Below are 144,179 nucleotides of genomic sequence, written 5' to 3' on the forward strand. Positions count from 1 at the left end.
TTCCCAGGCTAGGGGTCTAATTGGAGCTGTAGCCAGCGGCCTACGCCAGAGCCACAGCAACGCGGGATCCGAGCCACGTCTGCAACCTACACCACAGCTCACGGCAATGCCGGATCGTTACCCCCCTGAGCAAGGGCAGGGATCGAACCCTCAACCTCATGGTTCCCAGTCGGATTAGTTAACCACTGCGCCACGATGGGAACTCCAATTTACCTTTTTCACAACACCTTGAGCCCTGTCTCCTACCCCTTTAAAGGGAGAGTTGGCCTGACTAGAACTGAAAAAATTTTTCCTGGTATTAACCTAGAAGAAACAGAAAACGTCAACTATTTTCTGTGGGCCGTGCTGAAATGTTTCCACAATTCTGGCTGATCCTGAAATCTTTAAAAGTCAGAAAGCCAGGGTGACTTAGGTCCTTATGACTTGAAATATACCAGGGCAGACAAGCAGTCTGCGTACAAAACCAAGAAGCACCCAATTAAATACTTGATGCAAAGGCATGAAAATTTATGTGGAAAGTCTGAATTCCAAAGTTTGTTTTTAATTGCACACCCAACCAAATGCATAAAATCCCACAAAATGACTAGAGTGGAAATGTCATCTTTTCTATTTTTAGACTAAGCTACAGCACTCAGAAAAGCAAGTCTGTCATGAATCTTCACATTTGGGGTAAAATGACATATAACCAGGAAAAGAAAAAAAAAAAAAAAAGCCTGTAGACTGTCACATCTAACAGTGGTAAACAGTTTTTATTCAGGCAATGAAACATGGAAAAAATATATTAGTAATCATTATAATAATTTCATTTGTGTGAGTATAACTTTTACAAATATTTACCTGACATATAAAAGGGAAATTACTTGTGCATATAAAATTTATGTAGATGATTATTCCACACAACACAATCCTGATAGCAGTAGTCAATGCAGCGTTACATTCCCCCGGAAGAGGCTGCTCACGAGCCTCACAGCGCCCGTGGGGACACAGTGGAAGCAGATGTGCAATTAGTCAACATTTACTCATTGGCACGTTAGTACACATGGGTCTCTACTGGCAAACACACACTTGCTAAAATCAACACCAAAAAGGTTGCTGCTACCTCTGAGGTTTAAAGGAAAGGTCTGGATCCTGTCCCACTGCCAGGAAGGACCAGGGCTGAGGCTGAGGGTGTGTAACCTGCAGGTTGCCCTGCATTGGGATGGGGGTGGAGGATGGGGTGACGGCGGGGTTATGGGGGCGGATGGGATGAATGGTGGTTTCCCATTTCACGTTTTTGTATGCCCACTTGAAAATTATTCGTAGAGTACTGGTTAACAATGTGACTAGGAAATTGCTTTGGGGAGCATGTTTCAGATACCACTAAGGGGCAAAGGAGGAGAAAGTGGCGTCTTTACAGTTCTAAAGTGACGAATGGATATGGGGAAGGTTCAGGCCACACTTCAGCTCCAGGCCTGGCCTCCACCAACTGAGTTACAGCATCAGACAGGCTGCCATGGGCCAGCATCACACGCAGCATCTCTGAAGTACAATTATAACAAGGGTGTGTGTGTGTGTGTGTGTGTGTGTGTGTTTGTGTGTGATAGCTGTAACCACGTTATAGTTAATAGTCATTCCTTAGGAATCTTGTTTGTTGGAATCTAACTGCATGCTAAGAGGCACAGAAATGGGATTGCATTTGGACGAAAAACTAGGAAAAGTGCAATCTTTAGTCTCCAGAATGCTAGCTCTGGACACTAGGAGTGATCTTCCCTGGAAAGGCTGTTCCCATCACCTTCCACAGGAGATCCTTAGAAGCATCTATTACATCCATTCCTCTGCCTTTACTACATGGGAGACTCAAGGTTTAAGTGATAAATTGCTTCCTTAAAAATCACGGGAACCTGGAGGCCAGCCAAACACTTTTTTGGACAGAAGTCTCCTGAGAATACTTCCTTATTAAAATCTTTGAAGAAGATGACTTTCTAGACCTTTGGCTTGACATTCTGGGACGCCCAGATTATAGCTGTTCTTTTATAAGCAAATAATAATCTGCTATCTTCTAAATTCTTCAAAATATTTACATCTCTGCCTTACAAATGCTTTGCCTGAATCATTTTCTCCTTCCACACCGAATTTCTCTCTTCCCAACAAGAGGATACAGTGAGAAACCATCTGAGTCTGCGAGCAAGCTTGCCCGGTCTCAAAACTACAAAGAAGAGATAGCAGCTGTGGACAGTTCATGATGGAGAGGGCTCCCCACTGCAGCAAAAAAAAAAAACAAAACAAAACGAAAAGAAAGGGGAAATTTAGAGTCTCTACTCCACTTTAAAAAAAAAAAAAAAAATGTGCTGAATGCTCCCAGCTCATGCACACAGACCTAACTTCCTGCTCTTTACAATTCCACTCGGAGGGTCAAAGCCACCAGGTCCTCTGTTGCCTTTTGTCCAAAGGAGTGCTTCACTCCGGCTGCACAGAGGCAGCCCAGGAACATTTGCGGCACTTGACCCTCCCAGGGTGTCATTAGCACGAATTCGAAGCTACCTAAAAAATAGCTAAGTATGTGTGTGAGAGCTGCAGAAAGCGTGGAACAGGCAAGAAAGGGCAACTGGCTGAAGAAAGAGTCAACTGAAGTCAGACCCCCAAAAGGAATCGTCAGTCTTCCCCTGGGTTCTGGATCATTCTGGAAGGCTACCAGGTCCTCAGGGTTTTATTTACCCTCAGGTGCTCCTCACTTCCTAACTTGGGCTGGACCTGAAGATGCCAGAATCCACGCCAGCCAATTGGGTTTCTCAGTGTTGCCAGAACGGTCTTACAGAAGGTTTGGGCAGGTCACCCACCACCTGCTAGAAGCGTCTCCAAATAAATTAAATTTGGGGTGGCTTGACTGTCAATGACTGGCTGACCAAGGGACAAACTGCAGTTTGTCCATCTTACATTAAATCTTCTGATTAAAACTTTTTTTTTTTTTTTTTTTGGTCTTTAAAAAACAATTTTATGGCTGCACCTGCAGCATATGGAAGTTCCCAGGCCAGGGTGTGAATCGGAGCTGCAGCTGCCAGGCCTACGCCACAGCCACGGCAACACCAGATTCTTAACCCACTGAGCAAGGTCAGGGATCGAACCTACATCCTCTTGGATACTAGTCAGGTTCTTAACCCAATGAGCCACAATGGGAACTCCCTGATTAAAACAGTTTTAGGTAAAGATGTTCTAGCTACACTTTGGCAAAGTCAAAAACTTAAGAGTCATGGCTCTGGATTCAGAGCCCTGACAAGACCACTTTCAGCTCCTAAACCACCACCCAGGCCAGCAGCTTCCTCACCCTCCTTCATGTCTGTCACTGGGTGTATTACTGCCCAAGTCATGAGTAATTTGGCCTGCCCATGTTTTGAAGCAAAACTGGAAGCTATGTTCTTACACTCCAGAGCAATAAGGTTTTTTTCCCTTATTATTTTTTAAAATAAACATACTTCTTTCTGCCTAGTATACTCTCTTGATGTGCCAGCTGTATAAGCTACATTTTTCTTCTTGTTGGAGGATATCCGCACATTAAATTAGGAGGAGAATCATTTCCTTGTAATGGTCATGGCTGAGGGGCCAGTGGCAACGACTTACTTAATGTGGGCCTTTTCATTTTCCTTGTGCCGCAACTTTATTCTGTTTATTCTAGTTTTATCAGGGGTCTCGTCGCACCAGTGTGCTCAGGAAGGATTGTCATCACCTTGTGTTTCAACACACAGCTACTTTTTTCAATACACAAGAAGCCTAAAAACGGGACTAAGGGTTTGTAACAGAGACCACTATAAGCCTTTCATGCGTCCAACAGAGAAATAGAAAACACGTGGATTATGTCACCAAAACCCAGCAGCGAAAAGGTTTAGCAACGTTTTTTTTTTTTTTCCCCCCCTGCAAAACGCCAAGTTAAGTTTCTCTAGGGTTTAAAGAGGCCGCTGGTGACCCCACCGGGAGACACCTGTTCCTCCAAGATCCCTATGACGGCATTCGTAATCAAGCCATGGGGACTGCTTTCAAGGCCCAAATGATTGTCAAGTCACTTCTCCAAACACAGAACATGTCTGTGGTTCTTTTTTTTTTTTCCTCATATAAAATGTTAAGACAACAGGCTTTAAAATACAGCCTAAGCACCAATTAGGATAAATGCATATAGGGGGAAAAAAAACGGGACTTCTGGCTTCAAAAGACTTTACTGACCTCCCTGGGGCTAAAGATTGCACCCGTGTGAATAGCACAGGCTAAAGAAAAAAGGTCACCTTTAAAGAGCTACGGAGGGTCTCCACTAGGCACAGGTCATTGCTGAAGGTGGATCATGCAATAGTTCACGAGAAAAGTACGAGAACTTACGTGTACCGAAGATAGCGCTTATCACCATGAAGACGGTCAGGGTGTTCGGATTAAGACAAAAGAGTGCTTGAAAACACCTGCGTGGATTTGGTTTTGCCTGTCAAATGGGAGGGTACACTGGGTAGACGGGAAATCTCCATTCCGGGGTCAAGGGTCCCCGCCACTCTGAATGGGAGTCTGAGAACAGCTAGAAGAATTTGGTTTGGTAGGGGGTGGGGTTGCTGCTCACTGCACCCACCTTCCTCAGTACTCAAATAGCCTTGGCTTAAAAATATTCAAAATGTGCCAATTTTTGGAGTGGTTCACATGAATTTTTTCCTGCCTGTTTTTGTTACAAATTCTACTGAGTTTGAAAGGATTTTTTTTTTTTTTTTTTTTTGGCCTTTGAAAAGAAAAAAAACCCAAAAAACTAAAACCTGAAGAATAATGCATCACATTTGCAAAAATCCAACCATTGCTTCACCTCATAATTGCTAGTGGGGTCATAAGACAGATCCATCTAAACCTTAAATGAGGAGGTTTTCTTTGCCTATTTCAAATAGAAATATAAAGAGAGAGTGAATGTTGATTTTGTAGCAACAAAAGGAGACAGATGGCTCCAGGACAGACTTGCCAGACCCCAGCTGTGAGGGAACCACGGTCCAGAAAGCCAGTCACTCTGGCTTGGCCGTCTAACCCCAAAGGGGCTACACATCCAGGCTGAGGAGCGTCCCAGTACTGGGGTGACAGGACATGTGGGCCAACAGGCTCCCTCAACATGTCACCTGAGTCTGAGGTGACAAGTCACACCAGGTACCAAGTCTCAGGGCCTCACAGCTCCAACCCCCAAATTCTGAAGTTAGCCTTCTGAGCCAGGACTCTGTTTCAAAATAGGGTTTTACATTTATGGAAACACGCTTTTCTCTAGAGATGGTCTTATCTGACTATGCTTTAGGGGAGAAGACCCAGCAGCACAAATAAACACGTGTGTGTGTGTGAGAGAGAGAGAGAGCATGTGCGCCTGTGTGAGAGCATATATGTGTATGTGTGAGCGTGTGCGCGTGAGCGTGTGTATGCGCGTGAGTGTGTGCACCTGTGTGAGAGCTTGCTTGTATGTGTGTGTGAGCGTGTGCATAAATGGGTATCAGAGTCCCTTCTTGCCTATAAGCTGGAAGTAACAAGAAGCCAATTTATCTCCTCAAATAAAACCACTCATACTGAGAATGAAATTTAAAAGATGAATTAAAAAAAAAATCAGGTGGTGGACAGGAGAGGGTCCCAAAGGTGGCCACAAACTCATAAACTGAATGCACTTGGGGAAAGTAAAGACAACTTTAAATCCAACTAAAGATGGAGAACTCCCAGTGGCCTTGGCAGCCCGTCTAACCGAGACGGGATGGCCAGGCGAGCCCCTCCTTTGGTGGTTGTGCAAACTCCAGAGCTCCCTCCGGGCTGTTGCTTCAAAAGCAAAGCGGGACAGGCAGCAGTAGGCATGTGCTTTCGTGAAGTTTTTTTTTTTTTTTTTTTTTCTTTTTTTTCTCTTCTCTGCAAAGGGGCAATTATTCCTGGATAAGGCAAGATAATCATGGTCACGAGAGAAGCAGCCAAATGCAGATCTGCTGAGCTAACCGGGGTACTCAGTCTGTCTTTCCCAGCTTTGCAATCAGCTCATCACAGATTTTCGTCAGTTCTTCGATTTCTTGGTTCTGAAAGGCAAGGGATGTGACTACATGGTTTGTGTCCTGAGAGAAAGGATTAGAGAGAGGATCACGGTCAAAGGGTCCCAAGTCCCAAGGCTGAACTCTACCAAGGCATCCTGGACTCAGTGGTCCTTACCTTTTCTCCATCACCAGCCCTTTAAAGGCAAGCTCCATACCTTCTTCCCGGGACAACGGTCACATGTTCACAAAGTTATGCTTAAGTTGAGCAGGGGGTGAGGGTATCCCCTTTCAAGTCTGTCCTCAAAACTCTTAGTTCTCAAATTTTCTTGTTAGCATAGGAATTGCATGGGGCTATTTGTGAAAAACACAACTATCTGGGCCTCATTCTATCCATCAGCATCTCCAGGGACTTGGGATTCTGGAGTTGGAGTAATTCAGAGAACACTGTCTTAGGAGTTTATCAGACCCCACGATAAAAGACCCTGCCCCGGCTGAATGGATGCCACAGAACATGACTGGAGACATAGTAAGAAAAGCCCTAGAGGCACACACAAAATGAGGTCTAAGAACCGCTGAGGAGCGAGAGATAGAGATCGTTATCAACACTGATTTTTACTTATCTAGCAGTTTCCCAGCCACAGCACTGCTGACATGTGGGTGGCTCGGTCTTGGCTGTGGAGCTGTCCCGTGCACTGTGGGATGTTTATTAGCAACATTTCTGGCCTCCGCCCACTAGAGGCCCATAGCATCTCCCAGCTGGACAACCAAGTACACTTCAGATGTTCTGAAAGAGCCCCTGGAGGGTACGATTGCAATAAGGGGGGAGACAGGTTCACATATTACATAAAAAATGAAAAGAGGAGCTCCCATCGTGGCGCAGTGGTTAATGAATCCCACTAGGAACCATGAGGTTGCGGATTCGATCCCTGGCCTTGCTTAGTGGGTTAAGGATCCGGTGTTGCCGTGAGCTGTGGTGTAGGTTGCAGACGTGGCTCGGATCCTGCGTTGCTGTGGCTCTGGTGTAGGCTGGCAGCTACAGCTCCAATTCGACCCCTAGCCTAGGAACCTCCATATGCCGTGGGAGCGGCCCTAGACAAGGCAAAAAGACAAAAAAAAAAAAAAAAAGAAAGAAAGAAAGAAAAGAAGAAAGGTAGCTTCAGACCCTAACTAAACATTTGCTCTACAGACCTTGGGTTAACGCAGCTTCTTCTGCACTCTGCCTGTAGGAGGGCCACTGATAAGCTCTTGGGTTTAATGCTTCATCTTGTCTGTCTCCACCTGAGTCAGTTCCCAAAGGAGCTGGACCAAAGTATCCGAGTGAAGGGATAAGCGCCCTTCCTCCAGACCCACAAAAAGGGAGCCGCAGCCAAGGAGAACCAGAGATCGCTGTGGTGGTCACACTTCGCCCCTCTTACCTTCTGCTGCAGGGCCCTCTCCAGGGACTCCACCTTCATCTGCTCTTTCCGGAGCCCCGCATGCAGAGCAGCGCTCTCAGCCTTGGCTTTTGTTCGAACCTGAGCAATCTCTTCATTGGCTCTGGTGATGGAATGAAGGGGCAAAAAGCACATGGTCGGTCGTCAGTCACAGCTCAAGAGCCAGGATGCTAATTGCTGATGTCTGTGAGACACAGACTTCATGACAGAGGAAAGACAGGAATTGCCGAGCTATGTAATTCAACTTAAATCAGGATATGGGCCATCGTCATCTATGAAGCAGAGACCTACACATGATTTTACTAATAAGATGCAAAAGGAAAAACTTAAAACTGTAAATATGGAGTTCCCACTGCAGTGCAATGGGATTGGAGGCATCTCTGCAGTGCCAGGATGCAGGTTTGATCCCCAGCCTGGCACAGTGGGTCAAAATGATTCAGCGTTGCTGCAACTGCAGCGGAGGTTGAAACTGCGGCTTAGATGGGATCCCTGGCCCAGGAACTCCATATGACACCCGGTGGCCAAAAAACTACCCTAAAACTCCTAAAAAAACCATAAACGTCAGTTAATAAATAGCCAGTTAGTGGGTGAAAGGATGCTAAACACTCACTAGTAAGCAGAGGCATGCAAATTAAAATGTACTTTTAAAATGTATCAGATTCACAAAGATGAACAAGGATGATCTTGTTCTGTGTTGGCCAAGATGCAAGGAGACAGGCTCATGTGCTGATGGGGGAATGAAAACGCACAGCCTGCTTTGTGGAGGGTGATGCCCACAGGAACTATTACAGCTTATGAGGCATACGTCCTGACACAGCAGCTCGGTCTCAGTAACCTACCCTCAGCAGCACGCTCCCCTGGCACCATGGCGAGTGCACAGTGACATTCACGAAAGCACTGTTTGCAACAGAAAGGGTGTGAAACTGTCTAAACCTATCAATTAAAGGAATGGAACAGTCTACAGCTGATGAAGGTAATCAGACTGAGCGAGAAGTTCTGACATGAAAAAAGGCCACGATATACAATTAAATGAAAACGGAAACTTGTATTATATGACTCCACACACACACGTGTGTATATATATGTACATGTATACATATGTAAAAGTCCAGGGATTTCCCACTGTGGCGCAGCAGAAACAAATCCAACCAGTATCCATGACGATGTGGGTTCTATCCCTGGCCTCACTCAGTGGGTTAAGGATCCGGTGTTGCTGTGAGCTGTGGTGTAGGTCACAGACACAGCTCAGATCTGACGTTGCTGTGGCTGAAGCATAGGCTGGCAGCTGTAGCTCTCATTCAACCCCTAGCCCCGAACCTCCATATACTGCAGGTATGGCCCTTAAAAAAAAAGAAAAAAAAAAAAAAGAAGAAGAAGAAGCCATGTTGGGTAGTACATGCAAAGGCTCACAGAAAAGACCAGAAGGACACACGATAAACATTTGGAAGTGAGAACGGGAAAGTGGGGACTTAAAAGGCTTTGCAAACAGGAAGATGGCAAAATATACAAGTATGTATTACTTTTTAGTTAAAAAATAAAGTTGGAGGCATCCTTCTTACATTCTTTATTCCCCAGGATAATTCCAAATGTATCAGATTTAAGGATTAAAAAATTAAACCCTAAAAGTACTAGAGGGAAAGCATGAGAGAATGTTTTACATTCAGCAGAGAGAAGCTCTTTGTTGTGATGACAGGAAATTGTAAAGCTATAAAAGAAATGATTGATAAATTTCACTATACGAAAGAGACTTTCTGCATATCAAAAAACATTATGGGCAGACTCCTGGGTATATGCCCAGAGAAAACCATCATCCAAAAAGATACATTCACCCCACTGTTCATTGCAGCACTATTCACAACAGCCAAGACATGGAAGCAACCTAAATGTCCAACAGATGAATGGATAAAGATATGGTACATATACAGAATGGAATACTACTCAGCCATGAGAAAGAATGAAACAACTCCATTTGCAGCAACATGGATGGAACTAGAGATTATCACACTAAGTCAGACAGTGAAAGACAAACATCATATGAGATCACTTATATGCAGAATCTAAAAAAATGATACTGTGTCTAGTCACTTATGATGGAGCATGATAATGTGAGAAAAAAGAATGTATACATGTATGTGTAACTGGGTCACCATGCTGGACAGTAGAAAAAAAATAATGTATTGTGGAAATAAAAAAAATAAAAAATTAAAAAATTAAAAAATGATAAAATGAACTTATTTATAAAACAGAAATATACTCATAAGCTTCGAAAACAAACTATGGTTACCAAAGAGGAAAGGAGGGGGTGAGGGATGGACTGGGGGTTTAGGACTGGCACATGCCCATTACTGTATATGGAATGGATGATCAAGGGGGACCTGCTGCATAGCACAGAGAACTTCACCTAATATTCTGTGATAACCTAAATGGGAAAAGAATCTGAAAAAAAATGGATGTGTGTATATGTGTAGCTGAGTCACTCTGTTGTGCAGCAGAAATAATCACAGCATTGTAAATCAACTATACTCCAATAAAACTTTTAAAAAAGGAAAAAAAAAAAAACCACTATGAGCGGAGGAGCCTAAAGATAAATAACAAATGGGAAGAATTATTCACAACTTATATCACAAAAGGCTGCCATCCTTAATACATTTATATTTAAAATATATAAACTCACAATAGAAAACCAGATGAAGAACAGTCATTCACAGTAAAGCAAACAGATGTGTAGATGGCCACTAAATACATTTAATTTCAATCATAAGATAAACATGAATCCAAATTACATTGAATAAATAAAAATAAAAAATAAATTGAAAATAAATAAATAAATAATTGAAAAAAAATGCTGCTGCTTGCCAAAAAATAAAAAAGTCCCAACTAAATGGAATTACCATCTTTCATTGGTTAGAACTGCCAAAAAACAAAAATGTGATCTGTTGGCAAAGTTGTAGGGACAAGAGTCGCTCTCATACATTGTGTAGGGCTGTAAAGTAATAAAAGTCTAACAAGGAGTCAAGGAGTTCCCTGGTGGCTCAGTGAGTTAAGGACCCGGCATTGTCACTGCTATAACGTAGGTTCCACCCCTGGCCCAGGGAACTTTTTGCAGATCCTTCTACCACAGAGATCTCACCCAACACTTCCAAGTGATAATCGTACAAGGTTACTTATTGCAGAGCTGTCTGCAGCAGAAGGTTCCAAATAACCTACATGTCCAGCAGGAAGGGACTGGTAGATGAAGGAAATATTCCAACAATGGAATATCATGTGGCTGTTAAAAAAAAAAATAAGGAAGCTCTTCATGGGTTGACATGAAAAGAATTTCCAAAATACACTGCTAAATGAAAAAAGCAAGGGTATGCTATCGCCTGCATAAAAAAAAAAAAAAAAAAAAAAAAACATTCTCACCACATTTTTAAAAATGGTAATTATGTGACGAGATGACCATTAGCTAACACTAAGGTGCTGGACGGTGCTGTGCGTATCAAATCAAGGAGTTGCACACCTTAAACTTACACAAGGTCACTCGTCAACTATAGCTCACCAAACTGGGAGGAAAAAGAAGGAAAAAGTATGTCTGGGAGGATGATAGAATGATGATGATCTGGGGTGAGGAAAGAAGCGGGAACTCAGTGGAAGGGAGATGGGGTGGGAGGGAGAGACTATATCTTTTTAGTCTTGTGAACTATGTGACCATTCTACCTATTCAAAAATAAAACAGGAGTTCCCATTGCGGCTCAGTGGGTTAAGGACCCGACATAGTGTCCGTGAGGATGTGGGTTGGATCCCTGGCCTCACTCAGTGGGTTAAGGATCCGGCATTGCTGCGAGCTGTGGTGTAGGTCACAGATGTAGCTTGGATCCCACACTCGAGTGGCTGCTGTGCAGGCCACCAGCTGTGGCTCCAATTAGACCCTGGGCCAGATGTAGCGGTAAAAAGAAAAACAAAGCAAAACACACATACACGCACGTGTGCACGCACACATGCAAATGCAATCTGGAGTTTTGAAACACTGCCTCTGTCCATCTCCCAAGGACATCACGGCAAATAATATTCTCATGCACAGGCTCTTACTTGTCTAGTTTTTCTTCCGCATGGATTTTCAGGGCCTGGTACCGCTGCTCCTCTTGTTTAACTCTGGCTAAGTAATCCTGAGCACATTTTTTCAAGGCTTCTTCATTCTGCTCCCAAGCGACAGTTTAAAATGAAAAAATGAAGGAAAAAAAAAAAAAGGTCATTTGGAAATTTTACACTTACTTTCTTCTAGAATACGCAGCCTGAATTTTTCACTGCTACGGCCAGACTCCCTTTCACTTTTCCTAATATTCATTGGGCGAATCAGGAAAAGGGATATTTCTGAATCAATAAAAGGGACATTTCTAGAATTCTCCTAAGGACTGAGGGTCACGCGGTTCTTACACTCAGTCCCACATTCTGGCTGTGTCCAGGGCTCACTGGCCTGACCCAGGGGAGGAATGACCAGGACATGCCACCCAGGGGGCCAGATGCCCGAACCACCACAGAAAGAAAAGGGAAGGGCAGGGGGTGGGGATCTCCAGCTCCACAGGAACAGAAGATACAAGGACAACAGGGAACTCAACTCCCTGATTAAAGGCCACCCACACCCCTGGAGCACCCCTGCCCCTAGCAAGGTGACAGCACCAAGGAGACAGAAGGCAAGGGCCAGGCTACCTTCTTGAACCCCTCCAGGACGCCTTTCAGGTTCTCATATCGCCTGAAGAGGTCGGAGAGGGACCTCTCCACGGAGTTGAGGTCGGCCAGCGCCTGCTCCTTCTCCATGCTCAGCTGCTGGAAGCTCTTCTGGGAGGTCATACTCGCCCTCTGTTCATCTTCTGTGGATCATGGTCAAGAGCAAGGGGGACAAACACTTGACAGCTGCCCCCCTCCCATCCCCCAGGCAGCACCCTGGGTGGGGGCCCAGCAGGGAAGGTGGCAAAGCTTCCACCCTTAGCACTGACATGCTGGCAGGGAGATGCAGCGACTGGTGATGCAGGAGAAACAGCAGGGCAAGAAGTGGGGGTTGTGGTGGCTTTTCAGACCCAGCGGCCTCTGGCAGAGGAGAGATTGGAGCAGAGGCCCAGGGGCAGGAGCTCGCGCAGCTGACCAAGTGGCCAGAGGTGTGGACGGCAGAAAACATCCTCTTGGAAAGACCCGACTCTGACGTAGGGAGCTGGTCCTTACAACAGGGGCTACAAGAGGTTCTCAATTCAATGCAGGAGGGTAAAGCGCTGCCCTTTCTAAAGGCACCAGTGGGTCTGACGCAGGGAAAGCAAAGCTTGCATCAGAGTGAGGACTGAAACAGAGGCCTCCCCCGTCCTGGGGCCACAAAGGACACGAGACACCATGACCCTGGTGCTGGAAGTCAAGTGTGTGCTGCCCACTAACATGGACCTAATGCAGTGGATGCTCATTATTCGCAATGGCTGTATCTGAGATCTGCCTGTTCCCTAAAACGCATATATGACACCAAATCAATATGTGTGGGTCCTTCCCGGCTGTTTGGGGACACAGAGCTAAGAACTGGGGTCACCTGGTAAGACCCTCCTGTCCGAGGACAAAGGAGACATTCTGTGTTGTTTCGTATGTGAACAAGCATCCTCTTCGGTCTACTTAAGGCCAGGTTTTTTTTTGCACTTTTGTGCTTCCTGCTGGTGATCTGGAAACTGCCCCAAGCCCAGGCTGAAGTGCCATGTTGTGTCCTAAGACTGATATGAGAGGGAACTTGGGGGAAGCCCATGTGCCAGGTGGGCAGCATCCAGACACGAGATGCAGCACCATCGGCTGTGAGCTCCATGTTAACAAGTCGACAATATAGACTAAATAAGGTGTCTTTAGACAGAAACACAGGGCAAGGTTATGTATGGGCAAAAACCTGGTGAGCACAGGCTCTCGGGAACCCTATGCTCTCCTGAGAAGCAAAACTAACTCGGTGTTTGTGGGCACTTCCTTAACTACTGCACATGATGAGGATCGGCTGTGTCTTAGTGATGGGCAGAGGTTTATGTTCTGATTTAAAAATCATCTTTGGGGAGTTCACATCACGGCTCAGTGGTTAACGAATCGGACTAGGAACCATGAGGTTGTGGGTTCGATCCCTGGCCTTGCTCAGTGGGTTAAGGATCCGGCGTTGCCGTGAGCTGTGGTGTAGGTCGCAGAGGCGGCTCGGATCCTGCGTTGCTGTGGCTCTGGCGTAGGCCAGTGGCTACAGGCTCCAATTCGACCCCTAGCCTGGGAACCTCCATATGCCACGGGTGCAGCCCCAGAAAAGACCAAAAAAAAAAAAAAAAATCACCTTTGCAGCCTCAGGCTTACACCCAAGAAAGAAATTTCCTTACCGATCATTTGGGCAATGGTCTTCTCATACTCGGCCACAATTTTCCTGAAGCAAACAAACAAAAGAAGAGAGAGCTGTCAGACAGTAGAAGGTGGAGAAATGCTGCCCCAAACAATTCTACACACTGATGTGCTGACAAATTCACAAAGCCCAGTTACCTGCTTTGGGGGCTCTTCTTTTTCACATTTAACATAAGGCTTGTGAATGTTCAAAAAACTTTTTCTCACGATTTTATGTTTAACCAGCCTTTCACTGTTTATAGAAACAACTACCTTTGCCTTTTCTCCTCACCTGCGTGAACGCTCTCCAGGTGACCCATTAACTCTGCTCCAGTGACTCTTTTATGGAGTAATCGTATTACAGACATTCTTGGGGCTCTTCCCAAGAGACCTGATCTGAGTTCAGGCTTTCCTGGCCCCAATCCACTTAAAGGCTGTCAGATTTAGATCCAGCTTGTGAACTGGAGTTTGGCACTTGCCATCAGCCTCTACATGGATTAAATCGTGAGCCATTGCCCTGCTGACCCAAAGCGCTCCCTGAGTGGAGCTCAGCAGTGAGGCACTCTGTGCTCTGGGAAAACTGGAAGAACAGGTCTTCAGATAGTCAGATATTTTTAGGAGAAGATTTATGAGCCCAATTCTTGCATCTCTTCATATCTAGAAAAACACTGAAATCCTTCGGGATGACTGATGCCTGTGACTAGCAGTGACCTTCATGAGACCAGCAGCAAGTTTCCATGAAAGGTGTGCTCGGCTGCACGCACCTCCCCTCACCTTTATCACATATATCCTGATAGTCCCTCTTTCCTCTTTGGGAATACTGCCACCTGGGCTCTAGATAAGTCAACAAAACAAAGGATGTCACAGTCATCTGCGAACACAGCCACCTCCAAGGGTGAGCCGGTGAGTCCTGAGGGCTGTAAAAACTCAGGATACTGCCCCCCACCCAGAGTTGAGGTGCATATCCGAGGAATGATTTCAGGGAGCCCAGACCTCTTTGGTTCCTACTACTGGCCCTTAGTTGCAAAGACTCCTATGCATCCTGGCTCCTCCTCCCTTCCTCCAAGCTGTTTCTCAGGGCTACCTGAGATGCTAATGTCCTAATTTTGCCCCAAATAAAACTTAACTCTCAACTTTCAAGTTGTGCATTTTTTTTTATGTTAACAAGGTTTTATTTTATTGTCTTAATTTCAGAAGTATTTTAGTTATTCTAAGATCTTTCAAGATCACCCTGCCATGTTAACCTTTCTTTGTGCAAAGTTCAATCTTTTCCCAACCCTGTCCAGGGTTGGGGGCGTCTCCCTGTGGCCCTTCAGTGAAAAGTGACCACTCCCCCACTCCTCACTGCCGGTGCCCATCACTTTGACCCTGCATCTTGGGGAGCTGCTGTGAGCTCCCCAAGATCAGGGACTGTGCTTTCCTCCCCATGATGCCGGCTCAGGGACTTAACTCCAGTAAATGCTTAAAAACCCAAAAAATACAAGGGCCACAAATTAGAGTGATCATACTGAAAATGTTTCTTAATCATTCAAGTGCTGACTGCTCTGTTTCTAAGTTATTTATGCTCCCACCCCCCACTCTTTGATGCCATCTTTAGTAATTTCACAGCTGCTAATTCTAGGGAGTGAGCAGCAAAAATAAAAGGATTTTAATTTAAAGTCTTTTATTTCCTGTGGATATGCTTTTTATCATCTATTTCGTTGTTATGAAATCTGAAGCTACCGTGTGTAACTCATTTTAGAAAAAGATTATAAATCATAATGCTTCCATAACTGAATATGTCAATAAAAATCTTATTACTCTATTGAAAATGGATGTTTCTGCACACATTGGTCCTTTCAAAAGACAGCTATGTGGGCTCTGCTTATTTGTAACGTTCTGAACAATCCAAAATAAGCTACAGCATTTGAATATGTAAGTGGTCAGCAGTACTCATGAAATGACATCATCAATCACAAGTTCAGGTGCAACTAGCAACGCCCTGAAGTTCTCATCAGCTGGTTCTATGGAAAGAGGATACTGTCATCACTTCCTTTGAGTTAAATCTAATAACTGCAAAAGGTACCCATCCCATCCCCCAAACCTCCAGGCTAACCTCATCTCCAAGACTTCTTGTCGGGTTTCTTCATATTTTTTCTTCCATTCATTTGCTTCAATCTCTTTAGTGATTATCTAGATTACAAAGGAGATAAAGCTTGGTTTTACCTATTCACTTTCTTACAGTTTGAATTTAAGGTTAGAGACTAAAAACAACACACAACCAGGTCCACCCCAAGTTATTCAATCTACATTAAGGATGTAAGCCTTGGAGTTCCCTGGTGGCCCAGTGGGTTAAGGATCAAGCATTGCCACTGTTGTGGCACAGATTTGATCCATGGCTTGGGAACTTCTGCATGCCATAGGGGTGTTCCCCCCCCCGGCCCCCGCCAAAAGAATGTATGCCTCCACATCTGGATATAAAGCTGTCACAAACTGGGGGAATTGCTCTCAGCCACACAGGAAGCTGGAATGTGGTCATCAGAGTGAAAGTGAGCAGAACGTCTCCTAGGAAAGGTCCAAGTGGTAATTACAACCTCTGTGCACTGCACCTCGGTCAGGGTCTGGCTCTCAGCCCAGAACACTGTTGCATCAGGTCACCAGCTAAGCCACGTCTGGCAGAGGCTCACCTTAACCAAGGTAGGTGCCAGAGCACCGATTTAATCAGGACAAAAACTGAAATGGCCACAAAATCAGAGCGGCAGGAGCTGGCATAACCAGACACTATCTTTCTGCAGAGATTTCAGGCTGAGTCAGGATGGGGCTGGGAAGTTCAGTGCCTCAGGAGATGCAAGATCTTGCTCGTCAGAACCTGTATCCCTATGTTTGGGACGCTGGCGCTAATACTCTAGATTCATGACCTCAAACTCCACTTGCTCTGCACAGAGCTTAGAAGGGCATCTGCTATTCTCCTTTGATTACATGTCTCTGTGCTTCTCTCTGGTACTTTCTTTCTTTCTTTTGATGCCATTCATCAGAATCTCAAGAACTAGAAATCAGCCTGTCTGCTTCAAGGGACCAGGCACATCTTTGCTCTGATGCATTTGGTGGTCCTCTCGTAATTTTAATTCTCAGGAGAAAAATGAAGTTGTTTTTCTCATTTATAAGACTTTGTGGGACCTCCTTACCACAGCTCTCAAGTTTCAACAACAGGACTAGCTGACTCCCCATATTATCAACCTATTGCTGTGTTTTAAAGGTTTGAAAGACTTAGGTCAGAGGTATTTAATTACTCTTATATTATAAAAATAAAATTGCTACACAGAGGGGATAATCTTAAAAAAAAAAAAAAAGGTGAAACCTAATGTAAATCAATACTATAATGAGGTATCACCTCACACTGGTCTGAATGGCCATCATCAAAAAGTCTATAAACAATAAATGCTAGAGAGGGTGCAGAGAAAAGGAAACCCTCCTACACTGTTGGTGGGAATGTAAATTGGTGCCTCCTCTATGGAAAACAGTATGGAGGTTCCTCAAAAAACTAAACACAGAACTAGCATATGATCCAGCAATCCCACTCCTGGGCATCTATCCAGAAAAAATCATAATTCAAAAAGATACATACATCGCTATGTTCACTGAAGCACTATTTACAACAGCCAAGACATGGAGGCAAACTAAATGTCTATTGATAGAGGGATGGATAAAGAGGTGGTACATACCTATAATGGCATATTACTCATCCATAAAAAGAATGAAAGGAGTTCCTGTTGTAGCTCAGCAGTTAATGAACCCGACTAGTATCTGTGAAGACCCAGATTTGATCCCTGGCCTCGCTCAGTGGGTTAAGGATCTGGCATTGCTATGAGCTGTGGTGTAGGCTGGCAGCTACAGCTTTGATTCAACCCCTAGCCTGGGAACCTCCATATGCCACGGGTGTGGACCTAAAAAGACAAAAAAAAAAAAAAAAAAGAACGAAATAATGCCATTTGCAGCAACACGGATGGACTTAGAGATTATCATACTAAGTGAAGTCAGACAGAGAAAGACAAGTATCATATGATACCCCTTACATGTGGCATCTAAAAAAAATGATCAGGGAAAGGTGAGGGGGAGGGATGGACTGGGAGCTTGGAATTGGCATATGCATACTATTGCATATGGAATGGATGCTCAAAGGGGACCTGCTGCATAGCACAGGGAAATCTGCTCAATATTCTGTGATAACCTATATGGGAATGGATATGTGTACAGTATAACTGAATCACTTTGCTGGACAGCCGAAATTAACACGACATTGTGTATTAACTACACGTCAATAGAAATTTTTTTAAAAGACGGAATCATCAAGAAATACACAAACTGTGGTCAGATGGGTTATCTATTGCGCCTCTGGCCAACTACTGCATTTGGAGTGGATAAGCAATGAAATCCTGCTGTGTAGCACTAGGAACTATATCTAGTTACTTGCAATGGAACGTGATGGAGGATGATGTGAGAAAAAATATATACATATAGGTATGACCAGGTCACTGCTGTATAGTAGAAATTGATAGAAGTATATCAACTATAATGGAAAAAATAAAAATCTTAAGAAAAATAAAAACAAACCAGACATAAAATAAAGTACAGAAACAACAGGAGAGGGTAGTAACAGACTAATAGTGTCTAACAGTTTCTTTCATATTTTTCAGATCACCCAGGAAAGGCCTAGCAGTGGTCTATTTTGAACAGAAGACATTCTGTCAACATGATACAGGAATATGAGAGCTGAACTGCTTAATTAAAGAAGAGAGGTAGGTAAGAAACAATGTTATATTCCGACAAGTCTAAAATTTAAGGAATTTTCAGAGTTCCTTTGTGAGGCAGTGGGTTAAGGATCTGGCTTTGTCACTGCAGCCGCTTGGGTCACTGCTGTAGTACAGGTTCAATCCCTAACCCAGGAACTTCCACATGCCAAGGGCATGGCCTAAAAAATAAAATACAAAGTGAAATTTAAGGAATTTTTAGGCATGAGCATATATCCTCTGTGAAATGAAGGCCCTGATACAGTTACCTATGTGGGTTAAGGTGGCCAAATTCCATATTTGAAACTTCAAGGCCAAAAGACAAAGAAGTGTACAAAAATTCTTAAGGTCAGCTTTGCTGGGCACCGGAAGGCCGGGACTCCAGCACCAATGTGGGGTTTCCCAGTGAGCCCCTTAGATGAGCTACAGGTGCAGGAAACAGGAGCTTCTAGCTGGGAAGGGAGAACCCAAACCAGCACAGAAGGAATCCACCTGCTGGCACGTGGGCTTGACAAAGCGGTGGAGCCCAAAGTGGACAGAGCAGGGAAGCCGTTACCTCTTCTCTGATCAGGGTGAGCACGGCGGTCTTGTCTGATTCACTGAGGCAGATGCCGTCCAGGGGGCTCTCCCCTCCGCAGGCCACGGACACAGGAGCCTTCTCCATCGGGGCCTCCAAGGTTCCCTGTGGGCGGAAGAGGTCACAGGTCACACGTCTGGTCATCAGCTTCTTAACCTCAAACATCCTTCTGTAACTTCCTCCTGACTAAACTGGTCACACCCTTTAAAAACATGTTTGAAGGAAAAAAACAAAAACAAACAAAAAAACAGCAAAGGGAAGCTTAAAAACAATAACAACAAAACCAACCAAACCACATCTAGTTATATTAAGGTCTGGGAAAACTGTTCTAATGATTAGAAGGAAGGTCTTAGCTCCTGTTTGAACAGACAGCCTAGAGACGTTCTCTTCTTATCTAAAAAGGAGAAAGTGTAATTATTGTGTGGCTGGGCCAAAAAGAGTCACATGCATAAAAGAGAAAATCATCATGGTTAAGTGTCTCGTGAAGCTGGGGATCCCTGGGGGTGATGGGTTCCATGTAAAGAAATTTCAAAAGCGTCAACCTTGGACCTGGAAATGATCACACTAAGTGAAGCAAGGCAGATGGAGAAAGACAAATACCACATGCTATCATTTACATGTGAAATTTAATTTTTAAAAATGATACCAGTCAACTTAATTACAAAAGAGAAACAGACTCACAGACTTCAAAAACAAACTTATGGTCACCAAAGGGATGGATCGGGGGTTTGGGATTGGCATGTACTCACTATTCTCTATGGCATGGATGGTCAACGGGGACCTGCTGTACAGCACAGGGAATTCTACTCAATAACCTGGATGGGAAAAGAATCTGAAAAAGAATGGATGCTTGTATATGTATAACTGAATCACTTTGCTGTACAGCAGAAATGAACACAAAGCTGTAAATCAACTGTACTTCAAAAAAACTTTAAAAACTAAAAAGAAAGTGTCAACCTTTTTACACACTGGATGCTTTATCTGTACTATTATTAAGCTACTTTGGATGGAAACGTTTCTCAAATGACTTTCAGGCCTCAGGAGGTAGAAATGGCAAATACGTGTGATTCCGACCCTACCTCAGGGTGACTCCATGGCATATAGGGACCAGCGATGCTGAGGGCACAGACAGCAGGGTCTGGGCTGCATGTTCATGGCCTGGGTCTTCCTGCCACTGAGTTTTCAGTTCCCCTCCAGCAGCCCCTCACCTTCTTACCTTTGCCACAAACATGGGTTCCCAAGAGCCACACTTGGTTAGGATTTTGCTTTTCACAAGAACATGGACTTTATAGGTTTTCTTCCTAAGAAGGATTTTTAGGCGTTAATGGCCCCTGGGCACTAGAAGACCAGGCTCCCAGCACCAATGTGGAAGCAAACCTTGTTAAGTAAACTTTATGTATCAATGGGAAAAAAAATCTGATCTAATAACATCCAAAATGCCAGATAAAGTGACCTGGGAATGTTTCTTTTTTTTAAATTATTAGAGTTAGGGTTAGGATTAGGGAAAAATCTTAATCTTAAGTGTCAGCATAACTGATCAATTAGTTATTGATTATAATCAATCAGCTCTCTGGTCTTATGTTTGACCTGAGCTTGAAAAGGAAGTCCCAGGTCAACCGGGACCAGTGGTTTGTAAACTTTTCAGGGTCCTTGTGGACTCAACCTCTCTGCAAAAGGCACACACACACACACACACACACACACACACGGTTTTGCATGCAGCTTCAGAGCCCTCATCTGAAGGTCCAATGAACAAAGCCCTGGCTTAGGCCACAGAAAAGGGAAATGCAAAAGCCATGAGCTGCCACTGCCCGTTCCAGTACCATTTGGGAGAGGGCAGCCCATCTTGCAGACAGAAGCCCACAGTTCCCCCAAAAGACACTAGCTTGGGTGAGACCCATCACTAGAGCCAGAAGTCACTTGTTGCCACAGCCCCTAAAATGGCCCCAACAAGCCCACCGCCTGTACTAATCCTTTTGTGAAGCCTCCTTCCCCCCAACATTAGGCCGGACCCAGTGACCCACTTCTAAAGAACAGAAGAACAGAAGAAAGTGAAAGTCATGGGGTGTCACTGTTTACAGCAAGCTCCAGCTCTGAAAAGCTAGAGGGAGAGGCCACATGGAAAGGAAGAGCCCCCCTCTGCCAAGAGCCACATGAAAGCCTGGAAGCGGATCCACCCACCCAAAATGAGCCTGGAGGGGACTTCAACCCTGGCCACTACCTGGACCACAGCCTGTGGGAGACTACAGGTCACTCGTCCACCAGAGAAGTGAAGCCACCCCAGGTTCCTAACAGACATGCTGGTGCCACGACCGTGTGCTGCAGGTCACTGAAACACTGGACATCAGAGTCATCCCCTTTACCTCCTGTGCTGTGCTTCTCAGCAAGGAACCACCCCCAGTCTTGCCTCCCATGGAAGTGGCCTGGAGTGACATATCCCACCTTGTTACATTTCCCACTCTAAATTAGTACATCTTAACTCACTCTTTTGTGCTTATTATTCTCAACTGGAATCCCCACGTCAATTCTAGGAAACCGGCCCCCTGTGCCTCCCATGACCCTCACGGTAGCAACAATCTGGGAAATAAGCCACGTTTCCCCAGTAAGGAAAGTATCGTCAGTTCTCCAGTTCCGCATGGCACTCGTCCACCAGAGGAGAAGTGAATTCACCCCACCCATTAAAGGAGTTTGAACCAGGCAGCTCGGAGCTGGAAGCTCAGGCCTTAGTTGGGGACAAATACGCCCAGGTAAGTGGGCTCTGTAGCTGCCCAGGCCACAAGCCTCATGAACTCAAAATGCAACAGCTCTTATGAGGAATTTATAGCTGCGGCCCATTTTAGCCACCTTTTCCAGCCCTCTAGGATTTCGCTTTTTACATTCCTCAGCCCTTTATACTGTTTATCAAATAGCACAGAAAGCCTACAGGATTTACCATCATAAAAACCAGCCCAACCCTCTCTTCTTGGGCTGGGCAATCTAGTCCATGTTTAATAAAGATACAAATCAAGGAGTTCCTGCTGTGGCACGGCGGGTTAAGAATCTGACTGAAAGGCTTGGGTTGCTACAGAGGTTCGGATATAATCCTCGGCCAGGCACAGAGGGTTAAAGGATCCAGAGCTGCCACAGCTGTGGTGTAGGTCGCAACTGTGGCTCAGATTCAATCCCTGGCCTGGGAACTTCCATATGCTGCAAGTGCAGCCGAAAAAGAAAAAAAAAAAAAAAAAAAAAAAAAAACAGAAAAAGATACTAAATCAATCAGAGCAATCATATCCTTCCAAAAGGACCCTGTTTCATGTCCCCTGTTCTCCTTCCTGTCCCACCAAGCATTCACCGTCGAGGACCCACAAAGGCCTGGCTACAGACAGTGGGACTTGAGAGTCTGGGCTGCAAGTTCACAGTGAGCACAGAAGCCACAAAGTCACTCTCTGTTCCCATCCTTGTGGAAGAGAGAACCTGCACCCCCAATCCGTCACACTCATCCCACGTGACTTTGAACCTGCTGGCGCAGTGGCACCCCCGCCACATCTCACAGAGACATGCTAGAAATGCCAAGTGAACTCAGTTTTTTAGATTTCTTAAAAAATAAATAAATAAGGGGGTTCCCTGGTGGTCTGGTGGTTAGGATACAGCACTTTCACCTCTGGGGCCCAGGTTCATTCCCTGGTCTAGGAACTGAGATCCCATATTAAGTCACTGCTGTGGCTGTGGCCAAATAAACATCCATTCTAAACAAAATAAAAATAAAAAAATAAATTGCCTTCTAAGTGAAAAATACTGCAGACCAATAGCTGAAAAGCAAGAGACTGTTTAGGGCCACACCTGCAGGATCCAAGCTGCATCTGTGACCGACAGCACAGCCCACGGCAATGCCAGATCCTTAACTCATTGAACATGGCAAAGGATTGAACCCACATCCTCATGGACACTATGTCAGGTTCTCAACCCACTGAGCCACAACGGGAACTTCCAAGATGAGTCCTAAGGCCCCACTGATGGTCCTGTGGCCTTAGCTATCTGGGCCTGGCCACCCCCCAGTGCTGGCTCAAGACTGCAACTGGGATTACTTTTCAAAGCAACACCCAGACTTGGTTTGGGGAGCGGGGTGGGGGAGCACATCAGGTACCCCCTCTCACAGATGAGGGGACACTTCATTACATGCAGGAGGGAGGCCTCAGGGCCCCCCAGAAGTGACTGTGCCATTAGCCGCAGTGGTGATGTTGGGATTATGTGACCTGGCTCCCCAAAGTGATTTTCATCCAGAAAGAGCTGTCACTGCTGTGTGAGGCCCTTGGGAGCCCTGTGCCCGGGGTCCACCGGCTCTTCCCCCACGGTCTACCTCCATGGTGCTCATTCTATGCACTCCAGGCAAACACGGGGGCACAGCCTAACCATGAGTCATGAGAAGTTTACAGGGCCAATCAGTAGGAATTAAAAAGTGAAATGGGAAAGAAAAAAATCAGAGTGAATCACACGAAGAAAGGTAGATACTGTTTTGTGCAACTTGTTTTACAGAGGCATGGGAGTTTCCTGACGGTCTAATGGTTAAGGATCTGGCATTGTCACTGCTGTGGCTTGGGTATGATCCCTGGCCTGGGAGCTTTTGCAAGCCATGCACACAGCCAAAAGAAAAAATATATACACACACAATATATACACACACAAATACATGTGTTGAGAAGTGTCATATGTATCTATCAGCCAAGATGCAAAATATATTTTTACTGTGGATCAAGGTGAAGAATGTTTCAATCACAAATTCACTGAATCCTACAGCTTCAACTAACCCCTGTGTGCTAAGGGCCCTCAGGCCTATTAAAGCCAAACCAACCCAGGGTTTCCTTGAGCCCATGCTATGTACTCATCACTGCCTACAGGAAATGTGAACTGAGAAACAGGTCCCGCAGGTGTCTCAAGCCACATCTAAAAATGGACTTCTACAATTCCACCCCCTCCTCTATTCCTAATTTTACTGACTGCCCCGTCCAGCAGTGTTTACTGCGGTAGGTGCTGTGGTGCAGCTGTGAGCAAGGCAGTCACGTCCTCCCACCCTCATCAAACTAGTGGTCTTGTGGGAAAGACGGAGAGCAACTCAAAAGGGCACGTACCCACAATGGAAAGGAACCCTGCTTGGCTGGGCAAGTGTGTGGTGGTGGGGGGGGTGGCTGCCGAACGGCAGATGTGGAAGGGAGGCAGGCTCAATGCAGCGTCTGAGCTTAGCCCAAAGAACAGGGAAGAGTTCCCACTGTGGCACAACAGGATCAGCGGCATCTTGGGAGCACTGGGACTCAGATTCGATCCCCAGCCCAGCACAGTGGGTTAAGGATCTGGCATTGCCATAGATGTGGCTTAAGATGCAACTGTGGTTTGGATCTGATCCCTGCTCTGGTAACTCCACATACTGCAGGGCGGCCAAAAAACAAAACAAAACAAAACAAAACCACAAAGGAATCCAACGAAGGGGTTTGAATCAAGGGGAACCACCTGGCTTATGGAGAAGGAGAGGAGACTAACCTGGGAAGGGGGAAATTTGCTGGGAAATTACCACTATATTTAAGAAGACTAGTGGCGGGCCACAGGCTCCACAAAAACAGAAGGGTTTCCAACATATGGTTTCTGGATGCAGAAACCAGAGACCTTGCTGGTGGGAATCTAATGGAAGGAGGCGTCCAAGATGACCCCAGGTTTGTGGCTTAGACAACGAGGTGGACGGTGGACCTGTTGAAACAAGGCCCCTCTGGTTGTTATCAGCAACACTGACCACTAGATGTCCAAGGCAGAAATTTTGAGTGGCCCTCACAGATTCTCTAGCCACCAGGGCCACTCCTGATGCCACCAAGCAGTGATGCCTCTACCTAAGTCTCAGCCTCCACTCCACCCTCTGAACTACCAGATTACGATGCTCCGTACTTAAAACCCCACAGTGGTTACCTACCAATTTTGCCATGAATTCCAAGTCTCCCGGCATGATATCCATGGCCCTGGCGGCCTGGCCTCACCTATCATATGAATAGTACCCTCCGATCACATGCAATTATTCAGCCTTACAAATTCTTATAAAGTACACACCTCCTCTCCTGTCTTTGGCCAGAACAACTCTCCTGCATCACTTTACTGTCTTATCTACCTGGCAGATTCCATTCTTAACTAAGTTAAAACTTAGTTCAAGAGGAGAAACCTGGAAGGTACCACCCTAACCACGTGGTGAAGGTCAGTTCCACCTATAATGGGACGTGCTGACATTCACAAGGTCGCTTTTGATGTGCACGTGCCCAAAATGCATGATACTGAACTTGATCACCAGGAAACAGTGAATAAGCCCGAACTGAAAGATATTCTACAAAACAACTGACCATGACCAGCACGATTCTAAAGTGTCAAGGTCAGGAAGGACACAGACAGACTGTGAGGAACTGCCAGGAATGGAAGGAAACCAAATGTGTGGACGGATGCCACACAGGGTCCTGCGATGGATCCTGCGCCAGAAGGTCATAAGACTTGAATACTTAGAGAATGGGCAATAATACCGTGTAACTGTGTTAATAATAATCAGTGTTACCTGATTCCGATAACGGCACTGTGATTACAGAACGGCACTGTGATTACAGAAAATATTAACATTTGAGGAGCACAGTGCAAGAATTACAGGAATTCTTTGTACTATTTTTTGTAAGTCTAAAAGTTAAAAAAAAAAGTTTTCAATTAGCTCAAATCCAGCCTTCCTGACACCTGCCATGCAGGCGGTCAGCCCTGGTGCCTCCGGCCCTGGGACAAATCCTGCTGTAATGTTCACTGCAGGGAACGCTGGTTTCTAGTCTGTATCTACTACAGAAGATATAGAGCTGCTGGAAGGAAATGTAATGCAAACTATGTAATTTAAAATTTTTCTGTAAGCCACATTTGAAAAGTAAGAAGAAAACAGGTGAAATTAATTTTTTTTGGCCATGCCTATGGCATGCACAAGTTCCCGGGCCAGGGATGGAACCTATACCACAACCTGAGTCATAGACAGTGCCAATGCCGCATCCTCCCCACCCCTGCCCATTTTTTGTTGTTGTTGTTGTTGTTTTTGTTTTTGGTCTTTTTAGGTCTAAACTCAAGGCATATGGAAATTCTCAGGCTAGGGGTCAAATTGGAGCTGCAGCTGCCAGCCTAAACCACAGCCACAGCAACTCAGTATCTGAACTGTGTCTGTGACCTACACTGCAGTTCATAGCAATGCCAGATCCTTAAACCACTGAGTGGGGCCAGGGATCCGAACCCACATCCTCATGGATACTAGTTGGGTTCGTTACCACTCAGCCACAACAGGAACTCCAATGCTGGATCCTTAACACACTCAGCCACCAGGTAACAGGTGAAAATTATTTTAATAATATAATTTAATTTACTCAACATATCCAAAATATAATTATCTTAACATGCAATCAATATACAAAGTTAGAAACATATTATTTTTCTCCCAGAGAACATCTCAGGATGCCTGGCTTGAGTCTAAGGGCGGATGGTCACATCCTTGGGCACCTGAGAGAGGCCAGAAGCTCCTCAAATGAAGAATCTGGGCTTTACTTATATTCCATTCCTGTTACCAACAGTGACTAGAATGTAGGTACTGAATTAACACGGGCTTCAAAGCAAACACCGAAAACCCTTGCGCTCCCCCACCCTGCCCCACAGGTGTGGACACTCACGGGCATGGTGGATCCATCCTTCTCCATCTTCAGGCTCATCTCTTTCTCCATGCCTACAACACAGACAATCATTTTTACAGTCATCCCACGAAGTGGCTGATGTTCCCTCCCAGTGAGATACTCTGGGACACCACAGCGCAGGCCCGGAAGGACATCTACAGACCTACCGACAGCATCTCAAGATTTCCAAAGGCACACTGCATTCTGCTGGTGCTGTGCTGTCTGTGCTCAAAGTCCCAATCAGCCAGGAGAAAGAGGGGCGGGTTAGTCGGCCATAAAGGGAACCAGGGCTTCAGGTGGAGAGGATGGTCAAGGCTGCCCCCTGGTGTCCATGAGAAGTTTTGCAAAGGAATTGTACTAACCACAGGGTCATTTCAGAAATGGGAAACACTGAAAGCTATACCGTCACCACATTGGTGATGAATCTACACTCCAGCCCCAAAGGGTACCCTCGGTCAAACTAATAAATGTAGCAGATAAAACAAAAAGCTCTAAACTTCGAAGCCTGAAAACTAAACGCCTTATCCTCCCTGTATCCTTCAAACTGGTTTCCTTGTCTCCATTCCACTGCCCAGAGGCAACATTTTATTTATTTATTTTTTTGTGGTGTAGGGGGAGTGTTGTGCCCAGGGGATGTGGAAGTTCCTAGACCGGGGACTGAACCCATGCCACAGCAGTGACCCAAGTCCCTGCAGTGACAACACTGGATCCTTAATCTATTGCACCACATGAAAACACCAGAGAGGCAACATTTTAGAGAAACCAACACTATGCCTTTTCTAATTAAAGGAACATGCTTTAACTCATTGAACAAAAAAATTTAAATATGGAGAAGCACACGAAACGCTAAAGCAACTCCTCAATATGCAATCACAAATTACTACTTTAGTGTACAACCTGTCAATAATGAACTATTTGAAACACAAATGTGACCAGCACTATTCTGCTTAAAAACCTTCCATGGCTCCCCTACACCAATAAAGCCCAAACTCCTTGGGATGACCTCGTATTCCTACTAGCCCTCTACTCACAGAGAGCTACTGGGCATTTCAAAGACGTGGCTGGTTCCCTCCCATCCCCATGTGAGGTTTCCTAGGGCACAGCTGTGGATGCATCTATCAAGAGCAAGCCTGAAGGTGACCTCCCAGGAGACAGACTTGGCTTTGCCAATCCCACCTCTGTCCCCTCCCACCCCTGCAAGGCCCTGGCTTCATGACACGGCTAATCATTGGTTCTGACAGTGTTCATGGGAGCTGTGCTGTTGGCTCTGTAAACTTCTGCCAAAGGAATTTCCTCCTCATAAGGAAGGAGATCATTCAACAAACATGGACCGTGCACCTACACCAGAGGAAAGTCCTAGATGAGTCACTCACAGTCCTCAATCCCAAGAAGTTTGTCAAAGATACCTTCCAAAATTAATACAGGGAATGGGGGACATGGGAAGAAATGTGCTGGGACCCAAGTGACCTGAGACAGGCCTGAAAGGTTGAGCAGAATTTCCTTTTTGTATTTTTTTCTTTTTAGGGCCACACCTGCAGCATATGGAAGTTCCCAGGCTAGGGGTCAAAATGGAGCTGCAGCTGCCAGCCTACACCGTGGCCACAGCCAAGGCAACACTGGATCTGAGCCACATCTGTGACCTACGTGCAGTGGCACCCCACTGAGCAGGGCCAGGGACTGAACCAACATCCTCACAGACACTATGTCAGGCTCTGAACCTGCTGAACCACAATGGGAACTCCAAGGATGGGCATAATTTCTATAGGAGATGGTGAAGAGGTGTTTCACACACGAGAATAAGTGTAGGTAACAGAAGATCCCATGTGACGAGTGCAGGGGGCATAAAAGGACCTGGCAAAAAGGGTTGTCGGGGAGAATATCAGGGCAGAAAGAGGCCTGGGAGGAAATAACAGTGCCTGGCATGTTTACTTGACAGATGGGAAACTGAGACTGAGGTAGGTGGGGTGGCTGGAGAGATAACCTCACAGAGTCCAGATTTCTACCTGCTTCTCTGGTTAGATGATAGATGGTGATTTTTAAAATTTTTTAAAGCCCCACACTACAATACACCACTGAAGGCCTGAGCTCTTAAATAATGTCTAATGGAGTCAGGAACGTGGCGCTAAACATTTCACAAGTCACGGGTAAGGACACGACACAGCTTGCAACCTGGAAAAGGGCCTCGGATCTAGAAGGTTCAAAAGCGGAAGACAGAAGTTTCAGCACAGGTTAGTCTAGGTCTGCATCAGAACATGAAGAAGGATTCTGTAGGGCACTGGTCGGTTTCCATCCACCACATCTGTGAGCAGAAACATTGATAATAGTCGGGTGTGATGAAAACTATCCCATTACAACGTTAGCTTTGTGGTTAGAGGAATGTGGAACCAGACTGCTGAGAACTAGACTTCTAGCCCTCCCACCAACTAGACAAGTGATCTTGGCCGAGTTACTTAACTTTGGCTTCACCTGCTCGCTCTGAAAAGGGGGAAAGAGAATGCTGGCCTATTGAGAAGTGACCGAATACACAAGAAGCACTAAGAGCAGTGCCTGTACATAGAAGTAACTATACATGTTGTTGTTAGTATTTCTGCCCGTGAAACAAGGACCCCAAAATCACAACATGGGTACATGACACTTTACTTTAGGATGTGACCAGATGGAAGCAGGCTGACACATGGGTGTCTCCGTACATCCCGCCACACTTATCCACGCATCCCTAGCGCTTCCAGACATCCTTGTGTGTCTCTTCTCCAGGCAAAGTCCAGATCAGGGACCTAATCTACTCTTCAAAGGTTCTCTAATCTCTCTAAGGCATCTCCTGCTCTGGGCTTCCAGGCATTTCAATTGCTTATGTACATTAGAGAGATGAAGATAAGCTTCCGTACCTGCTTCTGAGGATGAAAACGTATGATTTATGGCAGACACGGGAACATGGGAACAGTCAAAGTACTCCAGGTCTTCCTCTGGCTCACCTTTCCCCTCGGCCCCGGTGGGTTTCTGACCGCAGGTCGTGGACGCCAGCTTCTCCTCATCTGTTGCGTGGCCATCCCTGTTGGAAATGTCAGAAATCTGGGAGATCACTGCTCCTTCATCCTGGGAAGGCAAGAGAGAAAATGCTACCGTTTAGGAGGGCAAACCAAGGGGAAGGCCACCTCACAGGGATGGCCACGCAGCGGCCACTGAGCAACGGACATTGTCCCCAGGTTGGGGGACAATCCAGGAAAGAAGCTGCAGCCTCTGAGTCAGAAAAGGCTGTATTTTCTAGGACCTTGCTTCTGTGATTTCAACTTGAGGTTTGAAAAAATTAAGCTTTTCTAGTCTAAATTCATAAGCAAGATGTTTACGTGGTTGAAGGCAGTGGTTCTCATGTATTCTGCTCAGACTGCTCCTAAAGTTTTTTGGGGAAATTTATGTACTCCTTCGTATTTTCAGGTGACATCCAAAATCTGAGTAAGCGTTTCCATTGTGGCTCCGGGGGTTAAGAACCCGTATTCATGAGGATGCGGGTTCAATCCCTGACCTCGCTCAGTGGGTTAAGAATCTGGTGTTGCCCACAAGCTGCAGCATCGATCGCAGATGCGGCTCGGATCTGGCAATACTGTGGCTGTGGTGCAGGCCGGCAGCTGCAGCTCCAATTCGACCCCTCGCTTGGGGATTTTCATATGCCACTGGTGCAGCCCTAAAAATTAAACAAAAAATAAAAACCTCTGAGTAGAAGTTCAAATAGTCACAAGGGATACAATATCTGCTATGCATTATTTGTTTGCTTATTTATTTGTCCTTCTGGTTTTCTTGATGTAAGTGACACAAAGCACTGTATAACTTTAAGGTGTGCAGCATGATGATCTGACTTATATACATCATAAAATTATTACAAATTTTAATAATTAACTTTAGAGAACATCCATACTCTCATACAGATACAAAATAAACAAATTCTGTTATATTTTAAATATGAATTTTGCTTATTAATTTAATCGTTATTTGATACTTTCTGATTTAAAAAATCAAACATGAACAAGCTCTTTAATAGAAACTTACATCATTCCTTCCCCTCTCTGAATTTGCATTTCCTCTCTACTTCCATCAAGAAATTATTCCAAAGAAATGCATTTGCATGCTTGAATGTCATTTAATGCTCTCCTATTTGTTTAAAATTTTTTCTCTATTGACCATAAGTCTCTGTAAGTGCTAACATTTTTTCTTATGGAGGGTCATCATTATGACAAATGCACAATTTAGTCTAAAAATATTACAGTGTCTGATAAGTGCAACAGAAAATGAAAGTAGATTTTTAAAAAATGGACATCAATTACAATTTTGTTGCATCAATTTTTAAAAACTTTTACAATGCAATGTGTCTTTTTCCTGAAGTAAGTCAAAGGTAAATTTTTCATGATTCTTGCTGCCTGTTTTAGCAGCATGTGAAGATGAATACTTTATACATTGTAATAGATGAAGAAGCAATGAAATTGCAAATCTTTTTGGTTTTTCAAAATCTTAAACCATGTTCCAAGTTTTTGGTTTAAATTAACCTTAAGGAGTTCCTGTTGTGGCGCAGTGGTTAACGAATCCGACTAGGAACCATGAGGTTGCGGGTTCGGTCCCTGCCCTTGCTCAGTGGGTTAACGATCCGGCGTTGCCGTGAGCTGTGGTGTAGGTTGCAGACGCGGCTCGGATCCTGCGTTGCTGTGGCTGTGGCGTAGGCCGGTGGCTACAGCTCCGATTCAACCCCTAGCCTGGGAACCTCCATATGCCGCGGGAGCGGCCCAAGAAATAGCAACAACAACAACAAAAGACAAAAATAAATAAATAAATAAATAAATTAATTAATTAATTAATTAAACTTAAAATGGATTCTATTAACCAATGAGCATATTTTTGTAATCACAGTTACACTGAAAAAAAGTTTTAAAAGGCAAAAATAAAGGATCTCATTGCAATCAAATGGGTCCAGACTTTTGGCTTTTTTGTGTTTCCCAATTAATTATTTATCACTGAAAAATATGTGCTGCTAGAATGAAACAAAAGTCAGTATCAATTTTACTCCTGTTTTTCATTTTATAATTATAATCAATAAGAAGCCAGAAGTCTTACTTATATAAGTAGATGAAACAAAAGGAAGTTTTATAACAAAAACATCTCAATTCTTTGAAGCCCTTTCCAAGTTATGAACCAAAAAATTCTATCATCAATAATTGTCTTTTAAATTGAGATATAATTGGCATATACCTTTGCGTCAAAAATTATTTATAATCATCTATCTGCTGACCATTCAGGTTCTATTTTGTTGAAAGCAATAAAGTGGAAAACCATCTGACTTAAAAAACATATTATCCAGGAGTTCCCTGGTGGCTCAGTGGGTTAAGGATCTAGCACTGTTGTTGCTGTGGCCAGGGTTTGATCCCTGGCCCCAGAACGGCTGCATGCTGAGGGTGAGGCCAAAACATATATACATACATACATATATATATATGTATTACACCAATATTTCAAATCCACTCCCTTTTGGGGCCCCAGAAGTTTCACACCCAGTGGTGATGCACCTTAGCGATGAGACTGAGAACGAGACGGGTGAGAGGGACTTTACCGAAAAAGTGGGAAAAGAGTAACTGCAAAGGATCCCTTGTCTTCAGAGGCCTTCTCAGATCATCTTAGGAGGCCAAGCATCTGGGAACTGGTTGCCACACAGCTGAGCTCTCAGATCCCCGTGGGAAAATCTTCTTTAGTCACCACCCATGAAGACACTGTCCGGGGGGGCAGGGACAGACTTACCTGAGAACACCCATCCAAAGCAAGAGACTGGGCTTCATATTTCTTCACCTTACAGCCACTCCTGGGAAAAGACAAACAAGACACCAGGCCGGTTTGGAATCACATTGACAGCCTCGGAGCTAGGAGATGGAGCGGGCGGCGGAGTGTGCAGACAGAAGCCGAAGCAAGCAGCCCCACACGAGTCACATGTGTACAAGCAGACATGGGAGCACCTTCCCGTCTCTGGATCTTCTCCCAGGAGACAGGGCAAGCAAAGAACTGTGATTCAGTGACCGCCCCACTTGTTTCTGCGGGAGGCTAACCACCAGGACCCAGGCCCCTGGGTCACTACTTGTATACCAGCAGTAGCCTTTCCCAGAGTAGCCCCAGCACCTGGAGACGGTCGGGTCACCTGACCTGCACTCACGTAGCTTTGGTATTTGCTAGAAAAATTACCACGCCGGACCACGTTCTTTAGAAATTCTTTATTGTACTAAGAGCCACGGGAGTCTGGTAAGACAGCTCCAGACCTGTGTGCTCACAGAGGAGGGCTGGGCAACAGAAGGGATGAAATAAAAATACCTGAGTAAAGTGTTATCATTCTTATTACGTAGGAAGATGGAAAGCGAACGTCAGGGCCAGAACAGGGGAAGCTCAAAGCACCTGCTGTATTTAAGCTGGTTCTGTTTTTGTTAGCTGCCCCAAAGCATATGGACTTCCCAGGCCAGGGATCAGATCCAAGCCGAAGTTGCGGCCTGCACCGCAGCTGTGGCAACACCAGATCTTTTAAACCACTGTGCGTCCTGGTGCTGCAGAAACACCACTGATCCTGTTGTGTCACAGTGGGAACTCCTAAGCTGGTACAAACTTTGTGATCCAAAGGCTAGTTCAGATTCTGTTCTGTTTTTTGTTTGTTTGTTTTTTCTTTTCTTTTTCATTTCTTTCTTTCTTTCTTTCTTTCTTTTTTTTTTTTCTTTTTATGGCCACATCTGTGGCATATGGTAGTTCCCAGGCTACGGCTGAATCAGAGCTGCAGTTTCAGGCCTACACCACAGCCAGAGAAACTCAGGATCTGAGCCACATCAGCTCACAGCAACACCAGATCCTTAACCCACTGATCGAGGCCACGGATCAAAACCGCATCCTCACGGACACTACGTCGGGTCCTTAACCCACTGAGCCACAATGGGAACTCCTGTTCCATTATGATGAACTTAAAATTTCCAGTACCAACACTCTGACCCCTGCAAGTCTTTCTTGTTCTGTGGGGCAAAGGCAAAGACCAGCATACCTAGGTGCCACCCCCTAGTGCCTGGTTTTCTTTCCAGGCCTGAAAGTCACCCCTGCCACCAAACTCAAGATGAAATGTATCTCTTGCTCCAAGGCGGCCACCTTCTCCTATCATCAAAAACATCAATTGTTTCTGACATTAAATAGCAGAGCAGTTCCTCAAACACTGCGGGGGTGATGGGGGGCCAAGCCAGCACGCAGCAGCGCAGCGCCACATGGGGCGTGCCAAGCCGGGGAATGCAAGCTCTGGCACCTGAGGTGGGAGGGCCCACCTCCTCTCCCTGAGGCACAGACTGCAAGGCTCAGCTGACTCATGGGGCAGCAAATGAAATGCACAAAACCACCAGAAGATCAAACTCAGAAAGGGAGGCCAACATGCTATGAAGAGATGCTGGGGGTAGGGAGGCGGCGGGGGAGCTGCCAAAGGTCCCAGCGAGAAACGGAAAACAACAGTGGGGGTACTTACAACAGAAAACAGAGAAATTTCACTTGTTCAGAGGTCCTGAGGCACCAACGAAATTAGAGACAGGAAAGAGACAGATGGAGAGAAAAATCATGTAAAGCCTGGAATACTTCTCTCTAGTCTGGCAGACATAGAGACTGCAAAACCCTCTCTATGAGGTGAGACACAAATTAAAAATGTCATCCTGGTGACTGTTACCACTCGTGAGTGAATGATTATCAGGAGTAAGGACGTGGTAGAAAAACTTGGAACTGCCAGACAGTCAAATGCACAGATGAAGAGTAAACTCTCAAATACTTGTAAATGTATAAAACATGACTGCGGAGTATGTTTACTCTCTCTCTCTCTCTTTTTTTTTTTTTTTTCTTTTTGCCCGTGCCCACGGCACAAGGAAGTTCCCAGGCCAGGGATCGAACCCACACCAAAGCAGTGACTCACGCCGGATCTTTAACCTGCTGCGCCACCAGAGAACCTGAGTACGTTTACTTTTTTTTGTTTGTTTTTGTTTTTTTAGGCATATGGAGGTTCCCAGGCTAGGGGTCCAATCAGAGCTACAGCTGCCAGCTTACACCACAGCCACAGCAATTCCAGATCTGAGCCACATCTGTGCTCTATACCACAGCTCACAGCAACGTCGGATCCTTAACCCACTGAGCAAGGCCAGGGATCGAACCTGTGTCCTCATGGATACTAGTTGGGGTCATTACCACTGAGCCATGATGGGAACTCCAACAAAGTGGTTTTAAATAATTTACCTTATTTGGTCCACAAAATCCAAATCATAGGATGATGTTTATGGAAAAAGAATCTGAGAAGTGACTTACATCATCTTTTAAGAAGTCACACAAGTATGGTTATCAGAACCTCTAACTTTCCGCTAGAGTCTACCTCCACCTGTATATTTCTACAATGAGGGGATGTGCTAAAGAAAATCCCAGAGTTACACAAGGGGTTGAGCACCCTTCTGCAGAAAGGATGAGGAGCCAAGAACTTTGGCTACATATGAGTTTCTTTAAAAAATCTCTAAGGTTTTTAGATCAAGAAGTCCATTCATCAAAAACATAACAGGAGGAAAATGCTAGCAGGTGAGGGTGGCAGGACTGGGGAGACAGTGCTCGGTGCTGCAGAAAACAGGTGTAGGATAACTCCTCTCCCTCTGGCCCTGACTGGCTCTTTTGCAACCTGAACGCACAACTGCACGCCCTCAACAAGCAAATGAAGGGAGCCCCCCAGTGACCCCTTATCCACCCCGCTGGGAAGGACTGCCCATACCTAGGGTAGCCCATGTTAGAAAGCACCCAGGCAAAGCCTGGCCATCGCATCCCCTGGGCACTGTCTAGACGTAGGTAACTAACCTGAGCCACATAAGAGTACTCTGAGGACACCTGATCCAAAATACTTTTCAGCAACCATTTAACTGCTCATCTATAACCAAAGAACAGATTGAGAACTACGAATGACATTTCATTTCTTCCGGATGTTCTAGGGAATGTTCTGGGGCTGCGGAAGGACCAGTTCCTACCTTCCTCAAGCTTTTTGGTCCTGACTGATAACGCTCAGCTCTTTAAACCTTTTTCTCTGGTGCCAATCACCAGGCCACCCGGCATTTTCCTTTAAGTCACAGTCATGCTGGAGATCACTGTCCCAGCTGGGCTGTGGTGACAAGAAGCATTTCTTCTCACCTTCCCTTTCCCTATTTCATCCTCCATGTCACGGGTCCTTCTTTACATCTAATTTTTAGTAAGATGTCAGAGGACCACTGAGAAAGATGGTTGACTCAAGTTTTGTGATAAGGAACTTTGTGACAAATTTAAACTGAAACGTGACACGGACCATGGCCTGAGGGTGACCATTCTGAGAGCTCCAAGGACCTTGCAAAAGTAGCTCCAGATTTCACAGAAGAGGGGAGTCAGGAGAAAGATTTCACATGACAAAAGACTAATGGACTAATTCAGTCAGATCTGGGCAACTGTTTAAAATATATTCTTGACTTTTTTTTTTCACCTCCTCACTAATAGAGCCAGAAGCTTTACCAGGAGACATAAGAATTCTCACACCTTTTAGTGGTGAGTTTGTTTCCATCAAAAACCAGAGCTCAAGTGAAAAGACTTCTATAAGACCCTTTCCCACGTGTTACTGACACTACACAGGTGACTTGCACACTTGGAATTTTTCTTTTACCCACAGAGAGTCTGAAGATGGCGACTGGCACTGATACTTGCATAAAAATACAAGCATATAAAAAATCCTGTGTATAAAATGATTCCTGACAGCTCAGACAGGATTTCTGAAAACCCTAAGTTCCTAAGCCAGAGACTGATTCTGAGCTGCAGCTGTGGCATTGCCACATCTATTAACCCACTGCACCTGGCCAGGGATCCAACCCTCAGCTCTGCAGCAAACAGATTCTTAACCCACTGTGCCACAGTGGGAACTCCAACATGCTCTTTTTTATTGAACAGGAAAAAAGTACCCAAGGTGGGAGGGAAAAAGAACTTGACTGAATAAGCTGAGGGGTTCAGAAGCAAGGCAGACAAGAAGGAAACCTCTGGTACATGGGACTCCACACCAGAATTAGGTAAACAGTGAAGACTGCAGTAGGAAGTTACGAGCTTGCTGTCTGCCCTGGGGCACCTCCGAGAGAACTTTGTTCACCAAAACCAAAAGCAGTGGCTGCCAAACTCACAAGGAGGACAGAACGCAACACCCCCACCCATCCTCACTCACGTTATTAAACGTGACTTTGGCTTCTTGGGTGACTCTAAGATTTCACTGATATGATTACCGGCAGGAGACACAAAGTCACTGCCTGTTAAAGTCAGAGTGGGTTTAAAGGGATCCAGGGATTCGTCAATGTCATCCTGGTCGAAGCAGTAGGAGCCCTGAGAGGGGAGCGGGGGGCAGTGCTGCAGGATGGAGGGGCTTCCAAAGGGACCAAGGCCAGGGCTTTCCCAGGGATGGGGGTCCAACGGCGGAGAGTCTCGGAGGCCGGGAGCATCCTCTGCAGCCAGGCCTGGAAGCAACTCCAAATCTTTGGCACCCACTGGCTCCCCAGAGCAGTCTTTCCTGACCTCGGGGGTCAGTCTGTTCCCCAGCTTCCTGCCCAGTTTTTGCGGGAGGGATTCCCTGGACTCTGCATCTTCCACGTCTTCTGCGAAATCCAACTGGAGCCTCAGAGGTGAGCCCCTTGCCTCCTCAAGCACCTCAAACCCTGAGTCGTTGGTGTCACTACTAGGGACGCCTGGCCTCTCCTTAACTGCAGGGGGATGTTTCTGGATCCTGGCAACTCCTAGTCGGGAAGGGCTGGAATTCTCAGCCACCTCATCAGGACCGAACCGGCAGGACGGCCTGGGGAGGTGCGTGCCCTCCAGAGCCAGGTCGGAACCCAAGAACTCGCTGCCAATTGCCTTCTTCCTCAGGGGTACGGGCTTGGGCTTCCTCAGCCTGCTTCTGCCAACTGCGGGCTCCGGGCCTGTGCTCCCCGTCTTCAGGTCGACCTCCGTGGAAGCCCCCAGCGTGACCCCCACATTGTCCTCTGTCATCGCCTTGTCCTGGGTGCCACCCACTGAGCGGGGGGCTGCCGCCTCGCCTAAGACAGCAGGGGTGCTGCCATGAGCTGCTTTTGTTCCAAGCGCTGCCAGGACATCTGTGGGCTTCTTGGTTTCTATGGAAAATGGCCTCACTATTGAGATTTTGCTAACATCGTGTTCAGGTTCTTCTCTGAGATCCTTGATGGGGGAAGAGTCTGCAGCAGCCCGTGGAGCCACCTCGTGTTCCGAGGGTCTAGAACAAGCCTCTGTTGAAAATTTTTCTACCACTTCTGCCACCAGATGTTCGTCCACTTCTTGTGAATCTGGAACAAAACACAAAGGCCACCTATCAACAAATTATCTTTTCGGCACTGATCAATATTCTCTACTAGCAGAATCCACAGAGAGATAGACAGGACGCCCTTCCCTCTTTGCTTTTACCAGCTTCCCTACAGTTCGGCAGGGATGGCGGTGTGGCCTGAAAGGGCACAGCTGGTACTACACCCTAAAATGAGGTTTTCAGAGTTCCTGTTGTGGCTCAGCAGGTTAAGAACCCAACACAGTATCTGTGAGGATGTGGGTTCAATCCCTGGCCTTACTCAGTGCGTTAAGGATACAGTGCTGCTGCAAGCTACAGCTCGGATCTGGCATTGCTATGGCTATGGTGTAGGCCAGCAGCTGTAGCTCCATTTTACCCCCGGCCCAGGAACTTCCATATGTCACACGTGTGGACTTAGAAAGAAAAATTTCCATCCCAAACGGTGTGTGTGCATTATTCAAGTTATGCAAATAACCAAGTTATACAAATAATAATTATACCAAGCAGAGCTATTTAGGAAAAGATCATGGGCCCTCTGCAAAGCATACTAATATGCTAAAATTCATAGGTTAAAATAACTGGTCTAGAAGAAATTCTGGACACTGACAGCTTAGGCAGAGAGATCTGATCTGCCACTGACATAGTTCCCAAGCACTGCCTGACTGCCTGGATTTTTATGCAGTAAGCAGATTTTAATCTCTGGATGTTTAAAATAAGTAAAACTTCTCCCCCAGAGTAGAATTTAAAGAACTGGACTGTTTTAAAATTAAATGAAAAACTCATCATGGCCTGCTCAGAATAACTTCTCTACATACTTTTATAAACTAAAAGAAGAACCAAATAAAGAAACTAATTTAAAAAAGGAGCAACAGAAAAATGGCTTTGAGAACAAACAGCCCTTATTTTAATAAGACACAGATCATAAAACAGTAACATTTTTTTTCTTTACAAGTTCCCTCTCTTAGGCCAGAAATTGTCTCAAATCATTGGTGAAAATTAAAGATCCTTTTAAATTGGGGTCTTATTAGGAGAAACACTGCAATCAGGAAAGTGAAAATGAGGGTATTTCTGAGACACTGCATGCCTAACTTAGAGATCTGAAGTAATAATAAAGTAGCAGCAAAAAGTGAGGAAACTGGTTATCTCAGTATCTCATGATTTAAGGGAAACTCAGAGATGACCGTCTAGTCCTACCTCCTAATCCTAATCCTAGTCTAGAATCAAAGGACCAAGCATCACTGGGGTTGTTTTTAAAATCTCTCACACATCTTCTTCTTTTCAGTGCTGCACCTGCAGCATATGGCTCCCAGGCTAGGGGGGTTGAAATCGGAGCTGCTATTGTGGTGTACACCACAGCCACAGCAACACCGGATCCTTAAGACACTGAGTGAGACCAGGGATTGAACCCTTATCACAGAGACAACAATGGATCTTTAACCCACTGAGCCACAACAGGAACTCCACACATCTCTTTATATGATTCCTTTATAGCTGGAATTTGCAAGGGTTTACAAATTATTCTGCCCAATGCTTCAGATAATCTACCAATGCCCAATATGTCTTGTTTTTAAAAATATATTTAACTATTACTAATACTATAATTAAAAAAAAAAAAGCTCTCAATTCATGACGTCTGGCATTCAACATATTTCAAAAGGATGTTTTTTGTTTTGGGGAGTTTTTTTTGGCTGCCCCACAGCATTTGGAAGTTCTCGGGCCAGGGATCAAACCTGGGCCACAGCAGCGACCCAAGCCACTACAGAGATAAAGCTGGATACCCAACCTGCTGAGGAACTTCCAAAAGGATATTTTTTAAAAAGAGGAAGCAGGAGTTCCCGTCATGGCGCATGGTTCTGACTAGGAACCATGAGGTTTCCGGTTCGATCAATGGCCTTGCTCAATGGGTTAAGGATCCGGCGTTGCTGTGAGCTGTGGTGTAGGTCGCAGACACGGCTCAGATCTGGCGTGGCTGTGGTGTAGGCCAGTGGCTACAGCTCCAATTAGACCCCTAGCCTGGGAACCTCCATATGCGGATGCGGCGCTAAAAAACAAATAAATAAATAAAATAAAAAGAGGAAGCAAATGTGGTAAAATCTTGAAAACTGTTGAACCCAGGGGTGGGTGTAAAGGGGTTTTCATTGTACTATTTTCTTTGCTGTATACTTTTGAAAACTTTCCAAATAATTTCTTTTTTGGGGGGGGCTGCACCCGAGGCAGGCTAGGGGTCCAATCGGAGCTGTAGCCGCCTGCCTACGCCATAGCCACGTCCAGATCTGAGATGCATCTTTGACCTACACCAGCTCACAGCAACGCCGGATCCTTAACCCACTGAGTGAGGCCAGGGATCGAACCCACATCTTCATGGATACTAGTCGGACTCATTGTCACTGCGCCTCAATGGGAACTCCCAAAATAAAAAAATTTTAAACCCAACTGCATTATGCAGAGAACTTTAACAAGAATGCTTTACCATATACTAGCAATTTTACCTTGTGTACAGACACCCTATTCTCTCTCTGTATATCTGAGCCGTTACACTGTTACTGCTTGTTTCTCTTGGCTGATGGGGGGTGGCAAGACAAGCAATGATGAAAACACACCATCAAAAACCCAAAAATCGGTGAAAATCTGAGCGAAACAGGCTCCGTTAGAAGCCAGGCCAGGTCCGGGCACACCTGCTCACGCCCTGGTGTCAGTCGGTTATACAAAATCGAATCTTAATGTACCAAAGTAGAAAGAGTTACCACTTATTTTATGTGAGCCACGAAGGGTGTTTAAGCAGGGGTGGAATAAAATCAGACTTATGTTCTCAACAGCTCACTCCGGTTGAAATGGGGAGAAGGGCTGGAAGAAGGTCAAAATGGAAGAAACACCAGCGGGCCATTCTGGGGGCTTTGGCTAGGGTGGTGCTAACAGGCAGGAGGACGTGCACGGTTTAAGAGAAGGAGGTGAAATTGATAAGGTTGGAAGGAGGACTGAGGAGGTGGAGGTATCAAAGACGGCTCGTACGTGTTCAGCCTGTGCAGCAAAAGGATGGTGTTACCACTCACTGAAGTCTGGGGATACCAGATGAAGAGCTTGGGGGCTGGCAGAGGGGGCTGCAAGGCCAGCCCCGGACACCGAGAGCTGTTTGGGACTCCGAAGCAGCGATGCTGAGTATGAAGTCGGTACGTGCAGAGGACTGTGAACAGTACTTGACATGATGGAAGCCATGAAGAGATCACCTTCAAAGTCACATCGGCTACCACCTCCTGTAAAGTAGCTCCCTCCTACACGTTCATCTTTGAACCTTAGCATCTTTTAATCTAATTTTTTTGGCCGTGCCCATAGCATGTGGAGTTCCCACATCAGGGATCGAACTGGTGCCACAGCAGCCACCAAAGCCACAGCAGTGACAAAGCCAGATCCTTAAACTGCGGAGTCCCTGGGGAACTCAATCTAATTTTTTTTTTTTCTGCTGTACAGCATGGGGACCAAGTTACACATACACGTATACATACTTTTCCCTCCCATTGTTGTGTTGTGATGTAAGTATCTAGACATAGTTCTCAGGGCTATACAACAATCAATCTAAATTTTTAAGAGGTTGGTTACCTTTTTTCCTAAAAAAAGAAAGTATACCTGAAAAAGATTAATTTAGAATAAAACTTGACGTTTAACTGCCTCTGTAAATTAAAAGAGTTTTTAATTTACAAAGGTGGGGTTTTCTGTCCCCCAGGGCTATTGAAGTTTTATTGAAGTTTAATTAATTTACAAGGTTGTGATAATTTCTGCTGTACAGCAAAGTGACCCAGTCACAGACAGACACACATCCATTCTCTCAGATTCTTTTCCCACAGAGATTATCATGGAATATTGGGTAGCGATCTCTGGTCCCCAAAAGACTAATACTGTTAAAGAATGACATCACAGCTACATAGGAAAGCGCCCAAACATTTTAGAGACGTATACTGAGATATCTGTGATATGATACTTCGAATTTGTTTTACAAATACTTAAGCAAAAAAAAAAAAAAAAAAAGATAAAGGGGAATTCCTGTCATGGCTCAGCAGCAACGAATCTGACTAGCATTCATGAGGATACAGGTTTGACCCCTGGCCCCGCTCAGTGGATTAAGGATCCGGTATTGCCGTGAACTGTGGTGTATGTCTCAGACGTGGCTCAGATCCTGCATTCCTGTGGCCATGGCGTAAGCTGGCATCTGTAGCTCTGATTCAACCCCTAGCCTGGGAACCTCGATATGCCACGTGTGTGGCCCGAAAGAAAGAAAGAAGATAAAAGGATAGTGAGTGGACACAGGTCTGGGAAAATCTGGACAATGACTTAATCTGGGCCAAGGGAACACAGAGGTTCCACTTTTGCATGTGCCATGGGAAGCTGATGACAATACAAAAAAAAATTGTCTTTTGTCACATGACTTTCTCTCCCATTCTCCTCTCCTTGCCACTAACCTTAACACTCCCTCAGGGGAGCCCTAGGCATCAATACCTGGGGGCTCTGTGTCCTTCCCACAGGCCTGAGATACGGGACAAGGGAGGCTGAGACAGGAGAGGACAGTGGCTCCAACCCAGTGGCCCTTTCCTTTCCTGGAACCTTTTGTCCCTTTCCTGATTCCTTCACCATCACTCCCATGCCTCCCAGAGACCAAGGGGAAACCCACAGGGTACTCATTCACTTACTCTCTCTTGGCTCTCAATTTCTGCCCTAATCCCCTCCCTCAGAAAAGGGCAGGGCCAGAGTTCCCACTGTGGCTCAGTGGCTTAAGAAACTGACCAGTATCCATGAAGATGTAGGTTCAATCCCTGGCCTTGCTCAGTGGGGTAAGGATCTAGCGTTGCTCTGAGCTGCAGTGTAGGTCATATGTGCAGCTCAGATCCCACATTGCTGTGGCTGTGGTGTAGGACAGCAGCTACAGTTCTTATTCAACCCCTAGCCTAGGAACATCCACATGCTACAGGTGCGGCCCTACAAAGCAAAAAATAAGACAAAGGGAAAAAAAAACCTCACTTCTCACCTATCTGGAAAAGACATTTTTTGAGTAAAATTTTATTAGCATGTGCACTCTCCATCAGCAAGAGTCTGGGTACCAGCAGACCCCACATGCCCAGGTCTGCCCTGCAACAGAACCTAACTTGCAAGCATCCGGCCACCAGTAACTAACTCAGTGAGAAGTAAAACACCCAAAGTGTCCGCAGGTTCCAGTTCAGATGGGAGCTCTAACCTGGGCTATCGGCCCTTGCTTTCGTCTGAGAACACTGCTATGTAACTGACCTCCCTCTATTCATCCTTCCATTTCACCAAAAATCCTTCAAAACCTTCCTCCAGGGCACCGATCAGCTGATCAGCGTTCTCCCTGGAATGAGTCTGATGAGTCTGGATGATTCTGACAAGCACAGCATTGCCTGGCGGCTGGGTGAACGAAGACAGAACGGAGATCAGGAGATGAATTCAAAGCGAGCACAGAGGAAATCCAAAAATAGACCAACATTTCCACTTCTGCCGAGTCTGTTGCTGTTAATGAAACTCTTCCTTTCAACAAGCTGCCTCTTCTAGATCTAAAACGTGTGATGCTCTGAAGCAGTAGATGCCTTTTATGCTTTTTCAGGATGTAGACTATTCTCATGTAAGAAGAGATTTTTTTCCCTCCCCTCCCCCCACTTTATAATATTTCTAAAAGAAAAGGCACAGAATGCCAAGATTTTAAACACTCAAGTAACAGCTTGACATTCTGGTATGCACTCTGGTATTTTGAAAATAGACTGGGTTAAAATACAAGTTTATGAAAAACCTTGAAAACCTCAGAAGGGGAGAAATGCCATGAATACAAAATATTTTTGCAACTCAGAAACGTATTCAGCTACGATATGCTGAGAACCTGCTCTGCTCGCTGCTTCCATGCGGATAATCTCATTTAAGAGGAGATAAAACAGCAACCACAGGGGAAACATTGTATATTAACACTTCGGATTTGGCCTTTTTCTCAAATATGCTTGATTTTTCCCCCCCTCAGAATTTAACTTTTTGCTAAACGTTGTCTGCAGGCTCCTAGTAGATCTGCCCATCACTTCTCTCCTTTAGCTACATGAGGCCCCTTCTGTGGGCTTCAAAATACTGGATATGAAAAATGACAAAGCTGCCAAAATGTAAACAGCCCTCCCGTGTGACACTGGCCTCCTCCTAAGCTCAAAATCTAAACAGTTTTAGTGCATCCAAGACTAAAAGACACAGGTCTGACTCTGAGGTTAATACAAAATCTCTGAAAATGAATGCCTTTACAGTAATTCAGGAAGAAGGGTTCTCAGAGAAACTTTCAGAAGGTCCATGAAGCCCCTGAAATTCGATGAAAAACACCAGAGGCTTTTCCACGGGAGAGAAAATCCACAGCCTTCCTTATAGCCTGGACCTAGAAACCACCGAGCAGAAGACTGCAGTTTAGGACCATTTTTAGGGTCCTCGAAAGGACTCCTCTCAGTACTTGAGGGTTACAACCTCCACCTCCCCCCAGTCATGACACTGGGGTCTAAATACTCTTACGCTACTGGGAGAGAAAAAGCTCATCATCAAAGAAGAAAGCTCGTCACCCCCTGAGAACATTCCAAAGGCATGCTGCAAGAGCCGTTTTAAGCAATTTCAAGTGTGGACTAAATGTCTGAGAGGGCACACTCACCAAAACACTGATTTAAATTGTTTAAACAGAAGGCAGTCGCTGGCTCCAGATAAGGTGACATTAAGACTGGACTGAAGGGCGGGTGGCAGGGCCCTAAGGGACACCAAAGTCCGTGAAAGCCGGTGGGGGTGGTCCCGACAGGGCACTGGAGTGGGAGGAAGGGACACTCGGACAGACCGCCCCCATGGGAAGTCAGGCCTCCCAGGAACAGGCCTGGGTAAAGGCTTTCCTCCTCTGGAGGATGGTCTGGGTTCTGCTGGGCAGAGGGTGGCATAAGGTCAGGAAGCAGCCAAACTGTGTGGCCCAGTCTGCACACCCTTCTCCACTCCCTGCTCACACGGGGCCCTTCTCTTCTAGTGACTGTCAGGCACTTCAAGAACCTTCATTTGGGAGTTCCCGTTGTGGCTCAACAGGTTAAGGACCCAACATAGTGCCCATGAGAATCTGGGTTTGACCCCTGGCCTTGCTCACTGGGTTAAGGATCCGGCATTGCCGTGAGCTGTGTAGGTCGCAGATGTGGCTTGGATCTCATGTTGGTGTGGCTGTGGTGTAGGCCTGCACTTGTAGCTCCTATTGGACCCCTAGCCTGGAAACCTCCATATGCTGCAGGTGCGGCCCTGAAAAATAAACAAATAAATAAAAAATGAAAAAGTGGGAAAATGTGCTCACTTTCACACAATTAACAGGATATGTTTCTAACCCATCAGACTTGTAAAAATTAAAATACATTGGACGCTCAGTCCCAGGGGCCAAGCGAGCGGCCAGCTGGCACACTCAGCCGTGTGTGGGGAAGTGGATGTGCGACCACCTGAAAGACTGAGAGCACCTACCCTAATCCAAACCGACCAGATGCTTTAATCTCATGATCTCCACAGCTAGGAGTTTTAACTATGCTCACAGAGAGGGCCAACCACACTCAGGTACAAGGATGAGGACATTCCCACACACTCTGGGGCCATTCCAAAGTACCACAGGGCAGGACAGATGATTTAAGGGGCAGCATGACCTGGGAATACTGTGCGACTGTCAAACAATACGTGGACCTCTATGTGCTGAAATGGGATGTTCTCTAAGGTGGGAAAAGCAGGGGGAAGAACAGTACACAAGGTGTGGGACCTTCTTCAGTTGGTTCTAAAGACAGAAGACTTACACATGAAGAGGAAAATTCCCAGTGACTGACTGCCTTTGGAGGAAAGTGGAAAGAAGCTTTCTGTACCAAGATAATTTTTTTTTTCCTTTTTTACGGCCATACCTGTGGCATATGGAAGCTCCCAAGCTAGAGGTAGAATAGGGGCTGCAGCTGCCAGTCTACACCACAGCCATAGCAACACTGGATCTGAGCTGCATCTGCAACCTACACCACGGCTTGCAGCAATGCTGGATCCTTAACCCACTGAGTGAGTCCAGGGATCGAACCCGTGTCCTTGTAGAGACAATATCAGGTTCTTCACCTGCTGAGCCACAATGGGAACTCCTACACTAATTTTTCTAATAGCTCATCCCTTGAATTGGAACTGTGACTGATTTTTATTCTTTTTTTCCTCTCTTATTTGCTTATATGGATTCTCTACTTTGTGTCTACAATGAATATTATTTAGATGATTTTCAAAAGCTACATATAACATACCTATTTCTAGAGAGTTCAAGACAAGTTCCCTCTCTTCCCAGGCACCCTCGTCCCCCTTCCCCAGCAAAAGGCAGAGGAACACAAGCCCCAATCCGTTTCCATCCCACCCAAGACAGTGCCTTGAAGCCCTTGACTGCTCTGTAAACTTGGTTTCAGAAAACTACCCTACAGACAAAGCCTGTCACAGAAGCTAAAAGGTCACTTAACACAATACTGGTGCACAGTGCAATCAGACAAAACATTTCTCTAAGCGAAGCAGGAAGAGAATAATCTGAGTTCCCATCGTGCTTCAGTGGAAATGACTCTGACTAGCATCCATGAGGATACAGGTTTGATCCCTAGCCTTGCTCAGTGGGTTAAGGATCCGGCATTGCCATGAGTTGTGGTGTAGGTCGCAGACACACCTCAGATCTGGCATTGCTGTGGCTGTGGCGTAGCCTGGTGGCTACAGCTCTAATTCGACCCCTAGTCTGGGAACCTCCATATGCCATAGGTGTGGCCCTAAAAACGAAAAAAAAAAAAGTATAATCAAAGCTTGGCTGCATCAGCAAGTGTAAAATTGGTGAGCAAATGGCAGTAGTTTAAGACAGAAACGGAACAATGTACTATAGGAAAAAGAGCATGAGGTGGGTGGGCTGTGCAGTGCTGGTGGTGGACACACTGGAATGCCTGACAGATAGACAGATGAAGGACAGATGTTCCTGTGGTGGAAATGGATGCATTTAGTGCAATAGTTCAAAAATGCTCCAAATCGCCTTAGGGAGCTTTAAAAAAAAAAAATACAGTTCTCGGGCCTTATCCTCATTTAGTTGGTCTGGTGAAGGGCCCTGGGCACTTGTTAAAAGATGATTTTAACATGCAGATAAGGGTCAAGGGATGCAATGCCCAACAGACTTATAGAACTTTCTATGATAAGAACATTCTGTAATCTGAGCTGTGTCATAAGGACAGTAGAGAAATACAGTCTTACCTAGTAGCAAGAACAAAGGCTCTGGGAGTTCCCTTGTGGCACAGTGGGTTAAGGATCTGGTGTTGTCATTGCAATGGCTTGGGTTGGTGCTGTGGCTCGGGTTCAATCCTGGGCCCGGGAATTTCTGCATACCATGGATGCAGCCAAAAAACCCCAAAACCCACAAAACAACAAAGGCTCTACAAATATCAATTGTATTTCTATTCTCTTGTGATGAAAAATCCAAAAACAAAATTATGAAAACAAATCCATGTATAATAGTATCAAAAAAGAATAAAATACTTAGAAATAAATTTTAAAAGTACAAGACTTGTATTATAAAAATTACAAAAAACTATTTGAAAAAATTAAAGAGCTAAATAAATGGAAGGGCACACCATGTTCATGGATTAGAAGATTTACTACTATTAAAATGACAATACTCCCCAAATTTATCCATATATTTAATCTTACAATCTCTATCGAAATTCCAGCTGGCTTCTTTGAAAAATTAACAAGGTGATCCTAAAGTTCATATGGAAATGTAATGGACCTAGAATAGCTAAAACAACTTGGAATAAAAAGAACTCACATCTCCTGATTTCAAAACTTACTACAAAGCTACCATAATCAAGGCAGTGTGCATAAGGATCAACATATAGATCAATTAAACAGAATCAAAAGTTCAATGCTTATATCTATGGTCAACTGATTCTTGAAAAGGGTTCAAACAACCTAATAGGGGATAAAAGAGTCTTTTAACACCTGGTGCTGGAGCAACTGGATATCCACATGCAAAAGAATGAAGTTGCACCACTTCCTCACAACATATACAAAAAGTAACTAACACTGATCAAAGACCTAAATGTAAGAGCTCAAACTATAAAACTCTTAGAAGAAAACATAGGAGTAAATCTCTGTGGCCATGCATTAGGCAAAGCTTTCTTGATATGACACCAAAAGCACAAGGAACAAAAGAAAAGACAGATAAACTGAACTTCATCAAAGTGAAAAACTTTTACACTTCAAATAAAATCACCAAAAGAGTGAAAAGACAACCCCCAGAATGAGGGATGTCTCATTCTGATGATACATATCTGATAAGGGATTTGTATTTAGACTCCATAAATACTCTTAAATAACTTAAACAACCCAATTAAAAAACAGGCAAAAAATCTGAATAAACATCCTGCTAAAGAAGATATACAAACAGCCAACAAGTACATGGAAAGATGCTCAACATTGTTAGCCATCAGGCAAACACAGGTCAAAACTACAAGGAGATCCTACTTCACATTTATTAAGATAGCTACAATCAAACAGATCCTAAAAATCGGTGAGGATATAGAGAAACTGAAAGCCCCCTACACTGATGGTGGGAATGTAAAATGGCGTAGCCACTCTAGAAAATAATTTGACAGTTCCTCAAAGTGTTAGAAATGGTTACCTTACCACCTGACAATCCCATACTAGATACCCACCAAAGAGAAATGAAAACATACCCTGACACAAAAACTTGAACACAACTATCCATAGCAGCGTTACTCATAATAAGCCCCAAAGTGGAAATAATGTCCATCAACTGATGAATGGGTAAATAAAATATGGTTTATTCATACAGCAGTTTATTAATCAGCAGTAAAAAAAAGGAATAAAGTTCATCCACAATAAGGACAAACCTTGGAAAGATATTAAGTGAACTGAGCCAGTCGGAACAGACGACATATTGAATAATTCCATTTATATGAAATGTCCAGAAAAGCAAATCCATTGAGACAAAGTAGATTATCAGTAGCCTAGGATCAGGGTGGGAGGGGTGGGGGGGGATAAAATATTCTTAAAATCAGACTGAGGTGATAGTTGCAAAACTCTGTTAATATATTAAAAATCTTTGAGTTTTCACTGGCATGTAACCAGACTGGCAGGGTCTCTGGAGCCCTGGGATGCTGTTTCAATCCCTGGCCCAGCACAGTGGGTTAAGGATAAAGATCTGGAATTGCTGCAATGACTAGGTCACAACTGTGGCTCAGATCTGATCCCTGGCCTGGGAACTCCAAATTCTGTGGGGTGACCAAAAAAAAAAAAGAGAGAGAGAGAGAAAATCTTAAGAGTCCCTGTTGTAGCTCAGCAGGTTGAGAACCCGACATAGTGTCTGTGAGGATGCGGGTTCAATCCCTGGCCTTGCTCAGGGGTTAAGGATTTGGCATTGCTGTGAGCTGTGGCATAGGTCACAGATGAGGCTTGGATCCAGTGTTGTTGTGGCTGTTGTGTAGGCTGGGAGCTGCAGCTCCAATTTTACCCCTAGCGTGGGAACTTCCATGTGATGCAGGTACAGCCCCCAAAAGAAAAAAAAAAAATGTTTGAATTGCACAGCCTTTAAATGGGTAATCTGTCTGGCATGTGAATTATATCTCAATACAAGTGTTTAAAAAAGAGACAGAGAGAACAAAGAGACTCAAAGGTAACAGCAGGAGCAGGTCCTGCAATTTCTATATAATGTTCTACTACATCGTAGACTTATATTTCAGAAAATGCTTTAACTAGTCTCTTAGGTATGCCACTTGTAGAAATGCCTACTTAACAGAGGTGGTAGGTCTCACCATCACGTCAGTTTGGGATTTTTACATTTTTCTTGAGGAAGCCTACAATGTGCTAGATAAATTCTATTTACAGAAAGAGGTGAAAAAATGACATCACTCTTCTTTCCCACAACAGATGCAGCCAAGAATATGAACCATCTTAGAGGTATGACAACTGGCATGCTCAAAAGGCCTTTTTTTTTTTTTTTTTGCTTTTTAGAGCCGCACCCACAGCATATGGATGGAGGTTCCCAGGCTAGGGGTCGAATTGGAGCTGTAGCCACGGGCCCACACCACAACCACAGCAATGCCAGATCTGAGCCGCGTCTGCGACCTACACCACAGCTCCCAACAATGCCGGATTCTTCACCAACTGAGAGAGGCCAGGGATTGAACCCACAACCTTATGGTTACTAGTTGGATGCTTTTCCACTGAGCCACAATGAGAATGCCCTTTTTTTTTTTTTTTTTTTTTTTTTTTGCTTTTTAGGGGAGAGAGGTCCACCCACATGGTAAAAACCAGAGGCCTCCCATCAATGCCCAGTGACAACATGCCAGGCATGGGTAGCTGCCTGAAGAAGGGTCCTCTGGCCCCAGGCAGGCCTTCAGATGACAACAGTCCTAGCTAGGGTCCGGACTGCATCCTCACAAGCAACCCCAAGCCAGACCACCCAGCCAGGCTGCTCCCAGATCCCAGACCTACGCAAACTACACAAGGTAATAAATGTTTATTGTTTCAAGCTGCTAATAAGTGTTGGTGCTGTTATGTAGCAACAGATAACTAATACCAGCCTCTTAGAAACTTCCCTCCCTCCCTTCCTTTCTCTCCCTTGCTCTCTCTCTCCTTTTCTCTCCCTCTTCCTCTCTCTCCCTCTCTCCCTTTCTCTCCCCCTGTCTTTTTCTTTCTCTCTCTCTTTTTCTTTCTTTCCTTCCTTCCTTCCCACCCCCCACCTCCCTCACTCTCTTTTTGGGGCCACACCCATGGTATATGGAAGTTCCCAGGCTAGCTCAAATCAGAGCTGCAGCTGAGACCTAGGCCACAGCAATGCCGGATCCAAGCCAAATCTGCGACCTACAGCTTGTGGCAACTTGGGATCCTTAACCCAATGAGTGAGGCCAGGGATGGAACCCACATCCTCACGAACACTATGCTGAGCCACAACATAAACTCCTCTGAAATTCTTCTTTCTAACCAAAATAGGTGCAGAGTCCCAGGAGGCTGCACCCATCTCCAGGCACCTGCCTCTCCTCACCCACACATTACACCCACACAAGGTGGGAAGGGAAGCCAGCACTGGGATGAATGTGTTCTACTCCCCCCTCCCTCTCTCTCACTGACAAGCTGAAGCATTAAGGAAGCACAATGTTTTCACTCCAACAGCACTGCTTACCCAGTGATGCCTTTTCTTCCCACCCCACCCCCCAACTCAATGTCTAAATTGTACTGTAAACTTATGATGTTCAAAACTCCTAAAATACATATATACTTCCTACATTCTGGATGCTAAGTTCACTCATGTGAAAGATGGAATCCCTGCTGATTTTTTTTTTTTTTTAATCTTTTTAGGACCACGCCTGCAGCATATGGAAGTTCCCACGCTAGGGGTGGAATCAGAGCTGCAGCTGTCAGCCTACACCACAGCCACAGCCACGCTGGATCCGAGCCAAGTCTGTGACCTACACCACAGCTCATGGCAATGCTTGATCCTTACCCCATTGATCAAGGCCTGGGATCGAACCCGCATCCTCATGGATACCAGTCGGGTTCGTTACCATTGAGCCATGACAGGAACTCCTCTGCTGACTTTTTTTTTCAATTACTATCATTCAACAAGATACTAAAGAAGATGCTTTCCCCCAACACACTCTCTGTCTTGGCAACACGTTAAGAACCTTTATTTCCCCTGATAAGTCTTAAGTCAGTGAAGAGAGATTCATACATTCCCTGTGGAGAGAAGCTGTATACTATGCTCCAAAAAGCTCTGGGAGTGTGCTCTTAAAAGAAGCTGAAGTAAGACCCTACTGTACTATTAGCAGTAAAGGGTCTGGCCTCCATGTCTCAGTTTTCAGACTGGAAATCACATGTGTCCTATCTCTTGGCATCATTGTTATAAAATCGAGTAAGATGCCTTAAAAAAAACCAACCTGCTTTCCATACACTCAATAAATACAGCTGAAACAAAGCTGGTAGCATGTCAAGTTGGAATCACGCAGTGGGAAAGCTGGAAATGAAGAACGTGCTGTCGTATTTCCAGCAATGACACAGGGAAGTGGGTCCCTGGACTGGCTAGGAGACCCTCTGCAGCTGCCACACAGAAGTGCCAAGGTACATTTTTTTTCAGCTGTGAGTTAACGCACTACTCCACTGGGGTACTATATTCTTGTGAGTTTGGCCACCATGAATCCAGCCCCTGGGACTCCAACCATGTGTGTGTGAGCCCATAAGATTAGGTTCACCTCACTCAAAGGTGAGGGCGAGGCCTTGAGCTTACAAGCAGCAAACCCTTCCTGGGCCCAGCATTAACACAGTTACCAGACAATCCAGCAACCCTCAGTTATCAAGTACCCACAGAGATGGCTGTTTTGGGTGGATAACCATATCTTTCCATAGTGATCTGAGTTTAGGAGACTGTGACAAAATGGTTTATATTGCTAGGGTTTCCTAAGAAAAGTAGTACTGGTCACTTGAAAAGAATACTATGATTGCTCTTTATTAACATTTTTTTTTCTTAAAGTATAGTTAATTTACAAGTTGTGCCAGTTCTGTACAAAGTGACCCAGTCATATATATATACACACATATATATATTTTCTTTTTTATATATACAATTGTTCTTTAAATGGTTAAATGGCTTTAGACCACATCCATTTCTCAGGTGGAGCATTAAGTGGAACAACATCATTTTAGCAGGGCTGCCCACCCCACCCACATACACACAGAGGGCAGAGAAAATGCCTGTGCCACCAGAAGCTATCAAAGTAAGCTATACTGCCTTATTTGATGCTCAGGGAAATGCAAGTCTGAAACCAGCGCAAATCAGTCTCTCCCTAAAGCCTTACTTGACCATTCAGGCCTATAGCAATGGCAACCAGCACCCACTGTAAATTTGTTAATTAATCAGGTAGAGCCTTGTAGGTTTTCTTTTAAAAAAAATAAAATAAATAAAAAATAAAAATTTTTCTTGGCCATGGTGTGCAGTGGCTGGATGTGGGATCTCAGTTCCCAGACCAGGGATTGAACCTGAGCCACAGTGGTAAAAGTGCCAAGTCCTGATCACTAGACTTCCAGGTAACACCCCCTTGCAGCTTTTTAAATTTTTTAAATTTTATTTATTTATTTTTTTTTTTTTATGGCTGCATCCACGGCATATGGAAGTTCCTAGCCCAGGGACTGAATCTAAGTTGCAGCTGTGACCTCCACTGCAGTTTGCAGCAAAGACAGATCCTTTAACCCACTGGGCAGGGCCGGGGATGGAACCTGTGCCTTGGCAGCAACGTGAGCCACTGCAGTCAGATTCTAACCCACTGAGCCACAGCAGGTACTCCTTGTAGCTTTTTTTAAATTAAAGCTTACTTACTTAAACTTTATAAATTTACCAAAATTACTGTAAGCATGGATCTAGGTTGGCAAACTTTCCTGTAAAGAGCCAAACAATAAATATTTTAGGCTTTTGCCAGCCATTCTGTCTCTGTTCTGTATACTCAACCCTGTTATCTTAGTGTGAAAGCAGCCAGACAACACCTAAATGCACTTAGGGTGGCTGCATTCCAACAAAACCTTTTTAGGCCCCGAAGTTTGAATTTCATATAATTTTCATATGTCACAAAATATTTTTTTTCAACTATTATAAAATGTAGAAAGTTCTTAGCTTAAAACAGTAACAGGCAACAGCTGGCCACATTTGGCCCATGAGCCACTGCTGGCTGATGCCTGATTTAGACTTACCCAAACTGTCAACAAACAACTCTGCAGTCCCCACAGGCCTCCAGCAGTGGATTGATTCTGTTTATCTCTCTCCTCCTATTCTGGAGGACTACAATGTGTGTTTGGAATACCTAGGCATCTCATTAACACATCAAACAGGGTAGCTGTTCCAAGGGTATGGGAGAGCTTCAGCGTGAATTAAAATTCCCTTTCTCAGAGAAAGATAACAATCTGTAAATAAAGGGGCTGCGTGTGTGCGTGCAGGTGCGTGTGGGTGTGCGTGTGTGTGTGTGTTGGGGGAGGCCTCAATTAACACAGGACATATGATGCAGCTTTTGCTTTTATAATCTAAACACTGGACAAAACTACAGTCCATTAGCACCAAAAAGAGACAGAGAGATGAACTTGAGATTATACCTTTCAAAAGTTCTTTCCTAGGTGATGTTTCCTCACTGATGATCTCCCAGAAAAGAGAAAGAACAGTAACACCAGCAACTTAAACACCCTTTGCAGAGACAGACAGATAGCAAACACAGAACTATTGGCCCAAACACTTTAGCCACCTTCTGGTTCATTCAAGAAACGTCTTTGCCTACAGTTTATTTTACCAGTTAGCTTGAAACTGGTTTCATTATGTGCTTTAAAAAAAAACCCAGGGAGTTCTTGTCATGGCGCAGCAGAAATGAATCCAACTAGGAACCATGAAGTTGCGAGTTTGCTCTCTGGCTTCACTCAGTGGGTTAAGGATCCGGCATTGCCGTGAGCAGGGGTGTAGGTCGCAGACTCAGCTTGGATCTGGCGTTGCTGTGGCTGTGGTGTAGGTCAGGAGCTGGAGCTCTGACTGGACCCCTAGCCTGGAACCTCCACATGCCTCAGGTGCAGCCCTAAAAAAAGCAAAAAAAAAAAAAAAAACCCACAACCTCATCCACTAATTCCTAGGATGGCGCACAATTCTGTCTCAAGAAGAGTTATTACAGGCATATTTTGGCAATATTGGGGATTTGGTTCTTGACTACTGCAATAAAGTGAGTCATATATGAAGTTGCGTGTGTCTTTTTGGTTTCTCAGTGCATGTAAAAGTTATATTTACACTTTACTGTAATTTATTAAGTGTGCAATAAATAGCATTATGTCTACAAAAATAATATATATATATATACATATACCTCAAGTAAAAACATTTCATTGCTAAAAAATGATAACCCTCAGCTGACAATGCCACAAACCTTCAATTTGTAAAAAATGTAGTATATGGAAAGTGCAATAAATGGAGATATGTCTGTATAGAGACACTTTTTTTTTTAAGGAGCACTTTTTTTTTTTTTTGCCTTCTAGGGCCACACCCGTGGCATAGGGAAGTTCTCAGGCTAGGGGTGGAATTGGAGCAGTAGCTGCCGGCCTACGTCACAGCCACAGCAACGCAGGATCAGAGCCACGTCTGCAAACTACATCACAGCTCACATCAATGCCAGATCCTTAACCCACTGAGCAAGGTCAGGGATTGAACCCATGTCCTCAAGGATACTAGTCAGGTTTGTAACCCACTGAGTCACAACGGGAACTCTGAGTTCAGATACTTTAAGTCCCTAAACAGCTTCTAATAAAAGAAAATGAACTCAAAATAGACAGGGATATTTCCTTGAGTTCAAAGAATTAAATGGAGGTTGGGATAGGGGGCCATGGGTACAGTATATGGGATGCAGCCCATATACTTGAGGGTCCTTATGGAACAGGAAACCAAGATCTTTTATGTATGTGAACTCTGACCCCTAACCAGGTCACAGATCATCCTTTAGAAACCACAGTCTTATACAATCCACACCTACTGTCCCACCACATCCTGGACCCTCAGAAATATGAAAGACTAACTTTACCAAGAGCCAAATAATCAACAGTTTAAGGAGAAAGAGGACCATTCAGGCCAAGAAATTAGAGGTCATCACTAGACTCCAGGAATTTTTTTGCCCACTGATACTTTCCGTGGTCAGACCTGTGCTTGGTTGCATTTTCACATTTACTGTGAATGCACAACAGGGCCATCAGTGGGACCCTGGATTTGGATGAGGTATTGGGGAGAAGAAGCCCTGGAAGGCAGGATGCTATCCTATTACTTAGAGACCCTCAATGGAAAGATTTCATAATACATGGCAGTTGCTTCCTGCAATCATGATCTGATTTCTTGGTCTTTCTTGGTCCATGACTCTCTAAAAGGAAAACTTATAGAGAGAGTGAAAAAGAAAGTATGAGCTAGAAGCTACCAAAACTTGTAAAAATGAGTCAATGGCACGGGAAGGATCAAACAATTGGGGCTGTATGGTGCTGGGGGCCTGGGCCAAACGGGCCTCTCTATTCAATTAGCAAAGAATTTGTCAGGATGAATCAGAGGACCAGCTTTCAGCATGGTGAAGAAGAGGGCGGCCCAGGCTGAGCAATTCAAAGAGGCTTTCAAACAGCTACTTAACGCATCTTGTGAGCTTTATTTAAATTTGAGGGGAAGGCCACAAAACAGTTCTTTCAAGCTTTCAGATCTCCCTTCTGATCTGCCAATCTTGAGAGAAGAAAAGGGAAGCTACGAAGCACTGAGACTGCTACAAGCAAAGCAAACACTACATACAGCTCCGCCAACACGCAAACCAGCCTGTTCCCACGCGGTCTCTGCCTGAAATGATGGGGAAAAAGCAGCCCAGGACCAGCTGAGGCTACTGCTTGCATTTTCGGCAGGGAAGCCAGTATAGAGCTCACCCTTTAAAGCAAAACCAAATCACCAAAAGCTGGTATCATCTCCCCAGTAACTCCAGCTCTGTCACAAAGTCCAGCTCTGAGAACCTGACTTCCCCAAGTGTCCTGGGAGGAAGTTACTAAGCAAGAAAACACTTGGGACTGTTGGGAGAATAAAAACATGTTCAGACCCCAAACTAGATAACTGAAAGCTGGCTCTAGTTGCCACCAGAGGTGACAGTGACAGGCACTGGAATAAAGAAAGCATGTGAAAAGGACATTGGTCCTAGAGTCTCTTCTCCAGACAGCAGCCGGCTAGCCTTTTTAAGAAGAAGTCAAAGCATCATTCCTCTGTTCAAAGTCCTCTGCTGTGGGCTGAACTGTGTTCCCTCCAAAAGATATGTTGAAGTTCCAACTCCCCATACCTGTGAATGTGACCTTATCTGGGAAAACAGCTGACTCCTTGAAAAATGTCGGGGCTGGGGTGGGAGTGGGGTTCAGGGTGCTGACTCCCCTCCCCCACCAGTCAGCACAGTCAAAAACCCTCCATATCAGCCGTTCTGCATCCCTGGATTCATCCAACCATGGATCGTGTAATACAGTAGGACATTTTACTGAAAAATAACTGCAGATGAGCAAACCCTCGCAGTTCAAGTCCACGATGTTCAAGGATCAACTATAGTATCTTTGCAGATGGAATCCGGCTAAGATGAGGTCACCCTGGATTAGGGTGGTCCATAAATCCAGTGACTGGTGTCCTTATTAGAAAGCCATGTCAAGAGACAGAGACATACAGGGAGAAGTGGGCCATGTCATGAAGGAAGCAGAGATGGGGGGTCCAGCCAAGGAACAGCAAGAACTGCTGGCAACCACCAGAGGCTAGAAGAAACAAGATTCCTCCCTAGAACCTCTGCAGGGAAGGGGGCCCAGCCAACACCCTGATTTCAGACCCTGAGAAAGAACATTTTTCTGTTGTTTGAGGTTGCCCAGTTTGGGCCACTTTTTTTTTTTTTTTTTTTTTTTTTTGGTCTTTTTGCTATTCCTTGGGCTGCTCCCACAGCAAATGGAGGTTCCCAGGCTAGGGGTCAAATTGGAGCCGTAGCCACCGACCTACGCCAGAGCCACAGCAACGCAGGATCCCAGCCGCGTCTGCAACCTACACCGAAGCTCACGGCCACACCGGATCATTAACCCACTGAGCAAGGGCAGGGACCGAACCCGCAACCTCATGGTTCCTAGTCGGATTCATTAACCACTGCGCCACGACGGGAACCCCCGGTCCACTTTTTAAAGGCAGCCCTAGAAAGCTAACACATCCTCCAACAGCTTCTCAGAAAGAAAATCAAAGCCTCAGTACAACAGACCTCCCCGGACCTGGATGACTTCAGCTCCCACTGCTCCTTGCCGGTCACTGTGGCAGCCCTGGCCCCTTCACTGGTCCTCGAACATGCTGCCACCCTGCTGGGGCAGCCTCACACCTTCGAAGGAGCCTTTCTCTCTGCTGGAAGAGTTCTTGCCTCAGGTCTCTGCACAGCTGTTCTCTCCATCTTCCTGCCAGGCTCTGCTACAGTCCCCTGACCAATAAGGACCCCATCAGCCTTCAGCATCTCCTACCTCCTCCCCCACATACTCTGCTCCTGCTTCCCTTGCTTTACTCTTCTCCACAATACTTAAGACAAGCTGACATACACATTTTGCTGAACCTCTCAAGATCCACCTCCCTCTGCAACACTAGCTTGGTTTCACTGCTGAATCACAGTGCACCCGATTTACTAAGTGGATACATGAATTTGACCAGGACAGGGGAAATTTTACTCAAAACTGGCTGTGTGACAAAAAGGGTTTCTATTAATTAAGTGCAAGAGCAGCTTCTGGAGATGAAGGGCAGGCTCAAGGTTGAGCTCTGAGGGGCCAGGCTGTCTCAGGTGGATGCAGAGCCCATACCCATCCCTGATGGAAGATGAAATGGCCTCTTAAGATTTGGCTTTATCTAACAAAGTCAATCCACCTAAAATTCTTGCATCCAGCCACACCCTGTAGAAATCAAGTTGGCCTGAGAAATGCATGAAGCCAAATCTTAGCATACCCCCACCATGGCATGGCCATGTACATTTTTGTTTTTTCAGGGGCCAAGGGGAAAGGCCCATCAGAAACGTTCTGACAATGATATTCTTATACTGCAAATGTACCCACCACCTTATTTAGGGAAGAAGGCCTCTGACCACCACACTCATGAAAAACCAACCCCAAACCATTTCAAAAAAGCTAAGTGTTTTCAAACCACACCTGCTCAGTAAGGAAACTATCCCAACCTGGTTCCAAGAGCTCTAAAAGAATACTCTTCCTGCCCTCATTTGCATTTTCAAAACTTTAAACAACAACAAATAGAGGCAGAAAATGAAAATCTTCCTTTACCTTGGGTTTTGGCCCCTGGGCCTGCCAGTCCCAGCTGTGAATCACAGGATTCTTTGAGAGGTGATCTGATGGGCGTTTCAGCTTCAGGGGTCTCAAAATTACCTTCAGAATCCGAGCTGCCAAGGAGGAAAAATGAGGAATTACCACTTTCAACGGTATTGCCGACACCCTTTATAGTCTATATATCCACAAAGGCTAAAGTCCAGTTTTGTCTTTTGTTTTGTTTTTTGTTTTTTGTCTAATTTTACAACCCACGGGTCCTCAGTGGGCCTGGCCTTCCGGACCAGCTTGGGGGGTTTCCAGCAGGGCCCTCCTTAGGCTGCTGTCTGGCCTCCTGGCTCCCTGAAATCTCCATCCTCCGGAGCCTTTCTCCAGCACCATTTATTTTTGAGGTCATCCTTTCCTGACAACCCCCAAAAGCACTTTCCAATAGACTCCTCTTCTCATAAGAACCCTAATTTAAAAATCAAGCTTGCTCCCTCACCCTAAAAATTAAGCCATTTCTCGCCATGATGCCTTTTTCTTCTCCAGGCCTTTACCTATTTGGAACTCATTCGGCCTCGCCGAAAACGCTGTCACCTGCCTTCCGCAATCATACGGGTGACAGCTCGGCAGAGACCACCATTTCTCACCAGCTGCCAGGGGCCTGTCACCGCCCTCGACCTTCTTTACCCAGGTTGCATTTTCCGGACACAGTGGGGGCCCCAGGAGGGCCTGGGAGCCGACTCTCCCCCCACCCCACCAAAGGGAGGGCCCTAAGTTCTACTGAGTAGGGTGTGTGTGTGTGTGTGTGTGTGTGTGTGTGTGTGTCCGTCCGCGCGCGCAAGGGAGGGGGCTGCGTAGGTCAGGGCTTAGAGGAAGTGACCGAGGCAGACGGGGATGCGGGGAGACTGCAGATTCTGGGTTAGGTTCAGAAAGCTCGTACTGAAACCGGGAGGAAGAAAACACCCAGAAGGACAGAACATTCTGAACTTCCGAATGTACAGCGGGGACCTGGTTACGGGCAGGGACGCAGCATTGGCATGAACACGGTTATACGCGGGTGGCGACCACACACACGCACACAGAAGGAGCCGCAGATGGATGGATGGCAGTGCGTTTGCATCCCGGCAGGAACGCCTGTACTTGCCTGAAACTCAAGGATTTGGTCTCGGCTTGCGAGTCCTCCTCCTCGGGGTCGCCCTCCGACCCTCCGGCCTCGTCCCCTCCGGCGCCCCCGCCGCGCACCGCGGACCATGTCCATTTCGCCCACTGCACGGGGGACAGGATCTGCCAGGGGCTGAACGCCATGAGCGCGGCTCCTCCAGCTCCGGCTCCTAGGAGGAGGGGAAGGGGGAGAGCCTTTTTTCCCTTTCAAAATGGAGGGAACCGGTGACAGGCGCCGGACGCGCTTCCAGTGGAGGCGCGGATGTGGTTAAACGAGCGCCGTCGGGGGGCCCGGGTGGAGCGCTTCCTCTCCGCCGGCAGGCAGCGCCCCGTTCTCCTCGTCCTCCTTCCCGAACGTGCGGCAGCGGCGCCTCCGCACCCGGCGACTCTCGCTGGAAAGACACCTCTCCAGGGGCCTCCTCGGGGCCCGGGCCCGCGGGGCGGCTCAGCGGCTCGGCGGGTCAGCGACTCCGGGTCCGAGCGTCCCGGCTCCCGCCTCCGGGCCGGCGAGGCGCGCATCAGCTGCGGCGGAGCCGCGCCCCAGGAGCCGCCCCCTCGGACCGTACTACTCGCGCGCGCGGGCGGGGGCGGCGGCGGCGGCGGGCCTTTGAAGCGCTCGGCGCTCCCGCTGGATCCCCCCACCACGGCGCCAAAGTGGTAGCTCCTGCACTGAGGGAAGGGGCTTCCCGGCTGCAACTTCGGCCGCAGGCCAAGGACCCGGGTGCCCCCAACAGCTCCTCCGGCGTCGGGAGCGGGGAAGATCCGTCTTTCTTGGTCAGTGCACGCTAAACTATGCCTCTTCCCTTTTTATTTTTATCCTTTCATCTTGCTACTGCGACTTAATGGCGTTGGTGATACTGGATCTCAGAGAAGTTCAGTTCCTTAGTAAAAACAAAAAACATTGAGGCCGCTGTTGATGTCTTCCCATTCCTGATAGGACAGTGTGGAAGATTTCAGCTGATTCACTTTCAACCTTCAAATCCCTCAGCAACGCGGCAAAAGTAGCCAAGGCTGGAATTTTAGATGTTTTGTCGCTCCCCAGTCGACCCTGGTGGATGTTCCGTGGCCAGGTCTTGGGTAATTACCGTGTGAATTATAACCTGATCAGTTTCCCATTCTCCTTTTTGAGGCTTTCTTTTCATAACTTATAAGTCCTGGATTTCTGACTCCGTTTGCTGCTTCGTAAGTTTGCCAACAGGCCTGGTGATGGCAGCCTTCAAAATAAAAAGCTATGTTTGAAGGCAGAGGGAAGTAGAGCTCTCCTCGAATTTTCTTCATTTTTCAATAAGGGATTCTACTTTGCCTCTCAGAATCACCAATGTCGCCCTGAGAATCCACCGCACAAACCACCAGGTTTAATGATTTCCTTGCCTGGATAAGGTGTTTCTTGTACTATTGTAATTTCCAGAGTGGCAGTGAACCTGTCACCTGGCAGGTTCCCACCTGACAACAGCTCCAGAATTTAGGAACAAAATCAGGCTGAAACCACCAGACAGATGTCTCCCCTGAAAGGGGCTGGCATGCATACTGTTGATGAATCATGACTGTCTTACACAGTTGATAATAAAAGCAAAAGCGAAATAGGTAGTTTTACCATAGCCGAAGGGCAGGGGTTTGCCTGAAGTCTAGACTAAAGGGCCGGGGTGTCTGGATGCTTTAGAATTCATCCAGCCCCTTCCAGATAAACACAGCTATCATGACCATTCCAGACACTACAACCAGTAGAAATAAGTAGGAGTCAGGGTGGGGTTTTTTTTGTTGAGGGGGGGGGTTGGGGGGATTGTGAAATATGCCACAACACTCTAACTAGTTGTATTTTTAGGTTTATGGCTCACCATCCAGGCTCCTGGATTTGACTCAAGTGTTTCTTTAGTTTGTTTTTTTTCTCTTTAGGACCAAACCTGCAGCATATGGAGGTTCCCAGGCTAGGGGTCAAATCAGAGCTGCAGCTACCAGCCTACGCTACAGTCACACCAATGCCAGATCTGAGTCCCATCTGCGACCTACACCACAGCTCACGGCAATGCCAGATCCTTAACCCAGAGCGAGGCCAGGGATCGAACCTGCATCCTCTTGGATACTATGTTGGGTCCTTAACATGCTGAGCCACAACAGGAACTTCCTGACACCAGTGTTTTGATATCCCCAATGTAAATCAGTAACTGGCATATACTGGTCCTGTTCATTCTTCTTCCTGGAACTTTTTCATTCCTCAGAACCCCCACTGTGACTGACACAGCTCCCGCAGCCCCCATTTTTCATACTGTACTATAAATGTCTCCCATCCAGTCCTACCTCTGAGGGTTTTCTCAGCTGGGGTCGCTCTTGCCTGACTTCTCCCCCGTCTTGCTGCTCCTGCTCCCAGTCTACTCCAGCCCTTTGTAGTCCCACCTATAATCTCTACAGAATTGGTTCTGAACCTTTAATATGGCCAAGAATCATCCAGGGCCCCTCTTTAAAAATCCAAGTTGCCAGCAGGTTCTGGAAACTGGTATTTTTACCAAGTGTCTTGAATTTTTTTCTCAGGATAAATTTGGGAAACAATGACCAGCTTGAGTCAACTAACTGCTGCTTCGGGAACAATCTCCTTTTTTGCTGCAGAGTTTTGCACACACACCCCCTCAAGCCCCGAGATGTTGACAGCAAAATTCCCTTCATCACCCAGCACAGGTGTCTGCTCTAGGAAAACAGGCTGATTGCTCCCTGCTTTCTACCATCTCTAGACCTGGGACACTCATAGAGATGTTTACTGTGGCCCTTGGATGACTGTGAAAGGGTACACGACTAACAGTTACACTAGGACAACAGGCACAAACCAGGACGTCCCAAGATGTAAGGTCACCGTACACTTGGCACACTATATATAACATATTTGTTTACAAGTTGTCTGGACCATAAGCTTCTAAATGTCAGGGACCACACTGCTTTTATGATTTATTTCTGTTCCCCTAGAAATCAGGACAGGGTCACACATTCAGTAGGGTGTTCAATAAATGTGCAGAAAAGGAATATTCTAGTTTATAAACAGACCTTGTAAGTTTGGCTAGGGTGACATAAATTCCTAAAGCTTGACTCTTCCTGGGGAAGAGTTTGAAATTTTGAACCAGCACAGAACGGACACCAGACCAGTGATGGCCCCAGCAGGACAAAGCCTGGTCTTTATAGAAATGTCTTGAAATTGGAGAAGCAAATGCCCAGATTTCGGAAAATCAGTCATCTGCAAGTTCCTGGACTTCCTGGGAACAACAAGAAAGTAAGTAATTACTCAATAGCTTGAATTAATTTTACTGTCTGGAACAAATAGTGAGGCCGGTACATCCATCTTCCTATAACTCTGGGAAAGAATGGGCAATGTTTGACAACCAAGGTAAGCCATCATTTTGCTGCTAGGCCCTTAGCTTCAAGGGGCAGAATGTCTGCAATTATAAGACCAAATGGAATGTCTTTGTTTTGGAAATGACCCTATGCACAGGAAGGGCCCATCTATTCTCTTCCTCCCTCTGCTTCTTGCCTTCACTGCCCTTCTTGCCCTTCAATAACGCCATGAAAATCTAAACTGAAACTCCTTGAAACACTCCACAATGGTGGCCAGCCAGGCACACACACCTTGCCACTAACGGATACTCAAGAGGGATCTGCAAAATGGGTCTCTTTGGTAACAAAAGAAAATAAATACACGAGTAAGCAAACTCACACTGGCAAAGACTATCTGGGCTGGCCGGAGGGCAGAGGCAGTGTACAGACTGACCAGGAAGGACCCTCTCCCTGTTAAGACGGAGCGCGTAACTCAGGTTGAACTTGATCTTGTAGTAGGGAAAGCAAACACAAATGCCTACGTGGATAATGTGAGGAGTGACCAAGCCTGGGGGGCAGCTGTACCATCTGGAGAGGCCTGCCGTAGGTAAGGTGAGGCCCAGCCCAGTTCTGGTGCCCATCTAACCCAAACCCAGGATTTTTTCTTTTCATATTTTAAAGTTTTATTGAAGTATAGTTGATTGACAATGTTGTGATAATTTCTGCCATACAAACCCAGGATTTTACAGGATATATTCCAACCTTTCATGTTCCTACTAATTTAAATTGTTTTAAGAGTTCCCATTGTGGATCAGCGGGTTAAGAACCTGACTAGTATCCGTGAGGTTTGATCCCTGGCCTTGCTCAGTGGGTTAAGGATCTGGCATTGCTGTGGCTGTGGTGTAGGCCAGCAGCTGCAGCTCTGATTTGACCCCTGGCCTAGGAGCTTCCCTGTACCACCAAGTTCAGCCCTAAAAGGACCAAAAGAAAAAAAACTTGTTTTAAATCTCCCGGAGGCCAACAAGATACAGGATAAACAAAAGCTATATATGCGCCTGCATGGCCCATGGACCCTGATTGGCCATGGGGAGTCCTCTCGCTTTGGAGCAAGTCAGAAACATTTCCATTTAGAAAGATGGTTCTGACAACCACCTGTGGGCTGGGATGGAAGGAGTGAAGACTGGGAGACCCCTGAAAATACTATTTTCCCTGCCCCAGGCTGCGTGGAGAAGGGAGCTGGCTGCTCCCCCAGAGGGTAAAGAAGCAGAACTGGAACTAGCGTCCTTATCTCTCACTCAGTAAGTCTGGGAGCTGTGAGCAATCCAAGCCCAGCAGGGCCCCTCTTACAACATAAGGAAGAGGAAACTGCTACAGAAGCACAGAAGAAAACGTGCTTCCGACAGCCAGTGAAATAAGACAGCTATGTGTCTGAGAAGATGTGATGGAGGGGGGCGGTGGGGCCAGGATGGCGCTAGGGGATCACAGCAAGATCAAGTCACCAGAAGAAAACAGTGAAGGTCAGGCGGTCAGGCAGACCCACCAACAACATATCTGTGTTCTTTAGCAGGTTAAGAAGTTGGTGAGGAGTTCCTGCTGTGGCACAACAGGATCAGCAGCATCGTGGGAGCCCTGGGATGCAGGTTCGATCCCCAGCCCGGCACAGTGGGTTAAGGATCTGGTGCTGCCACAGCTGTGCCTTAGGTCTTCACTGCTCCTCAGATCTGATCCCTGGCCTGGGAACTCCATATGCCGCAGGACAGCCAAAAATGGAAAGAAAAAAAAAAAAAAAGAAAAAAATTGGTAAGCAAAACATACACCTAATTCAATTAAGATGAAAAGCCAGGTTGAAGATGTAACCAGAGGGGCTGGCAGCTCTGAAGGGCTGAGGAAAGGCACTGGTCTCTGCGGGAACTGACGGGACACAGGCAGCGAGGTTCCGGGGCCTCGGTGGGACCTCCACAGACCATCTCCCCTCCCTGCCCTGCTTTTTGAGAGCCACTCTGGACACGGAATGAGCTTCCAGATTGGGGGTGGGGGGCACATCTCCATCAGCCTGACCTCTGAATGTTCTCACTCACTGAGCTAGACAGCCTCAACCCTGAGCTGTTTTCTTCTCAAACGTTTAAGTGCAAAAGGCCTCTCAGATGTCACCTTAACAGTACCTTGTATAATAAATGTTCATCTGATCCCTACATCATTCTTTCCGGTAGAAGGACTGTTTCTCTCTCTCTCTCTCTCTCTCTCTCTCTCTCTCTCCTTTTTTTTTTTTTTTTTTTTTTTTTTTTGTCTTTTTAGGGCCTCGCCCAAGGCATATGGAGGTTCCCAGGCTAGGGGTCAAATCAGAGCCACAGCTGCCAGCCTACACCACAGCTCACAGCAATGCTGGATATTTAGCCCACTGAAAGAGGCCAAGGATTGAACCCACATCCTCATGGATACTAGTCGGGTTCGTTACCACTGAGCCACAATGGGACCTCCCTGGCTTTCTCATTCTCAACTGGTTGAGGAGGTAAGGAAAGCAGAAAGGACAGTCACCGGCCTGAAATTGCAACCCAGCACTGAATCTGGAGCCCTAGGTGCCTACCTGTCTGTACCCCTCGCTCTGTATCAAACCAGAAGTAGAAAGCCCTTGCTGCAGCCACTCTGGGGTTGGAGGTTCCACTGGCTGGACCCTCCTCTTAGTCTGTTGCTGCTACTGCAGTCCTGGTGTCCCATGTACCTGGCACAGGCTGCAACACCTGTCCAACACGACCTAGTCCAGCACAACTAGGAATACCTCGCTCCACCCATGAAGAACAGCCATGACCAATAGGGGCGTCTGAGAATGTACGCAAAGACGTTCCCATTACAGCCTTCCTGGCAAGATGCAATGTTATCCTTTACCTGGAGGCTGTCCATCACCCAGAGAATTGCACTCTTCCCTCCAAATAGGCCCTAATCAGGGAATGTGTACTAGGCATTTACATTGAACACTATATCCTAAAGAGAACCTCCTTTCTCATTTTTTAAAAGGCATTTACATTGAACACTATATCCTAAAGAGAACCTCCTTTCTCATTTTTTTTAGGTCCATAGTTCACACTCTTTCAGAGCTCTAGGAAGATGAAAAGGGATCCAGATTGCATCCATTAAAGGCTCGGTCAAGCTCCCCACCCAGGGACCTGCTTGAGGAACCTTGTCCAGGCTTTGCTCTGGTGAACAATTCTCATCAGATCCACCCTCTCTCTCATCTATTTTGTTCTGCATCATAAAAGTAGACTTTAATTTCCCCAGAAGGCACGTCATTCAGCCTAGGTCACAGTCAGACCTAGAGGAAAACCGCCCCATAGCAGCATCATCCCATGTCAGCTTTCAGAGAAGTGGGCAAACAAACAAACATACATTAGAATGCTTACACCAAACCAGTGTCACGTAAGAGCCTGTTCTATGGGGTTTTTGTTCATTCCCAGCAGATATTATGACCCTATGTTTACGGACTTTGTAAGAAAGTTCACTTTCACTCTCTCCCTAGGATATATGAGCATTAGAGAAACAGTTGCCAAGTATACAAGATATAAACAGAATTAGGTCAGCCTGTCCATTCTACATGAGGGAAATAACCCCAAGCATTGTCCCAAATTCTTCCCACCAACTACCATAGTTGAAAACATGCACACCAAAAATAAACACCAAAGATCCGCTTAGAGCAGTGAACTATCTTGAACTTTAGAATTATCTATTCCAGTAGATAAAGGTTGGTTTTTCCTGTTAAACAACATTACTGCAATCACAGAACGTGTTAAACAGACAAATCATCTTGTAAAATTATTGATTTAACACATTTTGTTTTACTCCATGGAATTTTTGTTGTTGTTGTCTTGTCTTTTTAGGGCCACACCTGTGGCATATGGAGATTCCCAGGCTAGGGGTCTAATCAGAGCTGTAGCTGCTGGCCTACACCAGAGCCACAGCAACGCAGGATCCGAACTGCATCTGCCAGCTACACCACAGCTCACGGCAATGCCAGATCCTCAACCCACTGAGTGAAACCTGGGATCAAACCTTCGTCCTCAACAGATGCTAGTCCGGGTCATTAACCGTTGAGCCACGACAGGAACTCCTCCTTCATGGAATTTACATTCCTTTTTAGCAGTTTAAGCATTAGGAAAGGTGGACCCTCCATGTCAGAGAGCTTCATATAGAAAGCCTCAGAGAAGAAAAACATTTGAGGAGGTCCCTGGTGGCCTAGTGGTTAAAGGATCTGGGTCTGTCACTGCTATGGCACAGGTTTGACCCCTGGGAACTTCTGGGAACTTTTGCATGCCATGAGTGCATCAAAAAAAAAAAAAAAAAAAAAAAAAAGAAGAAGAAGAAGAAAAAGAGGACAAAGAAGGGAATTTCTGTTGTGGTTCAGCAGGTTAAGAACCTGACTAGTAACCGTGAAGATGTAGGTTTGATCCCTGGCCTGACTCAGTGGTTAAGGATCTGGTATTGCCGTGAGCTTCGGCGTGGATCTGGCATTGCTGGGTGTATGCAGGCAGCTGCTGCTCTAATTTGACTCCTAGACTGGGAACTTCCACATGCCATAGATAAGGCCCTAAAAAGCAAAAAAAAAAAAAAAAAAGAAGAAGAAGAAGAAAACCATCTGAAACCCTTTCTTGTCATTTATGAGTTTTAAGTTTCTAATAATGCCCATTACTCCATACTTGAGAAATCTACTTGACTTCGTTAACCTAGATTGGGGGAGGAGGAACCTAAGGCTTGATTCAAGGAGACAGAAGGGATTTAGGAAACTGAAATAAAATAATAGTCCCTCTCTTGTGTCCATTTTGCTCCCTCGATTCTAACTTACTTCCAAAATAAAATAAATCTCCCCCAATAAACCTCCCCATCTGTTGGACTAGAATTACACTGATCAGATGGCCCAGATTTTCTGAGCTCATCCTGATGTCAAATATCCTACCCACTGTCCTCATAAGTACTTGTCCCCAGTGTCATTTAGGAAACACTGTCACTGAGAAATTAGAAGTTAGATTGGGAGGGCACTTGGAAAGGACAGCAGAGATTCACGGGTAGGAGGGGGTAGGGTGTCCACTCAAATAAAACAATAAAACCACAAAAAGCTTTCCAAAGTCAATGGGAAACCCAGGCCACTGGAATCCTCACTCTGGGAACATGGGGTTGGGAGTGGGGTCGAGGTGTAGATTTCACTATGGTAACGCATGTGTTTGTGACCAAAAATCCTCCTGTGTTTCTAAGAGAAAAAAACAGGAAACTAAGAAGCAAATTCCACAACCTGATAAGCAGCCTCCTGCTACTTCCAGTTTTTATATTTTTTTAATATTTTTATAGTAAAATTAAACCGCCATAATTTGGTTTTGAAACTACATGTGTGTGAAAATTGAAGGAAAGTATGTCCTTTTACTTCTCTGTGACAGTACAAAGCAGGGGAAGGGGTGTTAAACTTTTTTTGGCCCCTCCCACATCGCACGGCCATTCCAGGGCCAGGGATTGAACCCTTCCCACAGTAGTGACAATGCTGGATCCTTAACCACTAGGCCTCCAGGGAACTTCTTAAAGATTTTTAAATATGCCAAATATTAATATCGCTCACATTCTTCACTAATAAATATAAGCTGAATGACTAGCTGAATAAATGGAAAGATATAATGATGTCCCAAGTTGGTAAAAATAAATATTGTAAAGATGGCAATCCTAGCCAATTAATTTACAGATCTAATGCGATTTCCACCAAAATTCTTAGGGGATTTTTCTGAGGATTTGTCAAGATTTTTCAAAAGTTTTATCTGGAAAAATAAACTGGTGAGCATACTTTAGATTCTTTTTTTTAAAAAAAAAGCATCAAAAGGGGGATAGGTTCTGCAAGAAATTAAGACATAGTTATGCAAAAATAAGCATATGTGTGTTCTGTGAAGCAGAACAGAAAGCCCCCAAAAAGAACCTTGTAAGAGATAGGAATTCATTATACGATAGAGAAGAGATAGTGGGGAAGGGAAGACGATTTAATAAATGGTTGAAGAGTAAATTGGTTGGCGATGGGGAAAAGATCAAATTAAACCCTTACTTCAGAGCATATAGCAAGATAAATTCCAGATGGATTAGAAGGCTAAATAATACAAATCAAACCAGGGGGAGAAAATAATCTAAAAGCAACAGAATCTGTCAAAGCTCTGTTGGAAGGATGACTGTCCAAACTTCAGAGTAATTAACGAAATCACACACAAAATAAAGATAGATTTGGCTCCATAAGCTGAGGAAAGCTTCTACATGTCTGCCTTCGAATGAAAAGGCAAGGAGTTTCCCGGTGGCGCAGCGGTTAAGGATCCACTGTTGTCACTGCTGTGGCTGGGGTCACTGCAGCGGTGTGGGTTGGACCCCAAAGCACTACTCCCAACACCCTCTTTGTCTTAAGCTGAAGATGGTATTTAAGGTGAAAGTTTCTGCCACTTCAGTGAGTTACTTAGTTTTCTCCCTTGTAGATATATTATTAAACTTTTGTTTGACTTTCTCCTGTTAATTTGTCTCATGTCCATTCAATTCTGAAACCTCCAGCAGAACCTAGAAGAGCAGAGGGAAATGTCTTTCTCCTTGACAATATGCACACTTGGTAAGTGTAACAGAGACACAACATTCCCTCTCCCCAGTTCACCTCATTTAAAAAAGTAACAGGAACAGAGTTCCCATCGTGGCTCAGCAGAAAGGAACCCGACTAGGATCCTTGAGGATTCGGATTCGAAACCTGGCCTTGCTCAGTGGGTTAAGGATCCAGCGTTGCTGCGAGCTGTAGTGTAGGTCAAAGATTCGGCTCAGATCTGGCATTGCTGTGGCTGTGGCATAGGCTGACAGTTGCAGCTCCGATTCCAACACTAGCTGGGGAACCTCCATATGCCACAGGTTTGGCCCTAAAAGCAAAAAAAAAAAAAAAAAAAAAAAGTAACGTAGACTATTTAATAAAGAAAAGGATTCTTTGGTATACCTATAACATTATGCTTTGTATTAAAAGTATTTGAAATCGTTTGTTTCGTTTTGTTTTTTTTTCTTTTTATGGCTGCACCTGCAGCACATGGAAGTTCCCAGGCTAAGGGTCAAATCAGAGCTGAAGCTGCCAGCCTACACCACAGCCACAGCAATGCCAAATCCAAGCCGCATCTGTGACCTACACCACAGCTCACAGCAACCACTGATTGAGGCCAGGAATCAAACCTACATCTTCATGAATACTAGTTGGGTTCAAAACCCACAATGGGAAATCCCTGAAATAGATTTATTGTTTAAGGCAAAATAATACCTATGCTTATCCTTTCATTCAATCATTCTACACATTTTTATTTTTTAAACTGATTATAATTTATTTTAGGATTCATCTTTTTTTTTTTTTTTTTCTGGCCATGACATTCTTGATGTGATATCTCAGTTCCTAGACCAGGGATTGAACCTAGACAGCAGCAGAGAAAGTGCTGAATCCTAACCACTAGACCACCAGGGACCTCCCTAGATCATTTAAATAAATGAGATTTAAATATACATTTTATCCTCTGCTAAAGGTAAGGGCTTATTTATTCTCAACATCTCCTGTTTTCACCTTAAGCTCTGCTCTCCAGGTGAGGAAGTGGGAACCAGGCAGCAGCCAAGACCCTTACCAACCCCTGCAGAGCCAGTGTTCTGATCTCTTCTCAGCCATGTAACAAGCCTTTGTGTATCTACTTAATTTACATAATTAGCTCCCTATGTGGAGGGATATTAAGGGGGTTCACTGCTCCTCATTATAAATGAAATCACGAGGAATAACCCTACACATGGGTCTTTGAACAGATACAGGATCATTAAGAAATGATGACTCCAAGAGGAGTTAAAACTTTCGAACACATGTTAAATCTGGAGACGCAGGCAAGCTGCCCTCCAGAAAGGCTGTACTACTATAGTTTTAGACGGCAATATATGATACAGCCTCTTCCCTAAATCTTCTTCAACACTCAGTGAGGCCAGGGAGTTCCCTGGTGGCCAGGCAGGTTAAGGATCCAGCGTTGACACTCCTGTGGCTCTGGCTACTGCTGAACTTCAGCATTCCACAAACACCGCCAAAAAAAAAAAAAAAAAAAAAACTCACTAAGGGAATTGATCTTCTAACACTTTGACAAATAGGTGGCAATAAAACCATTGCTGGTTTTATTTGAACACATCTGATTATTAATGGAGTCAGAACATCTTGTAATGTATTTACTGAAACACTGGCTGACCTGCTTCCATGCTGCCCTCTCTTTCTTCCTTTCTTTCCTTCTTTCCTTCTTTTTTGGTAAATAGAATGTTTAATGGAGTGTTTAATTCTTTGGCCTGAAAACAGTCCCTGGTCCAGCAGTAGCAGCAGCAACACCCGAGGGTTAAGAATGCAAATTCCTAGAGTTCCCACTGTGGTGCAATGGGATCGGTGGGGTCTTTGCAGAGCCAGGACTCAGGTTCAATCCCCGGTGGGCACAGAAGCTTCAGCACAGAAGGTTAAAGGATCCCACGTTGCTGAAGCTGCAGTGTAGGTCAAAACTGCAGCTCAGATCTGATCCCTGCCCCAGAAACTCCAAATGCTATGGGGTGGTCAAAAAAAAGAAAAAATACAAATTCCCAAGCCCCATCCAGACATATTGACGCAGAAACTCTGGGCCTAGGGAGGGAGGAGGGAGGTGTGGGAGGTGGGGTCAGGGAGGTAGGCAGGTGATGCCCCTGAGTGATGGGCAGTAAAGTGTCTTTACATCACTAGGATTTCAGTTGCAAAGCAGGCTCTAACCTCTAAACAGGAGACAAAAAGCTTTTGGATCGATAGCAAGTTCAATATTTCCTCCTCCAAATGGCATTTATGGACTGAATATCATTTACCATCTCCAACTTTCGTCCCAAAAGTTCTGCATTACCACAAAACTCACCTAACTCACAACAGCCGAATTACCGCTGCACGAGGGACTGCCTGTTCTTGTCTGACCAACATCACCCCCTCCTTTGAGCCACAACTGGTGTTTTCTTTGATTCCCTCCCCCTCGCCACTCCCAGCGCCTGTGGTTTGCATCCCCCAGCTCTCCAGATGCGGGGGTGGGAAGTGAGTCAGGCCTGACTCAACACTCCCTCCACTCCCCCTCCCAGCCCTCTACACCCCACAGCTCGGCTCAGCCAAGGACACAGGACCCAAGCCCGTCCATGATTTATGTCTCCTGACAACCTCTCTCAGCTCTTCCATCTCTATGACTCCCACTTCCTGTAGCAACACTCTGGCTGGATGCCAAGGGGAGGGAAGGCAGGCTGACCATGGCCCGTGTGGGCCACCTGTAGGAGGAACGACCAGCAGGCATTCCTGGGAACAAGCTGCACCCATTTCAGCCATATCAGGGGACAGGACATGCAGAAATACGACTCTGCACTGAGATCAGCCACCACGATGGGCATTTCCATTAGTTATTGGCCCCTTGGTTCAATAATCCTTTTATTTAGGACAGTCTGGAAGCCTCCACCAGGGACAGCTGGCAGACATGTTTTCCAGGCCGGCGGGTGCCAGGATGGATACACCAAGATTGCGTGGCAACATTCTTCAGCCTCATTCCAGGACTCCTGCTACATCTGTTGGGGAGAACCAGCCTCAGATGTGCCCAGAACTGGCTCTAACACCATTCAGGGCCAAGTGCACAGAAATCCCAATTCAGACATAGTAAAGTGTCCTTGTGCAGGAATCTTTCTATCCTTTCTCCCTTGAGATGTTGATACTTTTTTTTTTTCCTTCTTTTTATGGCTGAATGGGCAGCATATGGAGCTGCAGCTGTTAGCCTATGCCACAGCCACAGCAACACCAGATCTGAGCCATGTCTGCAGACCTACACCGAAGCTTGCAGCAACACCGGAGCCTTAACCCACTGAGTGAGGCCAGGGATCAAACCCATATCCTCTTGGATACTAGTTGGGTTTTTAACCCGTTGAGCCACAATGGCAACTCTGAGATGTTGATCTTTTTATTTTCCCCCCTCAAATAAGGAATTCAGAATGGTTTTATCTCAGCATCCACATTTGACTTAAATTCACCTGTTCGAGAACATCTGCGGAGTGGCTGGGCGGTGGCGCCGCAGGCTGAGGGGACTGCTTATTCTCTCTGAACTTGAACGTACAAAACTGACACATTCCAGGCGGCACCAAGTGAGGAGATGGTTGTTTCCCACAGCCCAAGCCTCCTCCACGTGAAGTGGAGGAACACTCCAGTGTGACCAAAAAAGGAAGCAGCAAGATTCAGCTTCCATAGAGGGTTTTCCAGTGTGAGGGAAGGTGTGTGGGGGGAGAGAAGGGGGGGCAGGAGGGGATGGGGCTGGTACTGATGCCGGAGAGAGATGTGAGCCCCGGGCCACGCTCCCCTCCAGGGACCCTAAAGCAAGGAAGCTGCTGCTCCTGGGAGAGAGGCTCTGGTGGATAAGACACAGCATCAAAACCCTCTCTGCTGAGGTTCTCTGGCGCCTTCGAGGGTTAAGGATCCGATGTTGTCACCACCATGGTGCGAGTTCAATCCCTGGCTGGAAACTTCCTCATGTTCCAGGCGCAGCTAACAAACAAAGAAGCCAAAAAACCCTCTCTCTTTGGAAAGAAGGTGGGGAATCTGGGGTCTGATGCTGTCAGCTGGAGTATTCACACTCCATCCACATCAGACACAGCAGCCCCCACAAGACAGCTCTTCAGCTCAGCGGGGGACCAGTCTCCTGACGTTGTGTCGTCATCTCTCTCCGTGTGAAAGTGTCCCTGCTTTGTGAGCAAGTCAGAGTTGGCAGCACAGGGGCTCGTTCACACTCACACACACACGCTCCCACACAGTCACACACATACCTCATATACACACAGAGTCACATACACACATCATATATACAGTCACGACCCCCCCCATACACCATACACACAGTCACACACAAATACAAACACATTCCTTCTACACATAGTCACACACATACCTCATGCACAGAGTCACACACACACACACCACACATACACAAGCACACACACCCCACACCACACACAGTCACACACCCCTGCACATCATACAGTTACACACACAGTCACGCACTCACCAGTCACACACACACACACCCCACACACCATACACACAGTCACACACACACCTCCCACACAGACACATACACCACATACACAATCACACACACTTACACATCCCACATGTACACACATGTGCACACACACACACAATCACTCAAGCATTTCAGTCCCAAGCACAAGACCGTCCCCAGCCCCCCTGACCATTCAAACAGGGGTATGGAATCAACTAAACAAGACAGACAATTATCAGGGGTATAAAAACAACTTTTACTTAAAAGAAAAAGGCAGTGAACTTTGAGAAGACTGCCAAATGAGAAACACAAGAGAAATTTTCAAGTGTAGCCCAAGGGCAACAAAAACTGAGAAAAAGCGGTGCTGGACAAGCCAGTCAAGTACTACATTGTTTGGGGTTTGCTCTCTGAGGAATATTCCTGGGCAGACGGGATAACCCGCCTGGCATCTTGGGCTCTTGGTCTCCCGGGTAAGCGGCCCCTCTTTCCTTCTGTGGGTGAAATCTGACTCCATCGCTGCCACCAGGGGGCTCCAGAAAATTCTGTCACATTCAATCAGCACATTTTTTTGGAAGAGAATTTCTTCAAGCTTTGTATATTTATATATCAAAAGGTCACAATGAGCGCCCTCTGCACCCAACCCTCGGTGCTTATATTGCAATTCAACCCGAGAACACCAGCGAACAACTGGAAGGAGGGGAAGACGTCCAGCATCTCAGAAGCCACAGAAACACACTCTGATGCACGCGATTCGGAGGAGTGAAGGGGAACAGCACACCCAGGGGACCAGGATGCCCGCCAGCAGAAGGAAAGGCAAATATCAAAAGCCCTCAGTCTCATCCTCCCTCGTTCCCTAATCTGTTTTCCTCCCCTCTGCGTGTCCCGAAAGCTAGCCCCAGATGACTTTCTCATTTCATCCCAGCCGGCAACAGTCCTGCTGGTCACCTCAGGCCAACCAAAGCCAGACTAAGCCAATGGTGACTTGCGCCCCCTGGTGGCAAAACTGGAGAACAGCACTCTCTATCTGACCTGAAGCAGGAGGGAGATGGACCGACAGCAGGTGAAAGAGGTTCACTGCAGACCTCTGTCTCTTCTTCCTGGGCAGTGTCAGCCTCTCCTGAAACCTGGGCACGTCTCTTAGGTCTAATGTCCTCAGCGGAACTACCCACCCCCACTTCAGGTGTAAAGGTGACCCATGTCATTCTAAACCTGACCCTTGTTCCCCAGTGGGAACTTCAGAACACTGGACATTTCATAGGAACCATAGCTTCACACGTGGTGAAACCAGCGGATCACAGGTTTGGTAAGGGACAAAGACAAGACACCATTGGACTCAGAGAAATGCTTAGAAGGTGATGCCTGGCAGGTAAAATGTCAGTCATCTTCCCATCATTATGTCTTGCCCAAGTTTTCATAGTTTTGTTTTCTCAAACCCCTCTTTAAGAATAATTTTGAGGAGGAGGTCCTTGGTGGCCTAGCAGTTAAGGATCTGGTGTTGTCACTGTGGCAACCTGGATCACTGCTGTGTAGTGGGTTCGATCCCCAGCCCACGAACTTTTGCATGCTGTGAGCACGGCCAAAAAAAAAATAATAATTTTGTGGTAGCCATGGAAACATAACATTTTGCAGTTGTGAAGAAAACAAGACTCACAGATGAAAATAATCCAGCAACAAAAGCCAGGAGAGGCATTCTATCTGCCCTGTGTAAATGTAACACAGTGGATGGGTATTTGTGTACAGAATGGGCTGGACAATGTCTCCTCAGACATTTACTTTCCTGAAACTGTGTTATCAGATGGGAAAGAGCCATAAAAACTTATGCTCTAGCAGATAAACAGAAGCCTCTGCTGGTTAATAAGTTGCTCTGTAGAGTTCCTGCAGTAGAGCAGTGGGTTAAGAATCCAACTGCAGCGGCTCAGGTCGATTTGGAGGTATGGGTTCCATCCCTGGCTGTGCAGAGTGAGTTAAAGGATCCTTCAGTGGGTTAAAGGATCCAGTGTTGTGATGTAGGTCACAGCCGAGGCTCAGATTCAGTCCCTGGCCCAGGAACATCCATGTGCAACGGATGTGGCCATTAAAAAGCAAAAAGAAAAGTTGCTTGGAGGCTCTGGAAACGACTGGTAGTTGTTTCCTCTCAGCCAGGTTCACCTGAATCCCTGCTCCACCATTTACTAGCTCTGCAGCCTTTCTTTCTCTACGTTTCAGGCCTCGGCTTGCTCATCTGTGAAATGGAGATAATAACACCTACCTCATAGGGTCGATGACAGGAACAGATGAGAGAACGCCCAGGCCTAAGGTTCTCCAACTCTCCTAACTTTCCTGTCTGTGGATATGTGCATTTTCATTTGGAAAAAGTCTGGGATTCCCCATCGTGGCTCAGCAGAGGTGAATCTGACTTCGATCCCTGGCCTAGCTCAGTGGGTTAAAGATCTGGTGCTGCCGTGAGCTGTAGTGTAGGTCATAGATGCGGCTCAGATCTCATGTTGCTGTGACTGTGGCGTAGGCCGGTGGCTACAGCTCTCATTGGACCCCTAGCCTGGGAACTTCCATATGCCTCAGCTATGGCACTGAAAAGACAAAAAAAAAAAGAAAAGAAAGAAAGAAAAAGTCTGTAAAAGTTCTATGCTATCAAAGGCTCTCTAATCCAAAGATGTTTTCAGAGCTATTACTTTAAAGTGAGCCATCTTTGTAAGATTCCTGGGAACTTTTTTTCTTGTCCAGTGACATCCCACACTGTCAGGCTTTTATGGAGACATGCCAGGCGCAACAAATGTATGGGGTATATTAGAAACAGAACTATCCCGCTTCCAGAAAATAGATATGACTTTAAAGTTTCTATGTAATACCCCTAAACTTAAGTAAGCCAAATAAAATTTATTTTGCCTACAATGGTTATTAATAACATTCACAGCAGACATACCATAAGATTGATTAAGGTGAAACTATTCTAGGTACAGGCAAAAAAAAAAAGATATTCAAAGCATTAGCTGTGGCTCCAATTCAATCCCTAGCCTGGGAACTTCCTTATGCTGTGGGTGTGGCCATAAATTTTTTTTTTTAATTATTGGAGTATAGTTTCTTTACAATGTTGTGTTAGTTTCAGGTGTACAGTAAAATGATTCTGTGACACATATACATATATATATATCCATTCTTTTTCAGATTATTTTCCCATATAGGTTATTACAGAATACTGAACATTGCTTTTTGTTTTTTGGGGTTTTTTTAGTGCCACTCCTTAGGCATATAGAAGTTCCCAGGCTAGAGGTCCAATCAGAGCTGCAGCTGCCGGCCTATGCCACAGTCACAGCAATGCCAGATCCTAGCTGTGTCTGTGACCCACACCACAGCTCAAGGCAATGCTGGATCCTTAACCCACTGAGCGAGGCCAGGGATCGAACCTGCATCCTCATGGATACAAGTTGGATTCATTACCACGGAGCCATGATGGGAGCTCCTGAGCACTGAATTTTTTAAGATGGTATTACAGATCTGTGGGAAGAGAAAGGATTAGTTAGTACTCAATACTGGTCCTGGAGTAACTGGTTAGCTATTTTGGAAAACAAACAAAACAATGTTAGAGCCCTATCTTACAATAGTGACTCCAGAAATTTCAGATCTGGTAAATGGTTTCTTATAAAGAAAAGGACATCATGAAACAACTAGAAGAAAAAAATTACCTCATGCGAGATAGGGAAGAGCTTACTAAAGCACAAAGGCAGAGGAAGAAACCCCAAAGGAAAATGGGAAGAGTTGATTTATATTAAAAAGTAACGTGACGGAGTTCCCGTCGTGGCGCAGTGGTTAACGAATCTGACTAGGAACCATGAGGTTGCGGGTTCGGTCCCTGCCCTTGCTCAGTGGGTTAACGATCCGGCGTTGCTGTGACCTGTGGTGTAGGTTGCAGACGCGGCTCGGATCCCACGTTGCTGTGGCTCTGGCGTAGGCCGGTGGCTACAGCTCTGATTCAACCCCTAGCCTGGGAACCTCCATATGCCGCGGGAGCGGCCCAAGAAATAGCAACAACAACAACAACAACAACAACAACAACAAAAAAAGTAACGTGACTACTAAATGTAATATGTTCTGGAACAGAAAAAGGGTATCAGGTAAAAACTAAGGAAATCTAAATAAAGTATGGATTGTAGTTAATAATAATATATCAATGATGTTTCATTACCTGGAACAAAAGTATCAACTTAATAAAAGATAATGAATAATAAATATACTTTAATAAGAAGCAAAAATGCTCGTGAGTTTATGGGGACTCGGTATATCTGCTGAAATTTTCTGTCAATCTGAAATTGTTCTAAAATTTTTCTTCCCCGTCTTTTGTCTTTTTAGGGCCACACCCATGGCATATGGAGGTGCCCAGGCTAGGGCATGAGATAATTTTTTTCTTCTAGTTGTTTCATGATGTCCTTTTCTTTATAAGAAACCATTTACCAGATCTGAAATTTCTGGAGTCACTATTGTAAGATAGGGCTCTAATCAGAGCTGTGGCTGCCACCTACACCACAGCCACAGCAATGCCAGATCCAAGCCGCATTTGCGACCTACACCACAGCTCATGGCAACGCCGGATCCTTAACCCACTGAGTGAGGTCAGGGATCGAACTGGCAACCTCATGGTTCCTAGTTGGATTCATTTCTGCTGCGCCATGATGGGAACTCCTGTTCTAAAATTTTAAATTAATTTTAAAAATACCTCCCCTTGGAGTTCACGTTGTGGCTCAGTGGTTAACGAATCCGACTAGGAACCATGAGGTGGCGGGTTCGGTCTCTGCCCTTGCTCAGTGGGTTAACAATCCGGCATTGCCATGAGCTGTGGTGTAGGTTGCAGACTCGGCTCGGATCCCAAGGTGCTGTGGCTGTGGCGTGGGCCAGCAGCTGCAGCTCCGATTCAACCCCTAGTCTGGGAACCTCCATGTGCTGCAGGAACGACCCAAGAAATGGCAAAAAGACAAAAACAAAAACAAAAACAAAAACCTCTCCTTCAAAACAAAACAGAAACGGTGGACAAGGGTAAATAGACTTTATGAGACAACAATAAGCACGTAGGTCTCTGGATTCAAGCCATTTAGGCTTAAACCTCAATTTTGTCATTCCAGCTGTGACACCCTGGACCCGTTAATCTTTCTGTACCTGCTTCCTCATGCGTAAAATGGAATTTAAAAAAAAAAATTTTTTTTTAGGATTGCACCTGTGGCATGTTTAAGTTCCCAGGCAAGGGGTCGAATCAGAGCTGCAGCTTAGGACACAGTCACAGCCACAGCCACAGCAACACGGGATCAGAGCCACACCTGTGACCTACACTGCAGCTCGTGGCAATGATGGATCCTTAACCCACTGAGCAAGGCCAAAGATTGAACCCTTATCCTCAAAGGACAATCTCGGATCCTTAACTGGTTGAGCCACAACGGGAACTCCTAAAATGGAAATTTAAAACTGCACCTACCTCATAGGGTTATTTTAAGAATCTTATGAGTTAACACCCACGAGAAACTAACTTTTTCTAGCATGTAGTATAAGTGCTTGGTAAATGGTAGCTGGCTTCATCATATAAAGAATTCTCACAAATAAATACAGAAAAATTAGTATCTCAGTCCAAAATTGGCAAAGTGAAACAAATAAGAAACTAAGGCATTACAAATGGGTAATAAACATAGAGGGAAAACTTTACCCTCACAAATAAAGAATTAAAAAATCAGAACAAGATTACATTATTTTTTTCTCTTACCAAACTGGAAAAGATTGAAAATAATAGTGCCCAGCCTTGGAAAAGATGCTATGGGAATATGGAAAGGACACTGCTGAGGAGGCAGGAAATATAATTTGGGATGACATATGGGGGAATAATTTGACAATGTATGGTAATATATAACAAAATAAACTTTAGAATGTTTGCACTTCTTGATCCTATAATTAAAATTCTAGGAATGTATCCTAAATTATTGATCAGAGATGTACAAAGAATTATGAGAATATTTATTAAATTTATTAATATGTATTATTTATGTGAGCAGAAACTGTAACCAACATGAAGTCAGCCATCTGGGAAACAATTACCATTAACCAAACAATAAAATGATTCTTTTTCTTTTTTTTTTTTTTTAGGGCCACACCTGCAGCACATGGAAGTTCCTGGGCTAGGAGTCACATCGGAGCTGCATCTTCGACCTATGCCACAGCTCATGGCAATGCTGGATCCTAAACTACTGATCGAGGCCAGGGATTGAATTCACATCCTCATGGATGCTAGCTGGATTCTTAACCTGCTGAGCCACAAAAGGAACTCCTAAAATGATATTTTTGAAACCAGCATCATGATGCAGAGAAATGTTTATACTGTTAAATGAAAAAATCAGAATGCAAAACATATATAGTATAACTCCATTTTTTGTTTTGTTTTGTTTTGTTTTGTGCACCTTATCTGTGGCATGCAGAAGTTCCCAACCCAGGGATAGAACTTACATCACAGCAGTGACAATACTGGATCCTTAACCATTAGACCATCAAGGAAATCTAGAATAATCCCACTTTTGAAAATTCTATCTACTGGGGGAAAAAAAGACTAATAAAATGTGCCAACATATTAAAGTCATCTTTGGGTGATAAGATTATGAGTGGGGTTTTTTTTTATAGTTTTCTGGGTTTTCTAAATTTTCAGATTAAAAAAACATACTTTATGATTATCATAGAAAATGTATTTGTTATAGAAAATCTGGAAAACAAGAAAAAATGAAAAGAACAAAATGTGTGTTTTTGTTTTTGTTTTAATTTTTATAGCTGCACCCTCGGCATATGGAAACTCCCAGGCTAGGGACTGAATCCAAGCCACAGCTGCAGTCCATGCAGCAGCTATGGCAACACACTGGATCCTTAACCCACTGGCCTGGACTGGGGTTGGAACCTGTGCCACCGCAGCGACCCAAGCCACTGCAGTTGGGTTCTTAACTCACCTCACCACAGCAGGAACTCTGAAAAAAATGTTTATATGTGTTACTGAATTGCTAAATATACAAAAATGAAGACAAAGTAAGAGGTTGAACAAGGAAAATCGGGCACCCTGGATGTGCCGCCTGGGTGGGTGATGAGGTGCTGGGGAGAATCACGGGTACTCCCATGTGATTGAGCCCCTCGATGACAATACTTCTCCCCAGTTCAGTTCAGGGCTTGGTGAACCCTCAGCTGAAAGCCTCCATCTACGGCTCCCACACCTCACGCGGCCCTTCTCCACCTCTCCACACTCACCACTTCCCAATCCCCTTGTCCACGCCACTCTCCCCACCCCCAAACCTTCCCACTGCCTAGACATGACAGATCCTGACACACCAGGCCATGCTCTGCCATGCTTTCCTCCCCTGGCCTGCACCCCCCTTGCCTGGCTGCTCACACATCCTGCAGGTCTCCTTCCAGGTTGAAGCCGTGACTCAGGTTCAATCCCTGCCCTGGAAACTTCCATATGCTGCAGGTGCAGCCATAAATAAAAACAAACCACCACCACCAACAAAAAACCCTCAAGGCAAACCAGCAACAACAAACAAAACATAACAAGTGTTAGTAAGGATGTGGAGAAACTGGAACCCTAATCCACTGCTGGTGGGGATGTAAAACAATAAAGTCCCGTGGGAAACAGTTTGCTGGTTCCTCAAAAAGTGAAACGTAAGAGTTACCACATGATCCAGCATTTCCACTCCTAGGCACATGCCTGAAAGAATTGAAAGCATGGACTCAAACAGATAACTTGCATACCAGGGTTCATCCCAGCATTATCACAACAGCCAAAAGATGGAGGCCACCTGGGTGTCCATCAACAGAGGAAGGGCTACATGAACGGAGTCTGTCCACACGATGGAATATCATTCAGCCACAAAAAGGAATGAAATTCTGACAGATGCTACAGCATGGATGGACCCTCAGCACATGATGCTAAGTAAGGCAGACCCCAAAAGGGCAAATACTCTTGGCTTCCACTTATATGAGGAATAGGCAGATAGAGACAGAAAGTAGAATAGAGGTTACCGGGGGCTGGCACAGGGGAGTCTGGGGAGTCATTGGTTAATGGGTAGAGTTTCTCTTTGGGATGATGAAGAAGTTCTGTAAATGGATAGTTGTGATGGTTGTACAACATTGTGAATGGACTTAAATGCCACTGAATTATACACTTGGAAAGGTTAAAATAATTTTAAAAGATTAAAATTTTATTTTATGTATATTTTTTCACAATTAAAAATTGCCAAAAAAAGCACCTCAGAGTAGCCAAAATGCACTTCCTCAGAAGACGGATCTGCATGTCCCATGACCATTCAAGATGCTACCAGTTCACTACCTGTGTGGTTAACAAATCCACGTACCCCGAAGCCCACTCTGGCTATCACCCAACTCAGTCTGATAATCTACTTCAATAGCTCAGGACACCAGTAGAAGAGCCCCTTCCCCCCCTCCCCTTTCTTCTTCTTGATTTTTTTTTTTTTTTTTTTTTCCTTTTTTGGCTGCCCTGAGGCATATGGCATTCCTGGTCCAAGGATCAGATCCAAGCTGTAGTTGTGACCTACAATTCAGCTGCAGCAACATCAGATCCTTTGACTAGGGGGTCAAACCTGCATCCTGGTACTGCAGAGATGCCACCGATCACATGGCACCACAGCAGGAACTCCTCTCTTCGTGATTTTTGAACTTTTTTTTTTTTTTTGTCTTTTTAGGGCCACACCCATGGCATATGGAGGTTCCCAGGCTAGGGGTCCAATCAGAGCTGTAGCTGCAACCCTACATCAGAGCCACAGTGACACAGGATCTGAGCCAAGTCTTTGACCTACACCGAAGCTCACGGCAACGCCAGATCCTTAACCCACTGAGCAAGGCGAGGGACTGAACCTTTGTCCTCATGGATACCAGTCAGATTCATTTCCCCTGAGCCACGATGGGACCTCCTCTTCTCAATTTTTAACAGTGAAACAAACATGTACCAACTGGAAGAAAGTTCAAAGTGGAGGTAGGAGCGGAGTACAGCCCCAAAGCTTACAAGAGAGAAGCAACTGTGGAGCAAAACTAGACCTGACTCCTCTTAGAGTCTCAAACCTTGATAAAGTAACCCTCTGACCTTTTAACAATGTGCAGAAAGGGATTTTCCTTCCCTTATTAACTCTTTTTACTGTATCAGCTATCCTCACAGTCTAGACATCGTGCTATCTAAACTCAACAGAGATATGCAAATAATCCCCTTGTCCTGTGATTCAAACCATTTCCTGTTGGGTTGACTTCACCAGATTTGGAGCCAGCCAACATCCCTAAAAATGATGTATTTCCACCATCTCTCCAGTCCCTGCTGCAAGTTAAATACTGTACATCTTTTAATTTGTCTTCATACAGCTGGTTTTTCTAAGTCTTTCCCACAAACTTTTTCTAAGTCTCGCTCTTAGTTGTACGCTAAAACATTTCAGATGGATGTCTGAGAAAGTTTTACAGCAACTGGGGATGTAAATGTTCTTTTCTCTCTCTCTTTCCCTTCTTTTTAGGGTCACACCTATGGCATATAAAAGTTCACAGGCTAGGGGTCGCATTGGAGCTCAACTGCACAGCCACAGCAACACAGGATCCAAGCCACATCTGCAACCTACACCACACCTTGTGGCAATGCCAGATCTTTAACCACTGAGTAAGGCCAGGGACTGAATCCACATCCTCACAGTTGTTACGTCTGGTCTGGTTCTTAACCAACTGAGCCACCATAGGAATTCCTGAATATTCTTAATGACAATAAAAATTTTGTAGTGAGAAGGCGGTGAATAATATTATGAGTTTGGAAGCAGTGAGTTTAGAAATGCTGCTTCCTAAGTTTACTTGTTTTTTTTGTTTTTTTGTGTGTGTGTGTTTTTTTTTTGGTCTTTTGTCTTTTTAAGACTGCACCCGTGGCATATGGAGGTTCCCACGCTAGGGGTCCAATTGGAGCTGTAGCTGCCGGCCTACACCACAGCCACAGCAGCACTGCTTCAGAACCGCATCTGCGACCTACACCACAGCTCATGGCAACGCCGGATCCTCAACCCACTGAGCAAGGCCAGGGGATCGAACCCATGTCCTCATGAAGACTGAGCCAAGAAGGGAACTCCAGTTTACTTGTTTTGAGTCCCATTTTCTTGTGTCTGAAACTTCAAAGCCATCAGCTCCCTCTTTACAACAAGGACATCAGTCCATCGAGAAGCTTAATTGTTGTTGACTCTGCAGTTCCTGAGAACACTGTAGGACTGCATCTAATTCAAGGGCATGGCAAAAACACTCTGGACCTCAGCAACGCCACATGAGTTTGCCACTGACCTATTTCATGATGATATATTCCAAACACAAACAAAGACTGGCCTAGAAATTTAACTGACAAGCTCAACGAGCACTGGATGACTTCATTACACACCACACTCCATACTGAAAAATAGATTCTGCTTTATGTCATTCTTCAAACCTCTCCACCAATTATTTACTGCTCTTAGAAAATCCACCTTGGCCCCATTGCCAAAAATAATCAACTAAGGAGTTTCCATTGTGGCTCAGTGGGTTAAGGACCTGACATTGTCTCCGTGAGGATGTGGGTTTGATCCCTGGCCTCACTCAGTGGGTTAAGGATCCAGCATTGCCACAAGCTGTGGCATAGGTTGCAAATGCAGATTGGATCTGGTGTTGCTGTGGCTGCGGCATAGGCCACAGCTGCAGCTGCAATTTGACTCCTGGCCCGGAAACTTCCATATGCTCCAGGTGTAGCCTTAAAAAGAAAAAATCAACTTAAGGAGTCAGTGTTTTCAAACATGTCACCAAACTGCAATATCCCCCAATACAAGTTCATCCCCTGATTAGTGCGTCTTCCTGGAAAATGGATATTAACTGAAGCATATGTTTACTTAAACAAGTCACTGTCTTGCTTCTTCAAGAGATCTTCCTGAATTATAACACAAGTCAACCCTCCCTCCAGAAGACTCGGCTTTGCTCAAAAATATATATCCCAGAGAACCTAGCAAGCATCTAGTTTATAGGTAAACACATGTGAATGTATTAATAACTCACGTATGAAGCACTCCTTAAGGACCAGGCTCTGCAATAACAATAGATACTGTTTCACAAAGTAAGTATGATTGTTACTGACATTTTAAACATGTAGACAGGGAGTTCCCGTCATGGCTCAGTGGATAATGAAACCAACTAGCAACCATGAGGACACAGGTTCTATCCCTGACCTTGCTCAGAGGGTTAAGGATCTAGCATTGCCATGAGCTGTGGTGTAGGTCGCAGAAACGGCTTGGATCTGGCATTGCTGTGGCTGTGGTATAGCTGGCAGCTGTAGCTCTGATTCACCCCCTAGCCTGGGAACCTCCATATGCCACCAGTGTGGCCCTGAAAAAAAAAAAAAAAAAAAGACATAAACATGAAGACATCTGCCCAGCTGAAGAGTTAAATGATTATTTTCCTAAGCTTCCTGAACTAAGCTGGCAAGCAATCCTGCTGGAATGCCAACCCAGGTCTGCCTGACGCCAAGACTTCTGCTCCTAATCACTATGTCTTGTAGCCTCACTGAATGAATGAAGTGAAACACCCCTTAGCTTTTTTTTTAAGGGCCACACTTGGGGCATATGGAAGTTCCCAGGCTAGGGTCGAATCACAGCTACAGCTGCCAGCCTACACCACAGCCACAGCAACTGGGGATCCGAGCAGAGTCTGCAACCTACATGGATACTAGTTGGATTTGTTTCCACTGCTCTTGGAAGGGAACTCCCTAACACCTCCTAGCTTTGACCAAAGCTAGCTCATTTCTTTTCTTGGGTTGGGGGAAGGTAGGCAACTAAAATTTTCAGTAATAATGAGTTTTATCTTCAAATCAAACCTTTCTCTGCATGCACATCTGACCTTGTTTCTATTTCACAATAGAGCGCTGGTAAGACAGATTTATGTAGTTAATTGTAGTACTTGATTAAGTTATTCTGAAGTAGAAGTTGTGAACACTCTGAAACATAACCTTTTCCTCCAAAGACACATGTCAGGAGTTCCCATCGTGGCTCAGTGGTTAACGAATCCGACTAGGAACGATGAGGTTTCGGATTTGATCCCTGGCCTCACTCAGTGGGTTAAGGATCCAGCATTACTCTGAGCTGTAGTGTAGGTCGCAGATGCAGCTGGGGATCTGGAGTTGCTATGGCTGTGGCATAGGCCAGCAGCTGCAGCTCCGACTTTATCCCTAGCCTAGGAATTTCCACATGCTACAGGTGAGGCCCTAAAAAAAAGGAAAGTAAAAGAGAAAAGCAAAAGACATGTCAGTATCAATGCACTACTTGTAAGGTTTCCATGCATTTATTTCTTTTCTTAAAAAAGAAACAATAGAGTCTGAAAATGCAATGAAGTTCTCTGAGCCGGAGAACTTCCTTGAGGTCAGTGTTATCCAGGGCAGCCATATGTCCGGCAGGAAATCTGCAGCCGGGTGACATTAACAATGACCGTGGAGACCCTTGGGGCAGTACATCAGAACGAGGCGGGACTTGGATAAAAAGTATGCTTTATGCTTTTCATGTAGATTGCAGGCATCGAGGTTCATATTTCTAGTCTGTCACCTGGTGTATGCCCGGTGGTTTGGAGGGCTGACTCATTAAACGGAGCCTGTGTATGTGATGAGGCCAAAGCTCCCAACACTGCTTACACATGTTATTTATTTTTTTAAAAATTTATTATAGTTGAAATTTCTATTATAGTTGATTTACAATGTTCTGTCAACTTCTGCTGTACAGCAAAGTGGCCCAGTTATACATACATATACACACTCTTTTTCTCACATTACCCTCTATCACATTCCATCAGAAGTGACTGGATATAGCTCCCTGCCCTGCACAGCAGGATCGCATTGCTTATCCACTCCAAATGCAATAGGAGTGCATCTACTAACCCCAAACCCCCAGTCCATTCCACTCCCTCCCCTCCCCCTTGGCAACCACAAGTCTGGTCTGCAGGCCCATGAGTTTCTTTCTTTCCTATAGATAGGTTCGTTTCTGCCACATATTAGATTCCAAATATAAGTGGTATCATATGGTACTTATCTCTTTCTGACTTACACATGTTTATATTCTTCTTCTTTTTCTTTTGTCGGTTTAGGGCCACACCTGTGGCATATGGTAGTTCCCAGGCTAGGGATTGAAAATCCTACACGGCAAGCCCCAAGTTCATTTCTACAGCATCCCATCAGGAAACGATTCAAATATTCACTTTCCAGCCACACCATAAAACCAGCCACATGCTCACAAGGATTAAAGCCTATACTACAGCCACAGCAACGTAGGATCCAAGTCACATCCTTGACCTACACCACAACTTGTGACAACACGAGATCCTTTAACCCACTGAACAAGGCCAGGGATCAACCCACATCTTCATGGATACTAGTCACATTCATAACCCGCTGAGCCACAACTGGAACTCCAAGCCTAGGTACTTCCTTCGAGCCAGAATCAAACCAGCAACCTAAGGATGACAGTAGCTTATCACCTCTACAATCCTCCGCTGTACCAGGGAACCTATGCAAGAGCGCTGTTCTTAATGTACTCACTAAAGCAGGGTAGGGAAGCTCTGGGTGGTATTCCCAGGTTTAGACCAAGGATGGACTTTTACCTTGATTATTTTTAGGCAAGCTTTGCTAACTACATAAGGCACTTGCGGAACCTTATTGTAGAAAGAGATCCTCTATTTGTTGCCAAACCACAGGATAATTTGACAACTGAGAATCAATTTTTTACCCTAACAACTGAATCCTACACGGCAAGCCCCAAGTTCATTTCTACAGCATCCCATCAGGAAACGATTCAAATATTCACTTTCCAGCTACACCATAAAACCAGCCACATGCTCACAAGGATTAAAGACTGTCATGCTTAGCTAAAACAACTGAATTGTGCAGAGATAAAACTGTAACTTGTTATTCATATATACATAGTATTATCACATCACAGAATAGCCTGTGAAGTGCACACTGTCTTTATTCCCATTTTATATACAAGGAAACAGACACAGAGAGGTTAAGGGACAGATAAAAGATCTCCAGCAATTAAGGAGCAGAGCCCGGAATTATACGCAGGGCCACCTGCCTTCGAAACTCTTAACTTTGGAGTTCCCATTGTGGCTCAGCAGTAATAAACCCAACTAGTATCCATGAGGACTCAAGTTCTATCCCTGGCTTTGATCAGTGGGTTAAGGATCTGGCATTGCCACGAGCTGCGGTATAGCTGCGACTTGGATCCCACATTGCTGTGGCTGTGGTGTCCACCAGTAGCTGCAGCTCCGATTCCCCGAACCCCTAGCCTGGGAACTTCCATATGCCGCAGGTGTGGCCCTAAAAGAAAGCAAAAAAAAAAAACAAAACAAAACACAAACCTCTTAACTTCATCTCAGTTTTACACTGCCTCTTATGGCTGCTTTTTAAAAAGTTAAATTCGGAGTTCCCGTCGTGGCTCAGTGGTTAAGGAATCCGACTAGGAACAATAAGGTTAAGGGTTCAATCCCTGGCCTTGCTCAGTGGGTTAAGGATCCCACGTTGCCATGAGCTGTGGTGTAGGTTGCAGACGTGGCTTGGATCCCGCGTGGCTGCAGCTGTGGTGTAGGCTGGTGGCTACAGCTCCGATTAGACCCCTAGCCTGGGAACCTCCATATGCAGCGGGAGCGGCCCTAGAAAAGGCAAAAAGACAAAAAAAAAAAAACAAAATAAAAAGTTAAATTCAACTTTGGCAATTTTTTTTCTCGTTAGGTGCTAGTGTTGCTAATTCAGATTTCTCCCTTATTGGGGAAGAACTAAAGGGAAAAAATGGGGTGTGTTGTGCTGACTGAGATAAAAGTTTGTTTTCTAGGACAGCCCCTACTCTTTATGGGAAGTAGCTGCAGCAAGATCTTTCCAGCTGCGTGACCTTGGACATGTCACTTCTCTCTGTACTTTAGTTTCCTCATCAGTAAAATGAGGGCAATAACAGAAACTCGGTGTTCTTGGGGATTAAATAACATAGAGACTATTTAGAACAGTATCTGGCACATTATACGTGCTCCATATTTCTCAGCTATTCTTGTGATTAATAAGATGCCTGAACTAAGTTTAGATTCATGATTGTATGTAAACATCAGGAGGAACAATGAACGCATCTATCATTTGGATATTGGGGAAGTTACTTTGCCTTGAAAAGATAATCTGAAAGAAGCCCTCCCATGGCGCAGGCTGCTTATATGTGAGGGCTAAGTGCATCTTTCTCAAACTACAAAGCTTTGGCATTGGCTGAATTAAAATAGAGTATGGATTCCTTGACATTACTTCACCTCCAAGACACAAATACACTTCAAACATTTTAAATTAAACACTTAAAGATTGTTTGGGTTCTCAAATAAGTAGCGAAGCATCCTCTCTAATAAACAGCGAGGCCATCTTTCAAACCGCGCAACTTGGCTCTAAATCACGTTCTCTAAAAACCTCCCTTCGAAGCTTGCATTTCAGTACTTGGTGTCCCCAACTGTTGCTGTCCCAGAACAAAAGCCTAATTGCTGCTGCTACAATACAGCCCTTTCTCTGAGATCATCACGAAGCCCTCGGAGCAAACAAGAGAGGGAGTTCTTGTGAACAGCGAACACTGCATCAAATTCCTGAACTCCGAAGGCCAACACAGGAGCCAAGCCGACTTATCTTTGAGACTCGAGTCCCCTTCAAACATCTGCCCCTCCCTGCAAATGGCTCTGTCTCCGGAGTGTTTCTGAGCCCTTTGGGACACGTGTGTATTCCTTCTTGCAAGAGTCCGGAAAACTTCGGGGTCTCCTTGTCCCACCCGCGCAACGTGAAAGGGCGCGGGACAGCAGCCCCGCCAGGGCGCGATCTGTCCCGGTGAGGTTGTGGCCCTGCACCTCCCAGGGCCTTGCAGAGCAAGCCTCGGGCCGAGTGTCCTACCAGGCCCACCCCTGCGCCCCTGCGCCCCCCACCCCCACCCCCAGCGCGAGCTGGGGCCCCACTTTCCCAGCTCTGGCGGGACCCAAACCTTGCGCTCCCGGCTGGCACGCAAAGCTCCGAACAGCGGCCCCGGGATCTGAGGGGCGGGAAGTATAGGGGTTCTGGACTCACGCGTTCTCATGGGGTCTCGGGGGCCTTTCCGTGGCCGGCTCCCGGCCCCTCGGGCTCTGAGAGTGGGCGCCTCCCATGGCTCGGAGCGCGGCGCTCCGGCTGCGCCTGTCCTTGCTCCGCGGTTCGCCAGCCCGACCCGGACCCTGGCAGGAGGAGGCGGCGGGCGGAGGAGGAAGGGTGGGGCCGCGCGGGTGGGCGGGGGTGCCGGGAGCCCGGCCTCAGGGTCCCGGCCGCCGGGAGAGCGGGCGAAAGGGCGTTACTGGAGACGGCGCGATTCCTCCGCCAATCGCGGGGCTCGACCCGCTCTGCGGCCCGGGACCCCAGCTCAGGGCCCCAGCGCCGCGATGCTGAGCCCGCGGGTCACGCCGTCAGGGAGCCCCCGGGGGCGGCGGAGGGCAACAGGTGGAGGGGGCGGGGGCCCAGGAGCCGTCGCTCTCCCTGCCCGCCCCGCCCGGGAAGCCAGGCTACGAGAGGCAGAGGCGCGGCCGGGGGGAGGCCAGGCGGGGCAGCCTTGCGGAGAAGCCTCGGGAGGGGGCGGTGTGTGCCGGCATCCCCGCCGCGGGGTGCCTTGAAGCCGGAGGGCCTCCCCTCGCCGCTACTCCCGCCGAGAGGCCTGCGCGGAGTTGTGCAGAAAACTGGGGGAATCCTTGTTGTGCCCCCAACTAGCCCCGACTAGACTGGGGACAAGTTACTTCACCCTCCCCTTCTTCTTATGTAAAATAAGAGTGAGATAGTTCTTTATCTCTTAATGTCCCTTCTGGTTCTGACAACCATTGAATGCGTTCTCTTCCCGACTCTGTCTTCGGGGAAAAAAAAACGCACCCTGTCCCTCCCGCTACACCTGTGATCCACTCCCGCCTACACATCACAGATCCCTTTTCAGAGTAGTTCATCTCTTTCTCACCCATTCCAGCCTCTACTTTCCTCCCCTCCAGCCATCTCTCCAGAATTTTATTTTTATTTTATTACTTTACTTTCTTGGCTGCCAGGTGGCATATGGAGTTCCTGGGCCAGGGATCAGATATGAGCCACAGTTGCCACATATGCCACAGCTGAGGCAATGCTGGATGCTTTAACTGATGTGCTGAGTGGGGTGGGGGAGGGGGGATCGAACCTGTGTCCTAGAGCTGAAGAGAAGCACACAATCGCCTTTCACCGCCACAGCAGGGGAACTCCGTGTTTTATTTTGCGTGTTTAGAGGGCAGTGCCCTTTTCTCCTAACACCTTTTGGGACTTCTGGGCCCAACTCAAACTCCCATTTATAACCCTAGACTGCAGCCTGACGTCGCCTCTTATTGCCTGTTGACTATAATGTAAACTCCATAATGGACAGGGATTATTTTTTTTTTATGGCCTCACCCGAAACATATGGATATTGCTATAATCGGAGTTCCGGCCTACACCACAACGCCAGATCCAAGCTACACCTGCGACCTACACCACAGCTCACCGCAACACAGGATCCCCCACCCACTCAGAGAGGCCAGGGACCTAACGGCATCCTCATGGCTACTAGTTGGATTCTTTTCAACTGAGCCACGACAGGAACTCCCACGACAGGAAATTTATTTCGTTTTCATTGTTTCCCCCAACACTGCTTGGCGCACATATAGTGGACACTCATAATATTGGTAAATGCATTCATCCTACACACATTATCACCTTCCTTCCCACTGCTCCTAGAGCACTTGTTAATTCCTCTAACATAGCACTTATCAATGTTATTTTGTACTGATCTTTCATGTGTCTGTATTTCCACTAGAATATGAGTCCTCTAATGGCAAGAACACTTCCTTATCTCTGTATCCAAGCTTAGTGCCTGGCACAGTGCTGTATCCTGGCTTATATACAATAAATGTTTGCGTTCATGGAATGAATGAATGAGCCTGTGATTAGACACAGAGAATGGTATTGAACATTAACTTCGTCCTTGAGTAGAAACTATAGGCAATAAAGACGTATGTGGCCACATTTTAATATTTCCAGAAAGGATGGGAAAACCCTAACAGAGACTTATATTTACAACGGATCTCTCTTTTTTTTTATGTCAAATTTTACTTGCTGTTTATACATTATCTTCACTCTAGCCCCAGAGTTCCCAGGGTTCAGATGCTGCTGCATTGTAGACATATACAAGCAGAATATTTGAGGGTGGAAAAATAAATATTAATGAGTAAAAGTGTAGTGAGACTAGGCGCAGAGATTTTGAGGAAAGGATTTCAAGCAACTGAAGAAAAGCTGACTCTTGGCAGATCTTTTTTTTCTTTTTAGGGCCACACCTATGACATATGTTGAATCGGAGCTGCAGCGGCAGCTCTACACCACAACCACAGCCATGCCAGATCCGAGCTGCATCCGTGACCTGCGCTGCAGCTCAGAGCGTAGTGAAAAAAGTGAAAAGAAAAAGCAACACCAGATCCTTAACCCACTGAGTGAGGCCAGGGATCGAACCTGCATCCCTCATGGATATTAGTCAGGTTCATAACCTGCTGAGCCACAACGGGAACTTCTAGATCATTTTTAGAAGTTCAAATTCTCCCCACATTCTGTCTGGAGTACTTTGGCAATGTGATTGACATGCCGGTGACAATGCAAACACAACCCTGTCAGAGGTGGTCCCCTTCCAGAGGAACACTCAGCCCCTCCTAGGGAGAAAGACCTTTATTCCCAGTGGGTCATTCCAAGTGGAAAATGGGAGGGGAAGGGATGGGAGAAGAGAGTGAGGATGGGAATATTTTCTTTTTACCCGATAGACAAGATGGACTGTTGGGAAGAGTTTTATTACTATCTGTGCAGAAAGGCACAGGATAACATCACTAAAATGGTTTAAAAGAAAAGGAAAAAAAGTGAAGCCCACACCCTATTGTGGATGGAGAAACTGAGACAGTGAGGGGGGGGAAGGGAGTCAGCACGATAATATGAAATTATCAATCTATTATTAGTCTATAGGGGCCCAAGGGACATCTCTGCCGAGATGCTTGCATTTACTGGTTTTTGCCCTGGCTTCGACAGAGACCAAGGTAACCAGAGGAGTAAAGACAGTGAAGGGAATTCTTGTCTTTGGGGAGTAAATTTATGAGGGATTTTCAGGGTAAATGTCCTGAGTAGACAGCCCCAAACACCCCTCTTCTCCCCAAACTGTGATTTGTCCTTCTTATGGAAGCAGAACCAGGATCTGTCTCTCCATCCCAGAAACTGGCTGCAGATCTCTAACAGTGATATAGGATATCTGCAAATCCTCTGCTTAAATGCCCCTTGGTTTACAATTCATTTTGCTTTATATATATGTATTTAGGGCCGCACCTGCAGCATATGGTAATTCCCAGGCTAGGGGTCGAATTGGGGCTGCAGCTGCAGGCCTATGCCACTGCCACAGCAATGCTGAATCCGAGCCACATCTGCAACCTACACTGCAGCCTGTGGCAATGCCAGATCCTTAACCCACTGAGCGATGCCAGGGATTGAACCCACATCCTCATGGATACTAGTCGGATTCTTAACCCACTGAGCCACAATGAGAACTCCCTAAAAATATCTACATATATTTTTAAAATTTTATGGCTGCACCTGCAGCATATGGAAGTTCCAGGGCCAGTGATGGAATCCAAGCTGCAACTGTGACCTAAACCATAGCTGTAGCGATGCCGGATCCTTTAACCCACTGCACCAGGTCAGGAATCAAACCCTCACTTCCTCAGCCACCCAAACTGCTGCACTCAGCTTCTTAACCCACTGCACCACAGTGAGACCTCCAGTCTCAGTCCATCTTTGCAAACGTACTGGCTAAGGTAAGAGTCTCCCAAGGCCTGCCACCAGACTCAAGATGACCCTCTTGCAAATTTGTCCCCTAATTCCACCTTGCATTGCATCATTATTTTTGCCTACACACAACAAAAACAACAAAAGTCAAAACTAAGACACAGGGCCCTAGAACAGAGCTAGAAAGGCTATATTAGAGGCCATCTAGTTCCACCTTCTTATTTTATTTTTTAAATGATTTTTACTTTTTCCATTATAGTTGGTTTACCACCTTCTTATTTTAATATAGGTCAGTGAAGGCCCTGATACACCAGCAACTTGCCCAAGGTCAAGAGAGAGAGCCAGTTTGGAACAGGGACTCAGATTTCCCCATGCCTACCCTGTCCTTTGTTCTTTACTCAACCCTTATCTACTTCATTCACACTTAACCCAGATCCAAAGATTACATATCTGTTATTTGATTGGAAAAGAAAAATGTTGACTTTCAAAACTCTCCCGATTATACTCAGTGTCAAAGAGAAAAGTTACCTGTGTAGACTTGTCTTTGAATTTATTCCCAGTTGACTCTGAAGAGGGAACATGTCAGCAGTCCAGACCAGGACCTGTTCTCTGGCCTTGGAACCTTTGGGACTGAAGAAAATGAAGTCAGGTGGAAGTCACATGCTGACTTACAAGGTTAAGTTTTCAGTGCAAGTTTCCAGCCAAATGCCTTTTTGCCTAAAGCTAATTCTCTGAAATTCCTCTGTAATTCCAATAGCCACTCTGTGTGACTGCTGTTCTCCAACACTCAGTGCTGGCAAAGCTGAGATCTGGGAGGCGGGGGTTGGGGGGAGTCTTTATTTCCCTATTTCAAGGTGATGCACCTGTCACCTATCCTAAGTGGCCAGTTTCCAGAAGAGAGATCATGTTTCAGACCCATGACCCCTGTAGTCCTTCTGTGGAAACAGCTGGAAAGTTCACGATTTCTCTCTCTCTCTTTTTTTTTAGGGCTGCATTTGCGGCACATGGGAAATTCCCAGGCTAGGGGTCGAATCAGAACTGCAGCTGCTGCCTTACACCACAGCCACGGCAATGCTGAAAGCCAAGCTGCATCTGCAACCTATGCCACAGCTTGTAGCAACACCGGATCCTTAACCCACTGAGCAAAGCCAGGGATCGAACCCACATCATCATGGAGACCAGTAGCGTTCTTAACCTGCTGAGCCACAACGGGAACTCCCCAAATATACAACTTCAATCTGTATTCTCAGGGTGACGAATGAAAGCACTTACAGAAAAAAACAAAATATAAATAAAAACCACCCAACAATTTCATTTACTTGTCATTTCTATTCCTACATAACAGTTCAGGGACAGTACACGCTTCGTGGGCTTTTTATTAATTTTTTTTTTTTAAGCAGGCTATTTTGTTTGTGCTTGGGCATTGTTTTCAGAGACAGAATCTGCCCATAATTTAAACATCCTGGATTCAGTTACCACAAGTGTCTTTTTGGAATATTAACTCTTAGCACTCTTGTGGGTCTCCTGTAACTTTAGGGTAGTGACCTGGGGTAACCACTGGGTATTTAAACATGGATTCCAACCCCATGGTCTGGTCCTGGTGGTGGGAGGGGGTCGGGAAAGTTTATCCACCAATACTTTATTTCCACCCTCTGACCCTGCAGGTTCTGGTTTTAGTTATTCCACTGAGAAATGTCAGAGGGGACAGGAAAACGAAGACTGGCAAGATCCCTGAGGGTCTGGATTCAAGGAAGTGATTTCATTTGTGAGCCTTTGGAATTAAAATCAGTAAGTATGGTTCACTGTATGAAAATAGCAGTGTGCATATAAGAAAAAAAAAATGCTGGCATTCCTGCTATGGCCCAATGGGTTAAGGATCTGGCATTGCTGCAGCTGTGGCATAAGCTACAGCTGTGGTTCAGATTCAGTCCCTGGCCCAGGAACTTCCATATGCCATGGGTGCAGCCATTAAAGAAGAAGAAGAAAAGAAAAAAAAAAAAAAAAGAAAGAAAGCAAATGCTACTGTTCTCTGGCTGCGCAAAACAAACAGGGTCTATGAAGCCTGAAAATGCTTCAAAGCAGAGACAAACATTCAAAGGAAATGTTTTAAGAGAGACAAAGTAAATATAAAAAGTCCTTTTGGCTTAGAAGCTAAGACTGTCCTAAGAGGCTCTGTATGGACCTCGCCTGTTTATCTTAGGACATTTGTGAGCCAGGCAGAGCTGCCAAGTTACAAGAATAAAACAGGCTTTTAAGCTTCAGCGAGTTAATTAAAGGGAAGAGTAATCACAGGTAGCACAAAACCTCACAGCCACTCTTGCTTCTGGAAGTTTTTCCCTTCCTGCAGAGAAAAGCGAGAACTGCCCTAAAAGGATTCCACACCTGTGGATAAAAACCCAGGGGCACCCATAGGAGTTAGGGTGGAAGAAAATTACAAATATACTCTGCCAGGTGTGTTATATGCCCAGATCAGTAGGGAGTGCTGTTGTTTTGTGTTTTCCATATTCAAGGGAGCAGACATGTACAAAAGGATTTGGCTTGTGTAATCTTAGCTTCGAATGTTTCAGCTTTCTTGCCTATATGCACAAGCCTTTATATCTATGCTCCAATCTGCAGTCCACAGTAATGTTGGTACTGTACCCATTTTTTTCTTTTTTTTTTTGGTCTTTTTATGGCCTCACCTGCGGCATATGGAAGTTCCCAGGCCAGGGGTCAATTCAGAGCTGTAGCTGCTGGCCTACACCACAGCCACAGCAACACCAATTCTGAGCCACATTTGCAACCTACACTGCAGTTTGCAGCAATGCCAGATCCTTAACCCATTGAGGGAGGCCGGGGATGGAACCCACATCTTCATGGATAGTGATTGGGTTCTTAATTCCCTGGACCACAAAGGGAATCCCCATACCCATTTTTTTTTTTTAAGCATCTGGGGTCTAAGAAGCTGTGAGCAGTGGAAAGGGAGCCACAGATGCCATCTTTTGGCTCCTCAGCACCTCCACCAATAGTCTTGGTCGCTGATCCTACCTCTAGGACAGAGCAGAGCACAAGCTGGTCAGGGTAAGGGAAGCAGGGGCTTGAGAAAGGTGGAATGAATGTGAGAAACAGAAAACCTGGGTTGTCTGGATCAAAGCAGGCTGAAGGATTGTCATGGGGCCCAAGAGCTGAAAGAAACCAATGGGACCACTTGATTCCAAATTCCACATGACACAGGAGTCCTCTGCTCAAGAATCTTTTTTTTTTTTTTTTCTTGTGGTACCATGCCCATGGCATATGGAAGTTCCAGGCCCAGGGATCAAACCTGTGCCACAGCAGTAACCAGAGTCACAGCAGTGACAACACCAGATCCTTAAGCCACTGAGCCACCAGGGAACTCCATCCTCTGCTCAGGATTCTTGACCAATGGTCAACCAACCTCTGCTTGGAAACATCAAAAATATTTCTGGCAGACGCAGTTGCAGCACTTGGCTCCATGTCAAGAATGGATACAGCAACCCAGCTTCAAGGAATGCGGTTAGCTGATAACCTCCAGCTGTTAGTGCCTTCAGAGTCAGCCTTGGCTTTTGAGCTGAGATCAGTCTTCTCTGGAAGATGCTCTCCCCCCGCCCCCTGCTTCCCTGACAACGGCTGAGCAAGGTGGTGATATAAAGGCTTGACCTAGTTCAACCTGCATCACGGTCTGAGGGCTCTCCTGCCCAGTGGTGCTTTCTCTCCTTTTCCTTTTCCAGGTGTCACTCCTCAATAAACCTTAATCAATGAAGCTGGAAAGAGTTCCTGTTTTAGCTTAGTGGACTGAGAACCTGACGTAGTCTCCACAAGGATGGGGATTCGATCCCCGGCCTTGCCCAATGGGTTAAAAATCTGGTGTTGCCACAAGCTGTGGTGTAGGTTGAAGATGCAGCTCGGATCTGGTGTTGCTGTGGCTTGTGGTGAAGGCCTCAACTACAGCTCTGATTTGACCCCTAGCCTGGGAACTTCCATATGATACAGGTGCAGCTGTTAAAAAAAAAAAAAAGTGAAGCAGAGGTTTTGTTTGTTTGTTTGTTTTTGGCTGCACCTATGTTATGCAGAAGTCCCCAGGACAGGGATCAAACCCTCACTGCAGCAGTAACCAGAGCCACAGCAGCGACAATGCCAGATCCTTAATCTGCTGAGCTGCCACAGGGAACTCCAGAGGGGATTTTTTAGGGTGTAAAATTATTCCATGTGATACTGTAATGGTGGGGACATGACACTACATGTTTCAGGGGCCTTCACAGTGCAAAGAGTGAATCTTAGTGTATGCAAATTAAAGAAAAATTATTTAGGAGCTCAGGGCCTCCCAGGATGAAAACAATCTAACCATATTACAGATGTATGAAACAACTCCACTGGAGGTACTGTGGGGGTAAAGACGCTGGCCTAGCTAGCTTTGTAAGTGAGTGGAATCTTTGGAAAAGACCAAAAGGAAAAGAACTTGTCTATAACCACCATTCTCCAGCCGATAAAGTTGCTTCCCACGGATGTATGTGTTAACAGTTCTAATACCGCTACACACGTATGTTGCAATTGAACAATGAAGTAGATGGATGGCAGATGGTGGGAGACAGGTTTCTCATCATCTAGGCAGGGAGTTCTGGACAAAAAGGGAGGTCTAGAAAGATCCATGCAGTCATAGATTGGGGTTGGAGACATCACTATGAATCCATGTTCTGCTGAATATAGATTCAGATGGTTTCCTACAGAAATATTTTTAAATGTGTGTGTATACACAGGTTAGAAGACAGATATATCACTTCTTGTGCTATCAGCCAAAAGGGCCTGGAAGAAACAGCACCTCAGTAGCAATAAGCATATCTGGTGCCCAGATCTTGGTTCTCAATACCATTCTCCAGTCCAAGGAACCAGGGCTCCTTGAAGAAATGGCTGATTCTAGGACTGGGGTAGGAAGTAGATAAGACAATCCTGGAGCATCTTCCAGGGCCAGAAAACAAAGAAGGGCTCAAAAACCACACCAAAACCCACATTGATGGGAGCATAACAATGGAACACAGAAGCCAACTGATGGATAAGAAATGAGGTCCTGCTGTATAGCACAGGGAACTACATCTGGTCTCTTGGGATAGACCATAATGGAAGATAATATGAGAAAAAGAATATGTATATGTTTGACTGGGCCACTATGCTGTATGGCAGAAATTGACTCAGCACTGTAAATCAACTATACCCTAATTAAAAATAAATTTAATTTTTAAAAAGAAGCCAACTGAGAGCCTTCCCAATGACAAAGCTGGAACAAATTGAACAGTTAAATTAATAAATTATGACTAGATATAATGTGAAGTATGGAATAGATATGCATGAGTCTCTATTAACATATACAAATGATTTAGCAAATAAATAAATGAAGATAGGAGACAACTCCTCCAAGAAAAAGAATTCTGACCTCTTCGTGGAAAAACAAACTTAGGAGTTCCCGTCGTGCCTCAGCAAAAAACAAATCCGACTAGTATCCATAAGGACGTGGTTCGATCCCCAGCCTTGCTCAGTGGGTTAAGGATCCAGCGTAGCCATGAGCCGTGGTGTAGGTTGAAGACGTGGCTCAGATCTGGTGTTGCTGTGGCTGTGGTGTAGGCCAAAGGCTACAGCTCTGATTCACCCCCTAGCCAGGGAACCTCCATATGCTGTGGGTGAGGCCCCAAAAAGACAATGAAAAAAAGGAAGAAAGGAAAGAAAAACAAACTCCATCCTCAACAAGGCAACGCTTAACTCCTTACGCAGGAGATGTACACGGTGACTTTCTTCCAAAGGGGGAGAAGAGAGTAATTCACCATGGGAAATCTGGCAAGCACTGCTTTAGCCAGGCAATCAAGGTCAATGCCAATAGTAAGAAGTCATGTTCATGGTACATACCCTTGATAAGATGCAATGAAATGGCACTTTACTCCTGCAACCTTCCTCCCAAGAACCCACAGCCCTCGTGTCATCATAAGAAAAACATCAGACAAATCCAAGTGGAGGGACATTCTACAAAAGACCAGATCAGCAGTCCTCAAAACTTTCAAGGTAATCAAAAGAAAGGTCTGAAAAACTATCCAACCAAGAGCATCAAAAAGTCATGTCCTGGATGGGACCTTGGAACAGAAAGTGGACATGAGACCAAAATCAAAGAAGTCTAAATGAAATATGAATTTTGGTTAATAATAATAATCTGTCCATATTGGCTCATTAATTATGACGTATGCAACATACAAATATCAAATGTTAATAGAAGGGGAATTCTGGATGTGGGTTATGTTGGAACACTGTTCTATCTTAGTTTCTATAAATCTAAAACTATTATAAAATACAAGGTTTATTTTTAAAAACCACTCCCCTATATTTTATTTGTTTTGTTTTGTTTTGTTTTTAGGGTCCTACCTGCGGCGTGTGGAAGTTCCCTGACTAGAGGTCAAAGCGGAGCTGGAGCTGCCAGCCTACACCACAGCCATAAGATCTGAGCCACATCTGCGACCTACACCACAGCTTATGGCAACACTGGATCGTTAACCCACTGAGCGAGGCCAGGGATCAAACTTGCATCTCCATGGACACTAGTCAAGTTGGTAACCCACTGAGCCACCATAGGAACTCCGAAACAGTTTCTCTTTTATCCTCGCAAAATGTGTAGTCTCTACATCATTAGTGGTGGATGGTTTCTGGAATGTCATTGTCCCTCTTAAAGGGCCGCTCCAGATCTGGATTCTGCCAGCTAGACTTGGTCTAGACAGAGAGACTATTATCTTCTCTGATGTGTTCTTCTATCAGTGTGACCTATGGGGGGGGTGGTCTGCGTAAGCCTCAGTGAAGCAATGCCTTTACTGTTGTCCTTGTAGCCAAAGTTCATCAAATGGGTCTGTGGCGAGATAAAGAACTTGTCGCAACAAGTCATTAAGTCCATCATTAAGTCCATTGTTCGGTTCAGCTGACTTGTTTTCTTAGGAAGATGTTCTCAATGGAGGAAGCTGTGTGTTGGGTGACATCTGCCTCAGCCTCCCCATCTCACTGTGGGCTGGTTCACTGATCTAAGCCACCCCTCTCAGCTTTGTTTCCTCCTTCCATGTGGCAACACACACTTGCTCTATTGTGTCTTCCTACTGCCTATCAGTTCCTAGAAAGTGTGTAGATAGTCTACAAAGAATACCCAAAGATGGCCCAGAAGGAGGACCTGGGTGAGAAGGTGCGGCAGTCAAGTAGAGAAGCCCTGAGGCTGAGTCCTGAGTCCTCCACTTTGGTGGATCCTTCATTAACCTGCTGTGGGTAAGGACATTCTGCTGTCCAAGCCTCGCTTCCCTCATCTGTAAAAGGAGGTGGTAGAGCCAGGTAATATGGAAGTTTCCAGGCTAGGGGGTGAATTGGAGCTGCAGCTGCTGGTCTATGCCACAGCCATAGCAACGCCAGATCCTTAACCCACTGAGCAAGGCCAGGGATCAAACTTCCATCCTCACGGATACTAGTCAGATTCTTAACCTGCTGAGCCACAATAGGAACTCCTAAGAGTTTAATAAAGGAACTCTTTACATAAATTTGAGTAGAGTTTGGAGACAAGAGACACTGTAGTTCCCAGGGGCTGTATGACCGAGACGATGCTGTCCTCGGCCTAAGGGGTCAAAGGGACAGAGCTATGTGGAGAGGGCCATGTGGCAGGAGTGTGGCCTTCAGTCAGGGGACCCAACCAGCCCAGGCAACACAGCAGGAAAGGAGCAAGGGGGAAAAATGCTTTCATGTCACTCTTCCCTCCCTCTGCCCTCCTGCCTGTGGCCTCCACCGGCAGAACCTGAACTAGGAGCCAAATGCAAGGGAGCCATTCAGGTCATCCTCTTGGACACAGAGGAGAGTGGAGGAGGGTGGGGATGGGATTTAGGGGCAAATGGAATATCCAGCACCCATGAAATGGTAAGCTCCCTCCAGACCACCCACATGGCAGACTGGTTTTGTGGACCCAAGCTCTGTGACCTTGGTCAAGTCACTGCTTCTCTAGGAATGGCTCTCCTTATCTGTGAAATGAAGGGTCTGTACCAGAAAGTCTCCAAGATCCCTTTTAGTCCTAAAGTTCGTGGTTGCAGAAGCCACCCGAATGCCTCACTGGGCTGAGGCAGATCTGTGCCTGGAGCCCTGACAGCTGTTTATTTACTAACATCTGCACAGGCCTCTCTTTTCTGTGAAGCCCCCCCCCCCGCCTCCGCCACCTTCATCTGTGCAGGAATGGGCAGCGCATGCAGGCCACCGAGCCACCTCAAGGAAGGAGCTCACTCAGGGATGCTGGACAAGAAACTGTGAGGACAGAAAACCAGACAGAGCTCCAGAAAACCTACAGCGAAAGTCCAGGAGGCAGCAGAGAGGCCAGTCATTCAGCCAGTGGGCGGGCCAGCAGTCAAGGGCTCGCCTGCTGGTTCCGGCAGTAATCTTGAGGGGCCCCAGCCCCTGACGGCAGCTGGTGCAGCCCTCAGGCTGGCCCGGAACCAGGCTGGTAGGCCCAACACAGAGGTGGCTGCCAGCAACCACGCAGCTGGTAATAATTAGCCAGAAAATCAAACTATGGAAAGTTCCAAGGGTCCAGGAGAGCCCCACGTGGACCAAGGAACCTACACCAAGCCTTCCGCTGCTGCTTTTGGGATATTTTGTTCGGTATTGTGTCTGTTTTTCCAACTCCTCCTGTCTGCTTCTGTCTCTTAGGAACCTCCTTTTAAAAATAGAGGGTGAAACTAAGGAGCCCCCCAGGGCTGAAAGTACAGAAGGTGTCACTTCCCATCCCCACCCCCATATATCTTAGGGGACCTAGGAGATACAACAGATTTCCTCCTTTCCCTCTAATCCCACTGCTGTCATTAACCTGGGACCCTCCGTAAGCACCGATGGCCCCATGTGAGTCCTGGTTTATTGTTTATGAAGGTCTTATCTCCTTTAAAACCCTCCTCACCCTGCTCACTGATTCCTAAATTCTGCTGTTATCTTGTCTCCAGCTCTCCTCCCCAGCACCCCTGCCCCCCATCCGTTCTTATTGTGAACATGCCCACACATGAGCCATGTCTGCATTACAGCTGTTCAGTGAATTAAGGGCCTGACAGCCTTACTAGAGATAAAGAAAGAAGGGGAGTCTTAGAAGGTGAGTGGAAGAGGAGGTGCTAGGAAAGAGAAAAGGATGGAGAGAGAGAGACAGAGAGAGAGAAAGATATCACATACTCTGTCCAGGTGGAGTCAGTGCTCTAAGGGTTTGGAGAATTCAGATAAGCAGCTTCTCTATCAAGTAACATGAAAAGCTTGCGATGTGGATCCCAGAGCCTCAGAAAGGAGCTTGTCTCTCCAGACTAGAGCGGGTACCAACTGGGGAGCTGGGGAGGGGGGCATGGGGAGTCTCCCTCCTCCAAAGTGCTCCCCTATTTGCTGCCACAGTGAAATCCGGTTCTCCCACAAGAGATGCTCCCATGTACCAATTCATTCATGCCTCACTCTCCAATGGTTTGCTGCAAGTCAAGCACTGGTAAATTGAGGGTTGGAGGTGATAGGGATGAGTAGGATAGTTACATAGGTAGTGGTAGAAGTCCCAGTAGGGGACCATAGAGAGAGAGGGAATTCCAGGGGACTTTGAGAGACCACTGTGAGTTAATAATCGCTCGGGAAAACCATCACAGAGTTCCTATTGTAGCTCAGTGGAAATAGATGTGACTAGCATCCATGACGACACAGGTTCAATCCCTCATCCTGCTCAGTGGGTTAAGGATCCAGCGTTGACATGAGCTGTGGTGTAGGTCACAGATGCTCCTTGGATTTGGCATTGCTGTGGCTGTGGCTACAGCTCCGATTCGACACCTAGCCTGGGAACCTCCACACTCCATATGCCATACACCAAGAGTGCAGCCCTAAAAAGACAAGACAGAAAGACAGGAAGGAAGGAAGGAAGGAAGAAAGAAAATGAGAGAGAGAGAGAAAGAAGAAAGCCACCAGAATGTTGTGGAATGAAGCAGGCTTGCTTAACTATAAAACCATAAGTTAAAGCATGAGATAATGAGATATGCCTCAGGGCATTAAGTGAAAGATAAAATGAAGCTTGAATTCAAGTTCAGCAAAATAATGATCCTTAGGACCAAGAACAAGGATTTAAGGGAAAGATGACATTCCAAAGTAGAAGACCCTCATTCTACGGAAACCTGAGATGATTCGACATATTTTAGCAGATGTCACCACCCTTCTGCTGATTTGAGTAAGTACCATGACAGTCCTAGTTTGACCTCACAGGGTCAAATACTCTCTTACCCAAAACGAAGGAGGAGCTGCTATGTAAACCTGATGTCTGCTCGAGGATTGAGGAAGAAGGCATTCTTTTCCCCTCTCCACTTTGTTTGGATGATAAAACTGTAGCCCACCTAATTTTCAAGGCAGAGCCTCCTCGCCTGCCCACTTGTATCCCTCACAAGTGTCCCTTCTTAATAAATCTGTTTGTTTGTTTGCTTTGTTTTGATTTGGGGTGTTTTTTTTAGGATGGGTTGTCTTTTTTAGGGCTGCACCCATGGCATATGGAGGTTCCCAGGCTAGGGGGCAAATCGGAACTGTAGCTGCTGGTCTACACCAAAGTCACAGCAATGCCAGATGTGAGCCGCATCTGCGACCTATACCATACCTCATGGCAATGCCAGATCCTTAACCAGGGATCAAACCTGTGTCCTCATGGATGCTAGTCAGATAAGTTTCTGCTGAGACATGATGGGAATTCCCAATAAATCTATTTCTTGCCTATCACTTTGTCTCCTGCCGAATTCCTTCTGCTCTGAGACACAACGAACCTGAGCCTCAGTAAGTCCAGATACAAAGTGAGTGATTCTAATTAAAAAAAAAAAACTTTGGGTTTGGGAGTTTCCATTGAGCCTTAGCAGTAGCAAACCTGACTAGTATCCATGAGATGCACATTTGACCCCTGGCCTCACTCAGTGGGTTAAGGATCCGGCGTTGCCATGAGCTGTGTGTGGCACAGGTCAGAGACACGGCTAAGATCTGGTGCGGCTATGGCTGTAGCACAGGCCTACAGCTGCAGCTCCAATTTGACCCCTAGCCTGGGAACTTCCATATGCTGCAGGTGCAACCCTAAAACAAAACAAAAACTGTGGGTTTGGAGTTCCCATTGAGGCTCAGCAGGTTAAGAACCCAACTAGTATCCATGAGGATATGGGTTCAATCCCTGGCCTTGCTCAGTGGGTTAAGCATCCGCCATTGCCACGAGCTACAGCATAGGTCCCAGATGTAGCTCAGACCCCATGTTGCTGTGGCTGTGGCATAGGTCGCAGCTGCAGCTCCATTTTGACCCCTAGCCCCAGAACTTCCATAATGCTGTGGGTGTGGCCCTAAAAGGAAAACAACAACAACAATAACAACAAAACTGTGGGTTCAGGTCCCAGTCTGGATTTAGCCTGAGTTCACGTCAGAGGTGTACCATTTCAGATGGACAGCCCAAAAGGGGATTCGTTTTTGATATGGAACACAGGATTAGGTGCAGAAGGGGCTGAGTTGGGGGTGGGGTGAGACCCCCTCTGTCTTGTCAGAGTGACTGAAATCTCTGCAGAAAATCCAGGGCAAATCCCTTGAGACAGTGGGCCGCTGGAAGCAGGTGGAAAAAGGTTAAGACAACCTGCTTCCCAGGCCTGGCCGCCTGACTGTGCCTCTCCCACCAGGGCGCCCTTTGCATCCGCTGACCCCTGCTCTCCAAATGCCTAAGAGGCTTGTGAGTTCTTGCATCCTGGTACAAATACAGCCCTCCTGGAGCAGAAAAGGAACTTAGATCGGGGAGGACGACATTTACCGTAAGGTAACATGTCAGCACCCAGACCCAACTCACACATCCCTGAGTTAGAATGCACACCCCAGCACTCAGCAGCTGTGGGTTTTTTGCATATTGCTTCCTTCTCTAAGCCCTGTTATCCATATTTGTAATCTGGGGATGACAGTAGTACAGTTGACCCTTGAATAATACAGGGGATTAGGGGTCACAACCCTCTGCATGGTCAGGCCTCCAAATGTGAGATTCTGCATCCATGGATTCAACCAACCACAGACCAGGCAGCACTGTGTGTGTTCATTGAAAAAAGCCCATGGAGTTCCCACTGTGGCGCAATGGGTTCGGCATTGTCTCTGCAGCACCAGGATGCAGGTTCGATCCCTGGCCTGGCACAGTGGGTTAAAGGATCCAGCATTGCTGCAGTTGTGCTGTATGTTGCAACTTCCGCTTGGATCTGATCCGTGAACCAGGAACTCCACATGCTACAGGGCAGCCAAAAAAAGAAAGAAAGAAAGAAGTCCTCGCATAAGTGGATCCATGCACTTCAAACCTGTGTTATTCAAGGGTCAACCGTCCTCAACTGATAGGCAGACTGAGGATTAAACAAGTGAGATCTGCGTATGAAGCATGTGGCACAATGCCCAACACATAGTAAGTGCTCGAAAAATGGCAGTCATTAGTTCCTTTCTTGCCTGCTTTTACTTCTAGTAAAGCTTGGCAAACTGATGCACACTACTTTCAAAACATTGACCTTGGAGTTCCCTGGTGGCCTAGTGATTAAGGATCTGGCATTGTCACTGCTGTGGCGTGAGTTTGATCCCTAGTCTGGGACCTTCTGCATGCTGCCAGCTTGGCCAAAAAATAAAATAAAATAATTGACTTGGACATAATCTAGTCTTAGGCTGTGCTCACAGATTTGCGCCTTGAAAAAGCCATAAAATTCTCTTGTAAGTCATGATCTTCTTCTTACTGTTTTTTTTTATCAGCTATATTTAGCTCTTAAATTTCATATCTCAGCTTGAAATCTTAAAGTCAGCCTTCCAAAAATACAAGTGGTTCAGCCAATGGCATTTACAAGCAAGTTTTTTTTTTTTTTAAATAACAATAGGTCAGAGGTGGGACTAATTTCCATAACTACAAAGACAGTTAAGTTATACTTATTTAATCAAAGGATTCAATTTGGCAAGGCCAATCCTAAAGACCAGTTGTTTCAGCTTTTTTTTTTTGAACTTATAGGAGAACATAAGCTCTTTCTCATAGGCCCTAAGCTGTCTCTCAGGGACCCTGGGTGCTTTCTGGCTGAGGTCCAGGCCCAACCGCCTCCTGCCCCAGCTCACAGCACAAATTGTTGGTGTCCTTTTTTTTGGCTGCACCACAGCATATGGAAGTTCCCAGGCCAGGGATCAAATCCGAGCTGCAGCTTCAACCTAGGCCACTGGATTCTTAACCCACTGTGGCAGGCTGGGGACTGAACCCACGCCGCTGCAGAGACGAGCGGGATCATTAACCCACTTAGCCACAGTGGGAACTCCCAATGCTAGTTACTTCCTATTTCCAGCCTGCCACCCAACTGCCTTACCTAAGGTTACTCCAATCTCTTTTACATGTAATACCATACATACTGAGTGCTTACTATGTGCCAGACACAGCACTAAGTGCCTTATGCCGACTAAGTCATTTTATCATAATATCTTCATGACATATGTACTGTTTACCATCGTCCCTCTACATAGAATATCATTATTTTGGTAATTTGCCAAAATACCAAAATTTGCCATGATCTAGGTGATATGTGGCAGAGCTGGAATCTGAACCCAGGGAGTCTGGCTGCAGAGCTGGCTCTTTCCCACTAAACCATATCACCTCTGAAAGGAGACATGAGGTTTCCTGGGGACAGAGCTTGGACAAGAATCCTGACTCTACTTGTTCACAACAGCATCCTTCCTCCATGGAACGTTCTGTCCTGTTCCTCCCAGCCCAGTCTCAGGGGCATCCTTTGCCAAAAATACGAGAGAAGCACACTCATAACAACATCCCTCATACCTCTGCCAAATGAGGCCACAAAAAATATTCGAGGCTGGAGTTCCCATTGTGGCTCAGTGGTAATGAGCCTGACGAGCATCCATGTGGATACAGGTTTGATCCCTGGCTTCACTCAGTGGGTTAAGAATCTTGTGTTGCTGTGGCTGCGGCATAGGACATTAGCTGTAGCTTTGACTTGACCCCCTAACCTGAGAACTTCCATTTGCCATGGGTGTGGCCCTTAAAAAAATAAAAAGTAAAACTTGGAAGGCATGAGCCTTATATATATATATATACATATATTCAAGGCCAGGTGGCTGAGACTTAGGGGGCAGGGCTCAGATCCCACCTGCCTCACTAGCGGGCTGGGTTCCCTTGGTCAAGTCATGTCACATCTTTACCTTTAGACTGCTCATCAGTAGAGTGGGGAAACTGCCTTACGGGGACTTCCGTGGGATGACTCGGACCTATCACTCAGCACAATGCCTGGCTCAATAAGTAGCTGTCATCATGAAGGCTGATCAATAATACTGATGATGGATCTCGCAGTCCCCCACTATGAGAGAATTGAGAAGGGCCCTTTCTTTCCTTCTTTCTTTCTTTCTTCTTTCTTTCTTTCTTTCTTTCTTTCTTTCTTTCTTTCTTTCTTTCTTTCTTTCTTTCTTTCTTCCTTCCTTCCTTCCTTCCTTCCTTCCTTCCTTCCTTCCTTCCTTTCTTTCTTCCTTCCTTCCTTCCTTTCTTTTTCTTTCTTTCTTCTTTTTCTTTTTAGGGCCACACCTGCAGCATATGGAAGTTCCCAGGCTAGGAGCTGAACTGGAGCTGCAGCCGATGGCCTGCATCACAGCCACAGCAACACAGGATCAGAGCTGGATCTGCAACTTACACCACAGCTCACGGCAACCCCAGATCCTTAAACCACTGAGCGGGGCCAGGAATCGAACCCGCATCCTCATGGATACTAGCCAGATTTGTTTCTGCTGTGCCACAATGGGAACTCCAAGAAGGGCACGTTCTGAAAAGACTCAGAGAGAGGCCAGTGGCCCAGCAACCCCACTCCTAGATATACATATACCCAAGGGAGTAGAAAAAAGGTGTTCACACAAAAATTTGTACATGAATGTTCATAGTAATGTTATTCATAAGAGCCGTAAAGTGGAAGCAATCCAAATTTTCATCAACTGATAAATGGATAAATACAACGTGGCATTTTATGGTATATCCATACAATATCCATACAATGGAATCTTATTATTCCATTCCATTAATATTAATAGAATATTGAGCAATGAAAACAAGTGAAGTACTGATAAACTAAACATAGATAACCTTGAGAACATTAAGCGAAAGAAATCAGTCATAAAGGACCACATAATGTATGATTCTATTTACATAAAATGTCCTGACTTGACTAGGCAAGTACACTAGCAGTTGCTGGGGGTGTCAGGGGTAGGGATGGGAAATAATTCCAAATGAGTATAGGGTTTCTTTTTGGAGTGATGAAAATGTTCTAGGATGGACTGTGGTGATGGTTGCACAATTCTGTACATAAACTAAAAACCAACGAATTGCGTACTTTACATGAATCGTATAGTATGTAAATTACACCACAATAAAGATTACATACATGTATGTATGTATACAAACATTAAAAAAAAATTTTAAGGGAGTTCCCGTCGTGGCGCAGTGGTTAACGAATCCAACTAGGAACCATGAGGTTGCGGGTTCGGTCCCTGCCCTTGCTCAGTGGGTTAACGATCCGGCGTTGCCGTGAGCTGTGGTGTAGGTTGCAGACGCGGCTCGGATCCCGAGTTGCTGTGGCTCTGGCGTAGGCTGGTGGCTACAGCTCCGATTGGACCCTAGCCTGGAACCTCCATATGCCGCGGGGGCGGCCCAAGAAATAGCAAAAAGACCAAAAAAAAAAAAAAATTTAAAAAAGAGGGAGAGAGAGTCCAGGTTGGAACAGAAGCTCTCTGGGGCCCTGCCACTTGTCTGTCCCTGTCCCCAGGGATGGGCTGCCTGAGATGGAAGAGCTCACCTCCTGAGCCCGCCTGGCACATGCCTCCTGTGGGTTCTCCAGGGCAGGAGAAGCTCATTAAGTAGGAGGCTAAGGGAGGGCCAAGGAAGAGCCTAGACAGGGCTGAGCTAGAAAAATCAACCCTGCTCTGTAAACAGTTGTTTTCAGCCTGGACACATCACCTGCTCCCCATTAGTCATTCTGAACGTGGTTTTCAAATCTTCCTTTTAACGGGGCACCCCAATAAGTCAGTCAGGTAAAGATGGAGATGCCTTGTTGCGAGCGGGAAGAGGAGGCTGCGGGAGCATCCACGGGGCCCCTTGTTGACCTCCTCCCCAAGGGGGATCCTACATCTGAAGAGCAAGGAGGGCCTTAGAGCACAGTTCAAGAAACATTTTTCTTTTTTTCTTTTTTTTTTTCCTTTTTTGGCTGCAGCCTTGGCATGCAGAAGTTCCAGGGCCAGGGATCGAACCCATGCTATGGCAGTAACCAGAGCCACAGCAGTGACAATACCAGATCCTTAACCAACTCAGCCACTAGGGAACTCTGAGAAACATCTCGTTTTTAAGAGAAACAAAGTGGTCCCTGAGTTTCCCTGGGCATGGGGGATTTGTTCCAGGAGGCCCACTGACACCAAAACCTACCTACATTCAAGTCCCTTATATAAAATGACATAGTATTCGCCCAGAACCAACACACATCCTCTCTTATACTTTAAATCATCTCTCGATGACTTATAAAAGCTAATACATGTGAATAGTTGTAAATACAAATGTAAATGCTATGTCAATAATTGCAGGGCAAATTCAAGTTTTGCTTTTTGGAAATTTTGGAATTTTATTTTACTTTATTTTCTTGGTCCAAAGTTGGTCAAATCCATGATTGCAGATCTGTATATGAGAGGAACCCAGCCCTGAAGGAGCTTAGAGTCAACCGAGCTGGCAGCTACAGGCCTGCACCTGCTGGTATATGAATGCTAATGTCCCTTGTTAAGGCACAAACCCTGACATGGCACTATGGCTACCTCCTACAGAACCCTGAGGGTTTTCAGCTCTACATTTGTACTTCACACTGCCAGGGTTGGGAAGATCTGTCAACATTGTTCGCCTGCTTCAGTAAAATAATCTTTTAAAATTCATTTATCTCTTACAACACGTCTGTGAGCTGGGGTTATTATTGTCTCATTTGACAGATGAGGAAACGGGCTGAGGACATTCACCTTGTCTGAAGTCACGCAGCTGGAGAATATGGGGACCGAGAGTCAAACCCCCACCTTGGTTTGGAGCAGGGCAGCCTGGCCTCAGTACAGATCCCTCCTCTGCATTTATTAGGTGTGTCTCCAGCCTCAGTTTCCCCATCTGTAAAATGGGGATGATGATGATAATACCCACCACCTTTAGAATGGTGCCGGCACACAGTCTGTGCTCAACAAGAGTTAGTTGCTATCTTAAGATCACCAAGAAATAGATTACGACTCATGCATCCCATCCATTCTCTCATTTGTTTAGCTTGTTAGAGAACAGTACAGCAAGGTGATAGGTGCATAAGGAGCAAAATGTGTGCTCTAGAGAAGGACCATTGGAGTTCAGAGAAGGGGCATTTGAAATGGTTCGTTTATGATAAAAATCTGAGTACTTGTGCAGAAGCCATGCTGCATTCTCTGTATCAGTTCAGTGTCAGCAGGTGCTGCCAAGGCTAGCCTCTCAGGGACGAACTGCTGGGGCATGTCCCTAATGATGGCGAGGGCCACATGCAGCCTTCAGGGTTGACCAGTTAGCTCCGCCACAGACGTGGATGTCTCCAAGGGCACCTGGGCTCTGCCCATAAAGGCGTAGCATTGAGCTCCAGTCTCACATCCCCACACCTGAGAAACAGCTCAAGGTGTGTATTCCCATGATGCGGGGAGGAGGAGGGAGTTTGGTGGGCAGGACACAGGTCCTGGGAAACAGCTGGACCACAGCTCACCAAGGTGAAAATGCCTTTTCCTTCTGCATCCATTTGGATCACTTCTCTCTGAATCTACTCAGAGCTGAAGGTATTTACAAATGCTCCTTGACTCCTTGCCCACCAAAAGAAAAGGAAAAAGAAAAAGAAACAAAGAAGTCAGGGAATTCCCAGAATTCTACCCTAACACTTCTACATCAGAAGGCAAACAAGAGGTAGTGCTTCCAGAGACCCAAGAATTAAAGTTAAAATTGGAAAGAAAGAGAGGAAAGAAATGCCTGACGTCCCTGGCGTCCACTCACCCACAGCACTGTCCCATCGTCAAGAAAACGCCCCCAGCCCGAGCTTAAAGGTCAAGGGCTCTGCTTTGCTCCGTAAGTGTCAGACAACCCAAGCACACGCAGCCCCCGTTCCTACCTCGTAGGCGGTGGTCCCCGGGTCTCCTCTCTCCCATTGGCACCACCTGCTACAGTGGCTCCATCACCTCTGCTGGGAAGCTGACGCCCCTGATCAGGGAGCGGTTCCGAGAAAGGAAGGGGAGGGCAGGCTCTGAGATCACCGACGTGGGGAGGGGTGGGTCTCCGAACCAAACACTTGGTTCTAGGGAAAAGGATGTTTTGTAAAGTTTTGGCTTGAACGTTCAGGGGCAGAACAGGAAATGTCCACTGGGTCTGGGAGCCCCACGGAGAAATCGCTGCAGCCTCCTAGCTCTCTGATCTGTGGTCCCATCTGGAATTTAAAGCTCCTCTGTTTGAAGCCTGGTGCCTTTTCCCCCCTTCCTCTTTTCCTCCAGCACTATTTTTTTTCCTCCTTAATGTAACGTCAGCTTCGTTCCTCACAAGCTGGAAAATTTTTCCTCGGCCTAAACTTGGCTCAGGAATACTCTCCCCTTGTGAGAGAATTTCTCCTGTTACACAGTTCAGATTAAAAAAAAAAAAAAAAAAAAAGAGAGAGAGAGAGAGATTTGTTTTGCCAGCTTTTGTACTAGAAACATTTTTGATGGATCACTCCCCACCCCCACCCCCAACCTCTGGATTCCAAGAAATATACACACCCACATCCCTCTTGGCTGTTTGTCTTGTTTGTTTTTTTCTTTTTTTGGCATATGGAGTTCCTGGGCCAGGGCTCAGATGCCAGCCGCAGTTGTGACCCACATCATAGCTGTGGCAATGCTGGATCCTTTAATCCACTGTGACTGGCTGGGGATGAACCCATGTCCTGGCACTGCAGAGACACCATCCACCCTGTTGTGCCACAGCAGGAACTCCTTGACTGGTTTGTTTGTTTGTTTTTCTTCTCCCTCTTCTAATTGGAAAATAATAACAGAGTTCCCTGGTGGCTCAGCAGGTTAAGGATCTGGCGTTGCCACTGTTGTGGCACAGGTTTGATCCCTGGCCTGGAAACTTCCATTGTTGTGGGAGGGGGCAAAAAAAGACAAAAATAATAATAATTGATAAAGATGGCAGTGAAAATGTCCTGTGGGTTCATAGAGTCCTGCCTGGGGCCAGCCTTCCCCACGTGCACACCTCTACCCACAGTGTAGGGCATGTGCTGCATGGCAGGGAGGGGAATTGATGATTTTCCTGGCCCTCTCCAGTTCTAGGTCTTTCCATGATGGAAGCGCAGGAATTGGCTATCACAAATGGGATCCAGTTCCCACTACAAACTGCCTCCTCAGCCCCCAGAAATGAAGCAGGAAGATTCCTCATTGTGATTCTTGGAGATGCTGAGTTGGAGGTACAGGAGGTGCAAGGGGATCCTGATTCAGTTGTTGCTGATGGCCTGGTAAGTGGCTTGTCTGTGAACTATCAAATGCAATGAAACTTGGGATCCTCATGGACCCCTGCAATAAAACTCAGTGGTTTTCACAGTTCTAACTGGAAAATTTGTCCACAAACAGGGAATTAGAACATCTCTGTTCTATTTATTAAAGGAAGGTGAATAATAAACAAATTAATAGTGTACACAAGATTACAAGAAAAAAGGTTTCATGCCAATTCATTAGGTTAGATAATTTCAAATGTTTTAGAGGTCTCCTTCATTTACAAAAATTATACAGTAGGGAGTTCCCTTGTGGCTCAGTGGGTTAAGGATCTGGTGTTGTCATGGCAGAGTGTTGGCGCGAATTCGATCCCTGGCCTGGGAACTTCTACATGCCATGGCTGTAGCCAAAAAAAAAAAAAAAAAAAAAAAAAATTGTATACATAATAGGCTGAGGCTAACAATTTTAAGATGTTGAGTTGATGTACTGATTACATATTATTTTTATCTGGTTAGTGAGGTGAAACTGACCTAGGTGATATTTTTTCTGTTCTAGTTTGACTTTGGTACCTGAACTTGAAAGTAATTGACATGCATTTATATTCTGAAATTTAGAGAGCCTATCATTTTTTTTTTCTCTTTAGGCCCCACCTGGGGCATATGGAAGTTTCCAGTTAGGGGTTAGATGTGAACCTCAGCTGTGGCAATGCCAGATCCTGTAACCCACTGTACCAGGCCAGGGATCAACCCGAGCCTCTGCAATGACCTGAGCCTCTGCAATTGGATTTTTATTCCAATGCACCACAGGGAGAACTCCAAAAGGATTTTAAAAGTAGAATTACACTAAGCTCTAGGAGCTTGACAATGATTGCTACATGTGCATTTAATTGATGAACAAATTTTGGGGTGTTTTAAGCTAAGGCAATAAATTCACTCTCATTTTTCATCCTTCAAACTCCTGCTCTATTCCAGGTAGCCTGAAAGGTTCAGGAGCTATGAGTGTAGCAGAGGAAACAGGCAAGCTAAGCAATGTAGCAGGGAGTTCCAGGTGCTATGACAGAAGATACAGTTCCCATTGTGGCTCAGCAGTCATGAACCTGACTAGTATCCATGAGGATGAGGGTTTGATCCTGGGCCTCATTCCATGGGTTAAAGATCTGATATTGCCATAAGCTGCAGTGCAGGTTGCAGATGAGGCTCAGATCTATCATTGCTGTGGCTGTGGCGTAGGCTGGGAACTTCCATATGCTGTGGATGCGGCCATAAAAAGACCAAAAAAAAAAAAAAAAAAGACTGAAGAAGAAGATACAGGTAAGATAAGAGCCCTGTAAAAACAGGGAGTGTATGGGATGGGGAACGGCTAGAGAGGCAGGTGTGGTTAAAAAAAAAAAAATGAAAGAAAAAGAAGGCCTATGGAGTCGCTTCTATAATCAATGGGAACCACTGAAAAATTTGAAGAAAGAGGGTTCATGTTTTGGAAGATGTTCTGAGAGGTACCGACGAAGAGGATTTCTGGCAGTTGGCTGAAAGAGATTTCATTACTGTTGTTGTTTTGAAGAGTGGATTATGTAGAGGTAATTTAGTAGCAGCTTTCTGGTCTCTGAAATATGATTTGCTCAGTTACAGAGGAAAAGAGAATTCGGCTGCCCTTTACAGAGGCCACCACCAGGACAATAAACTAGGCTCTCCATGTGGGTCAGGTGTCATTCTCAGGTATGTCCAGCAGATGGAGGCATTGTTGTTTCAGAAAGAAAACTTGTCCTTCCAAAAAGTCTCTGCATTACTGGGGCGGCTGAGGGTCAGCAGGGACTGCCCTTGACTCCTTTTGCACTGGGTGGCCGACAAGGCAAGTATCCCAGAGTATGCTGTAGAGACATCACAGGCTTTGCAGCTGGTGAAGTCGTGGCCAAATCCAGGCTCCCCCACACTGAGTACAGTGACCCTGTGAACTTAAGTCACTTGATCCAAAAAGCCAGGATTTCACAGGTCCACCAACTCCTGCCCATATTTCCAAGCTCTCACACTCTGAAAACCAGAAGCGTTTAGTAACTCACTCGGCAGCAAGACCTGACCTAAAATGACCCCAGGTAATGTGTGCATATTCTTACATTTCACGGCAGAAAGGGTTTCTATGTTTGTTTACAAGGTGCTCCCCCAGCCCACTGGGGGTTTGCCATGGTAAAATGTATATTATGCAGTCTTATCTTTCCAAAGGCTGAAAAAAAGTCAGAATTCTGAAGTACATCTGGTTTTGGGGTAAGAGATTGTGAATTTTCAAGGGTGTTGGAGGCTAGAAGTTGATGACTTATCTGAAGTATCTGGGACACAAACCCCTCTAGGGGTCTTTCTGTGCCAACCCCAGCCCATCAGATTTGGGGTCTCGCCCAGGAAAGAAACCCTTGGGGGAGGGGGAAGGAACAAAGCAAAGGATCCCTTTAGTTTTTGTTTTTTTTTGTCTTTTTAAAAATTAATTTATATTTCATACTGGAGTATATTTGGCTTACACTGTTGTGTTAGTTTCAGGTATACAGCAAAGTGATTCAGTTATACATATACATATATCTATTCTCTCTCATATTCTTTTTCCATATAGGTTATTACACAGTATCGAGTAGATTTCCTTGTGCTATTCAGTCAGCCTTTGTTGGTTGTCTATTATATATATATATGTTAATCCAAAATTACATGCACCTCAGTGTTCATTGCGGCACTATTCACAACAGCCAAGACCTGCAAGCAACTTCGATATCCATCAACAGAGGAATGAATAAAGACGACATAGTACAGGAGTTCCCGTTGTGGTGCAGCAGAAACGAATCTTACCAGGAACCATGAGGCTGTGGGTTCGATCCCTGGCCTCGCTCAATGGGTTAAGGATCCAGCGTTGCTGTGAGCTGTGGTGTAGGTGGCAGACAAGACTCGGATCTGGCATTGCAGTGACTGTGGTATAGGCTGGCAGTGGCAGCTCTGATTCCGCCCCTAGCCTGGGAACTTCCAATGCCATTGGGTGCAGCCCTAAAAAGGGAAAAAAAAAAAAAAGGATACAATGAACTTATTTACAAAAGAGAAACAGCTCACAGACTCAGAAAATGATCTTATGGTTGCCAAAGAGGACAGGTGGGGGGAAGGGGTAAATTACCTTCTCTGCTGTCAGTGTTGGACCATCCCCAGGGCCCCGTGCACACTGCATTGGAATGAGCAATGTCATTGTGTCCCCCACCCCCACCACTCCATCCACCACACTTGGACACTGGCAGCTTGCCCCTCCAATAAATGTTGGTTGATTGAATGAATGGCAGTGGAGATCGATGCCGCTGTCCTGATCAAAGGTCTTTGAGTTTCAGGAGGTGCGATAAGTTTTTATGGAGCAGAAAATGGTGTAAGATTCACTGCAAGAAGAAATCTGAGACCTTTTTGATGTCAGGTCCTCAAGACCCCTTGCTTCATCCCAGGGCCAGAGACTGTACCTGTGGGAAGTACCCTGGCTAGAAGTTCCAGAGCCTGGGTTCTGGGCCCAAGTCTATCATTAGCCAGCCAACTGAGAGTCTGGGCAGCTGCTCCCTCAAGTTTCTTCTTCTTCTCATAGTCTGTGGCCTTATTTTGAGGGCATAGACCTATGGATTCATAGAACACATGATGACATCTAACCAAATTTGCCACTTCTAAAAATAGCATATCTGGGAGTTCCCGATGGCCTAGCAGTTAAGGATGGAGCATTGTCACTGCTGTGGCTCAGGTCAGTGCTGTGGTGGGAGTTCAATCCCTGGCCCGGGAACTTGTGCAAAAAAATTAAATAAAGTAAAATTTTTAAAATAGCACTTCTAAGTGACTATGTTGGACCAAGACAAGGATTCGTGGGTAAGGATGGGGGCAGTGTGCCTGGTGGCCACTTGGAAGTCAGCCTTGCAAATACTTATACCTTTACAGATTTATTCCTCTTTTCTTTAATTTTTAAAATTATAGCTGATTTAGAATGTTCTGTCAATTTCTGCTGTACAGCAAATGAACCAGCCATATATGTATATGCATATGTATATATGCATTCTTATATATGCATATATATATGCATATATGTATGCATTCTTTTTCTCACATTATCTTCCATCATGTTCTTTTGTTTGTTTGTTTTTGCAGGGCTGCACCTGGAGCATATGGAAGTTCCCAGGCTAGGGATCAAAACAGAGCTGCAGCTGCCAGCCTACACCACAGCCACAGTAATGCTAGATCTGAGCCTCATCTGTGACCTACACCACAGCTCACAGCAATGCCAGATCCTTAACCCACTGAGTGGGGCCAGGGATTGAACCCATGTCCTCATGTATGCTAGTAGGATTCTTAACCCACTGAATCACATGGGAAATCCCATCATGTTCTGTCACAAGAGATTGGATATAGTTCCCTATGCTCTACAGTAGGATCCTCTTCGTTCTTTAAGAAATCTCCTTTTAGGTGTTTCTATTATGGCTCAGCAGAAACAAACCTGACTAGTATCCAATTTGGCTCCTAGCCTAGGAACTTCCATATGTGGCCCTAAAAAAAAAAAAAAAGATTTTAAGTTCCCTTGTGGTAGAACAGGTTAAGGATCTGGCATTCTCACTGCAGCAGCCCTGATCACTGCTGTGGCGTAGATTCAATCCCTGGCCTAGAAACTTCTACATGCCATGGGCATAGCCTAAAACAATCTCTTTTAAAATTCAAGTACTTTAAGGTGGAATTCCAAGGTTGGAAAGGAGTTGTGTGGATATCAGTTATCCTGTCAGAACCTCACTGGTTTAGTTGATGGAACAGGCTTTGACTGGTACCTGGGTAATGAGCCCAGTGAGACTTGCAGGCTGTTTATTGCAATAAGAAAATTTCCCTACATTAGGGGTTTCTCCTGTAAGCAAGCACTTCTACAAAAGCAGGGCTTCTGTTCCAAATCCAAGGTATTCTCCTTGTCCTCATTCTGCTTCCCAAGCACACTACACACCAGTGACTCAAACCAGACACCTAGAAATCAGTCTCCTCTTCCCTGACCCCAACACTCAATCCATCAGTCCATCCTGTCCTCTCTTCCTTCAAATATGTCCCCATCTGACCATGTCTCTCCACTTCCATTGCTGACATCCTCGGCAAAGTGCTGTCATTTGCTAAAATGAATGTAGCAGCCTCCTAAATGGGTCCCCTGCCTCTAATCTGGTTCTGCAGACATCACCCTCTACCGACGCCAAAGCCATTGTCTGCAGCTTAAAGTCTTCCCCGCCAGGATAGGAAGATCCAGCACCCTCACCATGTCACAAGGCCCTGTGTCTCCCCCAGCCTCACCTACCAGGCTGCGGCCACACCCGCCTTTCTGTCCTTCCAACGAACCAAATAGTTTGCTATTTCAGGGACTTCAAATGGGTTCCTGCCCTTCCCCCAGATCTTCATACACAGGGCCACCCTAACATTGGAGGGCCAGGACAAGGGTATAAACAGAGGCCCACCCACCACTAAAAACTGTTACATAAGGTACTTTCTAGCCCCTTACCATGACAAATGCCTTCATAATGGCAACACTGAAAAATACATGTAAACGTATGGTTTTCATGATTGCGGTAGTAAAATACAAGACACAATTGAATTTCATTATTATTGTGCATATTTGAGGTTTCTGTTGGTTGGTGGGTGGCATTTGAATGAGTAACAAAATAGAGACATACATTATTCACAACTTATATGTCTGTTACACAAAAATTCATTTTTTGTTCCATTTAAGAGAAATTACTAATAAAACCATTTTTGAATAATTTGTGTTCCCTCGAGATGAATGATAAAAAAGATTTTTTAAAATGCTATTGTTCTGAGATGTACAACATTTGAATCTATTATCATCAAAAAGATAACTGATCGTAAATGTAAAAAATTAAAAACTAAAATGTTTTCACATGTGCTTTCAAAGAAGTTATTTTTCTCAACTATTCATATTATTTAAAATAAATAAATATTTATTTTAATTAGTAGGTATGAAAATTTTAACATGAAAAAAATGGAAAAACTTTGGGGGGGAAATTAAACTAAATTATATTAAATATTCTTATTAAAAAGAGATTCTCAGTATGAGTGAGTGTTGAATGCCCACGTTGTTGTCAAGATAAAGAACTGATATGCCAATATTGTAAATCAGCTATACTTCAATAAAAATTTATAAAAACCTGAATGACTTTGCTGTACTGCCGAAACTAACCCAGCATTGTAAATCAACTGTACTTCAATAAAAATTAAAATGAAGTGGTATGCTTGAAGTGTCTTACATCTAGATTAACCTACATGCAAATGTAACAGAAATTTGAATTATTTAACATCTCAAAATGTTCCTCACATACCCTATGCAAATATGGCAAATACCCCTCTAAACCATGGGCGTCTCCAGAACACAAAGAAGAACCCCCCTCCCCCAAAGGACGTTAAGAATCTGAGAAACAATTCTTTCTGTAGTAAACTGTTGCACTGAGGTATCTGAGAAGAAGAGTTTAACAAATTAATTCACCAGCTAGTGGTCCTTCCTTTCCTGGGCGCCTCCGCCGTATTGGTCCTCCCGTTCCGCTTCGCATGCGGAGGCAGAGGTGGAGAGGCATCTCCCGGAAGTCCAGACAGTGTCCCTAACGAGTATGCTCAGGATCCTTTCCTTCAGGGCCCGGGGATGTGCCAAGACCTTGGTCTGGGGGTTCTGTTCATAAAGTCACTTTTTTTGTGTGTCCTAGACATAGAGAAGCCTTTCTTTTTTTTTTAATTTTTATGACCGTGCCCAAGACATATGGAAGCTACTGGGCCAGGGATTGAACCTGAGCTGCAGCAACAGCAACACGTGGATCTTTTAACCCACTGCACCAGGCGGGGATGGAAACCCAACTTCGCAGCGGCAGGAACTGCGGCAGTCGGATTCTTAACCCACAGCGGAAACTCCTGGAAAGCCTTTCCCGACTGCGAGCATTAACTGAAGTGGGGGCCCCCTCCCACCCCGTCCTTCTCTATCCTATTGTCCTAGATGCTTTTCTTTCTGGCCGTGAACCCTACCTGATAATACATTCCATCTTATTTGCTGATAGCTTATTTATTATCTTCCTCCCCCAAGCATGGACTTTGTCGCATCTACTTAACATTCTCAGCCCTTACAAGAGAGTGTGCGACATAACTAGCCACGTACCATTTGTTAATAATGAGCATCTGAGACCTTATAATCCTAGAGGTACTATAGGCACGTACATTTATTTAGGTGGTGTGTTCATAGCCTCCACAGTGCCTGATCATCCAGGCTCCTGCGAGATCCCCAGGACCCATCAAGTACAACCAGGGTAACCAGGGCTAAGAGAGGTTACGAGATTTGTCGGTGTGTGTCAGTGGGGCTTGAAACCAGTCTCCCAACCATGAAAATGGGGTTCTTTCCCTCACGCACTGAAATGGAGAACGGGCTTCCAAGGCAATGGGGGTTCCATTGCTTTGAAACATGCACACGACGCCATGCATTTCTTCCGCTAGAGGGCAGTGGCTGCACGCGCATGCATATCTGACCAGTTTGGCTCGCTGGAAGTGGGTGCCCACATCTTCACCAAGATTTTCAGAGATCCTCTCATGGCGCTAGATCTGGACTGCAACACCAGTTCCATAAATCGTATCAGCGTCCTATGTTTCCAGAAAGTCGAGAATTTCCTAGATGGACCCCTTGCCTTTACCCCATCTTTTTCCAAGTAGAAAGTTAGAGTTTAAAGCAAATACATCTCGGTTCTTTTCTGCTTTGGGGTACCTTTTTTCTCAATCCCCGCACTACCGACATTTTCTGTTGTGGAAGGGCTGTTCTGTGCCTTGCAGGATCCTCAACAGCGTCCCTGACCTCTATGCACTAGTTGCCATTTGCACTCACGACCCAATCCATGCTCCACATGCGCACAGCTGCCACGATCAAAAACGTCTACAGACATTGCCAAATGACCAGGAAGGAAATCATCCCATCAGCCAGGTCTGAGAACCACTGCCTCATTGCTATAAAGAAACAAAAACCAGGAGTTCCCTGGTGGCTAGTGGGTTAAGGATCCAGTGTTGTCACTGCTGTGGTTCGGGTTCCATGCCTGCCCCAGAACTTCTGTATGCCCTGGGTGTGGCCAAAATAACTCCCCAAAACAAAAAACCAAAACTGTCCTTGGATGAGACGTTCTAGAGCCCAGCTGGGAACAGCGAGGCCTCTGAAGAAAAATCCACACACCTTCTAAGCACAGGATTTCGTGATTTCCTCTTAAGCCTTTCTTCCAATGCCATTTCTGTCCTTTTCTTTTCTTTTTTTTTTTTTTTTTTTTTTTTGCTTTTTAGGGGCACACCTGTGGCATATGGAGGTTCCCAGGCTAGGGGTCTAATCGGAGCTACCGCTGCCGGCCTACACTACAGCCACAGCAACTCAGGATCCGAGCTGCATCTGCAATCTACACCACAGTGCACAGCAATGCTGGAGCCCTAACCCACTGAGTGAGCCCAGGGATCAAACCAACAACCTCATGCTTCCTAGTCAAATTTGTTTCCACTGCGCCAGGATGGGAACTCCCCCGTCTCATTTTTTGCCGTCTCCAAACATTTTGCAAATTAAATGGTGTTTATCCTTCTGGCTATGAACTCCAAGAAGAGTGAAGGGGATCTATTTTTTCTCCTTCTGTCTGCTCAGTTCTTAGTCCCTGGGACTCATTTCTCTCCCTTTTATTGTTGTTTTTCCTCACTTGGTCACCCCCCCTCCAGACAGGCTTAATGACTGCAATCATCACTGCGGTGGCGCGCATAGTGGTAGGCAGCCACCTCCACAACGACAGAATCAGATGCTCCTCAGAGCCGTGGCTTCTTTTGTTTTCTCAGGCTGACTGCAGTTGAGCCTGTTGGCTCTCCCTGAATGAAGAGAACCTTAAAGCATTGTGTGGCTGCAAATGGCTTTGTAGAAGCGGGAGGGAGCAGTACACCAGAAGTAGCAGCAAAGGAGAAATAAGAGTGATCGATCAGTCAATCAGGCTGTTAGAGAGACTTACATTTTCCCCAACCCCCCACCTCTGGGCATCTTTGGGAAAAGCTGGGCTGCTTTAGTCAGGCCTAGGCAGCCAGGCCCCGGAGCCGAGCTGCGAGGAGGCCTGCTGGGACCCAGCCAGGGGCATGGGAGCCAAAGATCTTCCACGAGAGGCAGAACCATGTGGCCAACATACCTGCATGGAAAGCATCACAGCCAGGCTGTAGAACTTCCATGACAATTTTTTCTCCTTCCAGAACACGGATGAGCCCTGGGAGTGAAGGCTAGCCTGGCGCTAGCGCTCCCACCCCACATCTGGCTGCCTGAATTTCAAGTTCAAAAAGAGACATCCCATGATGTTCTCAAGACAGACAGGCACTGAGATGCCAACTGTGCTCTGGATTTTGCTTCTTGGGACCCTGGCTGCCCCTCCCAGCCACCGCCCAACACCCACAGCTTCTGTCCCCTGTGTCCTGACCCCACAGTGCCACTCCCTAATGGGAATCACCGCCATACTGGTTTGTCCCGAGAATGGCATCACAGAATCTGGGAGAATGATACAGTGACTTATTTGCTATCGGGTTTTTATTTGTTTGGGGAGGGGGTTGAGGGCCACCCTGCAGAGTTCCTGGCCCAGGGATCAGATCTGAGGGGTTTTTTTGCTTTTTTAGGGCTGCACCCAAGACATATGGAGGTTCCCAGGCTAGGGGATGAATCAGAGCTACAGCTGCCAGCCTATGCCATAGCCACAGGAATGCAGGATCTGAGCCTTGTCTATAACCTACACCAAAGCTCACAGCTACGCCAAATCCTTAACCCACTGAGTGAGGCCAGGGATCGAACCTGCAACCCCATGATTCCTAGTCAGATTTGTTTGCATTGTGCCACAACGAGAACTCCCTGAGCCATTTTAGACCTATGCCCCAGTACCGGATAGTTAACCTTCTGTGCCCGCAGGGATCGAACCACCGACCCAACACCCAATGCTCAAGACACCACAGATTCCATTGAGCTGCAGCCAGAGGACTCTTGGCTGCCAGCCTTAAAGGGAAGGGATGCCTCGCAAAGGTGAGAGAGAAAAAGAGAGAGGGAGAGACACCAGGCTTTGGTGTCACATTTCACAAGGAAAGTCAGATTGTGTAGACAAGGAATTTTTTTGCGATTTTATTTTTGTTTTTGTTTTTTTAAATAGAATTTTATTGGAGTATAGTTGAAACAAGGAGTTTTAAGAAAAGCATATAAGAGGTGGTGAATTAGTTTGAGATCAGAGGGTTAAGAACCATGTTTCGAGGCCAGTTTCTATCTCTCTCTCTCTTTCTTTTTTTCTTTCTTTTCTTTTTTTCTTTTTCTTTTTACTGCCTCACCTTTGCATATGGAAGTTCCTGGGCTAGAGGTCAAATTGGAGATGCATCTATAGGCCTATGCCACAGCCACAGCAACACCAAATCCAAGCCTTATCTTGGACCTACACTGCAACTTGTGGCAACACCAAATCCTTAACTCACTGAGTGAGGCCAGGTATCAAACCCACATCCTCATGGACACTATGTCTAGTTCTTAACCCACTGAACCACAAGGGGAACTCCGAGGCCAGCTTCTAATGATACCTGGAGGAGGCACTGGTATGACACACATAGAGCACTGTGATTAAAAAGAAACTCTTGCCTCCCCATCAAAATTCCTCCCATCCATTTAGTTTGCCACAGATTATTCTATAAATCCAAACATGGAAGTGGCCAAGATAGTGTTTCAGTAGGGAATGTTCATTTGTGGACAGTGGGGACATTTTCAAGGAGATGCCTGAGAAGACACGTGTTACACAGGATGTAGAACAAGATGACAACAGTCTGGCCTCAGGAATTCTGAGCTAGAGTCTCTAGCAAGTCATTGTCTGAGAGTTGACACCCTTGTGGCTAGGCAGAATTGTACAGCTCCTGCTAGGCCTGCGAAAGTGGCGGGTCTCCAGCTTCTGCTTAAGCAAAGGCTCACCTTGCTGGCAACACCCTGGGTATCTGGGCCCTGGGCTGCAGTAACAGGACCCCTGGCAGGAAGCAGCCACTGCTGTCCTTGCCCCACCCTGCATAGGGAGGGACCAGGAGGAGGGGGTCACAAAGCCTCCTGAGACTCCACCTTCTCCGCCCAAACTGTCAGCAGCCCCAGCAGCAGTCTGGCCATCACAAATGTACAGCTTTGCAATAACCCGGATGCTTATATGGTAAACACGGACACAGACTCTGCTGGGGGTGGGGGAGAGGAGGGAGTCTCAGTAAAACTTCCATTTCCCAGATAATCTAAGTGCTAAGGCTTGACCCAGCCCGTCATCATGGACAATTAGCAAATCAGTGGACAAGAGTCCGGCCAGGGGTCTGGGTCATGGTCAATACTGTTGGGTCATGTTCAAGAAGCCAAAAATACAGTCCAGGTTTCCGTGAGGTCGAACCCTAGTTTGACTCACAGGACTAACAAACATGCAAGTTTGAGATCACATCAGGCCACTGACTGTTCTGGCCCTTGGTCAGCTCCGGCCTGAATATTTGTGTAGTAGAGCTTTGGCACTTCATTAACTAGTACCTCACATGGTTAGTTAATCTGCCTTATAGCACCCATTAGGTTATAAACTCCTCCAGGGTAGGAAGAACAATTTATGTTTCTTAGGGTCTCATCACACACACACACACACACACACACACACACACACGATGCTATATACACATTAGGCATTCATTATGCTGTTCCTAAATGCTCCAGCAAGTATAATTGAGTGGAATAGAATATAATTGCAATGGGAGTTTGTGTAAGGGAGCAATCTGGGTGGGCTGGAGTAGGTGGCAGAGGGAGATTTCACTGGAGATGCAGGGGGCAATTGACGTGCTGTGGTTCTCTTTTTTCCTTTTGAAAGTAGTGATTAAAGATAACATGAAGAAATATAGAAAAGTGTACATATTCATTATAGAAAATTCGTAAAATAAAAAATAAAGAAGAAAATGCAAATCAGAGGTAATTGGACTCCCAGATGTTCGTCAACACATGGACTATTTAATTATAAACCGTAACAAGTGCTCTGAAGGAACAGATAAATAAGAGAATAAATAACGGAGGATCCTGCATACAGGAGGCCTCTCTGAGGATGTGACATTTAAACTGGGCTCTGAGGGCAAACAGAGGTTAAGAAAGGGAGAAACAAGCAGGTGTGGTTAAGGATATGTTTTTTAAAAAGGTAAATGAGGAGTTCCCGTTTGTGGTACAGCGGAAACAAATCCAACTAGTACCATGAGGATGAGGCTTCAATCTCTGGCCTCGCTCAGTGGGTCAGGAATCTGGAGTTGCCCTGAGCTGTGGTGTAGGTCACAGCTCGAATCCTGTTTTGCTGTGGCTGTGATGTAGCCACCTGTAGCCCCAATTCAACCCCTAGCCTGGGAACTTTCATATGCCATGGGTGCAACCTTAAAAAGCAAAGAGCAAAAAAAAAAAGGTAAACTATGACTCTATAGAAATATAAAATGAACATGTGCCAAAGATTTTATTTAACCATGAAATTATGAGGGAACCAGAAAGTTGTTACAACTGATTCAAAGGAGAATTCAAAGTATAACACTTATTCCTCAGGAATACTGGAATGAAATATAAACAGATGCCAAACTGCGTGCAAGAAAATTAGCTGTCTCTCCCCTGGACAGAATTCACTGGCATATAGAAAATTCACAGAATGCATTTGCATTATTCTCATCTATTTACAACTTATAGACTTGTAAACCAGCTCAGAGAAAAGGAAAAATGTAGATAACCGGGGTGGGTTACTAGTCAGGACACTCATGATTCCCCCATCCAGCCACCCACAGGTTTCAAAGTGTTTCCCAATTCTTCCTGACCCATGCAAATGCCCTAGGGAAAGAAAGAGCTTAACAGACTGAAAGAAGAGGATGTCCTTAGGGTGTAATAGCAGCAGAGCAGGTTGAAACACGGATCATGGTGTACATTCTGGGTTGTGGCTGGAGTTTTTCACTTGACAATAAAAGATAAACATTTCTCCATATCATTGAATATCTGCTGGAAGCTTTTTTTTTTTTTCTTCTCTTTTTAAGGCCACATAAGCAGCCCTGCAAGTTCCCAGGGGTCAATTTGACCCAGGGCTAGGGGTCAAATTTGGAACTGCAGCTGCAAGCTTACCCCAGGGCCAAGGCAACACCAGATTGGAGCCACATCTGCAAACTATGCCGCAGCTTGTGGCAACACTGGATCCTTAAACCACCGAGTGAGGTAAGGGGATCGAACCTGCACCCTTATGGAGACTATGTCAGGTTCTTAACCCACTGAGACAATAGGAACTCCTAAAGCATGGTTTTATAATAGCTGCACTATGTTCCCTTGTAATGGACTCTCCATTATGCATTCACTAACCTCCCACTCTTGACTATTTAACTGGTTATCATGTAATATTCTTCCCCCCCACCTCTTTGCTTTTTAGAACCATACCTGCAGCATATGGAGGTTCTCAGGCTAGGGGTCCAATCGAAGCTACAGCTTCCAGCCTACGCCACAGCCACAGCAATGCCAGATCCAGGCCTCATCTGTGACCCACACCAGAGCTCACAGCAACGCCAGATTCTTAACCCACTGAGTGAGGCCAGGGATCAAACCCATGGATCCTAGTTGGATTTGTTAACCACTGAGCCACAAAGGGAACTCCATCACTTAATATTCTTGTTCATGAATCTTTTGTTCTCACATATCTTTGATTATTTCCTTAGAATAGATTTCTATACCTAGGATCTCCAGTTCAAAGATTATTTTAAAAGCATAGATTAACAAAAGTTGCTTTCAAATGAAAGGCTATAGGAAAACATTGAGGCATGGAGAGGTAGAGGCTGGAGACCTGCTTTGAGACCAAGGTAAGTGGGAGGAGTGAGGTGAGAAGGATTTAAACCAGGCAGAGCAGTAGGGGGTGAAGGGGTCAGAAGTGAGAGCTGAGGAGAAGCACTGGGTTTGAGAGTCTGGGTGTGTTTACATCAAGGGCTGGCAGAAGAGCAGGTAGATGGCTCCAAGCCTTTGGGATTGCTTTTGCCTTAGACACATTTTGGAAACGGGCATATCTGGAGGAGAAACTAATTGGAGGAAAGAAGACACATTTATTTGGGGGTATGGAGGGTGTGGTATGCCCATTGGGCATGCTGGAGGTGGGGCAGAGTCTCTCAGGAGAGGTTAAGTTAGGGAGTCCTGCAGAGACGGCTAGTTACATCCTAGAGGAGATGGGGGAGTGGGAGGAGCCTGGGCAGAATCCCCACCCCCCAGGGGGCGCCCGAGGACCCTGCAAATAAGCAGCGAGAGGAGGGTGGGGAGGCATGTCTGGAAGGCAGTAGTTGACAATGTCTGGTGTTGCCATGAGGTCCGAAAGGACAGGGACTAAGAGGGGAAAACAAACAAACAACAAAAAAACACATTGTGTTTGGCCAGAAGTCACAATGACCCTGATGAGACGGTTCATAGAACTGCGGGGGCAAGAGTCCCCGGTTAAGGGAAGAGGAGATGGAGGCATTGAGTGTCGGCCACAGTGTGGAGGATTTTGGCAGCAAAAGGAACAGGAAAGTCTGGAAATCAGCTAGAAAGGAGGAGCGTCCAGCATGAGACGCCTGTGTCTTGACCTTATTCCAACCCAGCATCTTCCGGCCACCAGTCCACATCCCCGGCCGCAGTTTCCGCCGCTTATTTTTCAGCCTCGTCTTTTTTTTTTTTTTTTTTTTTTTTTCTTCAATGGCAGGGGACAGATGTGGCTTCATACCATAAGCAGGGAACACAGAGCTGGGCACATAGTAAGTGCTCGGTAAGGGTTGGTTACTGTTATTATTTTTTTTATTAATTACAAACCCTTAGGATCAAGGTATGCAAACAAAAGGGAAGAACAGGACGCCAAGGAAGGGGCAGGGGAATATAGGTGAGGTGACGAAGGCAGCATACATTTTCCTACCAGGGAATCGTCTGGAACACTATGGGCCATTTTTCTTTTTTATAGATCCGTTGGGAGTTCCCATTGTGGCTCAGAGGAAATGAATCCGACTAGCATCATGAGGATGCAGGTTGGATCCCTGGCCTTACTCAGGGGATTAAGGAACCCACGTTGCTGTAGCTGTAGTGTAGACCAGCAGCTACAGCTCCAATTCAACCCCTAGCCTGGGAACTTCCATATACATGGGTGTGGCCCTAAAAAGTGGGAAAAAAAAAAAAAAAAGAAAGAAAAAAAATCCGCTGTTGACTTAATTCTAGATACACTGTTTCTATAGGAGATGTCCTAAGGAGCTTGCATTTTGTCAGTTTGTGTGTAGTTTTACAACCCTTCTCAAGGATTTCTTTTTGCATCTCCTTCATAGTCTTGAGGTGGGTCTGAGTCTTAGGTCTGGCCCTGCCCCTTGGAACTGTGGGAAAGAACAAAGGACATCTCCCCCAGGGATGAGCTGGGGGAAGAGAAGGTGCAGGGCAAATAACCAAATGCCCAATGTGGGAGCAACTGCAGCAATTGCAAGCAAGGAATGTGGGAACCCAGGAGCCCAAGCCTTCAGGGCTATCTGTGGGAAGTCACAGCTCTTCATCAGTGAGGGTGATCTGGGCAGGACCAAAAGCCCAGGGAGTTCCGTCTGCAGGTGGAGATGAAGGGCTGAGGGATGGAGTGGGGTCGGAGAGCAACAGGTCCTACTTTTCCTATGGCAGGATGGCAGTTAATCCACACTACATCAGGGCTGTGCAGGGAAGATGCCGTTTATTTGTTTTGTCTCTAATTTTGCTGATCTTCCCCCGAGCCTTCTTCCCCCACCGATTAGGAGGCCAAAAAGTAACTAACTGTCCAATCTCATTTAAAGCTTCAATAACTTACACAGTCTTTTTGGGTAGAGTTCAGTGTCTCATGGATAAAAGATCCCTTCTCCTCCTTTTCACTCTAAGGTAGCCTCTGGGATACAGAGGAAGGGCTATGTGTGATTTATACAAAGGAGGGTCTCAGCTGTACCATCAGCATCCTTGGAGGGCCAGCAAGCTTTCCTGTGTCTGCCTGTGGGCTGCTTGCCCTCCTGGCCTTTTCCAGTGAAGCCAGGTTGCTGTTGAATATGCAACCTGGCCTCTCTTGGCTTGACCAGAGCTCTCAGCACTTCCAGATTTGACCCATCAATTCCAGAATTGACCTGGCTCTCCTGTGGCTGTGTGGCCCCTCAGAGGCCCCAGTGCCCGGATTCCACTCTGCAGCCCTGGCTACAGAATCACCCTTCCCAGTGATAACTCTGGTCTCTCTCCCAGCAGTTTCTTTTTAGTAGCCCGGTTGTTACAAAAGCTCACTGTTTCATTGCTTCATTTTATAACTGGGCTAAATGTCAGCCTTGGGGGAGGGAGGCAGAGAACCCATCTACTATTAAGGCTACTCAAATAATGAGAAACAAGGCCCCCAAATTCCTCTGCATTGACCGATGCTTCAGACCAAAGTGTTGGAACTGACCGGTTGTCCTGGCATCTGGTGGCGATGGCGTTTTTTTTTTTTTTTTTTTTTTTTTTGGCCAATCTGGAAACCTGAGCGGTCTTTTATTTCCAACCCTCTCAACTCTGCTCTCAATGAGTATGGAAAGTGTTGCATGTGGAAATTGCCTGGGCGACTGGGGGAAACGTTGCCAAAAGAGAAACTTTCCAGTTCTTAGCTTTCAAAGTGTGCACTGTGCCATATGTCATGAGGTAATACAGATTCTCTGAATGGGGGCGCCACCGCCAATGAAAGCAGCGACTCAACAGTCGGCAAATACAGTTCTAGTCAGTAATCAGAGGCAAAAGAAGAATTCCTAAGAAAGAGCAAAGGCACAGGCAACCAGAAGCAGCACAAAATGGAGGGGAGCTGCCCTCGGGCCCAGAGCTTCGTTTTGTTTAGGAGGGGAAAATAGGCTTGAAAGTGTTCCTGAAGGAGCAGTCTTCGTGTTAACTGATACCATCTGGAAATCAACAAAATTCAGATTTTATTTTTACAGATTTGTACCAAAACCCAGTTCCAGCCAGGGAACCTCAAATCTCCGAAGCCTCCAACAGGGCACTGAGATATAAATAATCAGTTAGCAAAAGCCGCCTTCAAAAATGACAGGCGAAGGTTGTTGTCTTCTCCTCTGTATTTAAATCAAGAGATGAGGTGAGATGTGACCAAGTGCATGGAGATATGATAGTCTGGTGATGCATTTTTAGTCATTTTTAACCCATAGATACCAGCCTCAGAACAGGCAGATTTTATCTTCGAGACCCTTCATTCCCCTTAAGTATCCCCTGTCCTCACTCTGACCCCCTTGTCCCCTCTCTGCTTCCTCCCCCCATCACAGTTCTCTCAGCAGATAATGATTTAATGGATTCGTTAGTCTTTTTCCTCAGCTACCCTAACTTTTCCCCATATTTGCTTTTTATTTATTTATTTTTCTTTTAAAGCCAAACCTGTTGCATATGGAAGTTCCCAGGCTACAGGTCTAATCAGAGCTGCAGCTGCCGGCCTACACCACAGCCACAGCAACGCCAGATCTGAGCCGTGTCTGCAATCTACACCACAGTTCACGATAACGCCAGACCCTCAACCCGCTGAGCAAGGCCAGGGATCGAACCTGCATCTTCATGGATATTAGTCGGGTTTATAACCACAACAGAAACTCCCATATTTGCATTTTTTAAAAAATTTATGGCTGCATTTGCAGCATGTGGAAGTTCCTGGGCCAGGGACTGAATCTGAGCCACAGCTGCAACACCAGACCTTTTAAACCATTGCGCCAGTGCAGGAATCAAACCTGCATCTCTGCAGCAACCTGAGCTGCTGCAGTCAGACTCTTAACCCACTGCACCGTGGAGCACAAGTGGGAGTACTCCCATATTTACATTTTAACAAGGCTTTTGGGAGATAGTAATGCTTCTAAAAGGAGTTGTCTGAATTGTGGGAACTTTAAGCAGTAACCTGGCGGTCTTGGACCGGTAGGGTAAAGGGAAGGAGCTGCATTTTGCATTTGGAGAGTTGGTACATTTCTTAAATCACTGTTCTGCAGACTGTCGCCACCTGCACGTGACCATTCTGGTATGAGGCCGGCTGGAGCTTACCTTGGCTGGGCCTTGCATCTCCTTCCACATCCTGGCAGGTGTGAGCAGGAAGAGCTGTGAGTCTTGCTTTCCTGGATAGCACAGGCCATGAACTAGTCTACGTTGGTGGCCGAGAGCAATTAGTGCAGATTTCCCTGGGTAACTGGGTGAAAAGTAGGCCCCATGAATAATTCTCTGCCTGCATGTGGCCATCTCCAAACAGATTTCTGAGCCAGAACACTACAGCTTCTCAGAGAGTCCCCTGTGCCTGGTTTCTTTCTCTGGCCCTGCTCGGAAGTGAGATTCAGCGTGATCATAGTTCCATGGCTGCTCAGATGTACTTTGGTGCTTCCAGCTGCTCCACACTGGCCCATAAGGTCATTCTCGTGCTAGGCCAGGTCTCAGGCTTGTTAATTAGATGGAAAGTCAAGACAGACAGGATACAAATTTTCCTAGAAAGACACCAGCATGGCGTGACATCAGGACTGTTTCCAACTTTCAGTGGTGATTATGGCCTCTGCCCTTTCCTGCTTCCTGAGGACAACAGTCCAACACGACTTTCAGCACAATTAGAATGAACTGTTTCAGCCAGTGTTAAAGGGGTGGGGTGTGGGCCTTAGAACCACAAAGCACTGATTTTTCACTGATTTCTCAAGCTGATGCTCATGCAAACCTGCAATTGGGAATACACGGAATTTCCTAGTTTTAGTTTTATTTGTACGCAGGATGTATTTGCATGATATTTTATTGTTGGCAAGCACTTTCACATTCATGGCCTCATTTGAGCCTGACCAGAATCATTTGAGGTAGATTAGGTGGGGGTCAATCCTTCCCTTTGATGAGTGAAGAGAGTCGAAACTCAGAGGGCTCCCAAAGGTAGCAGTGAAAAGGTAGGAGGGATTCCTGGTTTCCTGAATCCTAGACCCTATTTCTGTTGTATCAAATCATCTTTCATTAAGACCCAGAGAGAACTGTGGGTTGGTCAATCTGTTGAAAAGGACATGTGCCTCTTTTCTGTCCAGCATCCCTTCCTATGAGAATCACCACACCCCCATTTCATCAGTCCCTAACTGAAGGGATAGAGCTAAAGTCTGACCCAATCGGAGTATTCTGTTACCTCCCCCTGACACTATAATTGGCTCAGGTATGAGCACATGACCTAAGCTGGCCAATCACAGCCTTCCCTGGGCCTTTTGTTAAAGAGTTTGGGAAGGTGCACTCTCTTTTTTTTTGGGTCTTTGCTGAATGAAGCAAGAGTCTGACTGGGAATGAAGGCGAGCAGAGGGAACCAGAGCTGAGAGATGGAGTCCTGAATGTTATTATTTAAACCATTCATCCAGCTGTGACTGAAACTCTTCTGTGAGCCAATAAATTCCTTTTTTGCTTAAGCCAATTGCAGTTGTTTTTATGACACTTGCAAATGAAAGGAGTTATTGACTAATAAAACTGCCGTTCCTGTCTTTCCCAGAATTAGGAAAATTGTTTATTTGTAATATGCTTTAGTCCTTCCCATACACAAAAAATTCTGAGGCAGCTTATAAAAACAAATTGGAAAAATAGGCAATAAGCCAAAAAAAAAAAATCAAAGGGAAAATTTAATAAATTAAATACGTCATATGTATACATATAACACAATCTTTCTATTATGTTGACAAAATTGTTTTTAAAATTATAATACCAAGTATTATTGAGGATGCTGGGAAATAGACACTGGTGATGGAAAAATTATAAACTAATGCAAACTTTCTAGAGAGAAATTTGGCAATGCTTATTCATATCCAGTTCTTGTTCATAACTAACAATTGGAATATACCTAGGAAGGACATAATTAAATAAAAAAGAAAGCATGTAAATATTTAGCTATAAATGAGTTCCTGCTGTGGCACAATAGGATTGGTGTTGTCTCTGCAGCACCAGGACACAGGTTTGATCCCCAGCCTGGCACAGTGAAGTTAACGAATCCCAAGTTGCCACAGCTGCAGTGTAGGTCCCAACTGCGGCTCAGATCAGATCAGTTCCCTGGCCCAGGAACTCCATGTGCCTCAGGGCGGCCAAAAATGAAAAAAAAAAATTTTTTTTTTAAGCCATAAGAATGATTGTTATGATCACCCCAAATTAGAAAACAGCCTGACTATCCAATGGTAATTTGGGTCAAAAAAATAATATGTCCATCCATTGGAATATAATGTATTTGTTAAAATAATAATGTGGACTTTTATCTACTTAACTGTAATACTATTCCTATATTGTGGAATGGCTTTGAACTAGCACATCTAAATTCTCCCTAGGCCATCTCAGTATTCAAATAAATTGTTCACTCTTAAACTTATGTTTTAAAAATCAGTCCAGGAGTTCCTGTTGTGGCGCAGTGGTTAACAAATCCGACTAGGAACCATGAGGTTGTGGGTTCGGTCCCTGCCCTTGCTCAGTGGGTTAACGATCCGGCGTTGCTGTGAGCTGTGGTGTAGTTTGCAGACGCGGCTCGGCTCGCGCGTTGCTGTGGCTCTGGCGTAGGCCGGTGGCTACAGCTCCGATTGGACCCCTAGCCTGGGAACCTCCATATGCCGCGGGAGCGGCCCAAGAAGCGGCCCAAGAAATAGCAACAACAACAACAACAACAACAAAAACAAAAAAAAAAAAAAAATCAGTCCAACAAAAAAAAGCCTATTTATTGGTTGTGGTCATTAAAAAGGGAGAAATATATAGAAGTGGCAAAAAAAAAAAAAGCAAAAAAAAAAAAATTTTCTCTTTTACAATAGTATACTTTATTTTTAAAATCTTTTATTTGTGTCTTTTTAGGGCCACACTTGCAGCATATGGAGCTTTCTAGGCTAGGGGTCAAATTGCAGCTATAGCTATTGCCCCACATCACAGCCACAGCAATGCCAGATCTGAGCTGCATCTGCAACCTATACCACAGTTCGTGGCAACACTGGATCCTTAACCCTCTGAGCGAGGCCGGGGATTGAACCTTCATCCTCATGGATACTAGTCGGATTCGTTTCTGCTGAGCCACAAGGGGAACTCCAATAGTATACTTTAACCAAAATATATCTACTGTTAACCTAAGTATAGTCCGAATAACATTATGACTCAAAAGGCTACAATAGCAACAGTGTTCTACCAGAAATTCCCCAGTGCACAGGCTGACACCTGCTTTTCCTTTCTCATCAGTCAAGTAAAACTATGGCCAACAGAACTTTAAGATTTCTCCTATACAACATGATATACTCTTGAGGAAGATAAAGTGTCTTACTAAACAGGATAGACAATTTTTTGCAAGAAACTGTGTGTGAGAGAGACAAAAGTTTTCATTGTTGATGATCCTGAATTCTGGCATTAAGACGGGATGATATTAAGAAGAATCTGTTGTTTTCCTGAGCAAGGTAGTGGGTGAGGGTACAAATTAGAAAAATGAGATAATTTTTTTATTTTTATTTTTTTTTAATTTTTTGTTTTTTAGAGCCACACCTGCGGTTTGGGGATCCAACCAAAGCTGTAGCTGCCGGCCTACACCACAGCTCACAGCAACGCCTGATCCTTTACCCACTGAGTGAGGCCAAGGATTGAACCTGCATCCTCATGGATACTAGCCCGTTCTTAACCCGCTGAGCCACAACGGGAACTCAAACAGATTTTTTTTTCCCATGAGAAATGGAAGAGATGTTGGAAGAGGCAGAAGCAGAGTAGTTTAAAGGTGGGAGTGGGGCTAGTTTTTCTATGTGGGCTGCAGGGAATCTCCCCCAGTTTGCCAAAAACCCTTCAGTAAAATCTGCATTATTTGATTTGGCAATTCTTTTTCTTAAATTTATTTTTATTGAGGTAACATTGATTTTCAGTATCATATGTTTCATGTGTACAACATTATGTTTGACATATGCATACACTACAGTGTGTTCACTACCATTAATTCACTTTCTGCCACCGTAGAGTTAATCCTTTTTGCCTATTTCTTCCTCTCCCTCAACTCTACCCCTCCATCATATTTATGTGTTTTGGTTTGGTTTGGTATGTTCATTTTTGGTTTGTTTGTTGTTAGTTTTTTTCTATTCCACATGTGAGTGAGATCATACAGTATTTGTCTTTCTCCATCTGACTTATTTTACTTAACATAATGTCCTTAAGGTTCATGCATGTTTTTGCAAATGGAAGATTTTCATCTTTTTAATGGCTGAGTAATATTCCATTGTGTGTGTGTGTGTGTGTGTGTGTGTGTGTGTATCATTTCTTCTTTATTCATCCACTGATGGGCACTTCAGTTGTTTCCATATCTTGGCTATTGTAGATAATAGTGCAATGAACATAGAAGTGTGTGTGTCTTTTCAAATTAGTGTTTTAATATTCTTTGGATAAATACTCAAATGTGGGATAGTTGGATCATATGGTAGTTTTATTCTTAATTTTTTGAAGAATCTCTGTACTGTATTCCGTAGTGGCTTATACCAATTTAATGTTCCCACCAGAAGTGTATGAGGGTTCCCCTTTTTCCACACCCTTGTCAACTCTTATTATTTTTTCGTCCTTTTGATAATAGGAGGTATGAGGGGAAATCTCTATGATTTTGGTTTGCACTTTCCTGATGATTAGTGATGCTGAACATCTTTTCATTTACCTATTGGCCATCTGTATGACTTTTTTGGAAAAATGTCTATTCAGCTCCTCTGCTCATTTTAGTACAGAGACTAAAACAGTAGTAAAAATCTCCCAAAAGGAGTTCCATGGTGCCTCAGCATGTTAAGGATCCGGCATTGTCACTGCTGTGGCACGTATTTGACCCCTGGCCTGGGCACTTCCACATGTAGTGGGCATGACAAAAAAGAAAAAAAAAAATTCTCCCCCCAAAAAAGTCCAGGATCGGATTGCTTCTCAATAAATTCTACCAAACATTCGAAAAGGATTTAATTCCTATCCTGGAAGTCCCGTTGTGGTGCAGCAGAAATGAATCTATCACCCATGAGGATGAGGGTTCAATCCTTGGCCTCACTCAGTGGGTCGGGGATCCAATGTTGCCATGAGCTGTGGTGTAGCTCAAAGATGTGGCTCGGATCTGGCACTGATGTGACTGTGGTATAGGCCAATGGCCACAGCTCTGATTCGACCCCTAGCTGGGAACTTCCACATGCCCTGGGGGTGGACCTAAAAAGAAAAAAAAAGGATTTAATACCTATTTATAAGTTGTCAAAAAAAATTGGAGAGGAGGGAATGCTTCTTAACTCATACTACAAGGCCAAAATAACCTTGATGCCAAAACCAGACAAAGACAACGCATACAAAAAATTTCAGGCCAATATCTCTGATGAACATAGGTACAAAAATTATTAACCAAATATTGGGAAACTAATACAACAATATATCAAAAGAATCATACATCATGATTAAGTGGGATTTATTCCAGGGATAGAAAGATGGTTCAACATCTACAAATTAATCAACATGATATACCACATTAATTTGACAAGATTCAACACCCATTTATAATAAAAACTCTGAATAAAGTACACATAGAAGGAACGTTCCACAAGATAATAAAGGCCATGTAAACAAAGCTGCAGGTAATATCATACTCAATGAAAGCTGTCTCTCGAAGATCAGGAATAAGATAAGAATGCCCACTCCTGCCACTCTTATTCAACATAGTATTAGAAGTCCTTGACAGAGCAATTAGGCAAGAAAAACAAATAAAAGGTATCCAGATGGGAAAGGAAGAAATAAAACTGTCACTATTTGCAGATGATATGATTTTATATATGGAACATCCCAAAGACTCCACCAAAAAAAAAAAAAACCTACTAGAAATAATAAACAAATATAGAAAAGTTATAGGATACAAAATCAATACACAAAAATATGTTGCATTTCTGGGAGTTCCCGTCATGGCTCAGTGGTTAATGAACCCAACTAGGAACCATGAGGTTGAGGGTTCAATCCCTGGCCTCGCTCAGTGGGTTAAGGATCTGGTGTTGCAGTGAGCTGTGGTGTAGGCCGCAGACACGACTCGGATCCTGCACTGCTGTGGCTGTGGTGTAGGCTGGCAGCTGTAGCTCCAATTAGACCCCTAGCCTGGGAACCTCCATATGCAACAGGAGCGGCCCTAGAAAAGACACAAAGACAAAAAAAAAAAAAAAGTTGCATTTCTGTATGTTAAGGATGAGCTAGCAGAAAGAGAAATTAAGAAAACCATCCCACTTATAATTGCAACAAAAAAGAAGGAAACACCTAGGAATAAATTTAACCAAGGAGGAGAAAGATCTGTACACTGAAAACTATATGACGTTGTTGAAAAAAATTGAAGACGACTCAAATAATGGAAAGATAATCTGGGCTTATGGATTGGAAGTACTAAACATTGTTAAAATGTCTATATTACCTAAAGGAATTCTTTTTGGTGTTGGCTTGTATTCTTTGGGGGAAAATATTGGATGACGTTGGCATGAACTGAAGCAGATCCAGGTCAAGAATAAGAATAGCCCAAGGAATTTCAAGTCACTTGTGAGTAACATCAGAATAGGAAGAGTATAAGATATACAGACACCAACTTATGATGGTTAATATCTCTGGATAGTGGATTACAAATGATATTTATTTCATTTCCTCTTCATTACTGTCTTTTTAAATTTTCCTGTGAGTAGTGCTGTTTAAAGGAAGTTATTTTGAAACGCACATGGACTTTGCAATCAGACAGACCTGTATTAGAACCCAGCTCCACTACTTCTTTAATTGGAGCTTCTAGAAAAGTTCCTTGAACTTTGAAGCCTCATTTCCCTAATTTATAGAAAAAGGAAAATAATTGTACCTCCTGGGTCATTGTGAGATGAGATCAAATAGTCCGTGTGCAGTTCTTCAAGCAGTGCCTTTGAACTGAGTAGGCATGCAATAAATGGTACAAATTATTATTACTGTTGGTAAGCAGAGTTTGCTGATGGTTCTCAGATCCTGAAAATGACCAGCCTTTCTACTCACAGCCAAGAAGTCAAGGCAGCACCTGGCTCTGTGTCTAAATCCTCTGAAGAACCAGCAGAGAAAATTCAACTGGGTTTTAGCCCTGCCATAAGTCACACAACATGTCATCATCAAGAAGAAAAACCTTCTTGAGCACCTACTGTGTGCAGGTTATTTAAATTCTCAGAAATTAGACCCATCATGTGGCCTCCATCTCGTGGCCAGGTCAGTTCTGGCCACTAACATTCAAGTGTCTCAATTCCTAATTGAAAACACTTTCAGGGTAGGCTATACTTAGGCCCACATGGTCTTAATTCCCAGTGAAGAACACACATTACATTTCGGGACTTCGACACTAGCCAAAGCGTTCTGATGTGGGGTTTGAGTTCCTTGGCTCTGTCATGTGACAGGCTGTTTGATGTGGTTTCTGTTCCAGTAAGTTAAACTCTGGCATCTCAGAACTGGCGCAGCCGGGCCCAGCTACAGATGAATTCTGAGCCCAGACTCGGCTGAATCTGCATGCCTGCGGGTGGATGGGACCACAGACGGCCACGGGGTTAATTAGCCGGAGGCTGTTTCAGGGCAGGCCCCACTCTTCAGGGTTTCCTAGTTGCTGCTGTGTAGCTTGGCTATCTAATACCGTGCTCCTCAAAACATCTTTGGTTTTTAACCTCTTTGGTCGGAGGAAAAAAAACCCAAAAAACTCTGACCTCTGCGTGTTCCTACTTGAGGCTACAGAGGCAAGCTTACTAGGATTCATGAAACTTGTCACTGCTCTGGGGGAGGTCTTCCCTGAAGTGCCTGGTGTTTATTCATCATATTAAGTAAATAAATGTCATGCTTGAAACAAAAGCCAGGCCTTTTCAGACATTCCTGGTCGTCACACTATGTGGGTCTCCTCTTCCAGGCCCTTAGAAGACTAGACTGCCCAGCTCTCTAGGGTTGATGTGACCGGTTTAGGCCCATGGGTTGTGAACCAAAGAACACCTGTCTCTCTTCAGCATTGATTGAAGGGCAAATGAGATATCCAGCCTCTTCTCTGGAGACAAAGGAGTCACATGTCCTAGAGTTTACAGCTACAGACAACAGTCTCCATCAGCCTGGATCCTTGAGTGACTGATGGAATGGAATTTTCCCAACACACATACCCCCCCACCCTCGATTGCAACAGACATGTAGCATATGCAAGAAATAAATCTTTTTTGTTTTCAACATTGAGGCGTGGTGGGGAGGAGGTAGTTTGTTATCACATGGCTATTCTATTTTTTTTTTTCCTTTTTTGACTGCACCCACAGCATATGGAAGTTCACTGGTCAGGGATCGAATCGAGCTGCAGCTGCAGCAATGCTGGATCCTTAACCTGCTGTGCTACAGCAGGAACTCCTAGCCTATTCTATCTAATGTAATTATCCCATAAATGTTAATAACATAGAAAGTTGGGAGTTCCCGTCGTGGTGCAGTGGTTAACGAATCCGACTAGGAACCAAGAGGTTGTGGGTTCAGTCCCTGCCCTTGCTCAGTTGGTTAACGATCCAGCGTTGCCGTGAGTTGTGGTGTAGGTCGCAGACACGGCTTGGATCCCGCGTTGCTGTGGCTCTGGTGTAGGCTGGCAGCTACAGCTCCGATTAGACCCCTAACCTGGGAACCTCCATATGCCGCTGGAGCGGCCCAAGAAATAGCAAAAAGACAAAAAAAAAAAAAAAGTAGTCTGTGAGTCTCCTGTAGGCCCTGTCACTGGGAGTTGGCCAACAATGTCTACAGTGAAAGATAGAGGACCCATGGAGCTGCAATCCCTCATGGAGGAGCCATAGTCCAGGTGATCAGGTTCAAGGGGGCTGGAACACTGCCATCTGGCAGGAGGAAGGCAGAGCTGCGGTGACAGCTCCGGAAGTACTCATCTAGGTCACACTGGGCTCCAGGCCCTGGTCAGCTGAGCGAAGCAGCCCCACCCCAAAAACAGAAGGCATTCCCAGTAGACTGCTTACTCTGGCCTCATGGGTTTAGAAGTTGTACCGATTGACAGTCTGTCTGTAGAGCCCCAGAAATTGAGACAAGATTCATAGGTCACTTTAGATGCACAGGATACTCGACCACGGTGAGATTTTATTTATTGGTCTCTATTGGTTTTCTTTGCATGGACCCCCAAGTGCCAATTATCCAGTTGAGAGTTAAGACGCACCTATAAGTGGAGTTCCCACTGTGGTTCAGTGGGTTAAGAACCCGGTAGTATCCATGAGGTTGGATCCCTGGCCTTGCTCAGTGGGTTAAGGATCTGGCATTGCTGTGAGCTGCAGATTAGCACAGATGTGGCTTGGATCCTGCATTGCTTTGGCTGTGGTGTAGGCTGACAACTGCAGCTCTGATTCATCCCCTATCCCAGGGACTTCCATATGCCACAGGTGTGGTCCTAAAAAGCAAAAGCAGGAAGGAAGGAAGGAAGGAAGGAAACTCACATAGCACCCACCTGAGGCTCTTCGAAATGCACCATGGACCATTGACAACCTCAGTGAAAGGAGGCTAGGCTGCCCTATGAGAAGCCAGAAACATTTCAGTAACATGGACAGAGAGGTACCTGGAGAGGGAATAAGGAAAAGTCTTTCCTCTTGTCATCACTGACGACGACACGACATGATTTGTCTCATCTGAAAGTCAGTGCTACTGTTCATCCTGTTAGCCTCCTGGCCAGTCTGGAATGAGGTGATATTAAACTGAGAGCAGGACGATGCAGGTAACTGCATCCCTCACTGCCTTCTCATTACACATGGAAGGAAGAAGAAAGGATGACAGGTTAATCCGCCCACGACTCTCTGGGCTGGATTTGCTGAAGAGCTGATCCTTCCGTATAAAATCTTTGCAGAAATCAACTTCTCAGAATCCGTTGGGAATTCAGAGCTGGGAGCCTGGCCACACTGAGATGAAAGGGTTCACTGGGATCAAATTGGTTTTTGCTACTTTGCTACTTAGTGGAGCTTTAATGCTAAAGTCTCTCAGGGTTTTTAATTTTTACAAGGTAATTATTTTCAGAGTCCAAAAGGTGCAGTTACTCTTACCGAAATCCTCCTGATGCAAGAGAAATGGGATCTCTTTATAAACCCCTCAGGCACTCTGTCTCCATTCACTCTGCTGGAAGGTGAAAACCCAGCTTCATTCCCAGGTACACGGGAATGACAGTCATGACCTCAGATGTTAATGTGGTGAATCCATTTAAACAGAGGTCAATTCCAAATGCAAATATGTTTTTATTTGAATGTAATACACCCACAAAGAAAATACTTGTGCTTTTTTTTTTCTTTTTAGGGCTGCACCTTTGGCATATGGAAGTTCCCTGGCTAGGGGTTGAAACAGAGCTATAGATGAAGGCCTACACCACAGCCACAGCAACTCCGGATCTGAGCCTCATCTGTGACCTACACTGCAGCTCACAGCAATACCATATCCTTAACCCACTGAGCAAAGCCAGGGATCGAACCTGCATCCTCATGGATACTAGTAAGATTCTTAACCTGCTGAGCCGCAACGGGAAATCCAATGCTTGTGCTTTTATTTATTTTTTATTTTTTTTAAGTATGGTTGATTTACAACATTCTGTCAATTTCTGCTATACAACAAAGGGGACTCAGTCATAGATATATATACATTTTTTCTCATATTATCTTCCATCATGTTCTATCAAAAGTGGTTGGATATAGTTCCCTGTGCTATACAGCAGGATCTCATTGCTCAGCCATTCTAAATGTAATAGTTTGCCTTTACTAACCCCAAATTCCCCATCCATCCCACTCCCGCCCATTCCCCCTTGGCAACCACAAGTCTGTTTCCCATGGCTGTTTTGTTTGTTTTGTTTCTTTTTAGGGCTGCACCTGTGGCATATGGACATTCCTGGGCTAGGGGTCGGATCAGAGTTGCAGCTGCCAGCTATGTCAGATCGAAGCCACATCTGCAGACTACACCACAGCTTGACGCAACACTGGATCCTTAACCCGCTGAATGAGGCCAGGGATCGAACCTGCATCCTCATGGATACCAGCAGCAAGAACCTATTGAGTCATTCCCTATCTTTTAATCCATAGGAATGGCAAGGAAAGTGTACTTGATTAGGATTTCCAAATGTCACCTTGATAATCTGTGAAGCAAAAGAAAGATCCCTGAATTCTGAAATGCACCATAGTTGCTTTTGATTTTTCAGGAGCTCTGAGAGCGCTTTATTCCCAAAGATGACTGACACACAGATTCCTGGGAGTCAGCATGGCAGGCAGAGCCCCTTGCTCAGAGGCCTAGGGCCTGAGCCACAGCTGCAGCCCAATCCAACCACTATTGGTGCCACAGGCCATGAGGTAGGAGGCCAAGGACCTTGGTTTATGAAACTGTAAGTAGCACTTTATGGGAGGAAAGCATCCCCCTGACTTCAGATTTGTCCTATAGCTGATGTTTAGCATCAAGGCTGCACTAAACCCAATGGATATGCAGCAAATGTTAGGAGGCTCTGGGGGAGGGATAAGTTGGGAGGATGGCTTAACACATACACACTACTATATATATATAATAACTAAATAACCAGGACCTACTGTACAGCATAGGGAGGCCCCAATATACTGTAATAACCTATATGGGAAAAAAGAGTGGCTAGATGTATATGTCTGACTGATGCGCTTTGCTATTAACTTGAAGCTAATACAGTATCGTCAATCAACTATATTTCAATAAAATTAAAAAAAAAAATGTTGGGAGGCTTGTGCCCTCTCTGAAAGCAACAATTAGAATTTTCCTCACCTAAACTGAGCTCCTAAGGAAATGAACGTAATCTCCAGAAAATTAAAATCGCACCAATAAACAATGGAAGGAAAGGGGAGAGGCGGCTGGGATGCAAGGCTAGCGTTCTAAGATGCCAGACGAAGGTGATGTCAACTCAGAGTCTCTGCCTCATTCTGGTCCAAGGCCTTTGTAAAACTAAGTTCTGTAAAGGAGCACAAAGAGAAAGAAGCAGACTCTTAACGAGCTCACATAATGAATGGCTCGTCCTTGCTGCCTCAAGCACCATCCCTTGATTGAAGGGCACTGTGAACTCTGCTCCCACCTTGCCAAGCCTGGGGAGCTGAGATTGACGTGCAGAGAGGAAACGTGAACCCTGGGCTACAGGAGCAGTCCGAGGTCAAGTCAGAATTTGTTTCTGTCCTGTCTTTCAAAGCTCTGTTTTTATATGAACCATCCATACTAATGACTCAGCCCGGCTGGG

General features: G+C 45.4%; 1 protein-coding gene and 2 long non-coding RNA genes across 28 annotated transcripts; 2 read left to right on the forward strand and 1 right to left on the reverse strand.

Annotated features, from left to right (window-relative positions):
• TACC1 (transforming acidic coiled-coil containing protein 1) lies at window positions 731–112,852 on the reverse strand. Of its 20 annotated transcripts, none has more exons than XM_021075676.1 (15): window positions 112,603–112,756; window positions 60,162–60,348; window positions 59,033–59,148; window positions 37,031–38,156; window positions 34,307–34,342; window positions 32,572–32,632; window positions 29,682–29,889; window positions 26,797–26,849; window positions 19,088–19,213; window positions 15,861–15,937; window positions 13,768–13,811; window positions 12,104–12,264; window positions 11,486–11,592; window positions 7,397–7,517; window positions 731–6,026 (listed from the first exon to the last, which is right to left on the reverse strand). In XM_021075676.1, the coding sequence occupies exons 1-15, from the start codon at window positions 112,637–112,639 to the stop codon at window positions 5,958–5,960; spliced, it is 2,529 nt and encodes an 842-aa protein (XP_020931335.1). In that variant the 5' UTR covers window positions 112,640–112,756; the 3' UTR covers window positions 731–5,957. The 20 variants fall into 20 exon arrangements, with proteins under 20 accessions (XP_020931335.1, XP_020931340.1, XP_020931347.1 ...); XM_021075681.1 differs by having other exon boundaries at window positions 5,819–6,026; window positions 29,769–29,889; window positions 112,603–112,750; XM_021075688.1 differs by lacking the exons at window positions 34,307–34,342; window positions 112,603–112,756 and adding exons at window positions 94,949–95,050; window positions 102,754–102,907 and having other exon boundaries at window positions 5,819–6,026; window positions 29,769–29,889.
• LOC100520518 lies at window positions 60,364–67,288 on the forward strand. 7 transcript variants are annotated; one of them, XR_002339289.1, is made up of 4 exons: window positions 60,761–60,952; window positions 62,705–63,431; window positions 65,037–65,272; window positions 66,540–67,288. It is a non-coding gene; the product is annotated as a translation initiation factor IF-2 (long non-coding RNA). The 7 variants fall into 7 exon arrangements; XR_002339288.1 differs by adding an exon at window positions 64,691–64,770 and having other exon boundaries at window positions 60,774–60,952; window positions 65,040–67,288; XR_002339287.1 differs by lacking the exon at window positions 66,540–67,288 and adding an exon at window positions 64,691–64,770 and having other exon boundaries at window positions 60,775–60,952; window positions 65,037–65,252.
• On the forward strand, window positions 113,421–116,709 carry LOC106506224. The gene is made up of 4 exons (XR_001301395.2): window positions 113,421–113,460; window positions 113,783–113,970; window positions 115,567–115,659; window positions 116,670–116,709. It is a non-coding gene; the product is annotated as an uncharacterized LOC106506224 (long non-coding RNA).

This window comes from Sus scrofa, chromosome 15, assembly GCF_000003025.6.
Source record: "Sus scrofa isolate TJ Tabasco breed Duroc chromosome 15, Sscrofa11.1, whole genome shotgun sequence".
NCBI lineage: Eukaryota > Metazoa > Chordata > Mammalia > Artiodactyla > Suidae > Sus > Sus scrofa.

Coding starts and splice junctions, on each gene's coding strand:
- TACC1 (XM_021075676.1), bottom strand. CDS start 112,639: ATGGGAGAGAGGAGACCCGGGGACCACCGCCTACGAG. Junction 59,149..60,161: donor ACCAAATCCTTGAGTTTCAG/GCAAGTACAGGC, acceptor CCTCCTTGGCAG/CTCGGATTCTGAAGGTAATT. Junction 13,812..15,860: donor CAAGAAGTCTTGGAGATGAG/GTTAGCCTGGAG, acceptor TGTTTGCTTCAG/GAAAATTGTGGCCGAGTATG.